We start from the raw sequence: 144179 nt of genomic DNA on the forward strand, positions 1-144179 counted from the left end.
ACGTCTGACAACTCCTGAACCTGTGCTTCTCCCGGCATGGGCAACCTCGTGTGTGAGAGGTCATGACAGGATCAACCTTCCTCTTTATCAATGCTTTGAACATGGCCAGTTGGAATGCTCAGAGGATGGGGGTAAAGGTGTAACACGTGGTTGTCAGTATCATCAAATTGAGAGGATCTAGCATCACCAGGAAACAAAACTCTGCACATGCCTGTGACGGAGTGTCTACAGGAGGTTGACTGAGGTCGGGAGAAGCACTGTTAGTGCCTGTGGTACCATTCCCTGGGCTCAGGTAATCTCAGCACCGGCATTCATCCCTCCCTGCCTCCAGATGGCAGCTGTCCCACCATGACAGACAGTAGCTCAATTGTGAACCAAAGTAAACTTTCTTTGTTTACATTGTTCTTGCCAGTACTTTTGTCACGGCAACAAGAAAAGCAACTAAATACACAATGTGTGCATGAAATAATAGTGATCTGGGTGTGGCTTCATTTCAGGAAGTCATTGCTCTCCATCCATGTTTCTGCTGTGCCACTCATGATAGCCAAGATATGGAACCAGCCCAGACGTCCCTCCACACACACTTGGAAAAGGAAACTGTCCTACACAGACACTATGGAACTTTCTTCAACAAAAAGAAAATGAAATTAAGACTTATGCAAGAAAATGGATGGAGAGGGAGATCATTAAATCCAGCAAATTCGCCAGGTTCAGAAAGACAAATATTGCATGTTTTTTTTTCTTGTAAGTGAAACCTGAATTTGAATATATTTTATGTTCATATGAAATGAAATGAAATATGAAGGAAATGAATATATGTAGGAAATGAAAGTGGAAATGGGTCTATGAGAGGGAGGAAAAGGTTTGGAGGGAGAGGAGGGACAAGAGGAGGGATGGAATATATATACATATATATTCATATAAACAGAAATGGGATCATTAGAGGGGATGATGGGGGGCAGCCAGCGGGGAGAGAAGAGCTGTGGATGAGACATAAATATGAAAAATATAATGGCATACATGTGCATGAAAATTTCACAATGAAATCCATTTCTTTGTATGCTACGAACAATGGTGTAGACTGCTGTGCTCAGTAGGACCCCTTTCTTCAGGACACAAAACACTGCTAGTCTTGTAGCCTGTGGAGTTTCTGTGGAGCCTCCTCACCCTTTCTGTTCTCAGTGCTCTACAAGACTGCAGGTCAACAGAACGGAAGCAGAGCTCAGCCACTCAACACCCTGCATTCCCCCACCTATGAGGAGTATGGCTGACGAGTCAGATTCAAGGCTTGAATGCCCAGTCAGCTTGAGACTCTTACCCAGAACCTGTGAGCCTCCACCTCCTCAGCCATGATCGTTGTGAGGAGAAGGCATGCAAACATGAAGAATCCAGACATGTGGCTCGACCTGAATCCACATCCAGACGTTCAGGTTTTCTGATTCCTGAGTTCACTTCCTAGAAGAAGAGGAAGCAGAGGTGAAACACCAAGAGTATAGTCATGGGGCTTCAGAGCTCATGGAGAGGAAGAAATTAAACAGCGCCACCCCAGAAACAGCCAGTACTGAATTGAAGTAAAGGAGTTGGCTCGAAAAAGCTAAGGACTTCTTCCATTGCTACTGCACGTTTCTTCTGAACCCCAGGACTATCGGAGTGAGAGGGGCCTTGAGCAGGAAGAGATGACTAAGGACCCACAATGCCTTCAGTTGTGATTCCATTCACCTCCAGTAAACTGAAATTCTAACAGTCACAGAAACTCGCATTTTTCCCAATAGAAAGGGGAATAGATACACGACCTGATAGCACATTCTTCCTATTAGAATAAGAGAGAAAGAGTCCAGTTTTCTGGGGATAGAGGGGAAGAGATACAGACAAGCAATCTAACCCTTCATTGTGCGGCTTTCCTTTAGGGGATCTGAACAAATGTCTCTTGACCCCAGATAAGGCATCAAAACATCCCAAGGAAACAATCCCACCCCAACTGAGCATGGGCAGCCAGTGAACTTCTTGGGGTTACTTACAGGATCGTGAGTGACTTGTGTCCACAAAGTCCACCCCTGCCGAGGGGGATGACTTGAGATCTGCAATTTCTTGCCTACCATGTGGACAGTGTCACCAGGCTCCACATCCTCAGGAAGGGGATCACTCATGAGTCTTGCAGTTTTCTTAGGAGTGTTGGGGACTTCCCCTCTTTCCCTCCAAGGGGGAATGCTTCAGTTTGGAGAAAATGGCTACACCATACCTACTCCCTTTTCTACAGAAGGTGATTTATAATGGCTGGTACTCATACAAAGACCTTTTCTTGTACTTCAGGAAGGCCCAGAACTCTGCCTAGAATTTCTGTGTAAACGGTGGCACAGGTTTGCCAAAAATAGGTCTGCTAGCTCTTGAGTTTAACTTCACCTAAATCATCAAGCAGTAAATTGTGCTGTTCATTTTCAGAATGGCAGCCTGAATTACCCCTAACTTCCTCTTGGGAATTTGCTGTAAACACACCAAGCCACTGACAATTCACCCTCCCCTACTGGTTTATTTCAGGACAGTAAAGGTGACAGCCTAGATCACAGGGTCTACTGTATAAAAAAGCCTATTTGCCTGTATTTGGCCCCATCCAAATCTAGAGTCATGCTGTGCTCAGGTACAGTCACTCATCATGAAGACCGGACTGAGAATCAGGGAGTAGCAGGCAGACAGGGCCTGGACCTCTTAGCAATGACTAACATAGCTCACAGAGGCATAGAGAACCAAATAATGGCTAAATTTAATGTTTTTTTTTTTCATAAATAACTCACCTTCAACAGAGCAGATGCATAAGATATACATGGACAAAGATACACATACACAAAACCTTAAAGATCTGACAGTGACCCTCCAGGGAGGTGCTGTAAGTGAGCAGAGTGAGGCTCAATACTGAATATCGGGCTCAGTGTAAGATCACTTACAAGTGCCGACAGACCAGTGATCCCGGTGTGTCTGGAACAGACAGTACCCCAACATCCGGCAGTCATCATGGCTGAAACACTGAAGCTCCTTGCCTCCCTAAGTGGGTGAGTGTTTAATGCCCCTCAACAACAGAACCTAATGTTATCAGCCGAACGACGGCATTCATCAGGAAGAAGGCACAGAAATACCAAGCAGGATTTCTCACAATAAACCCGATTTGTTTTTGTCAGACACTGTGTCCTTGTACTTGCTTTCTATTTTTACGACATATTTTGGGGAAACGTCTAAGAAAATGCCAAATGTCTCTTCGTTCCAGCTCGCTAACAGTTGGAATCAATGCTCTCAGAAGTGCAGTCTCATCGTATCCTCGGCAGAGCTGCTTCCAGGTTGAAAACCGCTGAGTCACCACGTTGTGGTGGTGGCTCCTGGTACGTGCTCTTCCTCTTGTCTGACCTTCCTCTCGGTGCCCTGGGCCCCTCCTGCCACAGGAGCAGAGGCCCGAGGAGGGCCACGGCACTCAGGCAGAAGCTAAGGATCCAAATGGAATGAAAGTTCGTGCATCTGCTTTCCTTGCCTCAAAGACAAAAAGAGGATCAAATCCCTGCAAGAAAAACAACTTTAAAATCCGAAGCAATGAAGTACTGCGAAGGCAATACAGATTCCATCTTAGGGAAGGGCCACCATCTTAGACCACCCGCTGTACTCAGTTCCAAGAAGGACCTGCTGTACTCAGTTCCAAGAAGGACCTCAGGAATGTGCCATGACAACTGGAATGGATATAGAGCAGTATGCTCCCACAGACATCCTGTCTGTGGTTTATGGCCTTTGAAGATATCTAGATAATCCTGCTGAGCAGTCCAGATAATCCTGCAGGTTGTGGTTCCCTGCCAAAAGTCTAACCCAATGGTTTCAAATGGGGTTTTGTGCCCAAAGTCTAGACCAATAGTTTCAAAAAAATCACCTTGCCCCATATCCCTTCTACCCAATCCCAAATTGTCAAAGTATGTAATTCCTGGCTTGCGGTTTTTCCCTATAAAAACTCTCTAAACCTGGGCTCCTGGCTGCCACCACATTTCCCTCCATCTGCCTGGTAGTGGCCCAGGTTGAACCTGACAATAAAAGGACCCTTATATGCTTGCATTGGAAACCGGCTCCTTGGTGGTCTCTGGGGGTTTGAAAAATGGGCACAACAGTACGTGTGTGTTAGACACTTGGCATGGAGTTCTCTCGTGGCCTCCCTGTCTTTAATGTCTGATCATGAATGATGCTTTTTAATAATAAAGGCTTTGTTAACAGGATTCAGCTTTGACTTCTTACAACACATTAGCAGCATCACCTTTCCAAGACAGAAGAAGCAGAATACCTGATTGTGTCCTATGAGGCCCTAATATGTGGTTGGAGGGTGCTGCTGACATGTCTCTCAGGGATCCAGTGAGTTTGTGATCTTTTTTGGTGGCATCTTTTCTTACAATGTCCTTAGCAATTATAGTGACACAGTGATATTTTATTTCCTAACTGATGTGGAATCCATCCTTCTGCAAGCAAAAGGATTTTGTAGACAAGAAATGCTTTCTGTGTGACTCTGTAGACAGAAGTTTCTGTCCCTCTAGCAACTCCCAAATAACCAGCAGCCACTTCCCAAATTATACACAGAGGCTTACATTAATTATAAATGTTTGGCTAGTAGCTCAGGCTTATTGCTAACTAGCTCTTACACTTAACCCACAATTCTAATCTATGTTTAGCCATTTGGCTTGGTATCTTTACTCAATATGACATTCTCATCATGTTTCCTCTGTGTCTGGCTGGCAACTCTTGACTCTGCCCTTCTTCCCAGCCTTCTCAGTTTTGCTGCCCCACTTATACTTCCTGCCTAGCTACTGGCCAATCAGTGTTTTATTAAACCAATTTGAATGACAAATCTTTACAGTGTGTAAGAGGATTCTTCCACAGCATGACTCCATCATGTTTGTGTGTCCATGAAACAGTAGAGACAATTCCAAAAAATAACAATATAAAAATAGTTCAACATACAGAATATATTCCACTATAATAATACAATGTAAGAATGAAATGCAATGTCCTATTAACTTCTATGAAAATTAGAGGCATGAATCAAAGGAAAATAGGATTCATTGTGGTTAAGTTCTAGCCATGATGCTAATTGTCACATAGCTGGAAAAAAATTATATTTTCTGAAATTCAATTTTATATAAATATGCTGGTTTCTTTTCTGCACTTTCCTCCTCTTTCTAACCCCTAAAATGTCTGTTTCTATTTCAACCTCTCTCTGCAGGATCATACCCTGAACCATCACTGAGAACACTATCTCATACACTGCCAGCTCCACAATTCTTTCTTACCTCTTTTAGGATTTCACTAAGCATCTACACCTTAATATACGTGAGGCAAAATGTCAGCTTCCATGACTCGGTAAAATGGCTTTTCCAGGTATGAATATTGCGTATCTGATAATGTTAAGAAATTATATTAAATTTCTTAGTAATAATGACAGTGTTTGGGTCATTTCAAAAAGGATTTTTTACAGCATAAAATAATAGACATATGAGCTCTGAAATACAGGATTTGAGTAACTACGCTAGTGGGGTCCTTATGGTGCTGGATGAGAAGAATCAGAATGAAGCAAATCCGTAAGAAGGACAGAGGCCTTGGAGAGCTGATAAATATGGCCGCTGGCTGATGACTGTGGAGTTCTGACATGCTACCTTTTCCAGCTCTCATTAAGGAAACTTTGGAAAGAAGCCTCCTATTTCCCACCTTAAAACAGGCCATGTCCTGGTGCTGCACACAGAGGCATGACCTGTGCCCTGTGCCTCCAATATCTCGCTCATCTGTAGGACTTCTGGTTGGAGTGACCCAGGCATGTCTGTGAGTCAGTTCCAGGGCTGGGGTACTGGGCCTTGGGAAGAAGCCAGGACCAGGATTAGGAAAGTGACCCAGCAATTCTGACAGGATCAGAGAGGCCAATAGGCATTTGCCTTTTGTTTTCCATCTTGCTCTGTATCTGAGGTAAAAATTAGTACAAGGTTTTGATTAGAACAGGAAACTGATCAGATTTACATTCTACAAAAAAAAAAAAAATCAATACAGTATGTGAGCAATAGTCAGGAGCCAAGGGTGAGACGGGGATGCCAATGAAGAGTTCCTCTATAGCTCAGTATCTTTACTGTCGTGCCCCACGACCTCAGGCATCACCTACACAGACCCTGCTCCCTTCCTATACATAGACATCAGTAGCTCAGTGGACACAGTGGTTGATGACACGGATTTCTGTGGATAAGCAGATGACATTATTAAACTAAGTAATCTAATTACTCCATTCTTCTTAAGATGTCACCATGGTGGCAATCCTCTAAAATAAGGGTGGCATGACACATACCCCTGCTGCTGGGCCCCTGGGATTCCACCCATCTCAGTGTGCCACAGAAAGGGCACAGCCCTGTGTCAGAGAACGTGATGTTATCACCAGTAGGTGGTGATCTCCCTTGCAGTGACCTGAGAATTACAGTCTCCTGTGACTGTGACTGCAGAGCCTGGTGGGGACACAGCAGAAACGTTGCCTTCTCCAAAATACCTTGGCTTGTGGAAGGCACAATCTCCTCTGCCGTTGTCCTGCCATGGGAACCCAGCTTTCCTTATGCCCAATAGTACACTTATTGGTGTTTAGCAAGGCTGAAGAGCCACATGAGAGTTCTCACAGAGGTGACATTTAAGTATTTCTCAGGAGAAAGTTTGAAATCCTAGGTCTCTGTGGTCTGACTCATCCCAGCTAGGCCAGGTTTACTCATCACTGTTAGCCTTGTCTGGACTCTTGATTTTATTGAGACCCCAGGTGATGTCAGTCAGCATGGCTGTCCCAGCACACAAGAAGGAGCAGGGTGGAGCTTGCTCAGGAGAGCAGACCCTGTTTCTCTTTGGTTGTAAAATAATGGCTTCTGGGGTAAGGCCTTGTGGTGTGTTGGGAAGCAGGCAAAGAGGTCACATGTTGTGATTCCTACTCTGTACAAAGAGAAATAAAGAGAACCATGTTAGCAGAAGTTCCACCATACACGGGGCTCTTATCTCTTTGCAGCAAATCTTAGGTAAATCCAGGATGGAGCAGAGGCCAAGAACAAGCTGTCTGTTCTGCCTCTTGCACTGAGGTCACACTCCCAGCAACTCCTCCCATGCCTCCACTCCCTCCCTCCCTGCTGTGAGCTCACCTAATTGACTGAGTGAGACCATGGACCACGGAGCTGGGGAGATCTGTGTGTGCATCTTAACATCCCCAAGTTTTTCCAAACTTAGATCTTCTCTCTGAGACATAGTGGTGTGTTGGTGACATTTTGTTTGTCCTCGAATAAATAAAAGTTTGATTGGAGATCAGAGAGCGGAGCTAGCCACTAGAAGCCAGGCAGTGATGGCACACACCTTTGATCCCAGTACTTGGGCGGAGGAAACAGGAAGTGATATGGCTGGGCGGAGAGCAGTGATAAGGCAGGGTGGAGACAGGACCTCTGCCTTTTCAGTGTGAGGATTGCTGGAGCTAAGAGTCTTTCTAGTGGCTGGCTGCTCTGCTCCTCTGATCTTTCGGTTTTCACCCTGGTATCTGACTCCGGGTTTTAATGATTAAGACCAATTAGAATTCGCGCTACAGTGGGGCACCTATTCCAAAGTTAACATCATAGGAGAGCTTGGGATCTCCACACAGTGGTTCTCAGCAGTTGTTAGATGTGTTTCCACTGAAGACCAGAGAAGGGCTAACTTCAACATTCAACTATGAACAAGGCTGTAAGGGAATGTGATGCCTGAGGAAAAGAGGCAATGAATCGAAGACAGTGTAGGCCGTGTGCCGAGGCTTCAATCACTTGAGGCCTCATTATCAAAATCCCCAAAATGAATCATGGGAAGACAGTCAACCTGTTGTCTAGAACCCGGAGGTAGCAGGGAAAACACTGTTCTCATCAGGGCGGTGGGGTAGGAGTTCGCATCTGTTACTGGTGCTACTGAGATGGTCTGCACTATTCTCCTCCATGCAGCCTCTTCTCACAGTGAGTGGTTTGATGCCGGGTCCCTTCTCAGTTTTTGCGGAAGCCTGCCTGCCCAGAGTAAACTGCCCCCACCAGAGACTGCACTGGGGTCCGTCCGCTTCATCTCCATCGCTGAATTACTGAAACACAATGTAAAATAAAAGTGAACCCAGCACAGACACAAGGAGGACATTAATCCTTCACCACAAGGGGGAAGCAGCTGTGAGGAGCGTCACCCCTGCAGACTGGGCACTCGGGGAAGCAGCTTACTGGCTTGCCTGCCTGAGGAGTTCTCTCTTTGGTGCTGATAAATTCCATTTCGCTCTTCCCGATGTCATTATTCAGCACTAAAACAAAACTGGCTTAATGATGCCATGAGCAGTGTTTACATCGAATCTGTATTCTGTTTACCCCAATTTTAAAAGGTATGTCTCCAAAGGACTGGTAAAAACTGATTTATAGATTTTCCTTGTCTAATTAGCCTGTGATTTCAGTATGTGCATGACACGTGTCCAAGCTTGGAAGCATACTTTCCTCTTGTGGCATATTTGTGGTTCCAAACAGTCTGCCTGTAGCAACAACTGAAGTTACTCCGGTGAAGTTTACTCATCTTGAACAAGGAAGAGGGGGCTACAGGCTGACAAGGCCCCCTGTAGACTTAACCACAGGCCGAACAGTGCAGGGAAAAAAAAAAAAAAAAAAGACAGCAATAATGTGAAGACTGCCTGCCCCCACTTACTGTATAAAACCTGCTCCTACTGTGTCCCTCACACCCTCCTGTTCTGGTAACCCACCGGGACCTGTTTACAGTACAGCAGTTGCATGCATCCTGCTTTCCACCCAGCTCCTAGGATGGTGACACCAGCCACAGACCATGATGACAGTGATGAAGACAGGATGTTTGTTCACTCCAGAACATTAAGGATGAGGGTAACCTGTGCTTTCAAGTTACTAGGGTCAGGTGGCCACTGGTTAAATCTTAAGAGTACAACCAAGTTACTATTCAATAAAAAAACAAAACAACAACAACAAAAAAAAACAGTTTTTGATGATCTCTTCTTGCATAATAAGTGGTCCCAAACTCAGTGGCTTTTAGTAACAATAATTTAATTCTATTTCACAATTTCATGGGCTAGGAATTCAGGAAGTTGTTGACTGAGGGCAACCAGTGGTCCCCCACACCCGTGACTTCCTGTGCTCACAAAAGGAGCAGTAGGTTGAAGACCCTGTCACCTGGGTTTCTCTTCTATTCCACAAGGTCAGGGCCACCCTAGCCACTCTGTACCAGGCTACTAGATTTCTTACACAATGGTTTAGATTCCAAGACCCAAATGGAAGCTGCTGATCTTTTCATAGGGTAGGTATATGGAACTGTCTAGTGGCACTCCCACCATATTCTTACAGTAAAGGCACCACAGGTTGCTGAGGACCAAGAAAGAGAGAGGGAGACCCCGTGAGGGAATGTGCAGCCACTTGTCTATCTTCCCATGGTTAACCAGAGTCAAAGAGCAACATCCACACTGTGGTATAGCGTGTATCTTTATGCACAAGACAGGTCAGAAGGACTGATGTGCACACCAATTTACTTCCTTTATACAATGAACAGTGGGGCTGGGGAGATGGCTCAGTGGTTAAGAGAGCTTGCTGCACAGCCATGAGGACCTGAGTTCTAATCCCAGCATTCAAGGTGTTTCTCACTGGCCTGTAACCCCAGCACTATTGAGACGGAATGACAAAGGGACATTGCTGCCTGAGTGCCTAGCTGAAAAAAGCAAGCTGTAGGTTCAGGGAGAGATCCTGCCTCAAAAGAATAAGGCTGAGAGGGATAGACAGTGCCTCCATTCATATGCACACAGGCACACATACCTACACATATACCACACACTCAATTAATCAGTCAGTATTTTTACATTGTGTTAGTCTAAATATCTCCCTCATCCTCTTTGGCTATCATACTCATATGGGACAAATTTAGGTTTTCCAATGTGTTTCCATTTTCACTGTTGCAAAATGTTTACAGTGTCAGTAACTGTCAACTTCGTTATTGAATGAAGAATAAGAATTTGTGTGCTAGTCTCCCTAGAATACCCTATGGTTCAAAATCATTTAACTTACTCTGCTATCCCTGTGCAAAATACTTAGAGTTGTTTTTTCAGTCTTCGGTATATTTAATGTTTCAAAAGCAAACCCCATTATACAAAAGTGCATACATGTGTATCTGTACATGTACACACAGACATGGCATTTGCATGTGCATGCATGCATGTGCATACATGTGTATCTATGCATGTACACACAGACAGGGCATTTGCATGTGCATGCATGCGTGTGTAGACACACATGGCACTCACTATGTACATGTTTGCACTCTGCCTTAGCTCTCTTACTACATTTTCAGAAGAGCTTCTTCATAATTTATCTACCACTTACTTAAAGACTGAGCACTTTAATTAAAGGCATCCTCCCTCTTTGAAAATCTTTCAGATGTTTTGAGAAATGTTAACGCCTACTCAATGTCATGCACTTAACTATACAACATATTTTTTAAAGACTCCCAGCTTAAACATTTCCAAGTTTGAAGTGCTATTGCCTGCTTATTTTCTGACCTTTTATGGTTGTTTTACATTTTTATATTTCCTCTCAAGTTTTAGCTAGAATTTCAAAGTATTACAGCATCAACAAATGACACTCCTCCTATCTCTGGCCGACTCCAGAATCAGATGATGAAAAATCTGGATTGGCCAGAGACCAAGGATAAGGGGAGACACAGAGGTTTACACCATCAAGAACTCATCAATGGGGAACACGTGGGTTACAAATGAGGAACAAGCTGAGAGACAAGGGCGGAAAGAATGCCTGTGCGTAGAAGGAAATGGGGCAGCATCTGAGGTGTAGAGCTGGAAGCCACCAATGGGCAGACGTGCCAGTGCCTTGGAGGATGTGCAAAGGCCAGTGGGGCCCAGGGCGGTATGCATGATACTTGCAGCACTGCTGGGTTCCACAGAGTAAAGCCACCATTCACTCTTTGTAAAGTATGTGACTGACTCACAACTAAGATGAGGCTTGAATGAATGTGATTTCCTGCACAAAGTTTGCCCAGTGCCTGCATTTGTTACTTTTCTAATTACTGTGACAAATGCCTGGCAGAAGCGACTTACTGGGAGGTTTATTTGCCTCAGGCTTCAGAGGATGGAGTCCATCCTGATGAGGTGGTGGGATGGCTCTGCCATGGTAGCAAAGCCTAAGCTCACAGCTCCTTGTGTCTTGGGGGATCAGGAAGCCATGTCTGGAGCACCTTTGACCCTCCTTTGCCTGTGAGTGTCCATCTCTGGTTTCATGTACTCCCAACACATATGCCATCTTCATGTTCCACCTGTTTTTGCCCAGCTAGGACCGCCCTTCCCAAAGTTTCTACAACCTCCCCAAACAGCAGCACCAACTGGAGCCAGGTCTTCAGACACACAAGATGTGGAGACGTTTCTTATGCAAAATGTCACAACATCTGCTGTGGATGATTGATTGATAAATAAAACACTGATTGGCCAGTAGCCAGGCAGGAAGTATAGGCGGGACTAGCAGAGAGGAGAATTGGGGGGAACAGAAAGGCAGAGTTGGGGAGACAGTGCCAGCCGCGGCGATGAGGAGCAGGATGTAAAGCACCGGTAAACCACAAGCCATGTGGCAAGATATAGATTAATAGAAATGGGTTAATTTAAGATAGAAGAACTAGATAGCAAGAAGTCTGAGCCATTAGGCCAACCAGTTTAAATAATTTAAGTGTCTGTGTGTTTATTTTATAAGTGGGCAGCAGGACTGCTGGCACTTGGCGGGAGCTGGAGAGAAGATCTCCAGCTACAAACATCTGTTACAGACTGAACTATACCTCCCTAAGATGCATCTGCAGCCCCAACCCCAGCACTAGGTGACGGTGTTTGAAAGAGAGGACAAGGTTATTAGGGAAGATCCTAACCAAACCTGACAAGTGTTACAAGAAGAAACAGAGACAGGCAAAGCCATGCCACTGAGGTTTACACAGAGCAAAGGCCACATGACCACGTGAGATCACAGTGGGCTAGCAGACTCTGCAAGCCAACAAGTCTTCTGATGAATCCAAACCTGCTAATGCCCAGATCTTGGACCTCTGCCCTCCTAAGCTGTAAGAAAGTAAGTTCTGCTGTTCAGTCTGCTCACTATGGCATAATCCTAGGACTCCCATGTGCTGAAGTCCCTAAGGCACTGCACACCAGCTATGTTTGTCGGGGCACACTTTGGAAAGAAGATCTTTACAGTCTTAGGATCATTTAGATTTACAGAAAACAGGCAGTTTTCATCAATGACAGCTAGTGTCCTGTAGCTTTAGTATCTTACAGTCACGTGATGGTTGTCTCAGTCACTTTTCTATTGCTGTGACTAAAAACCATGACCAAGGCCACTCATAAAGGAAGAGTTTAATCAGGCTGGTAGTTCCGGAATGTCAGACTCCATGCTGGTGGAGTTGAAGGTAGAGGGAAGACTTGGCACCCAGAACAGAGAGAGAGCTCACATTTGAACCACACTGGGAAGTGGCACCAGACTTTTCAAACCTCAGAGACAACACCCAGTGATACAGGTGATCCTTCCGGAACAGCTCCACCAACTGGAGCCAAGGTGCTCACAGTGGGAGCCTGTGGGGGCCATTCTCATTCAAACCACCACAGTGATGGTAAAAAGGCTATTTACCATCACAATTAATTAACCAGGGTTATTTACTCCGGGGTCATATTTTGGATCAAATTCAGAATATCTTTCCATTGGGATTTGTCTCAGTTAGACTCAGACCATTGTGGGAAGAGACAAGGGTATTGTGGCAGTCCAAACCCATCCCATCATGCCTAGGCTCCCTTCTGTCAATGTGGCTTTCCACTGCTCATTTTTGACCTTGGTCATCTGAATACATCTGTTTATCAAGTTTCTCCACCAGAACATTCATTTCCGCCCTTTCCATACAGCAATTTTTACCTTCCCAAGTCCCAAACCTCAGTCTGTTCTGGTAAAATGTATAGCCTGGGGGTCTGCTCAGTGGGAGAGCAATGACTGCCTAGCTAACATGAGACTCTGGGTTTAATCCCCAGGACAAAAAACAAACAGAAATGTGAATGCAAACCTTAATTAGTTGTGGGAGGTGATAGTTGTCAGGGTGCTGTCTTGAAAGAAAATGCTTGTCCGGTACTAACTTCTGCAGTCCTTACCACAAGCTCAGGAAGAGTCTACATTATCACAATGCCATCTAGAACTGGAGGTCAGCTCAGAGCTCCTAACAGCCCAAGTCACTCTGTACTGGCTCCAGAGTCCTATATAGCTGCTGCGCTCCCTGCTACTGATCAGCCCAGGCCCGTGCCGAGCTCATGATGAGCCATCTACACTCTGCATAATTCTGCCTGGGAATACCTTCTAGAGGTAATGTCATTTCTTCCTTACCCAAGACATTTTGTGCACTGAAGTTACACTAGACATCATTTCCCTATCACAAAGTATCTTTTTATTTAAACACACATTTAAAGTGGCAGGTTCTAGAACCTGGTCATCCGCAATCCCAAGGAACATGTAGTCTTACAAACTCGTCATCGCTGTTTCTGTTCTTATTGAAATACTACAACAGAAACTGCAGTGAGATCTGATAGGTTCAACAACAAGAATTTATATAAAGCCAGTGTAAATCATAGCTGAGGAGGAGGATCATAAAAATGTAAACCAGAGGCTAAGATTGCCTAAAAGAACCTTTGAGATTGTCTAGTTAAAACAGGGCAACATTAAGTATCAAACCTGTATGATTCAGGTCCCGGACACAGGAAGAGCTCAGAAAAGAGAATGAGTGGGATGTGTGGAGCAAGGGGGACCAGGAATGGACACTCCCCTGGTGGAGGCACTCCCAGTCTGTCTCCATCAACACAGGCAGGGGATTGAGTATTAAAGCATACATGCCTGCTTTTTCTCTTTTATAAATGAGAGCACTAAGCAAGCGGAGGAGCCTTGCGAATGGAAGAGACACCTCACACTGAGAGACTGGAGCACACCCTGAGCCTTGAGGAGGAGGTTCAGAAGGAGTGGGGTAGCTATTTTGGATCATCCTATATCTACACTCCTCACAGGTCTCAGGGGTGGGTATCCTGCATCCTAAGATGTGCTCTATTTTACGACATTGGGAAGCTTCCTGGTTTTTCACTATCACAGAAATCACTGTGGTAAACATCTCAGCATATGCTTCTTTCCATTTATAGAGAATTTCCTCTCTAAGAGTGGTGCTAACTAGGGAAAATGGAACTTCCCATTCTCACAGTGTTTAGGGAGGCGAATTTGAATAAAATCTACATGTCATCTCCACCTCTCCCATCAGGCATTTGCTGGTAACTGATACTAGCAATTGCCCACGCTGTGATCTCATTTACACTGATTAACAAAGTCAGGTAAGGCTGAAAAACGTTGTCCTGTAAATCTTGAGTCTGGCAGCTGTCAGGACCAAAGCAAGCATTTGTGAATACATTGTCTGAAAAGGCATTTTGCTGATTCCTTCTGATGGACAATACAATAAGGACCATACCACTAAATTTCTCTGTTGAAAAGAACTTAAACTGATTCACATCAGGGTTTCCCACACTGAAGAGACCCCTTTAATGAATAAATTCACATAAAAAGAGACAAGGACACCATGGGTAACATCTGTCTTGGGGCGCCCTGTAGAGTAAGGCAGTCTATGTACCTATGTGTCCTGGTGACAGTAGGTCAGAGAAACAGAACACTGAGGACAGACCAGTGTTCTGTAAGACCCCACCCATCTCATTTTCTGCGCAGACCAGCACCCATGTTAGATATAGCAGAACTTACCTTTTATTCTTTTTTTTTTTTTTTTTTTTCCGAGACAGGGTTTCTCTGTGTAGTTTTGGTGCCTGTCCTGGATATCACTCTTTAGACCAGGCTGGCCTCGAACTCACAGAGATCCAGCTGGCTCTGCCTCCAGAGTGCTGGGATTAAAGGCGTGCACCACCACCACCCGGCTTCAGAACTTACCTTTTAATTTATACTGACAACGGGAGGTGGATAGTGAGATATCCAGTTGTGTCCGGTGTCCCTACAACACAAAGGGGAGAAAGCATCGGCTCTGTCGCTACACTACTGATGAGGTTATTTATAACATGATCTTAAGAACAAAGCCACGCCAAACAAATGCCTGGCATTGTGAGCCGCTGGAAATGCCAGGCCACGTGAGCCACTGAAAACACAAACACCAAGACACATAAGTCACTAGAAACACCAATGCCAGGCCACATGAGACACTGGAAACACCAATGCCAGGCCACGTGAGACACTGGAAACACAAATACCAAGACACATGAGACACTGGAAACAGGACTTCCAAGCCATGTGAGTCTTTATACACATGTACCCAGAATATAGTTGGGGCATCCCAACCTAGGCTGTTTCAGCTTGAAGACATCCTTCCATTCCAACAGAATTTCACTATGAATAAATTAGCTTTTTGTGTTATTTTCATCTAGTTAGTTAGTTTTACAGGTTGCACTATACTGAATAACCAAATTTGATATAGTTTATCAATAATAAAATAATATAAATGTAAAATTTTTATACCAGGCAGACAGTCACCACAGTCGCCTATCTAGAAGGCATAACATTTCCTGTGTGACAACATTAGGTCACACAACATATGTTCGAGAGCTTCAGGGACTCTGGGGAAATGTACTGAGTGAGGTTTCCAGGTCTAGAACTTCAGATGCTTCCTGTCCTCCCTTGTTTGTGGATCCCAACTCCAAGGCTTCTGAGATGAATATACATCCTGAAGTCATGACAAAGCAAGGAAAATAGAGATTGTAGGGAAGAGAAGGATCCCCCAGAGAGAGGAACAGACGTGTCCTGCAGTAATGACAGGGAAATGGAGGGTAGGGACTTGAACTCTAGAGTTCCAGCACAGGGTGCAATACCTCCCCCAAGAGCCATAGACTGTCTAACGAACATCCCAGTGCTCACTTCAACGTGTTGACCAGGGTTGTCCGAGAGACTCCCAAGACAATACAGACTATTACTGTGGTCCTTAGTTGCTTCCAAGAACTTAAGACCCTCTGCTGACGACAATACACTTTGTACAGAGGCCTGGAAAACTGGAACATAACTGACCTGGAGGCCTCCTCCCTGAGGACAAGCTTTCGTAGTATCAGAAGGTTACTCCTGAGAGCCACTATTACACCATATTTTGCAAAGCTGATTATGGTGGTTCATACCGTCACCAGGGCTATTGATGGCTTACTTCTCTTAGAATCTTACATAGCACCTTCTAATTAGATTTATAGCCAGTACAATATGAGGTAGTTTGTGCTTGGTACTGTAAACCTAGTCAATTACCAGTTGCTGCAAAGGTCATAGGCTCTATAGGAGAATCTAGTATATCCATTCACATGCGTTATTATAACTCCTAACTATCTCCTAAATACTTATCTTCCACCCACAGCTAAGTGTAGCTTTCATTCCTTGTCAAAGACATTTCTTTTTGTAACAGATGGGGACTATCACAAAGATTCACAAATGGTCAAACTGCAAAGAGTGAGTGACAGGAAGATAAGCAGCCTCGGATGACACGTCTACCACACAATTCCTCCACCCAAGGCTCACAAAAATCATACAAGATGAGGCAGAAAAGCTGTGAGAGCCAGAGAACCATGTATCGCTGTCAGACAGGGTCTTGTAAACATGATAGGGAGGAAGCACCCGTGAGATCTCAACAATATGGTTGCAAAAACACCTTCATAATGACACTAGTTGGTATAGATGGACAAATTGCACCAAGTCCTCACACACAGATGAAGAGCTACAAGCGATCATTCTAAGATCTAAGAGAGGGAGATCCAGTGTTCTCCAGGGATAAGTCCCCTAATAAGTTATCCAATCCCAAGCAGTTAGCATTAAACTAACTTAAACACATATGGGCAACTATACATGGACTCATCATGGTGTGTGTGTGTGTGTGTGTGTGTGTGTGTGTGTGTGCACATATATAACAGTAATAAAGAAAGAAGAGGTCATGAATTTGAGAGGGAGTCTGGGGCCACCATGGGAAGAGTTGGAAAGGGAGAGAAAAGGGTGAAAATGATGTGTCTGTTTCATCTTGTTTTTTAACATGGGCAGTTATATTTGAGAGAGCTTCCTATAAATGAAACAACTTATGAAATGGAAGTATATTTAAATACAATATAGGTTGCAATGGGCCATGCATACAGAATCAATACACATATGATGTCAATCGGCATATTGAGGTCACAAAGCCAAGAGGTGATTTTCTGTTGATACAATTTGTTTTGCTGTGGATGCAGTTGGTACCTTTTTATTTCTCCTTTGTCTGTCTCCCATAGGATTTTCTTTCCTCTGACTTACCATGTATATATATGATGGGGGGATGTCTTTTTGTATGCTGTGAAAAAAATGTTGCTCTGATTGATTGATAAATAAAGCTGTTTGGCCAATGGTGAGGCAGAATAGGGTTAGGTGGGACATTCTAACTAGAGAGGAGGAAGTTGAAAGGCAGAACAGACAGGATGCTGCCATGAGAAGCAATATGTAAAGATACCGGTAAGCCACGATCCATATGGCAAAGTATAGATTTATAGAAATGGGTTAATTTAAGATGTAAGATCCAGCTAGTGAGAAGCCTCAGCCAATAGGCCATATAGTTTGTAATTAATATAAGCCTCTGTGTGTTCATTTGGGTCTGAGCGGCTGTGGGACCACAAGGACATGGGACCTGGGTGGGCACAGGAAAACTTTCAGCTACATATATATATATATATATATATATATATATATATATATATATATATATGTAATAATAATTACTATTATGTAGTTGAATGCTCTTGTTACAGGTGTTCTCCACTTAAAAAATCACTTCTGATTTTTTTTTTTTTTTTGGTTTTTCGAGACAGGGTTTCTCTGTGTAGCTCTGCGCCTTTCCTGGAACTCACTTGGTAGCCCAGGCTGGCCTCGAACTCACAGAGATTTGCCTGGCTCTGCCTCCCGAGTGCTGGGATTAAAGGCGTGTGCCACCACCGCCCGGCTTACTTCTGATATTTTATTGTAAACATTTTTCTTATTGTCAATTTTGTGCCTTAAATTCAGCAGTCTTTACTCCTCTGTTCTGGTTTTATTCTATTGAGGTGTAAAAGAATCACCACTAAGTGCATATTGCTTGCATGGTTTTGAGCACTTTGTTTTTACTTTTAAGTATATTAGAAATATATTTTCCTTTGTGCTATAAAAGAGAGTTTCAGATTCACTATTTTTCAGATGATTGTGTCATTGTCCCCAAGTGTATAAATGACCTGTCTTCCCCACAGTAATTTGATGGAGGACCTTGGCCCTTCTGTCTGGTTGTGTGAACTACTCTGCTTTGGGGACTAATTTTCCTACTACTTTTCTACTCTATAACATTTTCACAGCTGATATGCAGTTTTTATAATTTGCATATAATTGTCACCCTCATTTTTCTTCCTTCTATAATAGGTATTTATACTCTTTCATAAAATGTTTCCAAGAAATGGTTGATGCCTATTTCCTGTATTTTATAAAAGATAATTTTATTTAGGCTTCTCAGTCTTGTCTGGTATCATGCTGCTTGTTGTGCTTGGAGAGATACAAAGATCCAACTCCATCCATCCAGGAACTCAGTCTAGTGTAACAAACTTAGATCAATGTAAACATATTCAGGAGACACAATAATAAGTTTTACAATCAATATGTTGCATCTGTAGCAAGACCTTGGCCAAACAACCTGAATCTCTCCATTAAAGAGAGAGAACATGGCTGGGCGGCAGTGGCGCACACATTTAATCCTAGCACTCCAGAGGCAGAGCCAGGCGGATCTCAATGAGTTCAAGACCAGCCGGGTCTACAGAGCGAGATCCAGGACAGGCACCAAAACTACATAGAGAAACCTTGTTTAAACAAAACAAAACAAAAAAACCAAAGGGTGGGGGAGGAAGAGAGAGAGAACCCTTCTCCAATGAGTTCTTCAGGATTTGAAAACCTTCCTGGTCAGATTCTGGTGTACCTGGTCTCTCTAACTATTCTGTTCCTGAATTTAACACTCAAAATAAAGCACACAGAAATAAGTGTCACCAGTGTGGATGTGGAGCTGATTCATCTCACAGTGTGGTACATCACAGTCTGATGAACCAAACCATAGGGCCGTGATTGTATCTCAACAGGGATCCCCAACCCACACTTACCCCAGCAGTTACTGACAAACTCTCCATCCAGACTGGCACTGAGTCAGAGAGCTTGGGCAGAGAACTGTGGGCATTTCAAGAGAACACCATGTAACTGACATGTGAATCCAGAGGGTACAGCTGTGCCCTAACAGGAAAATGACATGAAACGATCAAGGCAAATGCTCTCTTGAGAGTTGAAAAGATACAGTTGTTTACAAACACAGCTCTCCCTCACAGAACAAGAGAGTTGATTGTGGAACCAAATATGAGTGGCCATGGGTTACTGCAAATTTCATACTCCGTTGTGGAAACAGTTTCATGAAGTTTTTCTAGTAACAGAACAGAGAATTATACATCAAAATACGTTTTACATGAACTGGTAGAAACATAGGAGTAAAGGTTAAACAAAGTGGACATGTGTATGTCACATGGCTCAATTGTCACCTGTTTTTATTCTTAGCCTTTGGGTAGGTGGCAGCTAAGGATCTGTATATTCCAAAAGGATTTACCCAGTAGTCCAGGGTGGGCAAGCCCAAGACTCAGGAGTGGGCAATGGACAAGTATCAGGGGCTAAATGTATTCCCAGATACTTTGGATCTGTACCTGCAACATTCCAACCTTCCTATAATCGAGTGGCTTGAAGCAGCCAATCAACCCTGTGGAATACTTAAAAATTGGTGTGGCTTGTTTCATTTATGTATTTTTTTTTCTGAGAACTTCAGTTCACAGCATCAGAATAGAAAATCAAATCTATAGTAGATGGTTTGCATACAGTATCAAAGAAGAAAGCAGCCCACTACCCCCAGGAACTTGGAGTTCGATTTTGAGTTTTTATAAATCATTTTTGTGTTCTTAATCAAAACAGTCCAAAACACAATGTGACTGACCTGTAAGCCAGAAAGAGGCGCTGTAGGAGAGACAACTGTGCTTCCAGGCGCTTCTTGTCTCATTCTTGAGTGATTGGATTTGCATCAGATACTGACTCTAGCTTCCCATACACTGGGTATTGCATCATTGCATCGCTGCAAGAAGCCTGCTCCAATACAGGAACACCACAAGCAAACCTATGGTTTTGTTGGCCTCAATGACCTGATCTACATACATTCATGCCCTGGGGCCTAATATTATCTTAGACCCTAAAGCTTGCCTCCCTCAATGTAAGTGTCCCAGCTTAGCAGACATAATTCAGCATGGCCTGGGTCTCTAAGGCTGCATTGGGAGAGAGAACACTGGAACCTGTGCACTGCGACACAGCTAAGATTTTCAGAATGGTGACCAACAGTAAGTGGCATTTGCATAGTACTTTAGAACACTGCATGCAATAATTAACACATAGACTAAGCCTTCTAAATGGAGTAAGCAAGAATTAGCATTTGCTTTACGAATGGAAGTTGGACTAGAAATACCACTGAGATTACGTATGGTCAAGGGTTAGTCACAGTAATGAAAGGTCTTTTCTCATTCAGTTATAGAAGCTTCTGGAACAGGTTTTCTTGACCTATGGGCCCTTAGCATCTGAGTTTGGATCATTCCCCTTTGTGTTTGGCTGCTCTGTTCCTCATGAGATACTCAGCAGAATTGCTGTCTCTAGTCATCCCATGCCAACAGCACCTCAGTCAGAGGGGGTGGGCAGAATCTTCCCCGGTTATGGACATTTCTAGAAGGATGGAAGGATCGCTGGCATCATGTAAGGTGTTCCTTTGCAGTGGGTTCCTCTGCTCCTGCTCACCCTGCCCTGCCGTCACAGTAGCTGGGCACACACCACGTTTAGAACTCACTGGTACAGTGCAGCGTTCTAAAAGTCAATCACATGTGTGCTTTCCTCCCTTAAAACAACTTAATAGAATGATTGCTATAATTACATTATTTAATAGAAGACAGAACTGAGGAAAGGCAACCAGCCTACACAGACATCAGATTTCAAGGCTGGGCCTTTCCCTCTTAAGGTTCATGCTCTTAGAGCCTGAGAAACAATACATTCTTACAAAAAGGTAAGTTGTTTTTTTTTTTTTTGACAGAAAATTTCTCATCAATGGACGTGATTAATTTTATAGGTGCTGATAAAAAGACTTTAAAGCACAACAGTGTAATTGCAATTCAAAGATACTTATGAAAGTTGAATAAACACAAGACACAGTGAGCCATAAAAGACTCATGTGGGTTATCTATGTACTCAAACAGCTAAGCAAAAAGTAGTGTTAGGCAAATAGATTGTGAGGCAGAAAATTACAAGAAGCACAAGCATTCTAAACGCTTGGGGCACCAAGAGCAGTGATAAGGTCATCCCTGAAAAACTGGGCATATAACCTTCACCTTTAGAGATGGTGTTTGGTTACAAGTGCAGAGACAGCAAATGTTTCAGAACAGAACACACACAGAACTGGAATGGGTGACGTGTAGTCAGTATGTCCAACCGGGAGCTGGTGAGGGAGAGACTAGAAGGAAGTGTAGTAGTAACGTTGGGTTTTGCTCCAGCGGCTGCAGAGAGCAAATATACAAATGAAGACAAGAAGTAGGAAGCAATTCTTCAGTGATTCCCCCGACCACAGCCTACCAAGCTCCCCAACAATGCCATCATCGAAAGGTTTCAGAACCCGAGAGCGTGAGCTTCCCACTTGTTACCAGTTGCTGTGACCTCATTGGGAACTGAGTTAGGGCAGAACCTGCTTTCCTGCTGTCGAGGCTGTTGGTGATTTTTCTCTTCCCTGTAGCTATGAGGTCTATAAGAGTTCTATAAAAGTCAGTGGATTGTCAGCCTTCCACTGCTGTATCAAAGGCCCAAGGCAACTAACTTACCGAATGGAAAGACTTATCTGTCTCATGATTGGGAGACTGTAGTCCATGACTGGTGAGTCCCATACCTTTGGGTGTCACGGCAAATCATGGCAAAGAGGCATGGTGAAGCAAACCCGCTCATACCATGAGCCAAGGAGCAAAGAGAAGGAAGTGGGGGTGGGGCCTGGGCATCATAATTCCCTTCAATAGTATGCATCAATGACCTAAAAACCTCCTATGAGGCCCTATTTCTTCAAGGTTCCACCATTTACCATAGAGCCACTCTAGCGATAAAGCCTTTACATGTGCCTTTGAAAGACCATCAAGATCCAAACTATAGCAGCCAGTAAGCTGAGAGAGCAATGGGAAGAGACACGGATTAGCCTGCTAATAAGAATGAGACATATAATATAAAAGTAGGAGTAACATTACAGTATCTCCTTCACATTCTACTAATTAGAAGAAAATCACATCTCTGTCCACAACCAAATGGAGGGAGTGCCACAAGGCTGGGCACAATAGAGTAAGACAGAAGGATCATGAGTTCAAGACCAGCCTAGGCTACACAGTAAGAATTTCTTCAAAGTGCATGTGTGCGTGTGTGCGTGCGTGCGCGCGTGCGCGCGTGTGCGTGTGCGTGTGCGTGTGCGTGTGCGTGTGTGTGTGTGTGTGTGTGTGTGTGTGTGTGTGTGTGTGTGTAGTCCGGACCACCACATTCTGTCCTGTAATGTGTTGTGTACATGCTCTTCAGTAATTTATCATGGATAAACTAGTCATTCCTTTCTAAGGTTACCAAGTCTCACCTTATCATTGTGTCTGCAAATTGGGAAAGTCACTACAAAAGGCAGGTCCAAGTGCAGATGAGGTTTTGACATACTATGCTAAGCCCTCTGTCTAGCGTGGGTCTGAAGCAGAGGAGACTTTGTCTTGCTTTCTAAAAAGCCAACATGCAATGGCGGTGGCCCCAGCAAAGGGAAAATGAATAGGAGGGGACTGAGACTTTTGTCCACAGCAGTTCTGACACCCACCCCACAAAGGTTCGGAACATCTCACCGGTGCCCTGGTAACACTGAGAAAACCCACTTGGGTTGCCAAGTTGGACTTGGCAGAATCCTTATTTTCATCTGTTGTTGGTTCCCAGTCTCGGATGAGTCGATGTCTGCTCATAGCTCCCCTGGAAGAGAGTCACGTGGCAGGTCATCAGTGTAATTTCTCTTCTGTTCTCCGTTGCTCTGGGAACTGCAGAAACAGCTGTATATGCTACTTGGAAACTGATGGGGACACAAGTCAATCTGAAGACAACAATGTGCTGTGTGCAAGCTCTATATCATGGATAATGTAGCTTCTTTCCTTTTATTAAAATATATTGAGACAAATTAATTTATGTATGATAAACAGTAGCTTCTCCACTGAGCAATGAGCCCAACCCTTATGTCAACAAAGGCTGTTCAGCTGAGTGATCCCATGACTCAGTAGCTGAGTCATGAGGCCACTTGTCAGAGCTGACATTTGCAAGTATCTGCTTAGTTCAACCCAGAGGCTTTCATATTGCTCCATTTTAAGGGAACATTAGTTATCTGATTTATAATTGATATAAAAAGCCAAAGATATTAAAAACAATTACTAACATTAGATGGAAACATCTTTATAAATCCTTGAGGTCCCCAGACTATCAGCTGGAGGAAAAAATGATGCTCTTTCATAAAACCACTCAAATAATCGTCTATTTTCACTTAAAACTTAATTATGTGACTCACTGCACCCATGACAGCTATTAGCAAAAGCAGTTTTCCAGCAGAAAGGATGTGAGTGACAGAAGTAAACAGAGACAGCATTAACAAAACGACTCTGCTTTCTTCTGAGACTTTAATTTCAGAATCACCAAGTATTGGACAAATTTCTGTAAGAATCATAGTAAGAGTCATAATGGGGAAAACGTAACTTCTCTGATCATACTGACTATTGACTGTGCCACACAGTTTAGCCCTTGAATATTATGATATAGTGTGTAAAAAACTGAAGACCTGAGTGATTCCCTCATTTCAGCTTCTTGAAAGGTGCACCCTAAATCCAAGGTGGCTGTTAGGTATCTGTTCCTTCATTAGCAAGTAGAACAATCAAAGAAACAACCCCCCTGTTAAGACTCTCAAGATCTGTAGTGGTCCATCTTGACAGTCAACTGACAGGCTCTGGAAACATCTGGGCTACACACCTCTGGGCATGTCTGTGAGGGTGCAGTAACTGGAGGGAGAAGCCCTTCTTTCCCTCAGAGCAGGAAGCACCTTCCAACATAGTGCTAACTGCCTGTTCACATTTTCTTCTTGCTACTGTGTCTATATCTCCTGAGGCTTCTGATGTTGACATCAGACTCCAGTTTCTTCCTCTTCCCAGCATGTACTGAAGACCAGCAACTCTCCAGGAACCTCACATCTTCAGCATCAGAGGAGGAACACCGAAGCATCAGCTCTGTGGCATGAGCAACTACTGGGTTCTCAGCTGGTTCACTATGCAGATGGACATGGAGACTTCCCAGCCCCTAGAATGTAAACAAATCTAATAATCAACTTTTATGATATATATTCATCCTACAGATTTTGTTCCTTTAGAGCACCCTGTCTAACATAGCACCTTTGGCTCTTAGACCACCATTAATTGAGTGTAAGATTTTTAAGATTTCATTGATTTGGGCTCATTTTTCTTATCCCATAACAAAGAGACAAGCTGTCACAATTGTATGACCAACAGTTGCCAAGTGGAATGCTCACACTGTAGTCCCAGCTCTCAACACTCGGGACACAGAGGCAGGCAGAGCTCTGTGAGTTTAAGGCTGGCCTAGTAGTCTGGATCAGTCAGAGCTACATAGTGAGAGCCTGCCTATAAATAAACAAACCAACAAACCAAAACTGAAGCCAGTAGTGATGGCACTTGCCTGTAATACCAGCCCTGGGGAAGGTACAGACAGAAGGATCTGACATTTAAAGCCATCTACTGATCAGTAGGAAGTCTGAAGACTGCCTAGGCTATATGAAACCTGTCTCAAAAACTAATCAAAACCAAAACCCATTTGTATTGCTTTAATATACGCACAGTAGTAGATGGCTACCACAAAACATTTTTTTTTTTGTATCATAATGCTTTGACGGGGCTCTCCCATCTTCTAGGTCCTTTGTGTATATATTATGGTACCAGTTTTATATTTTTATGGAATTTTTGTGTGTGAAAAGTGTGTGTCTCTGCATCTATATGTTTCTTGAGCTTTTTCTTTGACTCTTTTTCTTCTGTATGTTTTGTCCTGTTTTGGTCTGTTTTATTCTATCTATCTATCTATCTATCTATCTATCTATCTATCTATCTATCTTTCTATGTATCATCTAGCTATCCATTTATTATTATCATCATTATTATTATTTAGATCTATCATTGTTATCTTCAGCATCAGAGTGTTGTTGTTATTATTGTTATTATTATTATATTTAGATCTCTGTTCGTATCCTAATGAGACAGAGAAAGGAAGGATGTATATTTGGGTAAGTGGGGAAGTGAGGAAGAACAGGAGGTCCTGGAGGAGGGGAAACCATAATCAGAATATATTATTATCTATTTTCAATTTTAAAAAAGGATTTGTTATGTTCAGGTTTATCTTTAAATCCTAGCATATGCTAATTTTGAAAAGAGTTTACAGGATTACAATGGCTATTCTTGAATTTTAATACAAAACTCATTTAGTAAAAGGGACTCAGAGAAGTCAACTTAATGCCCCTCTGTCTGCAGCCCTGGCAGGCCTGAGACTCACTGTGTAGGCCTGCCTGGCTCCAACTACAGAGATCAGTTTGCTCATCTTCACACTAATGATGAAGGTTAATGAAGTGATGTCCATAACAACACCGTAGATGGGTAACACAATGGCAAGGACAACAGAACAATGACAGAAGGACAGACAGAAGAAAGCTGCTCACCTCATGGTGGCCAGGAAGGGTAGGGGAACAGGAAAGAGTGGGGGAGGGGCAGGGACAAGATACCAAGACAGATGTACCCTCAAGTGGCCCACTTCCTTTATCCCACTTCCTCTGTTTCCTACCACCTCTCAATTCATTGTGAAGTGACCAATGCTTTAATCCATTGATGAGGCCAGAGACCACCAATCCAGTCACTTCCCGAGGTCTGGCTTTGAACCTTGTTACACTGGAAAGAGTGTGTGCACACTGGTGCCTCTAGGGAATACTTTAGAGCTGAGTCGTAACAGCTAGGCTGTGGAAAATCCAGTGTAATCTACATGCAGGAATCCTCTCTCCTGCTCTGGGTCTGTCCACACCAAACTGCTGATACCAATCTCAAAACCCCATCATAAAAACAAGTAACACTAATCAATAACTCAAGGCTAGTGGGGAAAGCCTTATGTTACACAATGTGAATACTGTGAAGAAACTCAAGGTTCACCACTTATATCCAATGGAGTGACCAAGGACCAAGAGAGTAGACAGATGGCCTTTTAAAGGGCCTTTGGCAAGATGGTAAAATAAGAGGCTCCAGCCAGTCCCCTCCTCCAGTGAACACTAATACACAGGTCAAGCTCCTTTCATGCTCTGTGTGCCTCAATGTGTCATGCAGTTAAGCACACTGAATCCCAAAGATTCATGTGTGAAATGCTTTGCCCCTAGGTCAAGAGTACTGGGAAAGGATCGGGCCTTCACAAGGCAGGCTTACTGAGGGTTTAGGCGGTGGGAGTTGCATACTCATCTCTTTTTAATCCTAATTCTTGAATTCTGTTACATCTTTTTTCCAAATTTTGGAATGTTATTCTTTTGCTTTATTATCTTCCAAAGAATCTTTAAGTGTGTTTTGAAATCACAGATTACAATGCTGTTTTTGTATTTGTGTAGTATACAAGCTTGGGTGTGTGGGTGCTACTGTTCAAGTGCCCATGTACCCATGAGCAGAGGCCAAAGGATATCAGATGCCTTGCTCTATCACTCTGAACCTTTTTTTTAAAAAAAAAAAAAAAAAAAAAAACTATATTGTAAAAAAAAAAGTTGGTGTATTAGTCAGGGTTCTATAGATAAACAGAACCTATAGAATGAGTCTCTCTACGTCTATAGAAAGGGGGTTTATTATAATGATTTACATGCATGAATAGAAGGTAGTTGTTCAGTCCACAAGGTTGGATGTCTCAGCTGGTCTTTAGTATAGGCTGGAATCCTGAAGAAGTAGGCTTTAATGCCAGTGAAAGAAGCAGGCAAGGAGAGCGAGCTTCCTTCTTCTGTGTCCTTTATACAGGTTTCCACCAGAAGGTGTGGTCCAGATTAAAGGTGGATCTTCCCACCTCAAAAGATCTGGACTAAAGGTAGGTCTTCTCACTTCAAAGTTCCAGATTAGAAGTTTATCTTCCCACTTCACATGGTTTAATTAAGCAAAAATCCCCCACAGGTGTGCCTAGCCATTCTTTGGGTTTTAGGTAATTCTAGAAGTAGTCAAGTTGACAAGAAAAATAGCCATTATAGATGGAAATAAATAGAAACATCACAGTGAATCATATTTCCTTGAGACAGGGTTTCTCATTGTTCCTGGAGCTAGATTACTGGCCAGCACACTGGAGTGACCCTCCTATCTCTCTGTCCCTCACAGCACTTGGATCACAGGCATGAACAACCATTCCCAGACTTTGTGGATGCCAGGAATTCAAAGCTAAGGTCTTCATGCTTGAGCATGCAGTCCACACGCTGAGCCATCTTCCAGCCACACGGGTTACAATTGTGACCCATGGGAATGCTGTTCTGATAACTCTGACGGCTCCTGCTGTGTTCTGAGCCACAGCACCTTGTGGTTTTCATTCACAGCTGAGCTGGGCTTCTCTAGGCATTCGGAATGAAAAGTATTAGAGTCAAATTCTTTAACTTCACACAACGCTTATGAAAGTTAAAAAAATAGTATTTTGCTTTCTGAAAATTCTTGTTTTCCTGCCTATGTTTCTGAACTCTCCATTTCCCCTTATGTATGTTCCCTCTTTGGATCACTTCTGATTCCTCTCCAAGTGCCTCCCTTTAGTCTGAGTCCTGTCCTGGGAAGCAGCAGTGGTCTTTCTCCCTTAGTCACCAGCATAGCGCCTCAGCCAAGGCAGGGTTCCCCCAGTTTGAGGGTTGCTCTTTTTCCAGCAGCTAGAGCAGTGCCCGGAGCTCGGGAAGGGCTCCTGGCTTTGAATGATTAAGTAAAAGGCATAGGGGGAGAGCAGTCAACCAGTGATGGGTGGTCGGCGACTCCTCAAGGCAAGGTGAGGCTCTCACAGGTGTAGCCCACCTCCAAACTCATCCAATTCCATGCATCAAACATGAGCAAGCAGCCCTTGGCAGTCAGTCATACCCTGGTAGTCTAAAACGTAAGTAAAACATACTTGCCTCCAGTAACCAATACTATCTACATTTTGTAGAGTGGAATTAAAATCCTTTTAAATCCACCCTAAGCTGCACCTTCACACCCAAATGTGAGTGTTTTATGAACATTTCCACGTAGATTTGTGTCCCTCCTGGTTTTTTTTGTATTCTCTTCCTCTTGCTGTAAAGTCCATCCACAACACCACACTGCTGAAATTCTGCTTCTCTTCCCAAATACGCTCAATTGGGGTTAATTAACCCCACTGGGAAGGGCCTGAGTAGGAGTTGAAGATAAAAGCTGGAGAGACCACATGACATGCTAGGTGCTACACTTCTGCCCTCGTTAGATACACTAGAATTGGTGTCCAGACTGGGATAGACTCCAGGACTGGCGGACCACAGACCCCGGGCTCTCCCGCTGGCACTGCACAGCTTCCCAGGGCAATTCCAAGTATTTATCCCTAAGCAAAGAGTTGCTGGTTCTATAGCTCTGTTCTCAGATCCCAGGCAAAGCACAAGTGTAATGAAACCGTTGACTTTCAAAGACAGTACCCTCAGCCCGAGAAAATGAAGGACTCGTCCTCCGCAGCTCTGGGTCCTGGGGACAGCAAAGGGCGGAGCTCCTGGTGAATGGTCAGGGAGAGAACTTGGCCTGAGAGGATAAGAGCAGAGTCGGGTGTGCCGTGTTTCAGCGTGTTTATTCCACAAAGAGCTGTGGCTGATTGTAACTAAAGCAAACAAACCAGCAGCATCCATCTTGGGGTCTCTACTCTAGTGGAAGGAAATAAGCCAGCAAGGTGGGCAGTGCCTGGAAAAATAAGGCAAAGAGATCCTCATGATGAGGTCTGAGTAGGGAAAACACAGAGACCTGAATGTGGGGCAAAAGGAAAGCCAACAGGATGGTGTGGGAAGCAAGGTGGCAAGGAGGCAGAGTGCCAAGACCTGGGTATGCACCACATTGCCCAGCTGGCCATGCTGAAGTCTGGCTGTTGCAGGTGACAGCCACTCCATAGTTTTCTTAATAACTAGGTGTCTTAGGGTTTCCATTGCTGTGAGGAGACACCATGACCATGGCAACTCTTATAAAGGGAAACATTTAATTGAGGTGGCTTGCTTACAAGTTCAGAGGTTTAGTCCATTATCATCATGGTGAGGAGCATGGCAGCATGCAGGTAGGCATGGTGCTAGAGGAGCTGCTGCATGTTGATATGCAACAGGAAGTAGACTCAGTGTCACACTGAGGGAAGCTTGAGCAAAAGAGACCTCAAAGCCCGCCCCCACAGTAACACACTTCCTCTCACAAGGCCACATCTACTGCAACAAGGCCACAGCTCCTGATAGTGCCACTCCCTTTGGGGGCCATTTTCTTTCAAACCACCACATTCTACTCCCTGGCCTCCAAAGGTTTATAGCCATATCATAATGCAAAAATGAATTCAGTCCAACTTCAAAAGTCCTCATACTCTATAACAGGCTCAATCTTGTTTCAAAGTCCAAAGTTTCCTCTGAGATTCATGTAATCTCTTAACTGTAATCCACTGTAAAATCTAAATAAAAAAGTAGATAACATGTTTCCAGCATATAATGGCATAGGATATACATTACTATTCCAAAATGTAGAGAAGGGAGCATAGAAGAAATACTGGACCAAAGCAAGACCAAAAACCAGCAGGCCAAATTCCAAACTCTGCATCTACAAGTCTGATGCCAAAACTCTCTTCAGATCTCCAACTCCATTCAGCTTTATTGACTGCAACACACTTCTTTCTCTTGGGCTGGTTCTATTCCCTATTAGCAGCTTTCTTTGGCAGGTATCCCACAGCTCTCACATCTTCAACAACTTGGGGTCTCCAAGACAAACCAGGATTCACCTTCACAGTTTCACACAATGACCTCTCTGGGCCTCTGTTCAGGGGCACCCTTGACATATATACCTGGCTTCAGCAGCTTTCCTTAGTTGCAGAGGAATACTCTAACCTCTTAAATCTTTGACTCTAAAGCCAGAACCACACAGCTAAAGCTGCCAGCATCTGCTGCGAACTGGGGTTGGTACATGGCTTCTTGTTCAGTTACATCTCCACCAACTTCCTGTTTTCAGTGGTTAGACCAGGCTGGCCTCAAACTCAGAGATCCACCAACCTTCCCAGTGCTGAGATTAAAGCCATGCACCACCACACTGAGTTCTAAAATTTTCTTTAATTCCTTTTCACAAGTTGGAAAGTTAGCTGGGTGGGAACTTGCCCTGAGGTCACCACTTCCTTTATTCCATTTCTTAATCTGTTTATTTCCTTGAACACAGGAATTAGCTCTATTCCGTTTTCTAGTGCTGTTTTTCCCCTCAAATATTTTTTCTTGCTCATCTTCCTCCTTTTCATTATAACTCTTCATTAGAGTTAACAGTAGTAACCACACAAAAGAGGCTGTTTTGAGATTTCCTCTGACAAGGGAATTAATCCAAGACTCTTCACTTTAGCCTCAGGCAAACTTTTCAGACAAGGGCAAAAAGCAGCCACATTTTTCACCAAAATATCACAGGAATGATCTCTAGGCCACATACTAACATTCTTCTCCCCGGAAACCTTTGGAGCCAGCCCCTCACAGTTCAAATCACATTCAGCCCCACTCCATGCTCCTGCTAGTATGGACCATTATACAGCACTTAAAGTGTTCAACTGTTTTTCTGATCCAGTCCCAAGGTCCATATTCCTTAGAACAAAAACATGGTCAGGCCTATCACAGCAACACCCCAGTCCCTGGTACAAAACTGTGTCTGACTTAAGGTTTCTATTGCTGTGAAGAGACACCATGATCACAGCAACTCTTATAAAGGAGAACATTTCATTGATGTGGCAGCTTACAGTTTCAGAGGTCTAGTCCATTATCATCTTGACAGGGAGTATGGCAGCACGCAGGCAGACATGGTGCTGGAGAAGGAGCTGCTGCATGTTGGTATGCAGGCAACAGGAAATAGACTCAGTGTTACACTGAGGGAAGCTCGAGCCGAAGAGACCTCAAAGCCTGCCGATGTAACACAAATCTTTAAAGGGCTTATAATAAAAAACCCAGAGCCAGATATTGGAGTGAACGCTGAAAGACCAGAGAAGCAGAACAGCCAGCCACTAGCACTTACCTCTACGAAATCCTCAGCCTCAAGAGAGTGAGTTCCTGTTTCCTCGTGCCTTATATACCTTTCTGTGTCCTGCCATATTACTTCCTGGGATTAAAGGTGTGTGTCCTCACTGCCTGGTTCTATTTCTCTCATGTAGCCCAGTGTGGCCTTGAACTCAGAGGTCCAGACAGATCTCTGCCTCTTGAGTGATAGGATTAAAGGTGTGTGTCACCACTGCCTGACCTCTATGTCTAATTCAGTGGCTGGCTCTGCCCTCTGATCCCCAGGTAAGCTTTATTGGGGTACACAGTATATCACCACATCTGCCCCCACAGTGACACACTTGCTCCAACAAGATCACATCTATTCCAACAAGGCCACATCTCCTAATAGTGCCACTCCCTTTGGGGGGCCATTTTCTTGCAAACCACCACAGTAGGAGTGACAAAATCTCACCTGCATCTTAAATAAACCCGTGCTCTGGAAAAGGGAGCACAGTGGAGGAAGAGTACAAGATGACAGGGAAGGAGCTGTGGAAGCAGCCACCCTAAGCATGGCGCAGGCACTGGACAAGGCATGGGTGTGACAGTGGCTTTCCTCCCTTTGTGGACTCCATCAAGACGGGCTGCGTGCTAAGCAAGGGACTGCCGGCTTGACTGCTATGGCTTGAGCGTGAGCCCCCGGGAAACAGATGTCCTACTCAGCAAGCCTGGGGAAACCTGAACAAGTTGGGACTGAGAAAGCAAGCTTTCTGGGAGGAAGTGTGTGCAGGTGGAAGTCAGGACTGCTTTCGTATCATCTGGAGGTCTGTCATATGCCAGGCTGCCTTTGGCAGCTGCTGAAGCAGGGCGGTGGCACTTGGAGATTTGTGTTTGTCAAAGGGTCTACCGGCCAATGTCCTCTAGAGCAGCAGAACTGGCAGAAGGAATACAGAAAAGGGGATTAGAATGACTTATCTGGCGTGGTCTGGGGAATTCAACCACGGTTCTTCATTCTCCAGAGGCTGAAGACTGGGGCAGCTGCTGTCATGAGACGTGAGGCCTCAGAAGCCTCAGTACAGCATGGGAGGCCGGGAGGACTCCAGGAGAGGCACCGTTCTTCATGGCACACTGGAAGGCTGAGGAGGGTGGGTTCAGATGTCAGCAAAGATGGAGGTGGCGGCAGCAGCACTCCATCAAGAAGCAAAGGCAAGCGGGAACAGAGCAAGCACTTTTCCCTTGGACCCCTCATATCAGGGTTGCCACGTTTGGGGAGGGGGAGATCTTCTGACTTCCGGTCATCAAATCAAGGAAATCTCTCACAGGCACGCCCAGAGGCTAGGCTAATCTACATAATCCTCCCATGCCCAGTTTCCTAGAAGTGTGCCTCTTGGATGATTCTTGATCCTGCCAAGTTGGCAATGATATGAACCATGGAAAGAGGCCTGTCAGACTTCACACTGAGGTGTTGTGTAACTGGAGCTGTTGTGATGCTTAAAGCCAGGGACAGAAAACCCCGAGTCAACAAACTCAGAGTAGGTCTGACAGGGAGCAACCAAACCAACAAACATTGAGAGTTGGGGGAGAGGAACCAATCAAAGTATTACACTAGTTTTTCAACACCCAGCAAGTCACTGAGAAAAAGTGTGACTCTCAGCCAGCATTAGGACTCACTCTACCAGTTAGGGTTCTCTAAAGGAACAGAACGCACAAGAGAAATCCATGTACTGAAAAGAGATTTATTAGACTCAAGTACAGGAAATGCTTCAGGTAGGCCAACAATGGCCACCTCATCCTCGAGGCTGTGAATCTAGAAGTCATTTAGTTCATGAAGCTGGATGTCTCGGCAGTCCCTATGCGGCACTGGAGGCCCGGAGGATTCCTGGACCGATGGTCTTCAGCCTACATGAGAATCCTGAATAAGTGGGTTCTAACACAGGTGAGGGACAGACGAATTTGCCAGCAACAGTGAGGGAAAAGCAGTTTCCATCATCCATGTCCTTTTATCTGGACTGCTGCCAGAAGCTGTCATCTGCATTTAGAGTGAGTCTTCCTGCTTTAAAATCCCCTCACAGGAGTGCCCAGCAGCTTGTGTTTTAGTTGATCCCAGATGCAGTCAAACGGACAGCCAAGATTAGAGCCATCACACAAGCACACCAACCAGGTAAAAGAATTACCACACTGCTTGACCGGAAAGGAAAGTGTGAATGGAATATGAGGAGCTAACTTAGATGCTGCCACAGGCTAATAAGGTATGGTAAGTGCACTCAGTGGAGCTCTATGCAGCAGTGAAAAACGATGAGGTACACTTTTATGGCCTGCAAATGTTCTCACAACTTACTGAAAAAATAAATAAAGCAGAGTAAGCTTTAGTATTGTTACTCTAAATAGTGGCTTTATGGCTCCCTTACCATGAACACCATAAACAAATATTACCTTTAGTAGGAAAACTATAAACCTTCAACTACACTTGCACTTTGGAATACGCCTCTATAAACTCGAGGAAGGACGGGCTTAAATCACTACAGTGCACTTGGTAATGCGAAACACACCGGATTCCAGAAGGAACACAACTGAAGCTAGTCTGAGAGTAACTGAGACAGAGCGACGGTCCATGCCTGTAACTTCAGTACTTGGGGACTCACATTGGCATTAGCATAAATTCAAGGCCGTCCTGGACCCCCACCTCACACAAAGACACAGAGTATAATGACATGATAAAATATGAATCAAAGAACTCTGATGAACTGATTTAAAAGAATGTAATTTTGGTATTGTATTAAATATTTAATAACTTTATTTAAATTATAATAATCACAAACACTTATTCCATTGCTTCGAAAAGAAGACTACTTCAAATAATTTATACCCATTACGTCAGGTCTGACACTCCTCCACCTCAGTGCTGCCACGGAAGTACATTTCTGAACACAGATATAATACACATGTGACTGTGACGTCAACCTAACTATAAAAGCCATCTCCAAAGTTAAAGCACCTGGTCTCTAAGGGAAGTCACAGCTTGGTCATTGTATGGACACCACTTCAGAGAATCATCAGAGGAGACAAGCTCCATGAACTCTGTTAATGCTGTAGTGCAAATTCACGAAAAACATTTCTCTATCAAACATGCCCTACTTCAGAAAAGTTAAATTTAAAACTGCAAGGGTTCTTTTTCAACCAAATCAATTAACATCTCAAGTGTCCAGTGTTTAGATGATTCTCTTTTAACTTCCCTCACCTTATCAAAAGAAATCTACTTATTAATTCATTTGGCCATAACCTTAAAAAACTGTTTATTAAAATACTTCATGCTTAAAGATGGCATTTAAGCCCTCAAATAAAATGACTTATTTTTATAAGTCTAACTGTAACAACTCTGATTTTTTTAAATAATCTTTTTATTAGCTAAAAACAGTTATAATTTTTAACTCTGGAAAATTCTGTTTAGAAAGTCAAGAGCTGTGATGATTCTAAAAGCTTCAAAATCCACTTTGCTACAATCTGAATCCAAACTCCAGCTTCTGTATGGACACCACACACACACCTCTTGAAGCTCATTGTGCCATGGTTAAAAGTCAGATTAGGAAACATCCTTTTAGGCTCTGGCCCATTCAGTTTCTTTTCTATCTAAACACTGTCTTCAGGTAACTACCACTTCTGAAGTATTTAAGAGAGAAAACGAATGTCACTGGCTGTTTCGTCATTACTGTCTGCTGTTGTCTGGCACAGCCAATGTTTTCCCTGGATAGCTAGCCCTAAAGCAAATACTGATTTTCCTCCTGCAATTCACACTTGTCTACTGAATCAGTCACCCAGCGTTCTTGCAGGATTTTAAACTTTTTCTTAAGAGTTCTTCTGAAGACTTTGAAGTCTGCAACTCGTCTCTGATCTTCCCCGATGATTACATGAGACACCCCCTCAGATAAGCAGGAAACGACCTTTGCTCCACCAAACCGCAGCTCAAGTGCTGTGACATCTAATCTCGTTGCTTCCATTTTGGAACTCAAGTCATTAATAGCAGCATACAAGTCGAGATACACGGTGCATTGTCGAAACATGCTGAGAGGAGAGTGGTCCCAGGAATAACGGTACTCTAAGTCAGCGATCACAGGCGCCATTTCCTCCGGAGTCTGCTGCTCACTGGGTTTCTTAATTCCTAAAAACACTTCTCTCAGTTGATCCACATCGGTATCAACAAAATAGCTATCGCCATAGCAATCATATTCACGGGCAAAATGCTGCTTTGTTGATGGGCACATGTGAATCATAAAGCGAGGTTGCCATGGCACACACGTTTTTGTTTCAAAACACTCTAACAGCCACTCGGGCTTGACAACATCATGTCGATCTGAAGAGATAATGTTTCTCACTCTGATGTTCTCGTACCCTGCAATCACACAGTATGTATCTGGGCCTGGATTCTGCACTATATAACCACCAAATTCTGCAATTCTGTTCTCTAGGTCAGACTTCGGATGACCATCTAACCCACTCATCACACAAAACTCAACATCTTCAAATACATTAGAAACCTTGCTTACGTTAGAAAGGTTAGGTGCTTTCAAGTGTTCAATAATTCCAATGCTTTTCTTCGTTTTGGAGACGGGTTTCCGCCTCTTTTCTCTAGGTTCGTCATCATCACCTATGTGAAGGTGTTTCGTGGCAAGCTTCCCAGATGCTTTCCCCCTCAGCTCTTCCAGGTCACCCAGAGTCATGCACTCATGCCATCCTTTGTCATCTCTGATCTTCTCGATGCGTGGGAAGCGCAGCGTGGAGCCGGTCTTGTACATGTCACTGGGGACGATCTCCGCTGCCTTAATCTGAACAATAACAGAGTTACAGGGCTCGATGTACACTTCCGGCTTCTCTGTCCCGCATAAAATGCTACTCGGCGGAGATTTCCTATGAAAGGGTTTCCAGTATTTGGCCAGTTTCAAGCCAAGATCATAGAGTTCTTTCATGGTGTATCCCGACCCAACACGGCACAGGGTGTGGAAGGTAGATGGCTTCTCACCATGAGGGGGTGTCTCTGCCACTGCACACAGAAAGTGAGACATCATGCCACCCCGTGAGCCTTTACCCCAGTAGCCCCCCACAATTAAGAGGTCTAATTCATCCATTAATCCATTGACATACTCTGGTTTAATTTTTAGCCAGCCTTCGCCTCTTTTGTCTGGCTTGTAAATGGACAGAGGGTGTTTAATCATGATGCCCTCCTCTCTGTTATCTATGGCCTCATTTAATGCATCCACTACTTCATTCTTTGTATGAGCTTGCCTTTTCTGCACTATTTCTATGCGGCCTGGGATGGGTGTAAAAGTATCATTCAGGATATCATACCTCTTCCTGAGGGTCTCACGCCCTAGCTTCTTATTATTAACCATCAACACATCAAAAACACAATAACACGTCTGCAGGTCAGAATCTTCAACCATCCTTTTGATATCAAATTTGACGCCCTTCTGCATGAAGGTCTGTGTGGTCGGGTTGTAGGCCATCATCTCGCCATCAAGGATGCACACCTGCACGTCTGTCCTGAACGCACCATGAATGAATGGGGTGAGTGACCCTTCCTGTGGAGAGGCGCCAAACTGATCAGTGTAGTTGTAGCCATTTCTGGAGAAGTACCGATACACCTCCCCATCTTTGTGCATCTGCATGCGTTCGCCATCCAGCTTGGTTTCGATGTAGAAGCTCTGCTGCTTCATGTCCTTTTCCACGCGCTCCACATCTGCTACGGCAGCTAGCATTGGCTTAAAGGCAGAAAACAGAGTGATGGAGATATCACTGAGCCCCACAGAGGGGTCATGGAGCTGCCTACAGACCTTTTCCAGATCTGTGGTGACATTGTGCAGCTCAACTGCATCGCTATGAAAAACGTTAAATATAGTTTGTTGACTGACACCAAGCTTTAAGTCTTTGATAATTATGCGAATCAGCCACTTTTGCTCAAGTGCTGAACTTTGGCTTATTAACTGGAGAAGGCTCTTTTTCACTTGGTCTTTCCTTTTGCCAGAATTATTGCTGGCAACTAAGTCTAAGAGTTCATTCACCTGCTGTATGGTTAAGCTTCCTTTCTGTAAGCACCGTGGCTTCAACACAAAGTATGCAATCATGGCAAAGTCACCAGCATCTGTGCGAGCCCCACTAGGTGTTCGGTAATTCAGGAGCTTCTGGGCATCCTTGCCTCCTCTTGGTAAATTCAGCAATTCGATGTAAAGCTTGGCGAGCATGGTTTCTTTGATTCCATAAGCCATCCTCTCTCTTTCTAACTGAGGAAGAATAAGTCTCATGGCTGGGTAAAAAGAGTCCGTAACATCCTTCTTGTTCTTATGAAGGGCATCATGAAATTTCCTCCAAGAATCTAAGAAGTCCTTGAAGTGCCTGATCTTTTCTGCACGGTCTCTACTTTTCTGTATTCGTTCTAATGTGGAACATAAATCTGCGAAGGGGACGTGCGCTGCAACAGTCTGCGAAGTCTGTGAGGTGGCCATGGAAGAGACGACAAATCCTCCGGTTTGTACTGATAAAGCAAAAGAGAGTGACTTTTAAGTGGCAGATGCAATCTACAAATATTTAAAACAATGGGCTCATAGAGGCTAGATTTAGATCATGATACGTATTTATGATTCACTCAAGGAAAACAGGTCAACGCAATAAATGATGCCTCCACATGGAGCTGCTTTTCCTTCCACCCTGGCCAACACTTCCCATCAGGTCTCAACAGCTCCATTTCCTATAGCTGAGTACCAATTTACCTTAAACGCTAACCATCACAGGCATTCTAGCTCCTAATTATTTTAGCACAGAACACAAAAATATTATTTCTAATAATGAAAATCAGGTCGGATGAGGTAAACTTTATTTCCCGGTCTCCGATGAAAGTCTGTTTATGTTTCTTCTTTTTTGGACCAAAACACACTACTTGCCACCAGTGTTTTTAACAAATCATTTGCTCGTTGAACCAGACCCTGATTTCTTTTTTAATAATTTATTTATTTGTATTTTATGTACATTGGTGTTTTGCCTGAATACATGTCTGTGTGAAGGTATGAGATCCCCCGGAACAAGAGTTATAGACAGTTGTGAGGTGCCACATGCGTGCTGGGAATTGAGTCCGGGATCCTCTGGAAGAGCAGCCAGTGCTCTTAACTGCTGAGCCATCTCTCCAGCACCCCCAAACTTGATTTCTTAGGCATTCTGAAATCCAAATCGTGGCTGACAAACCAAACAATGATCTTTATTCCTTCAGTGATAGCTATGGCAACTCCTCTGCCCTTCAAAGCCCACCTGGAAGTCCTCGCCCTATAACAGCCTCATTTTTATCACAGATACACAAATATCGATTCATTATTATATTTCTTTTTGTTCCTATCTTCGTGCTTGCTGTTTCCCTGTCAGGGACTAAACATGGACCATGGAAAAGTACTAGCTAGGCCAGAGAACAAGCCCCTGCCCTAAACCAGATGCCCCCAAAGATAAAGAACAGGTCAGGTAGGTCAGGTAGCATAGCAACAGAACAATGGGCCCTGACCAGTGACCTTATCACCTAGCACAACATCCTGCAACCTCATGACTTGCATGTCTCCCTTCACCTGCACGTGCGGCACGTCATGCACCCTTTCCCTCCTTCCTGCCCCCTCCTCCTCCCATGCTATATAAGCCTTGCTGAGGAGAATAAAATTTGCAGCTTGATCAGAACACTGTCTTGCTGTCTTCTTTTGTGTCTCCCTCGTCCCTTTCATTCTCTCCCGCAGGTGGGTCGCCCCCGTTGACACCCCACTGGCCGGGGCATTTCCCAAGTGTTCAGTAACTATGTATGAGCCAGGTAGTGTGCTAATGGCCAATACATGGGCTTCTACTTTAAGATGTCGTATGTCTAAAAGAACACAGGGTATAACGAGAGCAAACTACAGTAGCACATTAAGCGCTTTACCAAAAAGAAAAAATACAATCCTAACCCCAACAATCACTGCCTTTTCGCCAGAGAGGTCTAAAATCAAGGAAATAACTGAGTCGGGTCTAGAATGTTTCCTAACATGGTTACACACGGATGAAACTTGTCTGTCGTTTTAATATCCCTGTAAGTTCTATAGAGATCTATGCCAGTTACTTTCATGTGGTTTATATACATGACAGTCAAGTAAGTTTTCTAAAAGTGACTTCAAGCAAAATGTATGTTCCAGGAGTCACGATCATGCTTTATCACATGACTTCAAACAGCATCTGGCCAGGCAGTTGGGGATTAATACAGTCTCCACCCTCTACTTCCCCACCCCATAAAGAAAAGTCTTACAAGTGATTTGTGCTATCAGTGATGAATACAACGCAGATTTGTTTGCGGAACTAATTACTAAATGCTTACAAGTGACTTGTGGAGAAGCACATGGAGCCGGGAGCGGGCTGCTTCAACACTGACACCGGGAAAACTGGCTGACAGTTGGGTGCTGCCTGCAAGAGCAAGGATTCATGGCAAGTATTTGTAGCTCATGGAGGGAAAAAACTTCACTTCTCAGTCTTATTTTTGACAGAGGAAACCCAACTAACCCAGTGGGTCAGATCAAGATAAGCCCACCTGGGGCAGTCCTTCCTGACATTTCTAACCGAGATTTCGTTAACGGCATGCCCTGCTGAGGATGGTTTGCATAACTGACTGTACCACCTGGTTCCTTCCAGTGGGTACGCGATGGTGCATAGTGCTAGTTATAACTTCTGTACAATGCACATAAAACGAAGTCTATGAGGAAATACGTTCTCAATGTTCCAAGTATAGGTACATTTTTCTATAGGTCTACCTGTAGAAAGCATACCATCTCAAACTTTTCCTCAACAAACCGGAGCAAACGATTCAGCTGAGTTTATACTAATGGTGAATTTTAGGCAATGGTGTGAATACACACGCATCTTAAAATAAGTATAAACACAGATAACAAGGACTGCAAATTGCTACTAAAAACATACACATTTTGTTCAATGCAACTGCAAGAGAAGTTAAATATCCGAATTTCTGCTTTCACACGCTCTCCAATTTTATTTTACTTTTCTGCATCCCGCGGTTTGAGAAGATGCTTTCCATTTGCAATAAAACCAATTACGACCGTTGGTAGGCTCCAGGCGCTGAAGTTCAAACGCACTCTTAACACAGTTTAGCACTCGATAAAGTCGATGACCACAAGCTTTCGGAGGTGCTCAACTTGGTGCCTGGCTTTAGAAACACCCTGACAACCTGTTACTTGGATGCTTGCTTACCTAAGCCACCTGTAAAACCCAACACTAGCGAATACGAGGTAGCTAGGCGGCGGGGGTGGGGGGAGAGGGGTGCAGAGGATCGTCACTCTGAGAAGGAATGCCAGTAATCACTCGGTGGCTGCCAAGTGTCACCTGGAAACAAGTCAGCCGCGGTCCGGCTGCCCCGCGGAAGGCGTCACCCCACGGCAAGCTCCTGGGTGACCACGCTAGGAGCTGCGGCGCGGGAAGGATGCCGCCTCACTAGGACCTCCAACCGCCCTCCCTCTTCCTCCCAGCCATACCTCTGGCCTTGCAGCGTCCCCTCGGGCCGTCCAGCCTCACTCCGACCGGAAGCGGCCGTCACCATTAAGCCGGTTCTGCGTTTCCGCCAGCTGCTTCTCGCGCCGGCGCAGTGGAGACAGGCGCGCCTGGGCGCTGTTTAAAGGGAAAGGGCACGTGGGGTGCGCAGGCGCAGTGGTGAGCAGGCCGGGGGGGGGGGGGGGGGGAGCGCGGCGGCTCAGGGCGCCTGCGCAGCAGGGCCTCCCGAGCCTCGGGCTGTAGCTGAGGTCGTTCCTTTCCTCGCCGCTGGGTGTCGTCGTTGAGCCGAACTCGGAGGATGGGGTTGCTGCCCGGACATGTTCGGTGGTCCCGGAGACAAGAGCATCCTCCCTCCCAAAGCGCCCGGGCTCCAGAAAAAGACTTTTTACAAAATTATCTCAGGTTCCGTGTCTGTAGCGTTTTCACCGTGCAGAAACGACACACAATTCATAGTAATACGTAATCCATGGCACAGAAACATACCTGCCTGCGCTACAGGCCTCTCAAATGGGTTCGGTTGATTGGAAATAAAGTTAGCCGTAGTTTTGTTGAACTCCTACTGTCCTTCACTGACTGTACTAAATATTCAAGATAGATGGAAATATAAACTCACGCCCTACGTCCCAGGAATTCTTGCTTTCCACTTTCCCCTGGAAATGTGGCTATGACGTGCCCTGTTCCACCAATGAGAATTCAGAAATTATGGGCAAAAGGTGAGAACTCTTGGGATTATTTCCTTTTAAAGGGAAACTTGGCTGCACTGGTGAAACGCTGGAGTGTTAAAGTGATGCGCAGAAACCGTATTTCACACTGACAGCTCAAGGCTAGTTTAAAGCGGAGCCAGATCCTCCGGCTCCTTGTGGCCAATTACTTTCTGTTTAGTTCGCCTAAATCTCCCGAATGTTACCTGCGACGTTGTGAAGCCACAGGTTATTAGGGCAGCAGCACCCAGCAGTGTTGTCAGAGGAGGCCCCACTGGTTGGAACGGAAAAACAGCTCTCGTGCCTCATTCAACCGCTCCTGAGCTCCGACGTCAGACACAGGTAGAACTTTGCGTTGCTGGAAGTTCATTCCAAGCCCCAGCTCTAATGTACTGTTTTAGCTGCATGGTTCATGGAGAACCAGATTCGTTTTGCTTTTTTTCCTCATGGAATTAAAAAGAGAAATAACAAGGAAGGACGTGAGTGCTCGTAGATATGGTGGAATAGAGGGTTTACTGTAGATAGAAAGAAGAGCATACATAACCAGAGGCAGGGGCATCTGGGAGAGTCCGGAGTGAACACGACCCTGAGCTGGGCCTGGGGACTGTAAGAGTAAGATGTGTGTCTGCCTTGGCAGTGAAGGTAAAAAAAAAAAAAAACCAAAAACAGACAGTGCATCGCTTTGCCTCGGCAATTCAGGTCCTCATCGCTCCCCGCCGGGTGTGCAGAGAGCCGCGGGCTGGAAACGCGGAGCCGGCTCTTACTCCTACCGGCCACCGTAGCGCGAGGGCGGAGCCTACCGCTCCGCGCATGCCCGGAGGGTCAAACTGGCTTCCTACTCCGGGGAGGAAGCCGGAGAGCAGGTTATGTGGGGGCCGGCGGGGGCATTTGCCAGCGACACCGCCGCGCGCGAGCCGGAAGTGCAGGCTGCGCCAGCCAGCCCGCCGCGCCGCCGCAGGAGCTCCGGGCTAGACGGTGGCGACGGCGGCCCCTCGGCGGGAGGAGGACGATGAGGAGCGGCGGGGGCGGCGCGGGGCCTCGCTGCTGCGCGGAGCCGGGTTCCGAGCCCGCGGCCGACTGCGCAGCCCGCCCGCGAGCCTGAGTGAGTGCGGCGGGGACGCGGGCGGCCTCCCCGACCTTCTCACCCCGGCAGGGGCAGCTCTGATCCGGGAGCCCGTGTCGCCCTCGGTCCCCTTCCCTCCCCCGCCCGGAACAGTCGGGTCAGCAAACCCCGGGCTTGGGTCGGAGGGACGGGCGCGTTTCGCTGTAACAGGTGCAGCCCTGCGCACAGCACGGCTGCAAGCGACGGGGCCTTGCCATCAAGAGTTTTCGCACTCTTGAAGTCGCTTGGCCAGGGGTAGACTTTGTCTACCGTTGATGTGAAGCGAGAATGCCTCAGGGAGGGTACTTGGCTGAGCGGTCAACCTAAAATAAACGCCCTTCAGCTCTTCTGCACTTCTTTACTAGGCAGCAGTAACCGAGGGGCCCACTGGCTTTACATTTGACGTTTTTTTTTTTTTTTTGTTTTGGGGTTTTGTTTTGGTTTTTGGTCGATCCACCCTGTCTCTGTCTTGTGGCGTGAATTAGTACTTACGTGTGTGCGTGCTTCGACATGTTCTTTTATCTCACCAATAATTGATGATCGTCCGTGTAGAGTTATGTCATAACTGAACTACCTGAGACATCACCCAGTGGAGCTGTGATTGAGTTGGACTTGCTGTACACCCTGGGCCTTGTTGTGTATTGAAAAGTGTCCAGTGGAGTAACCTAAGGTCACTGCCATCAAGGAACTCCCAGCCTGTGTAAGCAGGCTCCTCACCACATGGGTAAATAACCGCCACATAAGTCGGCACAGACTGCAGAACGGAACTGGTGGCAGTAGGGATAAAGGTCCAAGGAAAGGTTTGTGGAGGATCTGTAATCTGAGCTGGTTTTCTACAGAAAAATAAAGCCTTACCCTAATAACTCTACTTACATGCAAATGTAGTAACCACCCGTGAGTCACTGCTGGGATTTAACTGGGATTCTCAATGCTTACTGAGACTTTGCTTGCTCTGGCATGTAATAAAACGCTTGAATTTTGTCTCTAAAGTGGCAGGGTTTTATCACCACATCTTAGCCATATTTCACCTAAATGCTTCACCCTGCTTTTGTACATTAGGAAACAGTCAAAAAGACCAAGCAAGTTGAAGGCAAGCTTCTACACTTGTACCTACAGGTAGCGCTTGGCTGGCTGCCCACCTTTCCCCAGAGCACTGGAGACAGCCTGTCGTCTGAATGAGAGTTATGGGTCAGGCTTTCCCGGACCAGCTGCTGGACAGAGTGCAGAAACTCAGGCGCTGGGCTCTCAATCTCTTGTTACCTCAGGAATTTTTTTGTGTTTCTCTGGTTCATTCATCCCCTGAGGTTCTGATATCATTCTAACGATGGTCGAGCTGTCTCAGGAAAACCTGAGGCCCTGAAATACCCTCTTTAGAACAGATCTAGGACAAGCCCCAGGTCTTGTAATTAAGGTGTCTGGTGAGTGGCAAGCTAGCCTCCTAACACCTTATTACCTTTTATACCACTGAGTCTTAGAAGTCTCAGATCCCGAAGCAGTGCATTCTGCCAAGGTTGTTTGCCAGGGCTAAGAGCAACCTACGTTTAGAGTGGGAGCCAGGTACTTCTGTGAGGTCTGCTTCATATCAGAAAATAAATTCCAACTTAATGTCCATTCTACAGTCTAATGTCAGTGTTGATAGTTTTGGGCCTCAGAGTTTCTTTTAGTTGTTCACCATTTTCTTACTTGCAGATACAATCTCTGAACAAGTTGTTACTGGCTCCCATGGTGACAATAATCTATCATCCAAGTTTTTTCCTAAGATGACTGCATGTGCACATCCTTTGGGGTTGCAAGGGAAAGAACATGGAGATGATTCTAACCTCCTGCCTGGTGTAATTTAGAAGTGTCTACTTGAGGTTCCAGTGCTCTCTGGACCTGCCAGTCCCTCCAGCGTCTGTAGGCAGATCTGTTCATCTGTCCCCTAGGACTATTAAAACACACTATCTCATTATTGATGGCATGTGGGTAGCCATCAGGGAAACGGAAAGCTCGTTCTGTGGTGTGCTGAAGACACCACACCGAGAGCAGCTCTTTGTGTCTGCAAGTCAGCTGTGCAGCTGGCAGAGTGTCAGAACTTCCCAGTGCCTAGCAGCAGCAGAAGAGAAAAGTCACTGTGAGAGTGGAGTTCTGTGCTCCTTGGACTGTGACTGGACTCTGATTTCCCCCGGAGTAACTAATGAGCATCTTGAGGTTGACCCCCTAGTGATGTGGTTGTCAGCAGGGACCTGTGCTCACCACTCTTTACAGTTTGCAACCAGCTAAACATTGTCATTCACAGAGTTAGTTTTCAAAGGTCTCTTGCTGTTGGTAGAGTCAGTTAACAAATATAAACTAGAGAGTAATTTTATCTGTGGGGTAGTGTTGACCTTTGACTTTGTCTATGATAAAGAAGTTGATCTGACCAGTTTACTATCTAGTTTATTGCTATGGTGACAATTAAAATACTTCTCCTATAGCTGAGTTTCAGTTATTCATATATTTGTTACTCTTTCAGGTGAAAAATAATTGGATAAAGAACCTCATATAATATATTGCACAAAGGATTTAAATAGTGTGCTTTTTTAAAAACGATTTATTTATTTAATGTATGTCTGTATGAAGGTGTCAGATCCCCTGGAACTAGAATTACAAACAGTTGTGAACTACCATGTGGGTGCTGGGAATTGAACATGGGTCCTCTGGAAGAGCAGTCAGTGCTCTTAACCTCTGAGCCATCTCTCCAGACCCTAGTGTGCTGTTCTTAATTTGCAGGACTCAAGATGATGAGAGAACGCAGTAGAGATACATATATTAAAGAGCGGCTCTCAAACTCTGCTTTGAGGACCTTGTTGTTTTTTTAAAGATTGGTTTCTATTTTCTCTCTCTCTCTCTCTCTCTCTCTGTGTCTCTCTCTCTCTCTCTCTCTCTCTCTCTCTCTCTCTCTCTCTCTCGTGTGTGTGTGTGTGTGTGTGTGTGTGTGTGTGTGTGTGTATGTGTACATGTACACCTGAGTGCAGGTACCCTCGTAGTTCAGAGGAGATCAGTGGTCTCCTGGAGCTGTGGAGACTGTCCAGCATGGGTGCCAAGAGCTGAACTCAGGTTCTCTCTAAGAGTGGTGTTTGCTCTGAACCACTGGCCATCTCTCCAGCCTTCAGGACCTTTTTATATTTTGAGTAATTATTGAGGACTCAAAAGAAATTCGGGTTATATAGATATTTTATTGTGTTAGAACTTAGAAGTGGGAGTTTGTGAATTAGTAATAATTTCATGACAAAATATCAAGCTACATTTCTTATAAACTTCCTGTAATTGCAAAAGTAGAGCTATGACATTGTTTAACATTGTTAACATTACTGTAATATCTGCTTAGTAAGGCTTCTGCATCCGTGCCCTCGTGCAAAAGTAGGCCCACACACGACTGTGGCTGTAGGTGGAGGAGCAGGGTGTTCTCTGCTGCTGCAGCACATTTAGGAGGGGATTGCTTAAAGGTCGCTTACATTGTGGTGTTAGAAACCTGTGTCAAAGAAGTCTTGATGCTCATGCAGTGAAACCCACTGGATTTGTGTTACATTTGAAACGAATGTGTCACATTACATTCCTGTCAACTTAAACTAATACAATTTCTGGCCATTTAGAGTGTGTTCACTGAATTCAGCATTTTCTTGCAAATTGGTAAGACATCTAATCTGTTGCTGAAAATCACACTTGGTATTATCACCACTGCCACAGAGCTGTCAAAGTGTTCAAGTATTAGAAATTTAAGCTTCATTCATCTCCAAAAAAAAAAAAAAAAAAAAAAAAAGTCTTGTAAACACATGCATCTGCATAAGTGTAATGACGGTAGTTTGTCAGTTGCCTATTAAAGTAAAAATATGTCACTGTGAAAAGGCAGCCAGTGTAATCTGCACTTCAGATGTGTGTCCGTGCATAGCACAAGAGCTTCATGTGCATTCCTAATACAGCGCATGCCATGTAAGCTTTAATGGTGTTAGCATACAGCTGACAGTTTGGATTGCTTCTTCAGTACTATTGCATGAATCTAGCTTTTCCTCTTCTTTGCCGAGCTCATGATTGGGGATGGGAGGGAAGGTCCTGCACATAGACACTTGCTCGGACATGAGTATCATCGACCATTACATATGCACAGCAGATATCAAACACTGAAAAGGTATACAGCACCATGGTGTTATTATGAAGACAATGCTAGCCTTGTGGACCCGTCCCAAGGTCTTCAGCAGCTGCACAAGTCTGCCATTTTTCAAAAACTTGAGACATCCATTTTAGCTGGGGTCTCAGAGTTCACAGAACTTAACTGCTCTAATTCCTTCTCTACTGTCCTTGCCAAGTATGTATTTAGATTATTTTGAATCCTTTGTGTTTCTATGAATAATTGTGCTGATTTAAAATAAGTGGCACAGACAGCTGCTTAATGGAAAGTAAAGAATCCTAGTTCTGCAATTATGCCTTGTCCTGCTTTTAAAGGATTTGCTCAGGTTTTACCTTGATTTCTTTTGTGATGACAGGCAGTGAAGGTTGATGTTTGCTTTGCTGTGTTATGGATGACTGTGATCTTTGATTTCTTTAGTCTCCTCTTAACTGCATGAACTCATGTGAGGCAGGTACAGTCATGAGTATGTGTGCCGTGTGAACAGCTCAGAAGTTGCTTAAGATGTACTTAGCAGACCATGAGCCACACAACAGCAAAAACCACCATGTTGATCAGGTTCAAAAGTATACAATGTAATCAGTAGGGTTCAGAGTACTGTTCTTGTCTATGACCTTGTTCTCGGTCTTTTAAGTGCTGTACCATAGTGAGATGTGTTAGATCCTAATAAACACTGCTTAGAGACAGAGCTGGGAAGCCACTGTGGTCATCTCCAGTGGTTCAGGTGGATCTGACAGCACCCCTGGGGGCCTACAGCAGTATTCTAAGGGTAGCATAACTTAGATATTGAACTCTGTTGTTTTTTTTTTAAAGATTTATTTATTTATTTTGTATACAGCATGTATGACTGCAGGCCAGAAGAGGGCGCCAAATCTCATTACAGATGGTTGTGAGCCACCATGTGGGTGCTGGGAATTGAACTCAGGACCTCTGGAAGAGCAGTCAGTGCTCTTAACCTCTGAGCCATCTCTCCAGCCCCTGAACTCTGTTTTTTAAAGCACCAGTTTATAAGATAGTTAAATGTTTTGTTTCTTATTTTATGTGCATGTGTGTAAGCCTGTGTGAGATGTTTACTTTGTGTGTGCAGGAACCTGTGGAGGCCAGAGAGGGCATTGGATCCCCTAGGATAGAGTTTCAGGTGGTTATGAGCTGCCACGTGGATGTTGGGAATTGAATGAGCAGTAAGCACTCTTACCCTCAGAGCCGTCTCCAGCCCCTAAATTTTCTCAGAAGTGAAACCATTTGTATCTTTCAAGAGCATGCATCAGTGAGGGAACACCAGGGCTGAAGAGGTCAAGTGAGTATGGCCAGCGTGCTTAGTAAATAAGTAGTTTTTCATTTCAGTCTCTGATTGGTTGGTATTGTACAGGAGTTAGCTTTCCTTGTACCTCACTGAAGCACCTTAAGGAAGAGACTGGAAGTGCATGGCTGTGGCTGAAGCCCTGATGGCAGGGCAGGCAGGCTACAGCTCCTTCTTACATGTCACTGGCCAGAAAGCAGAGAGCTTCTTAGTCCAGAAGTGGAGTTGGGCTACAGTTCTCAGGGCCCATGCCTAGGAGATCTAGGTCTGTCAGCCAAGCTCCAGGTCCAGAAGGTTCCACAGTCTCCCAAAACAGTGCCACAGCCTGGGGAGTAAGTGCTGAAAGCTGCGAGGCTGTGGAAGCATGGCACACTTAAATCCTAGCTGAGTGTACTCACCGTAGACTAAAGATCAGGGAGCATCAGAGCACTAGAGATGTAGAAGAGAGGTGTGACTGGGATGTAGGAGCTCACCAAGCGATTGCTGTATTATCAGATGCTTTTGAGGGCAGTTCTGATGCAGTGCAAGACATAGCTGACACCTCACATCTGTGTCTCAAGAACAGTCCTCTTACAGGAAACAATCCTTTTCCAACCTGGCTGTGCATTCTAACAGATTCCTTATGTTTTGTTTCCTGAGAAGTGCTTACTAACAGCAATGTAATACCCCAGAGCATGCTGTTCAGAAAGCATGTTAACTATAATTGGTGTTTTTTCATTCGTATGAGTCCAGCATATGGTAATACCTTTTGATTCTGTCATGCATGGTTGGTGGCATTGATACTGTAATACATAAATTCTAGCATGTCATACTTTTTTTTTTTTTTAACTATAGTTAACATGATAAACTTAGTGAGGAGGAGCATGTATTTAGCCTGGGGAAGTTTGAGCTGTCAATGAGATGTCAGGTAGTAGAGAACAGAGAGATGGGAAATGTAGGGGAAGAACAGACATGCTAATAAGGGCTAATTCATCCTAGAATGTGCTGAGAGTCTTGAGAATGAAACCGCTAAGGGAAAAGAGTGCTTACTCCTGTTTCCATAGTACAGTGCCTGAGAAAATTAGTGTTAAAGGCCGAGAGATACCTGTGAAGTTCACTGTGCTCCTTGCTTTGTGTGTGTGCAGGGCAGTATGTAGTGACAGGGTATGATTGATAGAGAAATCTGCCACCTTGTAGTGTCCTAGCTTCCTTCTCAGAGGGCCCACTTCCTCAAGCTCCATGTCTTCAAAGGGTTGTTGGGGACAGCCACATCCAGACTGTAGCAATTGTGAGCAGACAGTAGACATCCTGCAGAGTGATCCACTAGAGAGCAGAGGGTCTGAGGATGATGATGTTGGAGTTGTTGACAGTGGTTGCCACTTCAGTCAGCCTGGATATGGTGGCCAGTAAGGTTTTTCTCATGTCGTTCTTAAGAGTTTCCTAGCAGTGGGTAAGTCCACATAGTGGTGGTTTTCAGAGACATTTGTGTGATGTTGTCAGGTTATATCTGATAACATGGTAGGGACAGAATTGAGAAACATGAAATCAAGTGTTCCCTTAGACACAGACTAAAGTCACACAGCAATGATCTAGAAGAGTGGTGTGGAAGAGATTAATGCTTAGTGATTCTGTGTTCTTCATAAACAGGTCTCCTGCTTCTTACTGCACAACCTATCTATTGGTAGAAATCTCAGCTTTGAGTAAACCCCATTACTTCTGGTTGTGATGCTAAGATGTCAGTGTACAATGCATTCTGGCACACAAAATCATATGGCAAATATTTATTCTTTTCTGGTGGTAAATCAGTATTTTGCCATATGGCATATACTTTGAAGTACAGTTGATTAGTCATGTTGTATGACCAAGTCTTGGAGTTAGCTGGATGTTTCAGCCTTGGGAGGCCTAAGTCCTACATAAGGCACCAGCCAAGCTCTGCATTGTTCAGTGGTGATTTCTAGAGAGCCGTGATGGCATCAAGTCTCTCTTCCCTTTGGTAGCTCAGGTATAGTGGGAAGCTGGCACAAGAGGGGGAGTAGGTCCCACACAGTGCAGCTGTTCCCTGCTTCTCACAAAGCACTGTCTAGTTAACAGTCCGTGGGCGTAGGCTCCAACACCCAGCAGAGGACAAGCTATTCCATATGGCATCTAGATCAGAGAAGCCCTCAAACTTGCCTGTAGCCCTTCACTGTTCTCTTAACCATGAAGGAGCTCACCAACAGGTCACAGTGCTACATAGAAGCTCAGCTAGTAGTCTGCCCTTCTCAGGTGTCTAGGGAAATAGGCCTGAAGGTTAAATGCTGGTTGCCTTTTCTATGCCAAAGGAGGAGCTCTCATTAACCCTTTATCTGATTAGCAATCTAGAAATAAAGCAGTCGTCCAGTGCTGGCCATAGCTCTATGCAGCTGACTCATTTTCATTGTCAGAACATCAGTATTGTATGTGGTTGACAGTGCATCTCAGTGAATGGCTCAGGGTGACTGGTTTGCTGACTGTTTCACTGAATTTAGCAGACTAAAAGTCCTTCTTGAAATTACATGCACGTGTTGGAGTTCCTCTTAGAGTATCTTTGAGGTGGATGGTGGAATAAGGTAGAGAGATTGCCAACAGGCTGGGTTATGTGGTATCATTCTGAACCATAGTCTGTCAGTACGAAGGAAACATTCATACATGTTTATTTTACTAATCTGTTCTAAAAACTCAGGTTCGATTGATATTCTTCAAAATGGGCTCATAATTATTCCAGCACTGTGATGTAACCACCCATTGTAAATTATGCTTATCATATTTTTGTTGTCAAAATTATGTTATCCTCTAAGGTGACTTTAAGAAAGGGTTTTTTTGGAAACTTCCAAGTTTATTACTTACTGATAATCAGTTATATACTCAGACAAATGGCCTAAGTACCACTGCTCAGAATATGCCTGTTTTAGCAAGCTGATCGTTTTCTTAGACATTTTGGTTTTGAGTGCATAGCCGTGAGGGATACGTTACTTAGGAAAAGGGGCTGGGCGTGCAGTAGCCGAGGACTGTTAACTGTGGAGTAGCCTGAACAGATGGAAATAGAGGTTGGAATCTCAGAATGTGCTTCCTCTGTGTGTATTGGGCTTTCTAGTCCCCCCTACAAATGTCTCTTTTTTCTTTATAAGAACTTTGATTTGAAAACTAATTACCTTGTTGCTAATTATACAATTGCAGGCACACTTTCCGTAGTCACACGTTTCTAGTGGGGTTTCAGCTTGCTTTTTCCTACTGAGTTAGAGTGGAATTAGATGACAGATTGGTAGCTATTCAATAGAGGCTTAAGGGCAGTAGGGTTTCAGTGTGCTTCTGCCTACTGGATCACTAAAATGAGCCTTGAGTTCTTTATTGCTGGCCGCTCATCATTGACATCTCTGTCAGATCACCAGGGGGTCTATGAAAAGAACAATAAGGATTTTGACTTGTTTCTTAAGTGAAATCTTAAATGGTATCTTGCCATATTTTGCACTACTCTAATGTGCATGACTATGCAGGCTCAGTGCGTGTGTATTATTCCAAACCTTTTACATCAGTCTTTGGGTCGTAATTAAAATCATTGTCATCATTATTGTTCCTGTTACTTTATAGAGCTGGGGATCAAACCCCAGGCTTTACATGTGCTAGCAGATGTTCTCTTACTGACCTATATAGGCTGCCTCCACATTCTTTTATATCTTATATCAAGCTGGAGCCAGCTTACTTTCAATTTTCCATACTACCACTCAAACATAAGTCCAAGCTTTATATGGGAAGCCCACCTGACCATGCACCATGTGAACCATCAGAGTCTACTGCAAAGGAGTAAACCAGCCCTGTGTGACTGTTGACAGGTGACAGGGAGAGCCTAAGATAAGCCGGCAACAACTGGAGTGCTCTGCTGAGTGTGCTTTGCACTGCACCCTGTGGTTCCACTTTAGCTAGATTTATACCTGCAGTGCTTGGGTACTTTTTTTCTTTAAGTTGTGTTTTTATTTGACCTTCAATGCTTCTTTTCCTGTAATGCAACTTGCTCCAATTGGATGGCATTGTTTATTTCTACGAATCAAAGAAAAAGCATTATGCTATTGTTTATATTCAAAATGATTCATCTTAATAAAAACCAAGCAAGAAGACTGGGGGGGGGGGGCAAGTTCAGTTGCCTAGCATGCTGGATGGAGCCCCTGGGTTTAGCTCCCAGCACCATATAAAACAGCAGAATGGTGTAAGCCCAGCACTGGAGATGTGGAGGCAGGAAGATCAGAAGTTCAAGGTGGTCTGTATATAGAGTTGACTGTATACAGAATCTTTAAAGAAAAAAGCTGAGTGTGGAACTTGAGAAGCAATAGTAAAAACTCATGTATGAAATAACTGACTCTTGACCAATCCATAAGGGTTGAAAGACCTGAGGGAAGGAGGGGCTCCGAGAAGCATGCTGCCTTCTGCTTATTGTAGAGCTAGGGCAGCAGCCAGATCCAGGCTCCGTCTCCTCGTGTGTAAAGATGGGAATGGTGTTAAAATTATGTTTTTTCTTGTTTTGCTTTTTGTTTTTTATCAAATCACTTAGAATGCATAAATGAAGTGCCTGGAAGGAGATAAGTGTCTTTTGACAGCATATGGGTTTGATGAATGTGTTCTGTGACTACAGGTTGGGAAGAGTAGTATAGGGCCTAATTAGGAATTGTACTGATCAGTTTCATGGGCAGAGTGATGTAGTTCCTAGAGTACTGAGTGCTTTTCATGATGGGTCTTACCTTTAAAGTAGAGGTGCCTGCTGAGTCACTGGGTCTCTCTGTGTCTCCTAGGATATCTACGTGGAGCTACCATGGAAAAATCCTGGATGCTGTGGAGCTTTATTGAAAGATGGCTACTAGCCTTGGCGTCCTGGTCTTGGGCTCTCTGCCGCATCTCTCTCTTACCTTTGATAGTGACTTTTCATCTGTATGGAGGCGTTGTCTTACTCCTGTTAATATTCGTGTCAATCGCAGGTATCTTGTATAAGTTCCAGGATGTCTTGCTCTACTTTCCAGAACAGCCATCTTCCTCCCGTCTTTATGTCCCCATGCCCACCGGGATTCCACATGAAAATATTTTCATCAGAACCAAAGATGGAGTACGCCTGAATCTGATCTTGGTAAGATACACTGGAGACAATTCCCCCTATTCCCCAACTATAATTTATTTTCACGGGAATGCGGGCAACATAGGCCACAGGTTGCCAAACGCACTGCTTATGCTGGTGAACCTCAAAGTGAACCTCGTGCTGGTTGATTATCGGGGGTATGGAAAGAGCGAAGGAGAAGCCAGTGAAGAAGGACTGTACTTGGATTCTGAAGCTGTGCTAGACTATGTGATGACTAGACCTGACCTCGATAAAACAAAGGTTTTCCTCTTTGGCCGCTCACTGGGAGGAGCAGTGGCCATTCACTTGGCTTCTGAGAATTCTCACAGGATTTCAGCCATCATGGTGGAGAACACGTTCCTAAGCATACCACACATGGCCAGCACACTCTTTTCATTCTTCCCAATGCGTTACCTTCCTTTATGGTGCTATAAAAATAAGTTTCTGTCCTACAGAAAGATCTCCCAGTGCAGGATGCCTTCCCTCTTCATCTCTGGCCTCTCTGACCAGTTGATCCCCCCCGTGATGATGAAGCGGCTCTATGAGCTTTCCCCATCCCGGACTAAGAGACTAGCCATTTTCCCGGACGGGACACACAACGACACGTGGCAGTGCCAAGGCTACTTCACTGCGCTCGAACAGTTCATCAAGGAAGTGGTCAAGAGTCATTCTCCTGAAGACATGACGAAAACATCATCCAACGTCACGATTATCTGATGCCACCCCTTGATGGATGCCTTGGGTTTCAGTTTGTGTAGAATGATGATGTCCTTTCTGGGTGTGTGTTCCTGCTGGTCTGCATGGTGACTCTGAGCTTTGAAGGGCCTCAGCACTCCATTCTGATGATCCTATAACTCTCCATAGTTTCAGAACTGGGCTTCTTGAGATTATTTCATGTTCCCACCAGAACTTCCAGCCTGATTAAATACCCCTATCTTTAGTTTAAGATGCCGATGTGCTAGAGTTCATCCAAAAGTTTCTTGTTGGTGAAGTGGTAAAATCTATGTTGTAGTCAGATGGAGACACAAACCAGAACCCTTCAGGTGTCATTCCTTAGTAACTGTTGGGACAATCACAGTGAGCAAGCCCAGTGCTACTGCGTTTTCACCGTAAACATTAAGATGAAGTGCATGGTGGTGTTTTATTCTTGACTTATGCAATGCGATATTTTTAATGTAAATAACACTGGTCACATGCCAATGTATATGGTTTCCCGGGTTATATCTATTTTTATGTAAACTCTATTTTGTTTCTGGTGAGGAATGAGTGTGAGGCCTGTGAGCAGATTCCATGCTCTGCTGCTGAGATCCGGCTTTTTCCTAATAATAAACAGGACCATTTTCCGATATAGATGTACTGTGTTTCTGTTAGGCACTGTCTGGATCGTGCTAGTGGAATAGGAAGGTAGCATTTTACTGCAGCTTTCTTTGCACATGGAACTTTCTAACATTTGTGATTTGGGTTGCAAACAGAACTTCAGCCTCCACAGCAAGGGCTCAAACTGAACTAGCCGATAGATAGTTGAGTTAGGATGTCTCAACATAGGTTGCACACAGCCTTATGCAATGTTTCATCTGATTGAAGTCCCAGTACCTAGGATGTGCCTGACTTGACAGAGGCAAGCATCATTTATCAAGCTTTTTGCAAGTAAATTACATAATGAAAGAAAAACTGAAAAGCAAATAACCAAGTATGACTTAATATTTCAGTTCTGTGTAACGGGGCTATATAAAGTGACAGTCTTAGGAAGCTTGTCAGTTTTACAGCCTGTTACACGTGTAGCAGTTATGGAGTTGTGGGTGGGAAGCTGTACTTGACAAAGTGAGCCTCTGGAACCTGAAAATACTTGGTGACATTCCAGCCATGAGGTGGAACCTGCCAAGTCCTTCCCCACAGCCCTCACCAGGTAGATGTGCTTGAGCCCTGCACATTAGGTCAGCTCCACACACATGATTGCAGATAGCTTAGCTATATCATTGACCTTCCACAAGCAGCTAGAGCAGAGTAATAATGAGTCAATAATCTTGACCTTAATTTAAAACTTTCCATGAATATAGGGCTAGAAATACTTTTGCCAAGTAGCATTCTTAGCCTTCATTTTATGCCAGTGTTTAGAAAATAATAATGTATAGCAAGTATAATTTCTAAAGAATAATGCTTTTCTATAAATTATTAATTGTAAAGAGTCTTGTTTTTTAAAGAGTTGGTAACTCATCATGGAGGGTGTATTTTGTATGTGTAAATTCACCACACAATATTAAAGGCTGCTTTTCATCTTGTCAGTCTTGCTATGTAGAATGACTATCCTGAATACTAATCTATTGCAAGGACAAAAAGTAACAACAGCCAAAATGTAGTTTCAGAAATGAGCTATCATGCATCCTTTATCAATTTTTACGTTTACAGCGTACTGCATTTCTGTTCTGCTCCTATCAGTCACTGGGCTGGAGGAGTGTACCAGCTTGAGTTGTATATATTCTTCTGAGGAAATAGGACAGCTACTCCTTCCTTGCTGTTTTCTCTGCTGCTCTTTCTGTTCAGTTTTTGCTGACTGGGACTTGAGGGGTGGAAGGACACTGTACTATACCCACCACCTTTGCTCGCCTAGAGGAGCCTTCACTTCTGCAGCAAAGACAGCTGTGTTTAGGGTGGGAGGGCATCTCTTGTTACCAGCTTTGTGTTTTATGTGATGATTTCTTTAGATGGGTGGGATGGAAAACAAGCTCACACTTTCAGGGGCCATGTCACACCCCTGGCATCATTTTTGAAAACTCTCCCTTGGGCTCAGTGAACCATGACTAATGCATGAGTCACTCCTTCACTTTGGCCTCATCGTTGGTAGGAATGGTCAGGGTCTGTCTGTCAATTTCTAGCTCATTGTTCACTAGCAGTGAGAGAAATGGATAAATAATCTTATTCAGCTACTATGAATTTGGAAATGCTAAAATTATTCTAAACATGACAAGATCAACTTACTTAGAAAAAAATCTAAAACTCCATGTTTTAAAGAATAATAGAGGAAACCAGATTTTAAAAAAAAAAAGATCTGACAGAGAATACTACATACTGAGGGAAGAAAGTATTTGTTACAGACCAAAGGATGTCAATAACTTAGAAAGCACTTGACAGCAGTTGGTGACTCTACTTTTAAATTGAGCAGCAGATAATTGATGAGATGAATGAGCAGAAAGCTACAAAATACCATTTTCAGTCAAAGTCCTACAGCATGACCCTGTGCCTGATGTAACTGTCTGATGTTTTGCAGATAGGATTTTGACCATGGTGACATATCCATTAAATGTTGTCTTAAAATGGGTAAGTCACACAACAGCTTAAATCACAGGTGGGCTGGAGACACTTGACACTGAGACCGGTCATGGCTCTGCTGACATCACTGGAACAGTGGCTTGTGTGTAGCTGAGGAGTCAGTGTACCTGCTGTTAGATTTGCCTGGGTGGGAGTAGGCCTGGTAGAGATGATTGACTAGTACATAACCTGTCTTGGAAGCCGCTCTTACTAATGGTTTACGTTAGTGTGTCTTCCCTCCTTATGGTCAGGAGTTAATAAGGTGAAGTTGAAAGAAGTCACTTTTCCATCTAGGCCAGTGGTTTTCAACCTGTGGGTCGCTACTCTTTAGGATCAAACAACCCTTTCACGGGGGGGTCACCAAAGACCATCAGAAGACTCTGATAATTACGTTATGATTCATAACAGTAGCAAATTACAGTTGATGAAGTAGCAATGAAAGTAGTGTTATGGTTGAGGGTCCCCACAACATGAGGAACTGTATTAGAGGGTAGCAGCGTTAGGAAGGGTGAGAACCACTGTGCCAGGCCATCGTTGACATACTTGAGCCCTTTGATCACCCCCTCAAGCCCTTTTCCTCTTGTGTTTGATAATTGTATATTTTAAAAAACGGAAAAATAAAAATTTGTCCTAAGGTTGGATAGTTCACTTAATTGTAGGTATTTTCATGTGACTCAGGTAAAGCTGCATCGACACAGCACAAAAGTCTGTTTTTTAGCTTGCTAACTAAAAATCGCAAAGCTCTCTGTGTTCCCACTGCATATGCACCTCGCCTCCCCTAGTCAGAAACACGGCTCACATGTGTGGTAGAGTCAGTCAGTCATCCTATTGCTAGTCAACATTTGCCAATGGCACAGATATACCTCCATTTATATTTTGTATTTTAAAACTGTAGATTAAAGATAGGACTGTATAACCCACACTTTTTGACATAAAGTGCAATATATAAATATATAACGGGTGTGTGTGCAACATAATTTATAACAGAATTTCCGTCAGTACAGCATATACTGAAAATTCATCTTCCACATAGTTAGGTGCATTCAGTATGAAGTCAGTCCAGTTTCATAATCTGAGCCATAATTTTGTTATTGCCATATTTTCTTTGAAATAGTAATAAAATTTTATAGCTCAAATTTGAATGTTCTCATACCTGTGCACTAACCATGGCATTTGTGAGCCTTTTTGTTTATTTGGGTTTTGTTTTTGTTTTTGTTTTTACATTTCTTTTAAGGTATACTTTTTATTTTTCTGTACTGAGATGCAATAAATTGATACATGAACAATTTGATTAATGTTAGATAGTTTGTATTCAGTCTTTTATTAAGGTATCTAATAGTTCAATAAATCATGAGTTTCACTGGAAGTAATGAATCTTACTCTAATGGTATGGGTGAAAATGTTTGCATTTCATTCTCCCAAGAATATGACAATAGTCCTATGTACGTTTAATTTAGGCTGATATCAGCAATATTTTCTACATATGAACTATTGTTGAGTGCCTAAGCCCCAAACATCTTGTCAGTCTCATGGATGTTGTTGAACTGTTTGCCATTGTCTCCTGTCTTCAGATTTCATAAAGTACTTTTCTAAGAAAATTTCATGTTTTTTTTCCTCCCGTTTGTGTTTTAGTTGATGACTCCAATTGATTAAAATGGCCTTATAGTTAGTCTTTATGGGTCTGTAACTTGCTTTCCCTAAAGAGTAGTGCCCACCCAAGATGGATGATTGGAAGTGTTCGACATGCCTTAAAGTGTCCTAGAGAAGCATCGTGATCAATCACTGTTGCAGACTGTCTTGCTGTGGGAAGATGAGATGGAAAGTAGACACTCATGTGCTGTCCAAGATGCCCAGCCTGGATTCAAAATGTAGACAACTTTGGATCATTGCTTTCAACATTTTGTGTTTAACTCAACTCTTTCTTAACTTCCTGCAACGTTCTAGAAAGTAATGAAGTTTAATCTGATAGAACTGGTTTACTGAGGGCTAGGGATGGAGAAGATGGTGTTTGAATACTTAGAAACAAGATCTGGGAGTTAATGGGTTTGTGACACCAAATCACCAAGTCTTCATCATAAACTTATGCAACAGGTGAGTAACATGCCTGGGGTACTCAGGCAGAAGTGCATGCCCCCTTCCCCAATCTCACATTCTGATCTAGAATACATTTGCTAATTACTCAGTGAAAGAGCTTGAAAAATAATATCCATCTTGAAATATATTAGAATTGCTGGAATTGGAATCCAAAGTGGACTCACCAAGGATCACTCCCAAGGAATTGCCAAGAACTGGAATTTAGAAGTGTGTGACGAGCTGTATTTAAATAGTTATACATGTTTGTCATTTTGCAGAGGCCCAGTGCACTCAACCAACCTCTTGCTTTCCTAAGCCTCTTACAATCTTAAAATCACCAGGCTGGAGGATGGGCTGGGAAGTTCCAAAGTACATCCTAGTGCGGTGGAAATCAACTGGCTGCTTCGTGCCCTTCTCAGTGCTGCCACACCAGTGCTGAGGTTATGACAGCTAACAGTGTTGATTGAGACCTCAGGATCAATATTTCTCTCCACTTTGTCATTTTAAAAAAGATTTATTTCCTTTTATTTCACGTGTTTGGGTGTTTTACCTACAAGTGTCTTTGGGACCTTGTGTGTGTAGTGTCTTCTGAGGCCAGAAGAGAGCATCAGATCCTTTGGAACTAGAGTTAGAGATGTTTGTGAGCGGCCGTGTGGATGCTGGGAATCTAATCTGGGTCCTCCAGACAAGCCACAAGTGTTCTTAATCACTTAGCCATCTCTTCAGCTCCTATTTTGTCATTCTTATAACTGAAGGGTCTACCAGCCCTTTCTTAACCTTGAAGGTTGCCTCCCGCCACCATACACACAGTGGGTGTTCATTCAGTAGCTGCATCTCAGAGTGAAGGCACCCTTCGCTGTCTGTCAGACCCTTCTCAAACCTGTTTCAAATCTGACCTTATTTGTGAATTGGACTCATTCTCCACTGACTCAAACCTGGTATTTGTGTCTGTAAATGCCTCTGAGCCCCTGTGTCGGGTTTGTGGGAGATCAGAGCATGGTTTTTCCCTTTTTTGAATATCCATCACATTCAGTCTTTTGTCTTAATGCTGTTTATACTCAGGTCTCTATTACATACTCTTGTTTTCCTTTTCTCCTCCTGCAACAGCAAGGCCCGACAGAATTGTTTTCTGCCATGCATGGCACTTAGTCGGTTCCTAGACCCCTTGTCCTCACTAGTTATTAAGCCCCCCCCCCCAACTCCCACCCTCAAGGAAAGGAAGTACAGAGAAACAGTTACTAAAAAAATTTGTTTCACAGGGGTTGAGACCTAGAACCACAGCTAACAAATCTGGGAGTTAAATATATGTGTCTTCCTTCCATTAGAAATGTTGGAAATAACTCGCAATTAAATTTTCAGGAAATCCTGAGAAATCCAGCTTAAAGCTGAGTAGAGGAAAAGACAAAAGTGGAGTATGCCAAGGAAAAAGCAGAGATTGCGGAATGGACGCTGGTCAGTGCATGTCAATAAGGCTAGTGACAGAACCAGAAAGGAGGGTACTCTTAGGGAAGATTGTAGAAGGAAAAGAGCTGGGGGGGCTGGACTGTAAGTCTGATAGAGAATATTGACCAGCAGACCAGAAATGGCCCACTAGGGGAAGGCAATAGGACATTTTTTCTTTCTTTTTCTTTTTTTTTTTTTTTTTTTGCAGGGTGGGGGGTGGGGTGGGGGGGTGGTCATTATATCCTGTCTTTGACTTTTTTCCCCCCCACTGTACCTGCCTCTTAAAACTATCACCATGAATCTTAAAACACAAATGTCACTGGCATTTTCCTGAAAGGAGTTTGGACATAGCATTATAAAATGCATAAGAACAGGTGACAGACTGCACCAGCAAGGGTTGGGACAGGGCTTTGCAGTCTTCAGAGACAGGATGGTCACACTCTGCGTGTGCTTTCCCATGTGTTGACACCTCATGTCCTAATTTCCAGTGGGTAATTAGGTCATGGAGGAGGGCCACAGCTGGGTCGGTGTACAATGAAAAGGAGAGAGCTGGCTGGTCATCTGCCTTCTGAGAACTTAGAAAGGATGGCTAGCTGACTCAAGAGTCCTCAGAGCACCTTAGGAGATGAGCTGCCGGTGCCTTAGTCTTGGACTTCCAGGCTTCAAGAATGGTGAGGGATACAATGTTCTTTCCAACAGCCCAAATGGAAAAACGAGTAACCAATTGGGATTTTTACTGAGCAAACCTAGAGCTAAGTGTGAACTGATTTCCCATTGAAGTCTCTGTCTATTCCATCCCTCTACCATGGCTTAGCATTTGGATATTTTTGTGACTTAGTTGCTAGCATTTGACTGCCAGACACCAAGTGTAATGTATTTGGTTCAGAAAAACTTAAAAGTTTATGAATTCAGAAGCAATCCTCTTTCCTCAAATATGTAACTAGGGTTCCATAAACAAGAAATTGAAAAGTCCCTCATATGCAGGAAGTGTCCCATTGCATGGATCAGTAATAGCAGATGTGAATATCAGCATCTCCCAAGCACACTTTGTCTAGGGACAAAGTTCTTGAAATCTCAGTGGTCTTTGAGTCACCATCTTGTCCCAAAGCTCATGAATACCACAGTATGCAGGTCAAAGCTAATCTAGGTTAATAGAGTTAAGATGATCATAAAGGTTACAGCCCAATGTAAATAGTAATTATCTTTATTAAAGCAGCCATTCAAATAAACATGCTTTTAAATAAAAATCACTAGTGCTGGGTTTACATAACAATTTTTCTAGAATACAAGATGGGTAGTGGCTACTCTGCTCCATAGTTTCAATAGAAAAGTCTCTGTGAGATTCAGACTTTCTATGCCAATTTACCCATGTGTGTAAACTGCATATATTATGTGTTTTGTCTTCTAAGGGGAGTAAATAAAGCCATTTCTGCTGTGATAGCATCATTTATTTCCCTTTTTAGTATGATTATTCTTGCATCTTCAAACTTGAGAAAATAGGTCATTGGGCAACTCACTGCCCCTTATCATGTGACTAAGACTGAGAAGGGGGGCTGGAAACCTACCTGGCACTCTGGAGAGCCCATCTGCCAGGTTCATAAGAAGCTGATGTTAGCAAACAAAGTATGTTCTACTGAGAAAAACAAACCAGAGCCAGGAAATAAGATGCTGGAATGTGAGGCTGCGCTGTGTTCTGGGACAAGAGTAACCCTAAAAGCATGTTCCTCTACTAGGCCTTGCCTCCCGTGAGGGATTTACCCATTCGTGAGGTTGGCACCCTTACAATCCATCACATCTCAATAGTGCCAACAAGCCTTCCACAGAGGAGCTTTTGTGGGAGACACTGCACACCACACAAACAATAAAAGTAACTTCTAAATCATACCTAAGCTGTCAAGCTAGTGATAGGTCACTCCTGAGTGGTGCATATTTACCAAACATTCTCTCAATACAGACTTTACTGAATAAACCCAGTGCAGCCTTGAAGGCCAAAAAATATAAAACACATTATTGCCAGTGAATTTTCAGATCCCTTTCAAGTCCCCTCTATTATCTGAGTAATGTCTTTTACAGAAAAGGAATTTACGATACATTTAATTGACAGGTGATCCTTGGTTTGTTTTTAGTTAGAGGAATAATGACCCCAAAACTGGAAGTTTCCAATCGTCGCAATCTATATCTAACATGTGAGTCATGTTAGATGTGATTAAAAACTGTGGCTTGGGAAGATTATTCTGGACTGTGGATGAACCCTGAATCCAAAGATGTTCCAAAAGAAGCAGAGAGAGGCTTAGCATACCCAGGAAAGTAGGATAATGTAGAGATGGAGATGAGAACTAATGACCAGACCACAAGCCAAGAAAGCCACAAGACAGCAGCCAATGGAAGCCAGAAGAGGAAAGGAGCAGACTTTGCATGGAGTGTGGTCCCACTGACACTTGACCAAGTTGACAGAGGTAGAATTCTCTTTGCTCAAGGTTGTGTTAACCTCCCCACAGCTGGGGCAGAGAACTCACTTGGGTTTTGGTACAAGGAAAGGGGAAAGGGGCTACTGCCAGGGATTCTTACATGCAAGCATAATTCTAGAATTGGACCATAGACGGACATAAGAAGAAATTTTAGAGTCATAACTGTAGAACGTTGAGACGACTTTAATGAAACTTGGTAGAAATGTCCTCAGGAGGGTGCTTATAGTGGAGTCAGAAGTGTAACATGAATCCTAATGTTTGTATAATAAAAAAACCCAGAGCCAGATATTGGGGTAAATGCTGAAAGATCAGACATGAAGAAACAAAGGAACAAGCCACTGGAGGAACTTCTCACCACCACCAAATCCTCAGGTGGAAAGGGAGGTGAGACCCAATCTCCACAAGTCCTCAGACTGAAAGCCTCTGAGTCCTCAGCCGAAAAGGCCTCTAGTTCCTGTCTCTTCACACCTTATATGCCTTTCTCTGCCCAATCATTTCACTTCCTTCCTTGTGCTGGGATTAATGGCGTGTGTGCTTCCCAAATACTGGTAGCAAAGGAACGAGATCTCAAGTACTGGGATTAAATGTGTGTGTGCCAACACTGCCTGGCTCTGATTCTCTCCTAGACTGAATCAATCTCGTGTAGTCCAGGGTGGCTTTGAACTCAGAGATCTAGACAGATCTCTGCCTTCTGAGTGCTAGGATTAAAGGTGTGTGCCACCACTGCCTGGTGTCTATATTTAATCTAGTGGCTGCTCTGTCCTCTGATCTTCAGGCAACTTTATTTGATACACAATGTATCATCTCAAGAAGGAATTGAGTGTGCTGAAGAAAGCTTGCTTCAGATTAACCATGTGGAGAGAGCTAGGCCTCTGGTGATCACAGTGACAATGTGTAGTCCCCTTACTGTGTCTCTCATGCTTCTCACATCTAATAGGAGAACAAAGGTCAGACTGGAACTGTTTTAGGACGTTAGTGAACACACAAGCTGAAGAGCTAATCTCTCCTGCTGAATTAGAGACTAGTGAGCAGAGAAATTTTAGTTTTCAAAGATATTATTTTAAATTATGTGTGTGTGTATCTGTGGGTATATGCACATGAGATACCAGAATGCCTTAGCACTGGAGTAGCAGGCAGGTGTGAACTGCATGGTGTGCAGCACACTTCTGCTCACCCATCTCTCAATACCAAAGGAAATTATGTAAAGATTTCTGTCCATCTTTAAGAGTTCTTAATGTAGTGATTAAGTTCAAAATATTGAAGACAAAATACTGGAAATCTTTTGCCACAGTATGGCACATTTCTGTCAAATGTTTCTTAGGAAAAAATGTTTTACTCAGTTGACCAAACAACCATATTGACATACTATTGAAAGTTTGGTTTTACGATTATTTGTAGATAGTATTTTACTGATGGTTTTCTCCTTTGCAAAGTGAGTATTTGGCTCCATTGGGCCTACTGGTCCCATCCAGCAAGAGTCTTCTATGTCCCTAACTGTATCCACTTCGAAGGCCACCATAGCTTTCTCTAATGTCAGTCAAAAGCACAAGCTCTGTGCTTTAACATGCACTTAAAACAAAAGGTCATAGTAATGTTTGTGGTCATTGTGGATAAATGCAAGTTCAGCTTTTCTTTTCAGTGTTCTTTGCTCATTCAGTGGGGAAAAGACAATTTGTCAACATTATTTATATTGTAGGTTGATTAAATATTATGGGCCTCACTATAAGTAACTACAAAAGCTCCTACTTTCACACAGTAATTACTTAAGTTTGCAACTGATTTTTAGACTGTCTACATCATCTGATAGGTATTATCAAGCATGCTGCATCTAGTGTGGAGTTAGAGGTCAGTCATTACAAGCACAGCTGTTCTAGGTGTTGACATGATGACACACGGGTCTGCTTGCAGCCGAGCAGTGAAGGGAGGCAGTGACCCACTGACACTGTCCTCAGCATTTTTCTGGTCACATTGCTTTCCTTTGCTATAGCACGACACCTGACCAGTGACTTCAGGATGTGAGGGTGCAGTTCATCACAGTGGAAAGGCACTGTGGCAGGGGTATGAGGCCACTGGTCACATTACAGTGCAGTCAGAAGGCAGAGAGGGATGGATACTGATGCTCAGCATTGTTTCTTCTCTCTAGGACCTCAGCCCCTAGGGGGGTTCTGCCCACAATCAAAGTGAGTCCTCCCACCCCAGTTATACCCCTCTAAAATTCCCTCATGGCACACCATGAGGTGGGCCTATTGGTTTTAAGCTGACAACTGAATACAATCATAACTCAAAACCATAGGCTGTAAAGTCCTAGAATGATTTTTGTAAGTACATTTTTTTACTCAATATATAACTAACCATATTTGTTGCCAAATAAAGGGATGAGCACATAACTTAAGAAAACAATGACAATATTTATGCTGCTTCAGCTAAAATGTCTTGCATCTGTTTTTAGTATTGCTGAGCAAGCCTCTTCTGGATTTCTGCAGAAATCAGATGCTACAGCACAGTAAACACCTACATGGTGGCTATCACAGTGGATAGTTTCCCATTAAAGACAAAACCCAGCATATCTCATCAAATAGAAAAATAACAAAAATGATAGGGATTTGTTAATGAGTCAGATAGGAATTCTAGCGGTCAAACATATAACCACTGAAATAAATATTCCCTGCAATTTTAACAGACAGTGCAGTCTGAAGCACACAGAAAAGGAAGAAAGTGAACAGAGATTCAGAGCTGCTGGCATCTGAGCACAATGGAAGTGCCAGAAAAAAGAAGGGAACAAAAATATCCAAGGAAACAACGGCTAAAACCTTCAAAATTTTGATGAAAAGTATCAGTATCCATATTTAAGATCAAAGAACCCCAAACAGGGTGGACACATAGTGACGAGCACATAGAAACATTTAGTAGAAACCCTGAGAGAAAAAGCTAAGACAGCGTCGAGAGAAACCCACAAATTATGTCAAGGAAACGGTAGTGAACCAAAGAGCACACCGATCATCGATCATCGGGAACATGGAAGACAGAAGGGGAGGGGAGGGACTACAGGCTCAGGTGCTGCAGACAGCTGCCATTGGGGAAAACTCTCCGCAATGGAAGAGGAGTGTCTTACCCCTGAAAACGAGAGCTGAGTATATCGCTGTTGGACCCACTTCTCGGGGAATGCAGGGTGTTATTTACACTGGAAGGAAGTAATGAACAGTAATTCAAATCAGATTGATGCATGTATGAACACAGCATTGGTATTAAGAATTATGCAATTAGAAAAGTTGGTAAAATTCATTGGCCATTTCCTGTCTCCCCTTAAATCATACAAAAATTCACTGCAGAGAACGTAAGCACGTGATTGCAGTTTGGGACTAATAACATGTTTATGCAAAGTATTAGACAATCAGAAACAGAGATCATGGGTGTGAGCTAACCTGCACTGGAATTATGAGATCACAGAAAATAGTAACTGTCCATGGAAGTAAAACAAGACAATGGATGTGAATGGTGAGAAGATTAGTTCTACAAAGTGCAGACATATAGAACCTCGTTACTCGGCTCCACTAGAACCCAGTTTTTCTGAGATAACCTAGGGCTGTTTTCATACCTGTCCTACTTGGTGTTTTGTTATTACACAATGCCAGAGGCGTGGTCTTTTCCTGTAAAGAAAAGAAACTTATTTGACTTGTGGTTCTGGAGGCTAGGAATCCAATGTCAAGAGGCTTTACCTATGGGGGTCATCCTGTGGCGGAAGACAAAGGGATGTGAAACAAAGCAAGGGTGGGAATTCAGTCTCCTACCCATTCACAGTCAGCACTGAGCCATTCATGAATGTCGAGTTCTTATGGCCCCCATGCCTCCCGGTGGGCCCCAGTCCCACACTGCACCTGTGAGTTCACAGCCCTTACTTCTCTCTATATATCCCTCCTTCTTTCTCTCCCCTGTATGGCCATCCTATTGTATTCCTGTCCGTGATTCTCTGGGCTTGTTCTGTCAGTCTCTTCTCACTGTCAGAACACATGTCTCCATAAGTCTGTCTTCTGCAAGGGACACACCTGTCCAGAGCAGGCATTTGGGGAGACATTCAGTTCCCAGTAGATAATGGCAGTTTCCGAAGCCTTTTTACTTTATATTGTTACAACAGAATTCCAAGAGTATATGGCTTTATACTTTGTGAAGGATGAAACCTACTTTGCCTCAGTTTCAGAAATTCAGTAGAGTATAGCACTGACATGTTCTTGAGTTCTAGTGAAGATCAAATGTTAGAAAACAGAAGGAGAGTTGTAATCGGGTGTTTATGTGTAAGAACTGTGAAAAGCTGGCACCCCATACAATGTACTCTTGTGTAACCAATCCAGCCCCCCTAAACAAGAATTCTCTACCAAAAGAAAGACTGTAATTCTTCTTAATGACCTATACTTTTTTATTTTTCTTTTAAAACCTTTTTGTTTGTTCTTGAGAATTTGACACATTGGTACAATGAAATGTGGTTATATCTATCTCTAATTTCCCCTACAACTCCCTGTGTTCTTTCCACGTGTCCTCCCAACTAGGAAGTTGATTTTATAACCTACTAAGTCTCATCAGTAATGCTTATAGGTTACCATGTGAGGATGAGTTGTTGCATGAATCCTAAATGGTCTTATAATAAAAACCCAGAGTCAAATATCAGGGTGAAAGCTGAAAGATCAGAGAAGCAGAGGAAGCCACAGCTACCACCTCTTACCTCACCAGCTCCTCAGCCTGACAGAGCCTCTGCAAGAGAGCGAATTCCTGTCTCCTCCCACCTTATCTTCTTTTCTCTGCCCAGCCATATGACTTCCTTTCTCAACCTTCCTAGTGTTGGGATTAAAGATGAGTGATCCCAAATGCTAGAATTAAAGGCCTCTGCCTGGCCTCTTTTTAATCTAGTGGCTATCTTTGCCCTCCGATCTTCAGGCAAACTTTGTCAAGAGTACGAACAAAATACTACCACAGTGGGTCATCCACTGGACCATGAGAATCCGATCAGTGGCCACATGGCCAGAAAAAAAATGTTTCTCCCTCCACTAGAAACAACCAATAGCTCCTCAGTAGGGAGTGGGGCCTGGAGACTACCTACTAAGTCAATGCCAGAATTTTGCCTGGGTTGGTTTTGTGCAGATCTTGAGCAGATAACCACAAGTGCTGTGAGTTCACGGGTACGATAATCAGAAGAATTTCTACAGCATTCCTCCCTGTCCTCTGACTCTTACTGCTTTCTTCCTCCTCTTTCGGGATGTTCCAAAAGCCTTGGTGTGGGCAGTGTTTGCACAGGGGTGTTGAAACAGAAGTCCCATTTGATGCTGAGTACTCAGCCCTTTGGCCAGTTCTGTACCTCTCTGTTGACTCTTATTAATGGCCTACACTTCTTAATAGCTCAGTCTCTTTTATCACAACCCATGTCCATGGAACCAGTGCTGCGGAAAGATCTGTCTGAATACCATACAGAGAGGAGGAAAAAGACAATCTCATTCAGTAAAGCACAGGAAAGAACATAATCATGAGAGCAATGCACGAACAGAGGAAAGCTGGGATCTATCATGGCCAACACAGCACATCAGAAAACCCCCAAATACTAAAAGGAGAGGAAGAATTAATTAGCAGTCCCACCATCCTGAACAACCAACAAACCCTCAGGAAATAGCAAGCCCTTCTCAAAAATAATCTAATGCAAATGTTCTCAACCCAGCAATTCAAAGATGCACACTAACTTACTGCATTGAAACAAGACCTAACTATTCAAAGAGGCATGCCTTATATATATGCCTTATATGAAAGACACACATCAACAGTCTAAGGATGGAAGACACCCTGTCACGCAAACAGACACACTAGTGCTGGGAGGTAGTCAAGAAATAAGAATGCACTCTTTATTTAGTAAAGTTCTGATTAAATCACCATCAAACCATTTCCTCTGCAGGAAACAGACCTTTGAGTTATGGAGAGATAACTTTGTCCTGTTTATTTCTTAAGAAATTCAATAGCCATAAATGTACCAGACTTTCTAGCTGTCTTTGACCTCTGTGGAGGTGGTACAAACAGTGGTGCCCACTCACCAGAGGCTCCCTGGTAACCTTTATTGGGCGAAGCCACAGCCATTGATGCACAGTGATGCCACTGCATGAGCCAACATTGGATACTTATTCTAAAATGACCTGAACTCAAATTGGTCTGGGCTTTCTCTGGAGGAGCATGGCTTTGAAGCTCTTTGCCCAGTGGAGCAGAGAAGGCAAAGGATATCCCTTAGCTGAGAGAGATAATTCCCTTTGGATAATTATGCAGGAAAACATGGAAGAAGGTGATGTCTCTTGCTCTTGCTCTCCTTTGCATCATTTCATTTCTGTGTGTAATTAGATAATGTTAGGACATGATCGAGGTATGTGTTTGATTTTGAAACAGGCTTTTACTGTGGAGCAAAGGCTAACCTTGAACCCACAATCCTCCTACCTCATCCTCTCTTGTGATGGGATTACAGTCCTATCATTCAATCTCTTTCAGTTTGAGGTCTTTAGGGAATTCACTCTTTATACCAGGGGTCATTACCCACAATGCTTTACTCTGTGACCTAGAACATGGTTAACACAAGGATTGTTTGATGCCAGACCTAAGAAATTTCACACACATACTTAATAGTCTACTTTCACTTGGGAGATTAGAGAACAGCTCATTTGGGGGTAAAGATTGCAGCAACTGTTTAAAGGTTCTGTAGAACTCACAGAAGTGAAAAGAAGAAAAGATCCCAACCCAGTGAAAAAGACGGATAGCATCTCTTGGGAGTGAGACAGGAAATGACACCTTGCAAAAGAGAAGATGTGTCTTGGTGGGGGAGCCCCTGCAGATGGTACCCATACAAAAGTACCAGTTGAGCAAGAACACTCCATCTATGCTTTGAAAGGAATGGATAAGAAATGGAAGCATGGTGAATGTGATCAGTTGATACCTCCTACCTTTTCAGCAGCCCCAGGGAGGCACACTGTCATCATTTGGTGTTACACAAGAAGAAACTGATCCACGCAAAGGTTCTGTAATTGACACAGGGAGGGCAAGAGGCAGAAGCAAGGTTGGTACCTGAGAAGCCTACCTCTGGAGTCCTTGCCTCTGTGCTCTTTTGTTTCTGGGACTTTATTCCTGCGGTTACAAAGGAAAGTATCGTGAGACTTGGCAGTCAGGTTGAGGTGAATGGTGACTCTGCAGGCCTAGTGAGTGCTCAGTGGCCGATGCTGGAAGATGAACTGACATGGAGGTACTGGGTCCCCAACCAACCTTCCAGACCAGGAAAGACTGAAATGAATTCTCAGTGACTGCATGTCAGCAAGTCCAGCCACGGATTCAGGTCATTCCGTGTCCACACCTGTGAAACTAGTACCATCAATGTGGAGATTGAGCATCAACTCCTTGTCACAGTTCATGGGGGGACAGAGTCTCAGAAGGCAAACGGGGAGCCATGCTTCCCGGCAATCCACCCCACATTTAAAGAGCCCCCAGGATGGCCTTAAGTAGATCTCTAGCATGTTCTCTATTGTGCTGTCAAGATGAGTGCGGAGAAGTTCGGGGGGAGTTCACTCTACTCTGTGGCACTTCATCTTCCACTAGGGAGATGTTATGTTTGTTGTCCTGCAGCCAAGAGCAGTTCAGTGCTCAAGCACAGCTTATCTGACTTGCACATTAATTATCTTTTATTACACCGGCAGTCCTTCTGTGTCCCTTTCGCCTTCCTTAGAACCATGTGGCCCAAGCAGACAGAGTTCTCAAGGGCATGCTGAAGGGAAAGCACCTTCAGTAAACTCTCTGTTAAAAGTTCTGTCTGGGGTGAGCCAGTCTGAACCCCAAGCTTCCCCCAGCCATGTCGGAGGCCTCACAGCTCCCACAGCAGGACTGTGTTGAGGTGGCCTGAAACATCTTACAAAAACTGAAAGTGAAATGAGGAAGGCGGATTGAGCAATCCTTGGAAGGCCAGAGCCAGAGAACCTACTTTAGGATAGCGGGAGATATAGAAGAAAGTCAGGAGAGCGCTCCTAGGGGAGCCTCCAGAGACACAGAGGACGGAAATGACCCACCCCTGTGGTCACTTACTCCAAAGGCCCAGACCTTCAAAGTGCAGAGACCCAGCCACCGCGCCTTTCTTTTTGCCCTGAGAAAGGAGAAGAAATGAAAGTGGGGGGTGTTCCCATCACTCCCCAGAAGGAGTGTGCCTGGGTCGCGATCTGCAGGGATGGGAGGCTGCTGGCTGTTACCCTCCTGCTGTCCCTGCTGTCCAGCGGCCTCACGGTGGTGTCCTTATACCGGTTTGCTGCTCTGCAAGCAGACCTGATGAGCCTGCGCATGGAGCTGCAGGGCTACCGGGGCGCACTGGCACCATCCGCCCCGGGGGCTCCAGGGGCCACCGAAGCAGCCAAAGTGAGTTCGCCCCTCCTCTGCCCACCAGGGAGCCCCGGGTGCTGCTGCTGCCCGGCTGCACGTCCAATAACGGGGTGGGTGTCTCTCTTCTCAGCTCCTGGCACCGGCGGCTCCGCGAGCCCACAACTCCAGCATCGGCCACAGGAACAGACGCTCTTTCCAGGCTCCGGAGGAAACAGGTATGGCCGCGGGCACAGCGATTAGGAGCTGGGGTTGTTGTACACACCTGCAGCCGCCGCCACGGTGGAGCAAGCACTTTGTGTGGTTTTAGAGCAAATGCAATAGGCTGCGTGGCGTGCCTCGTCCTCCAATGAGCAGGGTATGTGCACAGCCGGACGTCTGTGCCGCCGTGTGGGAGATGAACTCAGCGGCGGAACTAGCTCTTCCTGTCACTTCAGAGTGACGTGTACACCTGCATCTCAGTCAAGAAGCCGTTCCCAAGGGTGTGCACGACACACAGAGATAGCAAAGACTCTTTAATGCACACCTTTCTATATGCAGTATAATTTCCACGTAATCACTCTAGTGACTGGTGATTCTCCGTCCACTCCCTAGTATTTTGCAGAGTTGGGAGTTTACTAAAATGATCTAATCTCATTGCTTTGAGAGGGAACAGCAGCAATATATGTTTGTTAACAAACACAGTTTAACACATCCTTGCTGTTGTCTACTTTTAATTCATATGAAAACATTTGTCCTGATAGCTGGAGTTAAAAATAATTTCAAGTCATATAAAAAAAAATTACTAAATTGCTAAGTAACATGCCAAAGGGTATGAAAATATTATATTCATTGCAGTACCAAAAATCTTCCACAAATTTGAAATTTACTGTATGTAATGTGAGCTTTCTCCTTCATTTTTTGCTGAAATAATTACAGCTTATGTACTCCAATGTATATAATAATAGCACATATGCCTTGGTGCATGTAATAACAGTACATAAAGCACAAGGCATAGGATAACAACACACAATTAAAGAGCATGTAATAACATCCCATATATCATGGTGTATGTAATAATAGCACATAACCACAGTGCATATAGTAGCAGTTCATGTACTATGGTACAAACAGTAACAGAATGTATACCTTGCTATATTTTGTTTACTTTACAATAAGTATCTCACCAATTTCTTTGTAATTCCCTAGTCTTACTATTCATTTTTAAAATAATTTTAATTATTACTGTGATACAAGATGCATAATTTTTGTTTATCTCTTGTTTCTGTTGAATTATGCATTCGATAGAAGCATACATTCATTATTCAAGTTCCTTATTGTGAAATCTTTGGGGCGACAGGTTTCTACATGCTCGCCAGCATTTGTCTTTAAGCTTTCATTTTGATACTTTTATACCTTCAAATAGCTTCTCAAATTTATTTGAATGTGGACTCTGTTTACTAAGTATAGATATTTTCCACTTGTTTATACTTTTTATTTTATCTTCTTTATTTTCAGTTTCATCTTTACTAATTTTATTGATTGATTATCCTAATTTTTTACAGTTTTGACATTGATGTAAATATTTCACTGAATCTTGTGTTTCCTTCAAACCTGTACAGAAATGTTGCATGTGTATTAACACGATTTTTGTTTCCTCTGGTTTACCAAGTCCAAGTACCCTTGCCCCTGACTGCCTGAGGAGTGAGTGGTTTTTGTCATGACTCCGTGTCCCTTGCTGTGAACTCATTAATCCTTTTGCCTTTTGTTGTGGTAAAACCTCTCACACTGTCCCTATTTCCTCCTTTCTTTATTTCCCCTCCAGACCATTGTCTCAGACAAAAGTTTGCAACCGTTCTCCATAACTCTTGTGCTGGTGAACCTGCCACGTGGAGTTCTTTATACCTGACTGAATTTATGTGAGATCATTTTGTCACCAGCTTATTGTCTTGCCTGCATGTTTTGGATGGATTAAGTAGTTTCACATTTTAATGGACATCAATGCATAGTCGGTTCAGGATGCCACAGTCTTAGTCCTCTCTGCTACCCATCCTGACTTCTAAAGATGGGTTTTGAAAATAAACCACAACTTCACCGGTTCTAAAGAGGACGTAGACTCATTTCAAGAGCTTTACGAGCAAGAGAATAGCAGAGAATTATGATGTATGTTTTAATCCCAGCACTTAGGAGGTAGAGGCAGGCAGATCTTTGTGAGTTCAAGACCAGTCTGATCTATAGAGTTCCAGGCTAACAAGGAAAATAAAAGAAGGGGAGAGAGAGAGAAAGAGAGAGAGAGAGAGAGAGAGAGAGAGAGAGAGAGAGAGAGAGAGGAGATTAGGGTTCTGTAATGCTTTATTTTTTAAAAATCCTGCCATTTGCATATTTTATAGATTTGTGATTTTATGCATCCAAATATTTCAGATTGATGCAATTAGAAGGCAATTAATTAATAATTAATTGTATACAATTTAGAGAATAATATATTGTTAATATATGATATATATTTTGTATTTTATTTACATATATTTTTCTTACATTCATAAACCCAAGATGGAAGGTTGCAGACATTGAGTCTCAGGGAAGAGAAATGTCTGTTCCCTGCCAATTAAAATATTGACTGTTGTTTTATATATTATCCTTTTGAATAGGGAAATTTTATTTTGTTATCAGTTACCAGAATGATTACCTACACACACATGAAAGTTATCTGAAATACAAGGATTTTCAGTTGGTGTTTAATAGAGTCTCTCCCTCTCTCTCTCTTCTTTTTAATTGAGAAAATTCTATGTATCTTTGTAAATTTTTGTTACGAATTCTTGTTCTGATTGTTTTCTCTGGGACTTAATATCCTTGGGGTGTTCCTTTTGTTTTCTAAGTGTCCATCAAGGCTCTTCTGTGTGACCTGCTGGGTCTGTTCCTGAGCTACTGCTAGGTTGTGATATCTGATATCACAACAAAGGAGAAGGGAGGTGAGGGCAGCCCTGACCTTCGGTCTGCTCATCAGTCCTCCCAGTCCTCCAGGGACAAATATTACATTTTCTTAATCTTAAAACTTAGTATTTTGGCAAGAATTTTGTTTTTTCAGTTACTTTGAATCTCAAATTACATTTTATTAATCTTAATGTATTTTATAAGGTCACTTTTTATTACAATATAATAAACAGAAATGTGGGGAAATCCAGGATTAAAAAATTGCCAAATAGTTTGTCATAGTCAACAATTCACTTTTCATCCCTTAAATGTGTTTGGATATATTCTTAATTAAAAAAAACTTAAACAATATGATTTGAAAATATTACATAATCCAGTTTCCTTATACATGGCATCACATTGGCCTGGGCTTTGAGCCCTCACCAGCTATGATTTTATTCATTCCACAATCCAAATAAAAGCATCTTTAGAGCCTAAAGAAGATGAATTCTTTCAAATAACTTGCTGCCAAACAAAACACTTGGTCAACAGGGCCTGTTGCATGGGGCTGTCTCCCCAGCTATTCTGGAGCCAAGGAAGGAGGATCACAAATTCCAGGCTTGCTTGGGCTACAGAGTGAGTTCAGTCCCAGCCTGCAGCAGTTTACTGAACCTGGCCTCAAATCAAGGAAAAACAGGCACAGAGGAGGTAGCTCAGAGGTGCAGCTTCCCCTGGCATGCACAGCACCCCAGGGTCAATCCCTGGCGATAGGTATCTATTTTAGATTCTAGAAAGACAAAATTCTTTAAAAAGTAATTGTGTTGATCATTTTATGGATACCCTCTAACAAACCTGCTTTAACGGTAGAAGTAAGGCGGTGGAAAGATGAACAGCTCAGAGACATGAGCCAGCATGCAAGAACCACAGGGTCCAAAGACCACAAGCGTGCAAGGACCACTGCGGTTCAAGATTCACAACCGCATCTCCAAACAGTTATTGGATAACTTGGGCCAATCTACTTCATTTTTACACAGGCCTCTAAGTTTGGAACTGGTTTTGAATTGTGTAGGTTTGCAAAGACAGTCCAGAGACTCGGGGACACCTCTACCCAGCTTCCCTTAATTATGTGGCACCAGGCCACAGGAAGAAACCCCGGCTAACACTCACCTACGGACTCAACGGCCATGCGACCTGGAGTTCAGGGTCCATCCAGAATGCTGTACCGCATTTAATAACCCTAAAATTTAGAAATTTGAGGGGTAACACACACAAACTTAAGACCTAATATTTCCTTATCCAAGAACATGGGTATCCTAACATGAGGATTTTCTTGGATAAAGGTTTTAGCTATTAAAAATAAAAATGCCAATACTCTTTTTGAGTGGCCTTTCTTGATCTCCATGATCCAGTTCAGGGGAAGGAAAATTGTGATGTCTGCCAAGTTGGGAATGTCCAGTGTTGGCTGAGCCTTCCTGGCATAGCTGTGACCTGCAGGCTGCACATGTGTATGGAGGATGCAGTGTAGCACTTCACCTCTTAGGTGAACTTGAACCTCCTACCAGGCAAGGGCAGGCTCCTTCCTAGAACAGCTGGCTGCTGCGAGGTGATCTTTGACCCAGTCTTCTCTTCAATGTTTTTTTTTCCTCCTCTCCTCTGCTTCAATGGTAAGGCTCCCCTCATCCCCCACTATGGGGGTATGTGTTGCAAGAGCTGGAATCTGTTCAGTTTCCAAAAATGTCTTTAAAATTGAAAATACCGAGCTGATAACCAAAACTCTGAACCCTGTTCGGGTTGAGCTTGAAGTTTTGGGAAATAAGAGGTAGGAAGCCAAGGCGGTCAGCTCAGCCAAACGCAGCATTGACTCTGTTCTCCAGAGTCATGCATTATGGGGAAATATACAGAGTAAACGAATGGATCGTACATGTAATTTGTTATTATAATACTGGAAAATGGTCAGTATGGTGAAACAGTCGGTAAGACAGCTTTCTGAGTTATTGGAACTCTGCAGGATGCTGAGGCAGGCTTCCTACCTCTCCTTGAATAATCAGTATCTCTTCACAGTTTTAGCTTTTGTACTTTTCAGATGCAAATAATTACTTTCAAAATGATCTCATAATTTCAAACGATGTGTTGTTTGTATTACTAATTCTAGACGGCTGACATGTGGGTTAGTTGTGACAGTCAAATTGACAGGACCTGGCATCACCTGAGGAGAGAGACCTTTGAGGAGTTAGCTGGGTCAGGTTGGCCTGTGGAAATATCTATGGGAGAGTGTCCTGGCTGTTAATTCATGTTGAACACCCAGTCCACTCTGAGTGGCACCATCCCCTGGGCGGGAGGCCCTGAACTGTGGGAAAATGGAGAAAGCTCACACCATGAGCAAGCGGTCCAGGACATGTATGTCCCCTCTCTGCTCTTGACTGTGGGTGTGTGCAGTTGCTTGGGTTCCCACCTGGGTTTCCTCCAAACAACGGCATGTGACATGGCACAGTAAGCTAAATCAGCCCTCTGCTCCCTGACATCGCTCTTTGTCGGGGTGTTTGTCACAGCGACATCAGTGACCCCACGGCAGTTCGTGATATTTGTCTCTATGTTTAGTTGTTGTTTTTCTAGGTGAGCTCCTACTTCCAAGAGCTCCTGTGGGCAGGTGCAAGTTCATCCCAGTGGTGGTGTCCTTCTAAGGACACAGCTGTTTCTAATGAGCTCAAATCCTGTCCAAACAGGTGGATAACCAATTGTTCGTATGCCATTGTATAGTCACTCTAGAGTTAAGAGAGGAACCGACATGTCAGAGTGTGTTCCCCATGAAACTCTGCAAGGAACTTTTCGTTCATTAGGCAAAAACATGGTTTTCATTTGAAATTAAGAATTAATGTATATTAACTAAAGTGACAGGTTTCGTTATAATGGCTTCATACAGTATATAATATACTTCAACCCAATACATAACTTTCCCTGTTCCCCCATTACCATCCTTTCTGTGTTGTGTAACGGTTTCCGCTGAGATTGGAACATTCCATCCTGCAGAAGCTACTTAAACAGGAAGGTAAACATTCCAAATAACTTCAGGAAGTCCCTGGGACAGACCAAATTCAGTAAACCGCTCCCTGCTAGAGTAAGCAACAAAAACTCAGAGTCCCTCTCAGACAGAAGGAAGCTGAGCTGCAAAGAAGACTCTCAGGCAAGGCCAGCTGCCTGGAAGAGGTTTGGACCAACTGAGTCACTTGGAAAAGACACTCTAACATGCTGAGCTTCCTGCAGGCTGTGCACTGTGCTCCAGGTTCCCAGCTTTGTGAGCTGTCCCCCATGCTGGGGTAGGCTTTGGAGATGCAGCTGTCTGTGAGTCATTTCTGCTCCTCTATATGACCCCAATAAAAACTCTCATGGTTCACCAAGTTGGACTTCGATGGAATTCATACTTTGGTCTGTCATGAGCTCTTTATCTGGGGTGAGTAGGCCTGTGTGTTCATCTCCCCAGGAAAAGTTTTGTCACATAGCACTATGTGGGTTCTTTCCTCTTTCCAAATAATCCCCCCTTTTGTGTTACATGTGTTTGTGTGACTGTGTGTTAAAATGTCATAGATGTGTGTTGTATATATCAGGCCATACCAAATGTGTGAGCAAACGCTCATCCGTAACTTCCTGATTCTGTCATATTTCACTTAATGATCTACAGCCCATCCATTTTTCTGAAAATGACACAATTTGTCTTATGCCTGAATAAAACTTCATTGTATACACATACCACATTTTTTTAATGTTCATTTTTGGATGGACATGTAGGCTGAATTCCACAGCTAGCTGTTATGAACAGCTGTACAATAAGCAGGAATGTGTAGACTTCTGTGTAGCATGCTCCACTAGATTTCTTGTAAATATTCCCAGGAGAGCTAACACATTTTAGATGGTCAAGGGAAGCCCAGAGTCAGTTGGAAGAACTGAATAAAGTTAGCACAGAGTTTAAAATAATAAATTAGCAATCAAATGAGTTCCTTATGTTTACTACAAAGCACCTGTAAATTTCAATATAATTTGGTTTTGATAACACCACAGAATATATGTTAAGTAAGGATAGAACTATGGTCTGTTGGTTATATGTTCTGCTTTTTTCAATTACAGAAGCTGTGTGAGCTCCACAATTGACAGTGTGCTGTGATTCTGTCTCATACCATGTGATGTCTGTCTCCTTGGCAATAACAAAAATAACAGGACTAGTTAGTTATTTGAGGAATCAGTAATTATTTTCAAATATAGACTTTTACTTCACAAACAGGAATAGACAGCTTCTGTAATTGTCCCGACCATGGACAAGAATAGTTCTGTTGGGTTTGAGGATTGTATGGATTTGTAAAAATGCACTCAATATTCCAGGTTATAGGAATGAGAAAGAAATATGACGCAGAAAAATTTTCCGAGCTGTTCATGTTTATAGGCATGGAAACACACACCCCCTCCATCTTGTAAACACTGAGTTATGTGGGTGCTCATCGGTGTTTTTTTCAAGTCTGGCTTTCCTCTGTGCTTCACGTGATGGCCAAAGCCGTTGTCAGGACACACTGTGGAAAATTTGTTATAGGAGAAACGCTCCACATGTGACCTTTTTCCTGTGAACCAGTCATAACCATCCACAATTACATCACGTGCTTTGTGATTATTAGACTTAGCTTTGCTGTGGTGATAGACAGCCAACCAGATTCAGCTGGAAGGGGTTTGATTCTAACGCAGAAAGCAATGGCACCTGGTAGTGGCTTCCTTCTTGTTTCAAATTCTCTCGACTAAGAAGTATAAGGATGTTATATGGCAAACGTTAGGTTTTAAACATGGAGACAAGCTTTCCACACGAGTAATATTTAAGAGTCTTGACTTGAAGAGTGTTGGCGTTCCTTCCACCAATACTAAGTGATGGTGTTGTGTTCATCCTTTGGGAATTTCATTTTGTAAAGCTATTTTCTTCACTAATGAGATCTTTTTCTTGTTAGATATGTTATGAGTAAATATCTTTGAGATCTAAAATGTGACCATTCTCAGATCAGTCATCATGGTTTTATATATCATTAGGGCATGATTTCTAGATGTAAACAGTGAGAAATATCTTGTGGGCTCAGAAAGGCTATAGTGAGTAATAGTGTCAGCTTAGCTGAGAAGGAACCCATGTTAAACGACTTACGTAATTTCAGTTGTGTGAAAGGGAAAGGTATTTTTTAAATCCATGAAATAGTAAACACTATGAATGAATTTCACAGTTGTCATCAATATCTGTTTCTTTCACTAGACTGTGTATATTTAAAATGCTGTGGCTAGATATCTACACTATTAGGAAACACTACAGTTATCTGAGTTTGGTTCACTGTGCAGCAAGTCTTTTGTTGAACAACTATAGATATTATAAAGTAAGAGCTATATAGAATGACTCCCATAAAATAATTGGAAAAAATTTAATGAGAGATTTCAAATTTCTTAAAAGAAAAAATATATTCAAAAGGCCAAAGACCTTCTCTAGACCAAGCACCTCTGACGAAGAAACACACTTGGGTGAATGTAGCTGAGAGGCTGTCACCGAACCTTTTTGTTCTCCAAGGAGCAGTTGTTGAAATAATTTTTTCTTCAAATGATATTTTCTTCTGAAAGGGTTAGATTTCTCATGCTACATGATTAAAATTTTTTTCAATGTGTAGGCTATAGGTGAGTTTTATTTAGTTTGCCTAGAATTAAATTACGATATTTTTCTATCAGTTTGGTGGTAGGTTTCAACAAATGCACTTGGTAGAAACCAAATATTAGGGTTGTGGCAGTCTCCTGCTTAAAGAAACAGTCAGGGAAGAAGAATTGCAGTAGGAAGTTCATGCATCTGGCCTTTATTAGCTTCAGTTAGGATGACATGCTCTCCCAGTGTCTTTCTAGCATGTTCTGAGGAGATATCTGACTGGATTCTATGAAGATCAACAGTGTTCACACTCCTGACAGTGGCACTCTGTAGTTGCTCAATATAGGGTGTAAATACTAAGATTTCATCAGCATTGCTTCATTTAATTGTCATGCATGTCATGAACGAGCACATACACACACACACACACACACACACACACACACACACACACACCACAACAACAATGGAAAGACTAGAAAGTTGGCCATTTGCCTTTGCCTTTGTGTAACACCCTCCCTTTCCTGGTGTGAGGTGAGGGTGAAAGCTGAGCACACTCATTTGGCACAAGTGCTGCCCAGGTAACCAGCTGTGGCCACTTGTGTACAGCACCTCCCTGAGAAGACCCTCTGGGAAAGCTAGGAACAGATTCCACAGTTTTGTATAACTTGCCTGGATTCTCTGTAGTTTGGGCTCAAGGGCGGTAGACACTGTTCTTCCTGTCTTCCCTTCCTCCCCACTGTCCTTCTTCCCACCGACTCAACCTGCCATGGAGCTTCTCCATCTTTCCAGTGAAGAGCTGCGCCCCTGCAGTGAACCTAGTTAATCCTTCTTTCCCCCTGGTGCAGGCCTGATTGCTTCATCTCAAGGATAGGAAGAAGACTAAAACAAACAATTCTCTGCAGCAGTTCAAGTGTGTGGATGCTGCTTTCCAAGCTTTGGTGCCTTCCAGCAGGTTTGCCATCTCTGCTATAATCAGAGTCGTCCCAGAACATAAAAAAGACCTTAGAGATGGGTGGTGCTGGCCTTTCATCTGCACTCGGGAGGCAGAGACAGAAGTTACAAAGCTTCATGGTTATAAAGAAACTGTAGTTTTTAATGTTATATTTCCACCTTTAAATGCCACGGGAGGATTTCTTTCTTTTTGTTTGTTTGTTTGTTTTTGTTTTTCGAGACAGGGTTTCTCTGTGTAGCTTTGGCGCCTTTCCTGGAACTCACTCTGTAGCCCAGGCTGGCCTTGAACTCACAGAGATCTGCCTACCTCTGCCTCCCGAGTGCTGGGATTAAAGGCGTGCACTGCCGCCACCACCACCCGGCAAGGATTTCTTAATGTACTTTTTTTTATATAATTGCACTTAGTTAATTGTTATTTCAAGTTTCAAATGTAAGAACATTTTCAATTCAACACTGAGAGGTAGCAAGCATTCCATACCGTGACCAGTTTTTAACATGACCAGTGTGTTCATCAAGAAGATGGGAATCAAGTATTGCTTCACTTGGACTAAAGACCTCATATATAGTGAAATTCTAAACTATCCCTTAAAAATCAGACATATACAGTGGTGTTTTATTCAGCCATAAAGTGCAAAATTATGTCATATGCAGGAAATTGACAGAAATGGAGATCATCATGCTGAGAAAAATAAGCCAGACCCCCTCAAAGATGAATGTCATATTTTCTCTTATATGTGGAACCTAGAATTTAAACACACACATACAGACAAGCGTATGCACATAAGTAGAAGGGAGACTAATAGAGAAGAGGAGACTGGCTCATAAGGGGACAGGAGAGGGTAATGAGGAGTGAATGTTGTCAGAGTGTATATATTGAAGAAAAATACTTTATGGAAGTCATCACTTTGTACAATGAATATATATGAATAAAAAGCTTTATTATTAGGTATTTTGAGAAGGAGGGTCTCACTATGCAGCCTTGACTGGCCTACAATGCATAGATATCACCCTGCCTCTGCCTCCTGGTACTTTTTATTTTTATTTTTTTAATTCATGCTTTGACTTAGGAATTGCACTTGCACAGGCATTTACTGCTTCTCGTTTTTTTTTTTTTTTAAACATATCAACAGAAAGGCCATTTCTATTATTTCACAGTTGTTCTTTGTTCCTTGGACATGTGTGCTTGGACCTGGTGATTCCAGGAGGTCTCACTGACGTGTGCGCAGCCTCACAGAACTCTTACATCGTATTTTTAAGGTGGTTTTTAATTTTTCTCTTCCATCCAAAATATTCTGTCAAAAAAAACTTGACTTTGGCTGTAGAGGGAAATGACAGAATTTAAACTCTGGCCCCATCCCTGGCATCCTCGAGGTCCTGAACAAGCAGTCTACACTCTCTGAGGCCAGCCTTCCAGTACCTGATTTTTAGAGTTCTTGTGGATATCGAAGGACTGAATGCCTTAGGATGCCATTTACTACTTCAACCTCTCAGGAGATTCTGATGGGTGTTTTCATTTCCAGTCAGGGCAAAAGTCATGTTTTTGGTAGCTAGTCTTTATTTAATGTTAGATTTTTTTTAGTGAAAGTTATCTTAGAAATCCTTATAAACCTAACTTTACAAGTGTACAGAAAATGTAAAAAACAAAGAACCTGCACCAGGTCCTCCGCATATATGTAATGACATCCGGTTTTGTGTTTTAGGGACTTCTGAGTGTGCGAACAAGTGGGCCTCTGATTCTTGTGCCTTCGCTTGGTCTCTTTTCCTTCTGTTAGTTTGTCCTGTCCAACTTCAATGTGATAGTTTCTGTTTTATCATATTGTATTTTATTTTGTTATATTTTTAAAAAATGAATGAATGAATGAATGAATGAATGAAAACAAACCTCGTCACCAAGGCAAAGGGTAACAACTGAGCTGACATTTGTACCTGCTGGGAGAGGGAAGACCAGCTTTCTACAATGGAGTGACATGGGGTTCTTCAACCACTCCAGGGCAGGCCTCAAGTTCAGGAGCAGTTGGCCAATGTAACGGACTCTACAGTTTTTTGTGTGTTCTTTTATTTGGTTAAAGTTTTTGTTTGTTTATTTGTTTTTGTTGTTGTTTTCTGTTTGGGTGTTGTTTTGTTTTCTTGTTTTTGAGGGATTCTGTTGTTGCATTGGGTTTATGTATGTTTTGTTTTTTGAGAAAGAAATTAAAGTTTGGTAGGTAGGAAAGGGGAGAAGGTCTGGAAGGAGTTGGAGGAGAAGAATATGATCTAAAAATATTTAAATTTAGAAATTGTTTTAAATAATAAAAATATAATAAGAAGAAAACACCAAAATGAATACATCCGCCTTAGAAATGTTTCAAAAGAACTCAGACTGAATGTTACAGACGGCTGCTCACTGCATTCCCCAAACACAGAAGGCTCTCCTCGGGTGTCAGGGACTCGGGGTGTTTAGATTCCAGCGAGTGAGCAGGTCTCACAAAGACACTTGAAGGTGCGGCTCTGCACACAGGGAGACACTGTCGGTGCTTCTGGGGAGGCAGGCTTGTGTCCTCTGTCTCCTGCCAATAACTAAAACGTTGTGTTTTTGCTTTTCAGTCACTCAAGACTGTCTGCAACTGATCGCGGACAGTGACACACCGACGATCCGAAAAGGTAACGCTCAGCCCTGCTCTGTGTCTGCTTAGGACTCAGTCCAGTGTGGCTTGTGCTTGTATGTTTCCAGTCTAACGTAGTGTTTCAACTACAGCTCCCATCAGCCACCCTCCAGACTTCCTATCACAGGAGCCTCTTCAAAATGACTAGGGAATGAGCACACAGACTAGTGTAATAACGCAGTAAACACATGGCCTCAGAGACACTAATAGTACATTTTAGATAATCAGAGCAAATTGAGTTTTGCTTTTATTGTTCGGGGAAGTGTTGGCTTCTGTGAGGATAGGCGACCATCTTCATGAGTCAGCCTGTGATCCTTGGCTGGAGATCTGAGATGGGAACAAGGTTGTCATGTCCCCAAAGCTGTAATTTTATCCGTTTTTAATGTCCAGCGAGTACTTGATGATGGATTATTTACTCTTAAGAGTGGAATGCTTTCAATTTGATTGTTGCTTCCTTGAAATTTTGATAGTTTTAATTTTAGGAAGAAAAAAAAGTATTTTCTCTAATAGTGGCCAAACACAAGAATCCACTTTTCACCCCATTTCCCAAATGGCACCACCCACAATTTTGAGCCAGAGGAAGGTCTGTGATGCAGGACTCTGTTGATAAACCCCTTGGAAGCAGCTTGCTGCTCCTTCCAGTATTTGGGGGACACACAAGGCTCTTTATCACATCACTGAACCTGATGCCCTGCTCCAGCAAAACCTTTTCTTTCCCTAATTTAATCCTGTTTCTCATAGTCATGTGACCAGGCCACTCTTGCATGTAGCAGCGCCCTGAAAAGTCAAATATTTGGGGAACATTGATATGTTGTAGCTTTTGAGAATGCAAGATAATCAATGGGCAAAAGCGTTCAAGAAAGGAATGCTGCATCTGGTCTGCATGTTTTATCTGCAGTTAACTTGTCATTAGGGCATGAAGAGATGAATCCTCAGTGACTTTCACACATGTATGTCATCGTGCTTTGCTATCCCCCTCCCACTGCTTTCCCCACCCTCCCGGTCCTGGTCCTGCTTGATCTGTCCCCCCCCCCCCCCCACCTCCCAGTCTTCTTGCCTAGTTTGCCTCTACTGGTTCTCCTCTCCCTTCCTAAAGACCTCCTCCTCCTTTGTAGTCCCTTTGTAGTCTTATACATTCGACATGAATGTGCACACACATGCAAGTGAACATGTGCACCCCCCCACACACACATGCACACATGACTGCACATACATGCCACACATGCACGCCAGAATCACACTGTGTCTGTCTTTCTGATCTGTGTTTTACTTAAGACAATGACCTCCAGTCCCATGCATTTTCCTGTGAATGTAATAATTTCATTCCTCCTACAGCTGAAGAAAATCCCATTCTCTACACCACACCGTCCACTCATCTGTTGAGTTTTTCACTTTTCATACACTGATTAATAACATACAATGACTGAATCACTGAGGATAGTGGAATGTCTGTATTGAAGAAAATATACACATGTTTTATTTTGATGATGTTTTACTACTAGTGGGGAGAAAAGAAAAAAGAGGAAAACCCCACAAATTAATAGGTAAAGAATGTAAGAGGACAACTTGGAAGTAGGGGGAAGAGAGCCAGCTAGGGCTTGGGGATTTCTGAGTCCTTGGCCCACAGTTGGAGTTTGAGACCACACTTGATGACCAGGAAAGGAGAAACAAATCAGGACAGATGAGTGCAGGTTGGCCTCTGCGGTGAGTCTTGGTGTTATTGTGCATTTATACTTCTCTACTTAATAGTGTTAAATGCCAAACCAATACAAGACCATTTGAGAAGCTGTGATTGTTTATGGCTTTCTGTTTCATGTTTGTAGAATTTGGAAATCAGCAACCAATTCCCTAAGACTAGAACTCAAGCCAGAAGAGCTTCAGAACTAAAGACAACATTTAAAACAATGCTTGGGAAAGATTTGCTGTACACATTTGTCAAAGGGAAAAAAAAAACCCAAAATCCACATGAAACACTGCATTTTCTGTGCATTTATGCCATGGACATGGTTATGCAGGCCTGGGCTACTGCCAGAACTTCCTGGCCTTTTGCCTGCATGGGCTGATATTGGCTGGCCATCTGAGAACAGGAACAAACACATGAGAACAGTATCTAACTGTGGTGTGCACTGGCATTTTACTGAGGAGTCAGGCAGACCCACGTGAAGAAAGTTTGCATGCCATGAACCACTGCCCCTTGCAAGGGGCAAGCGAGTCTTTCCCAAACAGATAACATATTTTTATCTCATTGCTTAGTGTATCATCTGGGGTCTTAGGTGAAGTCTCGTTCATGCTGGAGAGCCCAAAGAAAGGGATGATTTGCATTCAATGTGCTCACCATCGGTGATGACTATGTTCTGCTGATCTAAAACACCTCAAAAGGAATTCACATTTATTCTTTTTTTTTTTTTGTTTTTGTTTTTTTGAGACAGGGTTTTTCTGTGTAGCTTTGCACCTTTCCTGGTACTCACTTGGTAGCCCAGGCTGGCCTCGAACTCACAGAGATCCACCTGGCTCTGCCTCCCAAGTGCTGGGATTAAAGGCGTGCACCACCACCGCCCTGCTCACATTTATTCTTATTCCAAGTATGAGTGATGGTGGACCAGGAGCACAGATCCAAGCTACCCTGAAAAATGTTTCAATAGCTACAGAGCAGAAGAAAGTCACAAGTCAAAGCATTTTTCAAGTGCATTCGTGCAAGTATCAGATGGTGGGAAGAGGGGAGAGTTGTCTGTTGATAACTGACTTTTGGGTTGGTGCAAAGAGTCATATGTTAACACAGTCTACAGGTTTTTCCTGAGAGCCACAAGGCTGTGGTTTAAACACAGAAGTGGGGGATGAGTGGATAGAAGGGGACTAACCAAGACGTGGTTTATTTATTGTTGTTGCTTTCCTGTGAAGGACCTTATTATAGTGCTGATTTACATTTCCCTTTTGAGTTATGATCTTAAGCATCACTCCAAATTCTTACCGAATATTTGAGTATCCTTTTTTGGGAAAATGTCTATTCAAAACCTTGACTACACTTTTTAATTGAGTTATTTTTCTTTTTGGTGTTGAAATATGAAACTATATTTTAGATGACACACCTTGACAACAGTGCTTGATTTGCAAATATTTTCCCTTACTTTGAGGATTGCCTGGTTTTTATTCTTTTGTTTTATCGAGACAGTGCCTACTCATGAAGTCTGAGATGGCTCCTGAGTGCTAGGATTATAGCCGTTGTGTCACCATGCTGGTCAGAAGTATTCAATTTGAAGAAATCCAGTTCCTTTACTGATTTTTCTTCTGTTTCTCACGCTTTGGGTGTTACTATTGATGAATATGTCAACAGACTCAGCAGCACAGTTGACATCTTTGCCTTCTCTTAATGATCATATATTTCTATATTCAAGTCATTTGTATCAGCACTGAAGTCACTGGATTATTTTTGTCAGTTTTGTGTATGTTTTGGACAGTGGCACAGCACCACCCATATGTAGATATTCGGTTATTCTAACATCCTTTGTTGGAGAGGATCACACAGGCCTGGACACTTGTAAAAGATCCAGTTGGGACTAGAATCGTGGCTTTATTTCTGCACTCAATATTCTGTTGGTTTATAGGCCTACATTTATGACAGAACACGACAGTATTTTGCCTACTGTAGCTTCTTGTAAATTTTAAAGTTTCGAGAGTTAACTCTTCGATATTGTGTGTCATTTTAAAGACTGTTTCGGAGACTCAAGTATCCTTGTCAATAATAAATGAACATCAGGTTGTCTTTTCCACTTAGAGAAAAAAAAAAAAAACCTTGAGTTTGTAGATAGAGAAGCTGTACTGACTCTCTAGGTAGCATCAAGTAATATTGCCATGGTAATGACACCCAAGTTAGACTCCATGGACATGAGATATCTTCTTACTTATGTCTATAACTTATGTCTCCTGTGTTTAGCAATATTTTATAACTTTTATCATTTATACAGTAGTATATTGAGTGAATTTAATTTTAGGCATTTTATTTGTTTGAATTCGGTATTAGTTCCAGTAGATATAGTAAATTACCATAGACTGGATTGTTTAAACAGTGAATTGTTTTCTCCCAATATTAGGGACTAAAAAGACCAAGGCCAGTTGCCAGGAGATCTGTTAAACATATATTTGTGTTTTGTGGTGTTTGTCTTCTTTCTTTTTTTCCTTTTTTAATTTTTTTCTCTCATACATTATATTCCAATCCTGATTGAGGTTTCCCCTCCCTCCACTCCTCCCAGCCCCCCCCCCACCTCTCCTCTCCCCAGATCCACTCCTCCTCCATTTCCCTTTTATTGTGACCTTGCACAATGGATAAGAGAGCCAAGAGTAACTCACACCAGTACCATTCATGAAAACTGAACCTCTGTGACATAAAAACTCCTGGAGTCTCTGCCTCCCAAGAGCATCGCCGGAACATAGGACATATGGACATATGGACATAGGACATAGGACATAGGATATATGGGTTTGGGGAAGACTTGAACTCAGTGCATAACAGATGATGTTAAAGATGGAACTGTATTCTTCAATTCCACTTTTTCCATTCTTGGTTGAAATGAAAGTGACTTTGGGGAGCTGACCCTGTGTGACACAACTTAGTTAAATTCATTTATTAGCTCTGCTGGGTTGATATCTGTTCCATAGATCACTGTTTTGTGTGACTATAAATGGTTCTACTTTACTCCTTCCAATTGGATGCCTTTCCTTCTATTTCCTCATCTCCTAGCTGCTTGAGTTAGAATTACAGTGCAGTGTTGGGCACCAGTAATAAGAGTCCTGCCCGTGATCTTAGCATCATGCCAAGGAGTGTTGCATTTACCCTCATGATTAATGTTTGATATGGAGTTCATTGTGGTTTCTGGCTTTGGTACCAGGGTGATTCTGGTTTCACATCATGAGTTAGTAACTATTCTTTTTTTTTTTTTAGAAGAATTTGAGGAAGTTATTGGAAGTGTCTGTTTGTTTATGTGTCACCATCCTGGTTCCCTTCAGTTGCATAAACATGTTTAATAGTTCCGTGTCTGGCCTTTTGCAGGGATGGTTTCGGTTAAGGTCTATTCTCTCCTGTGGTTGGTTCATGATTTCCTTATATATTTGTATGTCTTTTGACCTATTCTTGAAAATTAGGCAGTTTGGAAATCATAATTTGTTGATTCTGGAAATAAGGTGCCCTACCCATCCCAGAGTTTTCTGTGGTTTATTGTGACATTGTCAGAATAGTCATTTAGTTGTTCAGTTGCTTTTCACCCATCTATCCATTCACTCATCCATCCACCCATCTACTCATCTACCCATCTATCCATCCATCAACCTATCCAACCATCTACCCATCCACCAACCCACCTACCCACCCAAGCATCCATCTACCCATTCACCCACCCACCCATTCATCCATCCACCCATCCACCCACCCATCCAACCATCCACCCACCTACCCACCCACTCATCTACCCATCCATCTATCCATCCATCCACCCATATACTTATTTACCCATCCTTCATCCTATCCAACCATCTACCCATCCACCAACCCACCTATCCACCCATCCACCCACCACCTACCACCCACCCACCCATCCACCCACCACCCACCCACCCACCCATCCACCCATCCAACCATCTACCATCCATCAACCAACCCATCCACCCAGCTACCCGTACACCCATCCACCCATCCACCCAGCTACCCGTACACCCATCCACCCATCCACCCAGCCACCCATCCACCCAGCCACCAATCTGCCCACCCATTCATTCACCCATCCATCTATCCACCCATCCACCCATCTACCCACCCACTTATCCATCTACCCACTCATCCATCCACCCACCCACCCATCCATCCATCCATCCATCCATCCATCCATCCATCCATCCATCCACGTATCCATCTATCTATACATCTATGCACACACCATATTGGTGAAGTCTGTTCTGCTCTCTGAGGTCAGCCTGGCAAATGCCTCCCTTTCTGTAGTCCTGGTCTTCATAGTTATTTATCATAAACACTGGAAGCCTGAAGTAAAATGAAGCCATTCCCCCGATCTTTACAAACTGGCTTTGAGCCTAAGCATCCCTCTCACCCTAACCATTTGGCCTTCACCGTCATCTCCTGCTGGCACAGAGCCCAAAGGTCAGCGAGAGGTGTGGGATAATTAGCTTCAGTCATCACCTTGGCACACCTAGAACCCCTTGGGAAGAGAGTCTCAGTGAGGTGTTGTCTACATGATATGGAAAAACACAGCTCCATGTGGGCAGCGTCATTCCCTTAACAAGGGGTTTTGAACTAATAAGAACGAAGCAATTTAAACATTCAATCAGGAAAGCAAAAACCATGCATGCACATACTGTTCTCTTTTCTTGAGTGTGGATATAATAGACTAGTTGCTTCAAGCTGCTGCCATTATGACTTTCCTACAGAGGTGGGCTATAACTTGGAATTTTATTTGTTTATTTGTTTTTGTTTTTGTTTTTTGTTTTTTTGTTTTGTTTTGTTTTTGTTTTTTTTGAGACAGGGTTTCTCTGTGTAGTTTTTGTGCCTGTCCTGGATCTCACTCTGTAGACCAGTCTGGCCTCGAACTCACAGAGATCCGCCTGCCTCTGCCTCCTGAGTGCTGTGATTAAAGGCGTGCGCTACCACTGCCTGGCTTAACCTGGAATTTTAAATAATCCATGAAAGTAACCAACTTCAACATAGTCAGTTTTTGTTTGTCTGTTTATTTGTTTGAGGCAGGGTCCATGATGCTTCTGTACCTGTCTGCTCCTCTCCAGCACCACCACCTCCCTCCCCACTCTCCCCAGCCGCCCCAGCATCTTCCTCCAGCCCCATCTATCTATGGTAATGCTTACTTGAGGAGCCAACTTAATGATTTTCACTCACTATGACCTCAATTCACAGTGGCATCTGCCTTGTTTTACTGCTGATGTCTTTTAACGCCTTTAATTAGTGCAGCCATTGTAGAAAAAAATGTGGAGTAGAGCTGCTGTATGAGTTAGCAAACCCACTTCTGGGTTTATAGATAAAGAAAACTAAATCAATCTGCTAAAGAGATGCCAGTTCTCCCAAGTTGATTGCAGCACCTGTCACAGCAGCCAAGAAATCAACTGGCTGTCCATCAGCAGAGGAATGGGTGATGGTGATGTGGGGCATGAAGCGATGGGTACCAGGTGGCTGTAGAAAAGAAGGGAGTACCCTGTCCTTAGTCACAGTGTGGGTGAACCTGTGAGACAGACGCAGTGATATAAAGGTGAATACAGTGTCTCTTTGGGACTCATTTGATTGGCCTTTGACAGCTCCCCCTTTATTTTTTGCTGACAGAGGTGATGTTTAAGGCTGAATCACTGTTTCCCGTTGTACATGAACATCCTGGCATGTTTAGACTCATGCCACGGCATTGCTTACTATTCTGTCCTCACTGTGCCATGGCCCCGACCTTCTGCCAGTTGCTCTCCTTCATTTAATTTATAGCTCTTCTCATCGTCTAGCTTTGAGGTTCAACCTAATGCTGATGTATGCCCAATGCAGCTGTGCACACTCCTGCCTGAGTAAGCTATTCCTAGGAAATGTGTGCTCATACTCTCTTCCTGGGTGTGAGATCTAGGAAGCACCCTGCTCCATCCTGGCCCAGTGGCTTGGTTCCCTTGCCTTCTGCTCTGTCTGTCCTTCCTGTCTACCCTCGGTACAGCTTTGAGCACACCGTCTCTGTCACTCTGGAGAGGATGAGGAGATTCCATGGCACTGAACAGAGCTGCCTTCAGCGTGCACGTCCTCCTCTTGGTACACTAGTTCTGAGCACTTCCCAATACAGGGTCCATCTCAGTCATTGTCCATACTTCCTAGTTGTGTTCTGCTGCCAGCTTGGGGTAGACTTACTTCCTCTACACACATTTCGCTAAGTTCCTCACCTGATCACTCAGGAGCTGGAAGAAGACACTCTCCGTGTGCTGTGCGAGGAAAGTCCATTCTTTCTTTTGGCCCTTCCCACCCAAACCAACCTTTATAAGGAAATAGCCAATATATAAAACAAGGAAAGAAAACCCAGACATTCCTGTGGAGCGAGGTCTGTTAGGTGTCTCTATCTGAGGTCGCCCATGCTAAAATACGTAACGGTAGCTAGCCCAGTGGAGAACAGTCCCTTTTCTTCTTCTTCTTCTTCCATTTTTTAGAATATACGATGTGCTATTTCAAATTTAGTAAAAAGGAAAAATGGCTTTTTCTCGGTTGACTCCCTTACGAGTACTTCTCTCTACTGCAGGATCTTACACGTTTGTTCCGTGGCTTCTCAGCTTTAAAAGAGGAAGCGCCCTGGAGGAAAAAGAGAACAAAATAGTGGTGAAGCAAACGGGTTACTTCTTCATCTACAGCCAGGTAGTGTCATTCCCCCCCCACACACACACACACCTTCCTGGCCCAGTGCTTTCACAGTCTCGCACATCTGAGGACACCCTGGCTTGTTTCTCAGGTTCTATACACAGATACTATCTTTGCCATGGGACATCTCATCCAGAGGAAGAAAGTGCACGTCTTTGGGGACGAGCTGAGCCTGGTGACCCTGTTCCGATGTATTCAGAATATGCCGAGAACACTGCCCAACAACTCCTGCTACTCGGCTGGTATGTAGCTCGCCTCAGACTCACTTAGCAGAATAATGTAGACTGTGTGCTAGGGAATCAGATCCCCCGAAAGTAGTGCTTTGTGATCTTCATGGAAAGACCTTCCGCTGTGGACTGTGCTATTTGTTTTGCCATAGTTGGTGTCAATTGAGAAAACTGCTATCATTACTAACGGTCGAACCATTTTTATAAAAATTGGGGCTGAAGAGACAGCTCAACAGAGAAGAGGACCGTGGCTCGATTCCCAGCACCCACGCGGCAGCCAGTCCTAGGGGACCTGACACCCTCTTCTGGTCTCCTTAGGCATTGTACATGCATAGTGCACATAAGTCCACACAGGAAGAAATACCAGTACACATGAAAATAATTAAATGAGATAAATGTGTTTAAAAAAATTAAGAATGAGTGTCACAGAGCTTGACATTGGAACAATTCTTATTTTTCTTCTCTTCTGTGACGAAGTCGTGCACAGACATATGATTGTTAGTTCTTACCGCTGTTACACTTCTGTGGTTTCCCTTCTTCTTCTGAACAAGCCCCCTCCTGCTTTCCTGTCTTTTCCGGTGTTAGCCCCACTGATCTTGGTTGTGGTGGCTTCGAGAGCATGGGAGGGAGGTTATTTGCTGGAGCCTGGGCAACTTTTTAGTAGTTAAACCCCTGAAGAAAATGGCACTCCTTCCCCAGAAGCCATTAGCTGTCAATAGTCTCTCAGGGGGAGGTGTGGCTTCGCGAGCCCCTCCCTAATCCCCGAAGCAAAGCTGAGGGTCCCGGTCTTGTTCCGGTTTTGTGCGGGTTCACAGCTGCAGAGAGTTCATGAGGGGACAGTTCTAAGGCAGCTTTCCTTCCATCCTTTATAAATCAGCGACAGGAACGATGCCTACTCCCTGTCAGGTATAAAAACCCGAGAACCCTCTGGGCTTCCCTTTTCTGTTCAGTCCTCCGGCTGCTTCACCATGGGCCACCCCGGCTTCCTTACTCTTGTAACCGCATCTCAGGGAGAATCCGAGCTACGGAGGTAACACAACTGCTCCCAAGTGCCTCCGTCTCAAGCTACAGCACGCCCGGCCCCACAGTGTGGGCGTGTGATGGAACGACGACCCCAGTCAGTCCCTCCTGCAAGGCAGGGCATGTTGCAGAATGGTGGAGTTAGTTCTCATGGTTAAAGAGGTGGCCTTGTGCCCATGGCGAGTTGTGAACTCAAAACTGCAGCAGCAGCAGCAGCTTTGCACTGAGCTCAGGGACACAAAGGCACAGGCGAAGGCAGGCTGTAGTTCCAGCCTGTCCACACTGGAATTGCCAACATTTTCCTCACTTTGTTTCAAATTAATCAGCTGTTGGCCCCCTTACACACTTGTCTCTCTCTACTGGTCTTGACAAATCTATTCAGAACCCAAAGAATGTCTTTAGTCTCAGATGGTTACAGCAAACAGCAATGTGAAACCCAGGATTGTGAAATACCTCTAAAGTATTTCAAAGGCCTTTACAAACAAACGCCCAATAAATCAGCTGGACGCAGAAGAGAACACAACCCCATCACAGAGGCCACGCCACGCTGGCCCCTAATGACTTCAGTGCCCAGGAGGAAGTCTGTCATGTTCGAAGTCCCTAATTTTCATAAAGGAGTCTGCCTCTGTACCCAGTGCTGACCAGTGTTTTGATATTGCAAAATATTTATCAATGGAAAAACCTCCACTCTGTTGCTGGCATTTCCTATAGAATGCCTCAGCCAATGCTCCCCAAAGACTCCAAATCACTTGGTTTCCTCACAGTTCCTTCTTGTGGGTGGATTCTGACAGACTCCCCAGGTCCCTTACTTTTTAAAGGCTAACTCCTTTAATGTTGAAGATATGTCTCAGTATCAGGTCAATGCTAGGCATGAAAACCAGCTCCAAGAAGTCTCAGGCTTACTACTTTAATTTTGAGTTTGTGTTTTGATCCTACGCTAACTTGCCCGACCTCAAGTGGTGAGCTTGAGACACCCAGCATGGTACCGAGGAACGTTTGTATGTACTAAGATGAACCATGGCTTCGTTGGTGAGCTGAACAGGCTTCTCGTAGGGGTATTTTATATATATATATATGTGTGTGTGTGTGTAATTTTATATTTTTAATATTAGATATTAAAAATAATATATAATATGTATTAAATATAATATTTTATATTTTAATATTAGCAAAAGTTTCCTTTAGTAGCAAAATTAAGCAGCACCCACCCGTGATGATATGATAGTCTCTCAAAGAACAGGGTTTGATCCACCTGACACTGACATTTGCCACTGGAATCCCCGTCTACGCACAGTGGACACACATCTGGAATCTGTTGTTTCTCCTCTTGAGGTCCTCATTTTATTTAATTTAAAAGCCAACAGAGTCATGACCAATTGAGAGGTCCGCTGTTGTGAGTGTGAACGCTTGTGTTGACATGGTGTGATAGCTTCCTTTAACGTGCCCTACTGAAAGCTCTTGTCACCCCCGCCCCAGGCATCGCGAAACTGGAAGAAGGAGACGAGATTCAGCTGGCCATCCCTCGGGAGAACGCGCAGATTTCCCGGGACGGAGACGGCACCTTCTTCGGGGCCCTGAAACTGCTGTGACCCACTCACTGAATCGTGTGGCCCCTTCGCTCCTCTCCTCCGTACCTCCGAGGGGAACATGAACAACTGGAAATACCAAAAGAGGGCGAGCCACCACCAGACCTTTGCTTGTGAGCTGTTTATTTTGGTTCACTGAGTCTGGTCCAACCCAGGAAATTTGAGAGACAACCACAATCAAAGTCTGTCGTGTGAATGACGAGAAATGGAGCCCTCATTCTTAAAGCCAAGACCCGGGAGGCAGGCTGTGCTCCACAGTCTAAGCCAACATGCACCATGCCCTCGGGTCTCCTCTGGAAACACACGGTTCAGAAGGCCGGGAGATTTCCTTAGAGGTGGGCTTTCGTAATTCGCAGTGAGAAGAGGGTCCGTATCTGTGGGTCATTGAAACATTCATGCAAAGTCTCAGGATTTATCTTCTCTTTTCACATTAAATAGACTCTTCTCTTTTCCAGTTAACACTAGGGAAAGTTTTGTTTGTTTTTGTTTTAATCTAGGAGTCTTGAACTAGTCGTAGATGAAGATACTTAGTAGAAGTTCAGTTTTTGTCAGTTTAAAATAAACGTAATTTAAAATGGGTAAGCATCCAATAATTAGAAAAGAGCCGACTATTGGAGTTTTCTTGGTTCAGGTCAAATGTGCAATTGTTTCTGACATCAAAGTCTTTTTCATGGGAGGAAAGGATTCCTCATTTTGGATCACATGTGTATTTTCTAATAACTTCCAGTTGCTTTATACGATGTTATTGCAGACACATCTGACGTGTACACAAAAGCCACTAATGCGAAACTGTAGTCCCACTCACATAAACCCCACTTTGAGCATCTGTAGCAGGGGAATACATTTCGGTGGTGTCCAGTTCCACTGCCTGCTGCCGCTGCTGCAGGTTTCAGCAGAGGTCATAGCATCGGTGTCAATGCAAGGCACACACATGCTCCCCTTGATGACCACAAGGACACTGCTGCCCATGCACATTCCACGGCGTCCGTTTCCTGTGTACTGTGTACCATGTCTTCTGTGTTACTAGCTGACCCCACTAGATGCTTTCCTCCATTCAAGAGGAAATGGAGAAGGAGACATTTCCCCGTTTGCCTTACAGTGGTGTAAAGATGACACTGTCACACACAGGAAAGTCATTTAAATCTGTGTCACGAATCTAATGTTGTTTAGCTCTCTGCTTTCTGTGTCAAGTGAGGTTTTGGGGTTCAAGTGAGATGGACTTGGAAGTTTATTTTGTTTCATAAAACAATAATTAAGAGGCAGCAGTGGTAGGTAGAGAAAGAGCATTGACCCGGAGGAATGGCTAGGGACTTCCAGAGCACCGCTGCTAAGGTTGGCTGACAGATCAAACCACTGTGCCTTCTGCCCTGGCGCCTGAGTGAGCCTGTCTGCCAACACCCACCTTTGATGCTTCTCTGTTCAACTGTAACTTTGAAAAAATCAGGTGAGAGCATTCTGGGCACTGTAAAATAACATGTCAGGGCAGTAATTGTAAAGTGTGGATAGTTTACACCTCTCCAAGGGATCTTCTCATGTCAACATATCACCATTATTTCTTAGAGAATACAGTTCAGCAAAAATACTGGATTTGAATAGGGGTGTTTTAGGGAAACTCCCAAGCCTGGTGTATGTGAGTCATAAGACACCCACTTTGAGTTCTCTCCGTAACCTGCACACTGATTTCCATAGTCTCTAGACTAGTTTACATCCCCGCTAGTGGAGAGTTCCCCTCGATACACATCCCCACCAAGACTTGTTTTCATTCATCTTTTTTGACTAGGGTGAAATGAGAATCTCACTGTGATTTTTATTTGTATTTCCCTGGTGGCCAGTAATGTTGAATGTTGTTTCATGTTTATTGGCTATGCCTGCTTCATCATTTGAGAACCTCCTGCTCATTTCATTAGCCCATTTATTGATTTGATTGTTCGGCTTATTAGTACTTATTCACTTGTTTTTGTTTGAGTTCTTGTATTCTGAGTCTGGAGCCTTTAGCTGCTAGGGATCTTGATACCTGAGTTCTTACATATTCTAGATAACAAACCTCTGTCAGCTATAATGACTAGCAATTTTTTCCCCTATTCTGTAGACTGTTTATTTACTGGATATGTTGGTTTCATTGCCGTGAAGAAGTCTTTTAACTTCATAAAATCCCAGTTTTTAGCTGATGGGCCATTTCCTAAGCAACTGAATTCATGTTCATAAAGTGCTTGCCTGTGTTGATATTTTGAGGTGTGTCTCCAATTTTCCTTTATCAGCTTGAATTTTAGGTCTCAATGTAATAAAGGGTACATGACAAACCTACACTTAACATCATGCTAAATGAAAAAAACAAAGACCAAAGCTAAAACACTTCCAAAAACTCAGGCAAAGAAAATATGTCCACTTTATCCATACCTATCTAATATTGTACTTGAACTCTTAACCAGAGCAGTGCGAAAGAAGTGAATTGTCAGGCTTTATGTTAGCGAGCTATCTGAAAGTGAAGTTTGTGGGAATTTGAAGAAGTTTTGGGGTTTGGGCGTAAGCTGTTCCCACCCAGGCTCCTGTGCTGAATACCTGTTTCTCAGCTGGTCATGCTATTTGGGGAATTTGTGAGACCTTCAAGGTGGAGTTTCATTGTAGGAAGTGGGTCACTGGGGCTGGTCCTACACCAATTCTGGCCTAAATCTCCTCTTTGCTGAGATCTGAGCCTCTGAAGCCACACTCTAGCTGCCATGAACTCTGCCATACCTCTGGATGGACTTTGCCCTCCAGAACACTAGCCCAAATGTGTCCTTTCTCCTTCCTCTGCTTCTTCAGTCAAGAATTCAGCCATAGATATCAGAAAAATAAGCCATCTTGGGGGGGGGGGCGGATATTGCCTTTGGGCACCTTGGGTAAGGAAAGGGTGGGAAAGGAGGGGATGGTGGGAGACGAGGAAGGGGAGAGGCAAAGCAACCTCCTGGTTCCAAAAGATCTCGCCATCTTCACGGAAGCGCAAATACCAGAGAATTGTCACCCACGATTAGGTTCACTTGAGGGCCCCCCTTCTTGTGATTGGCCAGATGTGGCGAGGACTTTGGTGTGTAGGTCAAGGGTTGCTTGGCATTTAATCTAATGGAAGAGAAAGAGAAGAGGGATTTTGGCATCGAGTGGCAGGCACAAGTAAAGAACACACTGGAGCTGGAGGAGGAAAAGATGTCCAGGCACAGGGTCTTCTGGGGAGTAGGGACTGTCCTTATGGGACCAGCCTGTGGTGTAGGACCAGGACAAGGAATGTGCGCAGGCCTGCAATGCCTGAGCTCACCCCGACATGCCCTTCCCCAGTCTTTCCTCCAGATTAGAGGAATCCCCCCAAGTCTTCCTGAGGACTCTCCCTGGGGAGGGAATGTGTGTTGGGGCCCAGATCACCAAAGGAGTAGGGGCCACACTCCGTGAGAACCTCACAGCAGGGAGGGTGGGAAAGTAAGCTCATCCACACTAAATTCTCATTTCCAATAAAGTTATTGCACAATATGTTCGGTGTGACTCCTGGAAATTAAAGAGAAATAGTTTATTTTTTTTCCCCAAGTAGAAGCCATGAAATTAAAAGGGCTTCCAGACCCTCTTCCAAATGTCACAGTAAAAACAAACAAAGCATTTCTAAAACAATGTATCATCAAGCAAGGAATCCCCTTGGCCAGCCACAGAAGGCTGCCATCAAGGATTGGCATGGAGACCTGCAGAGGTCAGTCTGTTCATGAAGTGTGTGAAACCCTTATCCCCTGGGGGAACAGGGACATGGTGACATCTGTGGAGTCTCATCTCACCAGATCCCAGATGCTGCTGCATCTTCATATGCTCCTTACTAATTATACAGTGTGTGCATGTATGTGCATTGCCTGTGTATGTGTGTGTGTGTGTGTGTGCTGTAGGTGCACAGTGTGTTGTGTGTGTGTGCATGCATGTCTGCACTGTGGGTGTATTGTATGTGTGCATGTGTTGTGTGTGTGTGTGTGCTGTGTGTGTATACAGTGGAAGTCACAGACATCTTGCCCTTAGAACAGGGCAAGTTTTACTGAGAAATCTCAAAATGTGCAACTCTTGTCTTGATGACTGGCAAGATGCTTCCTGCATTCCTTCTGAGGTGTGTGGTCCAGCCAGGCCAGTGACACTGGAGCCCAAGCTCAGACAAGCAGGGAACATAGCAGTGATGGTGGGGGATGCTGAGGGTCCAATTCAGGCCCTCCCTTGTGCTAAGCAGATTTTCTGCTACTGAACACCCCCAGCCCCAGATGCTAAACATACTGAAATGTGAATTTGAAGCAGATGCTAAACATCTTGAAATCATGCAGTAAGTAGATGTTTGGATTGTGTGTCCACAGTTTAAGGTCAGCCCACCCTATCATATTTCTGTTCCGGGCATTCCTTAGCAAGAGGCATCAGTGGCTTTCTCTCATCTGCTAGAAACCAAAGGACTTCAGCTGTGGGACACAGAGTTTCTTCAAGCACTCAGACGTGTCTAAGAGATAATAACACGAAAGGGAAAGGCATGGGAGCTGCCGATCATGGAGTGGAGGGTGCCTGGGAGCTGCAGTTGTGTGAGGAGAAAGAAGGGCGTCTGCAGCATCGCTTCTGCTGGCCACGGCTTTGTGTTGCTGTGACACAAACACCAGACAAAACCAAGGCAAGACGGGCTTGTTCTGGGGACAGCTTCAGAGAACTTCCACTGTGGTGGGGACATGACAAGGGTGTGTTCCTTCCCAGTGAGTACAAACAGAGACCGTAATTGACATCGGGCTCTTGGTTCCCGAGGGATTTACATTTACCGTGGTGGGCAGGGCACGGTGGCTCCACTCCGTGCTGACGTGTGGCTGAGCAGGAGCAGAGAACTGGTCTGCACAAGAAGAGAGTGGAATCTTCGAAGGCTGTAGTCCTGCCGGTCCTAAAGGTCTCACCACTCAAAGGTTGCACAGCCTTCAAAGCGGCACTGGAAGCAGGGGAGTTAGCATTCAAGATATGAGCGGGTGGAGGGCACCTTCAGATTCTAGCTGTAATCTCCTGCCCCGTGCCTCTGAAGGCTCACGGTTGTCTGATAGTAGGAAGTTCAACTAGTCCAGGTTTGTATTAACTACTCCAGTTCATCCAAATATCCAAAGTTCAAAAATCTCTTCCGAGTCTCAAGGCAAAGTCTAAGCTATGAGACTTTGCAAAATAACCTTGCGGTATGCAGGTCTGGGTGGATCGCATCTTTCTAAAAGGGTGGAATTGGAGGTAGCAAGGAAACACTGGACCAAGCAAAGAGAAAGCAGGACACACATTAACCCTTGCAGCCCCAGGTCTGGTGTCTGTGGCACATGTTAGCCCTGCTGCCGTGCGGCCCTTGCTTTGTGCGGCATGCTCAGCTCCCTTGGCCGAGCTCCACGTGGCATCTGCAGCTTTCCATGGCAGGTATTGCACTTTGCCAGCATCCTCAGGTCTACATCGCAACCTAGATGGCATGTGCAAAGCTTCATGAAGATGCCGCATAGAGACCCCGGATGTAGGGACCCCCACTGCTGCTGCACACTGCCTGGAATTACGGCTTTTCTCTTGACCCAGTACCTCTAAGACTCTGTAACTTACCTCTAAGACTTGCATTCAGCGTGTCTGGAAAGCCAGCACCACACACAGAAGATGCCAGCTTCAGCTGCCATCCTGAGATGCAGCTGCTCCCCGTTGGATCGTGGCTGCACCGGGCTGAGTGCCTGTGTATCTTCTGTTGAATGGTGCTGATCTCTTGGTCAGTTAAAGCCATTTCATCTGCTCTTGTTTTGTCCACAACCTTCAGTCACTCTCCTCTCCTAGCCAAACTGCACGTTTTCCAGATCCTGTTCTGATCTTTGGTCCTGAATCTCAGTGTCAACCCGGTTTAGAGCAATGAGAAGTAACAGTGCTGTAGTCTACAGACCGTGCACTATCAAACTTCCCTCTACAAAATCAATTCATTCATTACATTTGAGTTCATAGTCACTCAGCTTTGAGGACTCCAGGCCACACATAGCTCGGTTCTTTGCACAAATGTGGCATGGTATGGGCTATAGTCCTGTCTCCAAGAAAGTTCTGTTCCCGCCTGAAGCCTCCTGAGTGCTGTCTTTGGTTCCACCTTTCTCCAGGCAGTCTGAGATTCCAGCCTCCCAGCAGAATCTTCCATTAAGTGGAGCCTCGTTTATCCTAGGACACCTGTAGTCCCCAGCTGCAGTCTCTCCAAAGTGCCTCCTGAACATCGTTTTCAAAGGTCTAGACATCTCATGGCCACGCTTGTTTTTGCAACAACCTCCCTTTTCTGACATTAATTTTCTGTGTTAGTTAGCTGTCATCCTGGTGACAGAATGCATGGCAGAGACTCCTGGTCGAAGAGAGACTTCAGTTCTTCATGCTAAAGAGATGTGGCAGGGAGAGGCTGAGTGAGGTGACTGGTGCTCACACAGCACAGGCCAGCAAGCAGAAACCCTGGCCCCAGCCACGGCGCATGGCCTGTAAAGACCCAGCCCTAGTGGCCTGCTTCTGTCAGTCCCGTCTCCCTAAAAGCCCCATGACTTTCAGTATAGTAACCCAAGCTGTGGACAGTGTTCAAAACATGAGATGGAAGGCACTTTACTGTCACATCATGATGCCAGAGCAGAGAAACCAAAAGGGAAAAAGGGAAAGAGAGGTGAGGGGAGGAAGGGAAAGCATGTTCAATATTTAAAGAGTGAAATAGGATCGAATGTAAAATCAGCAGAGGAAGACAGACCCTCCAGTCTTTTTTTTTTTTTTTCCCAGAATATTTCTTGGAATACAATATAAATCCCATCACATTTTAATTTTAAATTTAATTTTAATATATGTACCGTATTGTGCATGATGCTATATAATTGATTTAAAGTTCTCAGAACTTAAGGTCAGAGTACAGGACAGGTAGGGATATAGAGGAAGATATTAATGAAACTTTTGTCTTTCCTCAGTTTTGCACCTTCACAGTTTTTTTTATTAAATTTTTAAAATTTATTTTACACACCAACCACAGTTTCCCCTCCCTCCTCTCCTCCCCTTCCCTCCTCCCACCTTCTTTCTACTCATGCCCATCTACTCCTCAGAAAGGGACAGGCCTCCCATGGGAATCAACAAAGCATAGCTTATCAAATTGAGGCAGGACCAAGCCCCTCCACCCTGCATCAAGGCTGAGGGAGGCATCCCACCATAGTGAGTAGGTTCCAAAAAGCCAGCTCATGTGCCAGGGACAGATCCTGGTCCCACTACTAGGGGCCCCCCAAACAGACCAAGCTGCACAACTGTCATCCACATGCAGAGGGCCTAGGTCCCATGCAGGCTCCCTAGCTGTCGGTCTAGAGTCCATGAGCTCCCACAAGCTCAGGTCAGCTGTCTCTGTGGGTTTCCTTGTCATGATTTTGGCCCCGCTTGCTTATAGAATCCCACTTCCTCTCTTCAACTGGACTCCAGGAGCTCAGCCCGGTGGTGCTTGGCTGTGGATCTCTGCATCTGCTTCCATCAGTTACTGGATGAAGGCTCTATGATGACAGAGTATTCACCAGTCTGGTTATAGAAGGCCAGTTCAGGCACCCTCTCCACTATTGCTAGGAGTCTTAGCTGGGGTCATCTTTGTGGATTCCTGGGAGTTTCCCTGGCACCAGGTTTCTCCCTAATCCCATAATGGCCACGTCTATCAAGATATCTCTTTCATTGCTCTTCCGCTCCATCCCTCCCCCAACTCAGCCATCCTGATCCCTCATGTTCTCATTCTCCATCCTCTCCCCTCTATTCCCCCATCACCCTCAGTTTATCCAGGAGATCTCATCTATTTCCTCTTCCCAGGGTGATCCATGTCCCTCTTAGGGTCCTCCTTGTTATCTAGCTACTCTGGAGTTGTGGGTTGTAATCTGGTTATCCTTTACTTTGCATCTAATATCCACTTACGAATGAGTACATACCATGTTTGTCTTTCTGGGTCTGGGTTACCTCACTCAGGATGATCTTTTCTAGGTCCATCCATTTACCTGCAAATTAAATCTTGCTTCAGCAGCACATATACTAAAGTTGGAATGATATATAGAAGATTAGCGTGGCCCCTGTGCACCTTGACAGTTTTAAGGCATGGTGGTTGGATGTTCTGTAGAGTGGGAGAGTCAGGTAATTATTTTTTGTAGTTACCATGTGGCTGTGTCATACAGGTCCAGTGCCCTTTTTATCACAGCAAGCCAAGAAAAATTACCTGGACGGGCAGTTTGCTATATTCATGTGAAATGACTTAATTCCATTATATTATTTTTTCTAGACATGAAACTATATCCATGTTACATTCACTTGGGGACAAACTCAAACAGATATGCAAAATAGTTCCTTCCTTTGCCCTGTTGTACACATGTGCAACCACTAGAGGGCAGCATCTGAACACCTAATGGAGCCATCTGCATTATTAACTACAATTAGGCAAATGATAGAAACTGTAAGACTACAGAAAAGAACAATGAACCACTAGATAGACACCATTAATGTTTCTTCAAAGCGTATTCCACAGGCACTGAAAGTCTGAGATGTCGCCACAGCTCCTACTTGTGCATTTTGGGGGAAGTTCTATTGTATCAAACCACTTACATCCCTGGAAGTATGCACAACCATAACCTCCAGTGCAAAGGGAGTGTGACTGACATAGATAGATAGATAAATAGATAGATAGATAGATAGATAGATAGATAGATAGATAGATAGATAGATAGATAGATAGATAGATAGATAGATATAGATAAGTAGGTAGGTAGATAGGTAGATGATTGATAGATAGATGATAGATAGATAGATAGATAGATAGATAGATAGATAGATAGATAGATAGAGATAGACACATAGATGATAGATAGACAGATGGATAGATAGACGATAGATGATATATAGATATAGATAGATAGATGATAGATAGATAGGTAGATAGTTATAGATAGATAATATATGGATGATAGATAGATATAGATATATAAATGATAGATAGATGATAGATATAGTTATAGATAGATGATATATATATATATAAACAGATGAGATAGATAGATAGATACATAGATAGATAGATAGATAGATAGATAGATAGATAGATAGACAGACAGAAGCCACTCCTGTGTTAAAGGCCAAGTGACTAAACTTTGTGAGTATTGACATTTAATACTCTGCAGACCAGGGCAAAATTATCTTCCGCTATTTCATCACACAGGAAACATTCATTGCCCACTCCTGTGTGTGACCTCACTCTTTGTGACTATAAAAACCTTAAACATGCATTCATAGCAGAGTATGAGCTTCCACCAATACAAAATTAAAACTATTGTTTCTTAAACTAGATCAGTTTCCCCTCTTTGCCGCACTCTCCCATCTTTGGTCCCCACCAAGGCAAATGCCTTGGTTTATAAATGCCTTGGTTTGGCAGTTAATAGCATCCACAGTGGGTCATGTGTAAAGCAAACCTCAATGCTCTATCTATATCAATTTATTAAGGGATTTTATGGGGATAACAGACTCACTGATACGGGATAAGGTAAATCCAGTTGCAGCATCCTTGGAAAGCTGGGGACCCATCACAAGCTGCTTCACACCACCTGATCCGGTCTTCACCACCCAAGAGAGTGACCACATGCACCCTCCTCAGATTTAAGCTGTCACATAACCAGCCAAGAGGCCACACCCAAAAAGTTGGTACTCCAAAGCTATAGGGGGAATGAATACCCACTACAGTCATGTCCATAGGAGTGACCCAAATTAATATCTGTAGGCCATGGTCACTCAAATTGTACTTCTTAATGGACTCTTTCTTACTCCTGTTGAGGCTCATGAGAGCTATGATGTCATCCATGCCTCTTGACCTTTTCACCTTTTAATGGTTTATTCTAAAAGCTAGTTAGATCATCTGTCACAGTTTGACCTGTGAACATGTGAGCCTCATGTCTCTCCTTCCCACCCTTCTTCATCGGTCCAGCACCCAGGACCCCCAGGACAGCGCCTCCTTCTTAAGATTCTCTTCTCTGTAGCTGACCACTACCAAGCACCTAACACTTTTTTTTGCACCAAAATATTTCTGCAGTGTATCATGAGATTGATTTTTCCAGTTCCAACAAGTAATCCTGGTAGACAAATATGCATTCACACATACATCATCTCCAGGGAGCAAATATTAATGACACTTCTATGTGGGAAAGGCTGTCATGAGCCTGGTTTATGGGTGATGTAACATTTGTGGTTGTCCCACTTTGTTTGAGGTGGACACCATGTATCTTGAGATTGGTTCATCTTTGTCCTTCAGGAAAACATCTGCAACCTTGAACACGTGGGATGTTCTGTATGTCAAGTGTGTTGCTGATTGGTCAATATATAAATCACTGATTGGCCAGTGGCCAGGCAGGAAGTATAGGCGGGACAAGGAGGAGAATAAAGCTGGGAAGTGGAAGGCTGAGTCAGAGAGACACTGCCAGCCGCCACGATGAGAAACAGCATGTGAAGATGCCAGTAAGCCACGAGCCACGTGGCAAGGTATAGATTTATAGAAATGGATTAATTTAAGCTGTAAGAACAGTTAGCAAGAAGCCTGCCACGGCCATACAGTTTGTAAGCAATATGTCTCTGTGTTTACTTGGTTGGGTCTGAATGGCTGTGGGACTGGCAGGTGAGAGAGATTTGTCCTGACTGTGGGCAAGGCAGGAAAACTCTAGCTACAGATGAACATCAATAAGTTACACTTCCTGGAAGTCACCGGCTTTGGCCCACAGCTCCCTGTCTAAGCCCCTTGAGGGCTCATTCTGGCTTGGGTACCTATGGATTATTATTTCTCTTCCTGAGCATCTCCTTCATACATCCGTTTGGAGATTGTTATCCCTCATAGAGACACAAAGTCAATGTCTAGGGATATTTGAAGTTCTCACACTTAGGCAAATGCACTTACTATATTGGTATATACTATATATATCAGAAATAAATTAAATATGATACAAACAGCTCCCCATTATAAAGGACTCAGAACGTCCTTTTTATTGACTATACACCACACAAAACAATCTGAGGGACTCATATTGTGGACAGTTAAACATGTTCATCCTGCCATGGATATGAGTTTAGATAGGAAGTATTTCTCCATATGATCTTGCTTACCTCATGTGTGAAATTTAAAAGTTGGTTATGCTAGAGGATGAATGTTTAATGACAGTTATCAGGGGCTGGGAGAGAAGGGCAGAGTCAGGCATGGGGAAGGCTGCTCCAAGGTACTAATTCACAGGTAGACAAGAGCAATAGACGTTACGGTGTGCACAGTAGAGTGACTATAGCTAATAATGGTCTATGAAGTATTTGAAAACATCTACACAAATAACAATCACACAATAAACATGTGAACACAGTCATACATAGAAAGAGTTTCATTCAGGAAGGGGCAAGCAAATGGGACATCTCAGGAGGGTAGAGGCTACGGGGCTCCATGTAAGATAATGAAGAGGGACTGTGAGCTGAATCTCCGGGTAAAGGACTTGTTGCCCAGTCCAACAACCCGAGTTCAGTCCTAGGAACCCACACAGTGGAAGGAGAGAACAGATTCCATCATGTTCTTTTCTGACCTCCGCATGTGTGCCTTGGCACTCCCCCCCATCCCCGCACACAATGAAGAATAATAATAATAAGTAAGGAAAATAAAAGGGACTGGGCATAGAACTGAGTATGAGGTACCCTAGAGTCATCTGCAGAGAGTCAGCGCAGTAAGCAAGAATGTGGAAGAGACAGAAAGAGCTCTCTGAAGGTGAGAGCTGACCACACTGGATCCAGGGCTGATGGCCTGAGGGCCGCCAGCCTTTCTGCTCCCTGATTGTAGATCCAGGCCCACACTGCCCCATTTTGCTGTCCGTGCTTCCTGTGGGTTTTGTGCCCGGCTGTAGCCCCGGCAATGGGATCTCTCCTCCCACCTGAGTCCTCAGCTTTCCCCACCTAAGTGTCTCCTGGCCTCCACAATGCACTGTGAGTCACACTTCCATGGTGGCCTTCGGGGCTCAGTCTGTAGCACTCCCCATCACTAAGTGCCTGCTGTATACCTGGCACTGATCTGCTTCCTCGATTCAGCCTGTGAAGGAATCCACGGCTCCTCTCTCCTGTGGAAGCACACTTTTCTTCCTGCAGGGCAGAGTCTGGGGTATTCTGGCCTTTTTGCTCTTAATTCTGTTTTCCCAGAAATTGTGCTGAAAGTCCAGAGCCCTGGTGGTCTGGTATGCAGGCCTTTTTCTAAATTTCAGACCATGCAATGAAAGATTATACAGGAGAGGACAGGTTTAATTTTATTAATTCTCGAGGATGTCATACATGCCAACAATGTACTTTGATCATATTCATCCCTACTCCTCTCCCCAGCTCCTCCCAGATATACCCTTGTCCCTCCCAAATTAGTGTTCTTTTGATTATTTTATTTAAAAAAATTGCATCTTAGTCTTATGAGTGTTTTGCTGGCATGTATGTGTGTGCCCCACGTATATGTCTGGTGCCCACGGAGATACAGACAGGTGTGAGTCTCCTTGTGGGTGCTGAGAATCAAACCAGGGTCCTCTGGAAGATTTCTGGTCAGGACTGACTTGATATATCTCTGTCCTATGACCAGTGCATGTAGTGTCGTCAGCATTGGGTCTTACCATCAAGTTGTGGAGGGCAGTTAGGAGCAGTGGTAATACCCTATACTGTTTGGGGTATCTCTGGGATACCCCTGACCAACAGCTCAAGGGGAGGAATCCCTCACTGGGCCTTTTATTCAGCAAGTGTGGTTTGTGGGAGAAGCAATATCCCTTGTGTAGAGTAATGCCAATTAAATTATTTTTAAATGTATTACCGATACACAGACACATATATGGACTATATAATAATGATGTTGATATAAATATGTGTTATGACAACACATATGCATCATGAACATATAAATATATATTTATATGAAACATATATGGCTTATAAAATGGTAATTTCCACATGCTAATAAAATGAGCTATAATGAAAAGAAATAATTTTGAATGTTTCCAACACAAGAAACAGTCAAGACAGAGACACTGGAATTGTTATTTAACCTGATTGAGTCACACACCACACACACACACACACACACACACACACACACACAAGTGATTACATGTCAACTGGAAAGAGTGAGATATAATATGACCTGACAACTTCCTAGCCGTTACCACCCACTCTATCTCTCCCGCCCTTGAGCGACCATCCCCGTGAGGAGACAGTGTCCAGAGCCTCATTTTCTGCCTCTTGAGGGGTGACAGCACGTTTTCTTTACACTGACTCCTGTCTACTTTGTTTTCTATTGTGATGAACGCCATCTCCAAAAGCATCTTGGGAGGAGAGGGCTGACTTGGCTTCTGCGTCTGGACCATTGTTCATCGTGAAAAGAATCCAGGGCAGGAACTCAAGCAGGAATCTGGAGGCAGGGGCTGAAGCAGAAGGCATTTAGGAATGTTGTACATTTGTTTGCAACTCATGGCACAGTAGAGTACATAGCCCATGCTCAGTCTGCTTTTGTAAACACCCGGGACCATCTGTCCAGGGCGGTACTGGCCACAGTGGGCTAAGTCCTCCCTCATCAACAATTGTTCAAGAAAATGAACCACAGCCTGTTCACAGGCCAGTGGATGGAGACCATTTTTCAGTTGACATTTTCTCTTTCCAGGTGACTCTAGCTCGTGTCAAGTTGACAAAAACTAACCATTACAGCCCCCAAGTCTCACGGAAGTTCTTGAATGTGATGTTCCATGCATGATGACAGTCTTGGCTTTACTTTCTAAACCAAACTACCTCCGTTCATGGTGGAGGGTGCATCTACACTGCCTTTTTTTCATTTCTAATTATCTTTTGGGTTTAATAATAATGAATAAAGTTTCATAAGCCTTGAGCCTTAGAGGCAGCCCCATTAAATTCACTCATTGCTGAGATAGGCCAGCCAGGCGGGGCATCACTGGGGTAGAAGGATTCATCTGGGCTGTGAATTGACATAGACCAGAGCCAAACTTCTGATTCTTATTAACATATAGGACTATGTTAATGTTAATGACTGTGTTATTCACATTGACCTTGGAGCTAAAATCCATCAGTTCTCTTCTGGATGGATGAATGTACCAGACCACAACACTGTGAAAACCCAGGCCTGTGCTGTATTTCAGGAACTGTGCACATCTCAGATCTCAGCTAGGAAAAGCTTTCTGTAAATCTTCGCCCACACACTCTTCCTTGACCCACAAGCTGTAAGCTGGTAATTATAGAGAATGTATGTATATGTAACTGTGGGGTGGGAACACTTCCTATTTTGCCTTCATTGTCTACGATTGGATGCCAGCATTTCTGCTTATATAGGCTTTCTCTCTCTCTTTGCCATGGAGATTTTGCAGATCTCTCTATTTAGTGTTGTCCAGCAACGTAGCATGAATCTTAAAAGTTCTTATTAATAAAATCAAACCTGAGGCAGGTATTGGGGTGAAATGCTGGAAGATCAGGGAGACAGAGCAAGCCACAGCTATCTCACCTTGCCAATTCCTCAGCTGGTCTTGTTTCCTCAGACTGGAAGCTTCTGTGTCCTCATCCCAATGACTCTCAGCTGAACTGTGTTGCTCCAAAGCCTGAAAGCTTAACCAGCCAAATGCTTAACCAACCAAATGCTTCTAGTTTCTGGTCCAGAAGATGCCTTTTGATAAAGCCATAACCACGCTTGTTTAGGCAAGAATCAGTAGTCAAGAAAAACTATCCAATAAGTATATACAATATATACAGCCAAAAATTGCATTAATGATGTCTAGTCCATTAACATTTGACAGATTCAGATAAAAACTCCATTATATATATTAACAATGTCCAGTCCAGTAACATCTGATAAACTCAGACCAAAAATTTTTCATTACTTATCTTATTTAAAACAAGTAGCTCCTTTTTAAAAGTAGATTCCATAATCTCTCTTTTTATCTTATCATATCCATATTCTCTCTCTTTTCTTTCCATAATACATTCAGTAGTCTACCTTTTGTCATTTTTATATCTTCCCCTTTTTCTTCAGTGTAGATTCAGTGATCTGCCTATTTATCCTATTATTTCTTTATCTTTTTTCTCAGAGTAGATTCAATGATCTATCTCATATCTTATTCTCTTTTTCTTCTTGCTTTCTAGGGGTGAAGATATCTTTAGGGAATCTTGAAAAGAAAATTTTTGGGTTAATTGTCAAGTCCTGTATCATTTGTCCAGTCTCTGCATAAAAGGAAAGTTCAGGGTTTGTCATAAGTCCTTGCTTGAGTAGTCTGTCAGGCTGGATCATCTCAGCTAGTCATCTTGAAATTGTCCTGACCAGTTTGTAGTCCAAAGTCAATTTTTCCATGGTGTTAATTGGCTTAATGGCTTTATCATAGTCCATGTAGAATCATCTTTGTGGGGTCCCGTCATCCTTTTGAAGATTTCAAAGTCGCTGTTAGGCGTGGTCATGGTTCCCTGAAGACTTTTTTTTTTGTGGTTTGGAGCAATCACAGTCTGATAAATGTCTGTCTCTTGGAACCATGAATGTTCTTCCCTAGAAGAGAAAATCTTCACAGCAATTTCTCCCCACCATTTGTCTTGCCAAACTTTTCCAAACTGACCTTTGTCGATGCTTTCTTGTAATACGATGGTCCTGGCAATTCTTCTCTGAACCAGCAGCAGTAAACCCTTTGTTCCAGGTAGCAGCATCACCGCAGTCACCAACACGATGAGAAGGAGCCAGCAACATGGAGCAGCTTTTGCCTCCATGGTCTCACCACTGTTTGTCACTGGGTCCCGGCCGCTGCTTCTCCTTAGCAAGCCTCCTAGGCTGGCCTCAAACTCGGAATCCTCCTGCCTCTGCCTCCTTCAGCAAATTCTACCGGTGCACGCCACCACAACTGGCCAAGTGTAGCTCAGGCCTGAGCTGGGTTCCACAAGGCCCTAGCCAAGTAGCTTTTTCAAGAATTCGTAGCCCCACATTGGGCGCCAAATGTAGATGTAACCAACCTGTAGGTAGAGTTTTCCTGCTTGCCCACAGTCAGGACAAATCTCTCTCACCTGCCAGTCCCACAGCCACTCAGACCAGACCAAGTAAACACAGAGACTTATATTGGTTACAAACTGTGTGGCCGTGGCAGGCTTCTTGCTAACTGTTCTTACAGCTTAAATTAATCCATTTCCATTAATCTATACCTTGCCACGTGGCTCATGGCTTACCAGCATCTTCACATGCTGTTTCTCATTATGGCGGCTGGCAGTGTCTCTCTGACTCAGCCTTCCACTTCCCAGCTTTATTCTCCTCCTTGTCCCACCTACACTTCCTGCCTAGCCAATGGCCAATCAGTGTTTTATTTATTGACTAATTAGCAACATATTTGCCATACAGAATATCCCACAGCACCAACCTTCTTATTAAATAAGAAACACAGAACCAATGCAAAGAAGAAAGCCAAGAGGTCAGAGCTAAGAGCTAAAACCTTACCCTTCCTCCTGCAGTGGTCCTACCTCTCTGAACCAGAGCTACCCCTGTGTTAAAGTCTTTATATAGAGTTCCTGTTCTGCCTTCTCATTGGTTGTAAACCCAACCACATGACCGCCTTGTCACGGCCTGTCTGTATAGGCCTCCAGGTTTTCCATGCTTGGTATTGAGATTAAAGGCATGTGTATCCAATAATGGCTGTATCCCTGAACACACAGAGACTTACCCAGCTCTGCCTACCTAGTGCTGGGATTACAAGTGTACGCCACCACTGCCCTGCTTTCCTATGGCTTGCTAATAGCTCTGACCCCCAGGCAACTTTATTTATTAACATACAAATAACATTTTAATACAAATAAAATATCACCATACAGCTCTCTGTTGGAAATACTTATAATCTGATGTGTCTCACGGTGTGTCCTTAACAAACAAGGAGAGATGGTCCTGGGACCCAGAGTCCTGGGAGCTGACTAAGATTCCAGCTGTACTCTTTTTAGATATGTGTCTTACTCACTTGGGCCTGAGTTATCTGATGTGTGGAGTATGGATGCTCATGTCAAGCAGGGTTGATGTGAGAAAGAGATAAGTAGAAAGAGCCGCTTCCATTGTGTCCGTGGTGGTGTGTGACAGGTGTCCATACAGCTGCGCTCACCTTCGCCAGTAGACTGGGGTTGATTGGGCAGATGAGGGTCCATCAGGGCCAAGGCTAGTTCCAGCGTAGTAGTCCCTTCACAGTCTCCACTGCTTAGCTCAGGCTTTGGCACAGAAGAGCTATGAGTTCATGTTTCTCAGTTGAGAAGTTGCTAAATAAATAACCTATTTCACAAACTGTGGAGGCCCACAAAGGTTTCCTAGTGAGATCTGAGCTTGCTTTACCCAGCAGAGCTGCATTAGAGGATTGCTTGACCATGTGCATGGTTACTAGGTGATTGGAAGGGTCGGCACCTGGCTGAGCTAGGGGACGGTCTTTGCTTCTTTAGAAGAGACAGAAGGGACTGGTGGCTAAGGATGCAGACCTTCCTAGCTATCCTGTGTGTCTATCTGTCTCTCTCCCCTCTATCCTTCTATCTAAATATTTCTCACTTCTCCCTCCTCAAGAGTACCCTGGGGTAAAAATGGGAGTGGGTCTCCCACAACAAACTCAAGCAAGATAGCTGGCGTGGGGCTGGGAGGTGGCTTAGATGATAAAGTGTTGTGTGCCAAAGAGTGATGACCCGTTTAATACTTAGCATCCACTTAAAAATCTAGGCATGGCTGTTCCTGCTTGCAACCCTGCACTGGGGTGGTGAAGTCGGGTAGACACTGAGATCCCTGGCCAGTCAGCCTAAACCATCCAGTATGCAGAACAGTGAGAGACCTCAGCAGGAAACGAGGTGGACAGCTCCTGGGAGCAAACCAAGGTTGTCCTCTGGCCCCATGTGTGCATGTGCCCATGTGCCCAGGCACGTGCACACACACAGAGACACACACATGTACAAGAGAATTGGGAAGCTATGTGTCCCTGCTTTGGTCCCCTGTGCCGGTTTCCTCCTGTTTTGTCACTAGAGAGAACCTTTTTCCTTCACACCATGTCGGCTCTTAACTACAAAATTGAGGCAGAGACTGAAAATACCCACAGTTGGTGATGTGCTGAGCATCATACCTGGTGACATGTGTGCAATCCCCACTGTGTGCACACACCATCATCCTACCTGATTATCTGCATGCAATCCCCACTGTGTGCACACACCAACTCAACATCATCATACCTGGTTATGTGCGTGCAATCCCTACTGTGTGCACACACCAACCCAACATCTTTCTACCTTGTTATGTGCATGCAATCCCCACTGTGTGCACACACCAACATCATCCTACCTGGTTATCTGCATGCAATCCCTACCGTGTGCACATACCAATCTAACTTCACTTGCTGCCCATCAGCTTACTAACTGAAAACAATGCCCACTGAGCACAATGCAGGTTACAGCAAATAACTGTAACCGTGATGTTTCTTCATGCCTCGGGTAGGGTTCGTGAAGGATTGTGACCTCTATTTTGATACATATTATGTATGTTCTAATAGCATTCACTTCAACATTTAATAAGGACAACTGTGCCTTTCACTCCTGTTCTTGGATCTAAACATCACAGAACAAGGCTCTGGTAAAGCAACAGAAGCACCTGCTTGCTTTTGTCATTGGATACTCTCAGGGTGTGAGCGTCTCACTCATCTGCAGAGTGTACGTCATCTTTCTTGGTGATCTGTAAGAACTGGGAGTTGGACACTGGAGTGGGAGTTGGAGAATGGTCTGCAGCAACCCCTATTTTTAGCATTACTGAGGTGCACTTACTCTTGGGAAATGTAGCATTACTCTTTGGGGAGGCTCTGGAGAACTGAATCTGGGCAGGCAAAAAGAAAACACATGGGGGACCAGAGGGTGAGGACGTGGAGGCAAATCCTTTTTGCATGGGCAAAGGGAGAGAGGTACCGACTCTGTAGTGCTTTTCTATTGGGGTAAGGGTGGGGCATGCCCTTGTATCTCTACAGAACCAGAAAAGCAGCAGTGAGACAGGATTTTGGAAGAAATCAGTAGACCCTCAGAGAAGCTTGGAATCTTTTGCTTGAGGGCATCCATGGCTGAGTCTCGACTCATGCTAAGGGCAGACCCCAACCACAGAAGCTAAGGCCAAAGTCTCCAAGCTAAGACCTGAGCCTCTCCTGAGAAACTGGGTTATCATAGCTCCATACACTTGCAGGAACCCTCCAGTCTGCATGCCCACACCTCGGAACACTGAGGCACTGACATGCTACTTTCAAGAAAGAAAGAGTTGAAATATTTGTGTGTAATCCATAATTTGTCTACCTTGTAGACCTACATGTTTTTAACCAAATGTTCTATTATTTAAAAAACAGACATCTTGCAGGAATCAAAAGCCCTGTTTATCTTTTTAACCTTGAACTTTTCATTCTGTGTTCCTATGGGTTAAACATTTATTAAATTATCTTTGTCTCTGTGTATTTGCGTTTTCATCCATGGGTGTTTGACACACTTCTCTTGGGAAACAGGTAGGCTTTGCTCTTCATTTCTGAGTTTGGCTGTGTTTCCCTCACTGTCCAACATCAGCATATACAATCTTTTACCTAATTGTCCAGTGGGTTAGGTCATTTCTGACACATGGCTGCCTCTGCTGGAAACTGGAGTGGCTGTGTGTGGTGCCTCAGTGGTGGTTCCACTCTTTGTGGCAACATCATTGGTTTCTAACAGTTAGAGGTGGGCATCCCACTGCTGCCACCACAGACTTGTGACATGAAGGAGAAACACTAGAGAGAGAGCTGTGCTCCCAGGCAGCCCCACAGTCACTTTCCTGACGTCGAGGTCACTCTGACAGGTGCATACGTCCAAAGGGAAGCTGCACTAATGTTCTGAAGTCTTGGGCCGTGGGATCGACCCAAGATGGAGACTGCTGGTCAGCTTTTGGAAAGTTAACTGAGTGTCTATGCAAGAGTGGAGGGACGCCACCTGTACTGACCGCCATTCATTTCTCCAGCGTGTACTCCATCCCCTCGAGACTAAGCAGCTATCTTCCAGTACAGCGTTGAGTTGCACTGTTCTGAGAGTTTATCATAACTTCTGGACTCTGGAACACAGACCAGATATGTCAGTTTTCCACCCGTGATTTCTTCCAAACTCACGTCGCCATCCTCAGTTATAAAGGAAAGACAAATTACACACCCATGTGCTTCACAGTCTACACAACGTGTGCCAAGGGAAAAACAGATCACATCAGAGAATTACCAAAAGACCCTGTGTGAGAAGAGCAACGTGTAAAGAGTCTTTGACTTCGCAGCAGGCTGGCAGCTGACTTCCTGAGGGAGTGAGGAAGATGAGGAGAGGCAACAGCAGAGGCTAGTATGCTGAGAAAACCTTGATTGGAAGCACAGCACTCTGAGTAGGAAATGTTACACATTCTGGTTTCACTCTGTCACTATGACAAAAACTCCCTGTCCAAAAGCAGTATAAGGGCATAAAGAGTTTGGTTAATAACTCCTGGTCACAGTCCATTATTGCAGGGAAGTAGTTACATTTACCACACCCTGGTTAGGGTTTGCACAGTAACAAAATCCCCTTGTTCTAGGACTGGGTACAAAGGATGTCTAGGTAGGAGGAGAATTTGGTTTAACAAAGGCTAGCTCTGGGTGAGGAATTCCCTCACGATGTCTTTGTTTCCCTGGGGCAGAAAGGTGGGGTTTGTTCTGAGACAGTTTCTTTTTGTTTATAGACCCCCCATTTGCTTGGTAATATTTGAACAAACTATATTAGCTCCGGGGAAGTTTGTTCCCATGTCAACCCTTTCAGGAGCCCCTCACACTCCTGATCCAGCCAATCGTTCTCTTCCGCTCAATCTCCAGACCTCTGCGTCCATCCCTCATGACCACAGGTGATTGGATCAATAGTGTTTAACAAAGTGTACCCTTTGGCCCAGGACAATTAAATTAAAATAACACTCCCTTATTCTCGTAATGACAATTCTTCCAGTGTGCCACTAGGGTTTGTAATGTCTTGTTTTTCATTATTCTCATATCTTTGTCAATTTCTTAAATGTATTTTTATAATTGATTTGACTCTGTAATACACTGAAGTAGAAAAATTATCTTCCCTCCAAATAATATCCATAAAAGTGCCCGGAGTGTCACAATTATCAATGTTTAAGGACCTGAGTTTGTCTAAATATTTGTTGTTACAAAGAAAAAAAAGCCAAAATAAATGAATATAAGTTTACAAAGAAAAGACTGAGTAGAATCCTGTCCCCCAAATTCTTTGTAGCACTCAGATATTTTAACAATTTATTTAAGAAGCACTATGATTGAAAAAAAAACATTTGCTAAATATTCATTTTCAATTAGGCCTTAAGTGGAACATCTCCTTCACCCCAGTTGTAGTGAGCCGAATCACTTTGGCTAAATTGCTTTCAGCCTAATCAGACGCAATTCCTTAATACAGAGCCTCTTGTAACTACGAGCAATTAATTGAAGCAGCCTTGAAGATTCTCTTTCATTAGAGAGATTGTCTTCAGGGATCAGTCATTTTTATGGAGTCTGTGAGTAAAACAGAATACAGAACAGTTTCCAACTGTCAATTGTGGGGGCATTCCTTCCTTTCTGTTGCTTGTTTAAAAGGTCTTGGTTGGGTTGGGAATATGGCTTAGTGGTAGAGAGATTGGCTATCCATGTAGGAGCTTAATAAGTGTGTGTGTGTGTGTGTGTGTGTGTGAGAGAGAGAGAGAGAGAGAGAGAGAGAGAGAGAGAGAGAGAGAATATAGAAAACTGCTCAGAGAAAACATCCTTGAGGATAAAGACTATTGACTATAAATCTCATTTCCAGCATTAGGGACTTATGTGAAAGCCACCTCTTCTCAGGAGAGAGGGAAGGCTCAGGGAGAGAGTACTTACTTGTTTAAGCTCTTTGTGAGCAGTAATGCCCTTTGAAAATGATCTTTCATGTGATTTTAATATTACAAGAAACATTTTCTTTGTTAATCACGAGTTCAAAGCTTCACAGGATAATATTCTCACCACTAAAAAGCTTGTGTATTTTCAGGTGCCTTAATTTATTACCGGGAGTGATTAAGACCATGAAAACACTGAGCTTCAGACCCATCCTGCTTCTTAAGGCTGAGCACAAAAGGGAACTCAGTTTCTTCATGGTTACCACTAGGTGGCGACGGTGGCAGCAGCTGCTTTCTGCAGGGAGCTAAGAATAGAAAGCTTTTCTCAGCTATAGGGAGGACCACAATCGGGAATGTGCCTGCTAATTGTAAGATGCCTCTTTAAAAGAGGGATTGCATTTAATTACAGGGACCTCTCGCCTCCACGTCACCTGTTCTGCTCTGGGATAGCCCATTGCAGGTCCCTACACCTTCTTCTCTCTATTGCATTCATTCTTCCAGAGGAAAGCTGCAGATGTCAGCCGTGCTGAGGTGGTGGGTGAGGGCAGAGCAGAAGACAGTGAGAGAGTGGGCGATCTTGGAAGGTGATAAAGGGAAGGAAGGGGAGTATGTTAACAGCTCGATGCTTTATCTCAAAGACGGGAGAGCTGATGGTTGCCACCAAGACGCATCTTAAGCTGTGTGTCTGTTGCCAAGAAGGGAAAAGACAAACGCAGGAAGCCTGGGTAGGCACTTGGGACCTGACACTTTTGATGAGAGTTGTAGAAACACAAACTGACTTAACCTTGCTTTTATATGTTATGTGTGCCCCCATCCCGGTGTGTGTGTGTGTGTGTGTGTGTGTGTGTGTGTGTGTATGTGTGTGTGTGTGCACACGCACGCACGCGTGTGTGTGAACATGTGTGTGTACACATATGTGTGGGTGGGTGCCAAAGATGCCAGAAGAGGAAGTTAGGTCCCCTGGAACTGGGGTCACAAAGCAGTTGTGAGCTGCCTGACCTGGTACTAGACCCCAAACTTGCATCTCCTGCCAGAGCAGCAAGGGCTCTTAACTGCTGACCCATGTCTCTCACCTTGTCCACGTTGGTTTTGATGTGACTAAGACAAGGGCCCAGCAGTAAGAAGACTTCACTGTTCAGTCTGTGACAGGCCAAAGACAATGGTCACCTTTAGGAGTTCTGGTTTCCAGAATATCAAAGCTGATGATTTTTGACTATGGACTTCATAAAAAATGTTATTCTCAAACTTTTACATATTAAACATTGCGAACATTTATAACTGCTTGAAAAAACCCCCACTATTTCCGTCAAGAAAATTGTATGAAACATGGTTCTTTACAGCAGTTAGAAAACATTTGTTGTGGGCTGGGCTTGGTGGGGGGTTTCTAAGCTTTTCAGTTAGAAGACAGACGTAGGACTGGAGCAATGACTCGGTGGTTACACACAGTGGCTGCTCTTCCAGGACCAGGCTTCAGTTCCAAGCAGCACCCACACAATGGCTTACAACTCCCTGGAACTCCGATTCCAGGGGAATCCAAGCCAACACTCTTCAGGCCTCCATGTGCACTAGGCACATGATGCAATACATCCGTGCAAGCAGAACACCCAGACATATAAAGTTAAATGAATCTTACGGCATTTATGGCTGAATGGATTGAAAGATTCAAGGTTTAACTCTTTAAGGTGAATTTGAGAAAGTCTACCATGCTCAGCTGAGAAGTAAGAGCATGGCTCTCAGAGCCTCCTGTGGACTGATGAACAGGCTGCAGCCTTACGTTTTGTGGGTATACAATAATGAACCATATCTGCCTTTTACCGCCCATTACATTTGAGGTGTTTCTGAGTCTTCTAAAAGAAGACATAATCACGTTTTTACTCTAGTCCCCTGGAATCTAATCTTCTTTGGAGATTTAGAGATGGGTGTTTACTGAAGCAGTCAAATCATCCTGAACTCACCAGTTTGATAGATCTTGATCTTGGATTCCCACAGGGAGAATGCCCTGAAAGTGTGGAGACCCAGTCTGCAGTGAAGGGTCGAGGCATGGGGCAGTCCTTGCCTGCAGGCCTTCAGAGGCGGCTGGGGCGTGTTGACTTGACGGACCCCCACGGCCTCTACAACTGGGAGGTAGCAATTCACTTCTGTTCAGCCATCTAGTCTGTCTGCTTTCAGGGCAGCCCTTGCAGACTAGTGAGAACCAGCAAGACTCATTCTGAAAACAGGGGTGTGGTGGCTTAAAAGAAAATGGCCCCCCAAGGGAGTGGCACTATGAGGAGGTGTGGCTTTGTTGGAGTTGGTATGGTCTTGTCAGATGAAGTGCGTCACTGTGGTGGCGGGCTTTGAGGTCTCCTTTGCTCAAGCTTCCCTCAGTGTGACCCTGAGATCATTTTCTGTTGCCTTCTGATCAAGATGTAGCCAGAAGCATGTCTGCCTGCATGCTGCCATGCTCCCTGCCATGATGATGATGGATGGAACCTCTGAGCTGTAAGCCGCCACCTCAATGAAATGTGTTCCTTTGTAAGAGTTGCCGTGGTCATGGTGTCTCTTCACAGCAATAGAAACCCTAAGACAAAAGGTTTGTGTTAAATGTTTCAAATGGATCCAACACAGGAAACCAAAGCTATGGGAATCACAGAACCTTCAGGGAGCACCCATGAGGAAGAAACATGGCTACTAGTCTTAGGAAGAGATCTGAGGCTGGCAGAAGCCTGGAGGCACTGATACAGATGAGCAGCAGGTCCCCACTGGCTGATGAAACATGTGGGCCTGCTCTCCATTGGCCTAATGCTCCCTTTTTGCTTCCACTGGCTCTCAGTGGGTGGACTCAGGAGAACACAGTGCTGGCAAGCTGAGGAGTGTGGTTTCTAGACTCCTATACCCCGTATATACAAAGAAGAAGTTGGAAGTAGCTAGGGACAATCCTGAATTGGAAGCTTTTCTCTGTCCTGCCTGGTCCCAAAGCCACTTTTAAAATAATCATTCAGAGGGCTTAATATTAATTATAAATGTTTGGCTGGTAGCTAAGGCTTATTACTAACTAGCTCTTACACTTAAATTAACCCATTTCTATAAATCTATATAGTGCCACATGGCCTGTGGCTTACTGGTTCTTTCACATCTTGCTTCTCTGGTGGCTTGCAGCGTCTGCCTTGACTCCACCCTTCTTCCTCCATTTGATTGACCCACCTAACCTTATTCTGCTTGACTATTGGCCAAAGCAGCATTATTTATCAACCAATGAGAGCAACACATATTGACAATGTACAGAAAGATCATCCCATAGCACATTCCTATGACTAAAACACAATATCCAACAAGTTGCTATTACTCACAACTAGAACTCATCATGCTTAGTGCATGTTTTTACATGCACCACTCACAAACAGGTGTGCCCACCTTTATTATGTGTCCTTTTGGCATGGTTTACAAAGTGTGACTGTTAAGTTGTTATGGCTTGAATGTGAAATGTCTGCCATGGGCTTCTATGTTTGAACAATTGGTTCCCTGGTGGTGGCCCTGTCTTGGGAGACTGTGGAATCTTTGGGCCATTAGGGTGTCACTAGCAGTTGGGGACCAGGGACCAGCCTGGGTATTGTAGCAGAGTACTCCTTCTGGTTTCATTCTGTGCTCTCAGATCTACCACAATGTGAGGAGGCATCACCTCACACTCTTCTACTATAGGCTGAACCTCTCTCCAGCCACCACATCTTCCTGACCGTGATGGACAATTCCCTCTGAACTGTTGTTCTTCTTCTAAGTTGCTTCTATGAGGTATTTTGTCACAGTGAGGCAAATGTCACAAGTCAATTTCAAGGGGATGTTGAGAGGCTTTGCAGTCAGCTTACGTGCTTCTTACTTGCATGGCCTGAGGATTGACATGGGTGCTGTATGCAGGCTAACAAGACTGTAAAATGCTGCCAACAGCAATGGGGCTGTTAACAATCACGAGGGTTAAGTAACAGAATGTGTGCAGGCTGACTTCCCCTCTACCAATCCTTAGCGCAGCGTCCTTCAAACACCTGCAGGGCACTGTTAATCGCTTCAACACTCAGATGTAGAATTAGGTATTTATGTATTTGCTCACTTCTGTGAGCTCAAGGTCAGGAGTCTAGTATTTTCTTCCTATCTGACCCTAATACACACGTGGTTGGGACTTGCTAAATAATGCTGCTGAAGTTACTCTTGTCATATGACGTCTATAATTTTAAAGGATTCCAAGAGGTCTTGAGTCAGTTCTTGAGGTTAAAATGCCTACCACCCACCCCAAAGCCTACATTCTCTCATATTTCTATTCCTGTATGCAAACACAGTGTGGTGAACAGGGCCATACGTAACTTGGACATGTAAGCCTGACTACCCAGACCTCACAGCAGAGGGTGGTGTGACAGGGTGAGAGGAAGCACTACAGGAGTCCTGGAGGGCAGGCAGAGCACACCAGGTCAAATTCAAGCCACGGGCTCAGAAGCAGCAGCCAATGGAGGCATGTAACCTGCAGGGTGGATATAACGGATGGCAGACTGTGGTAGTCCTTCAGCTCCAGGGTATACGGAAAACAAAGAGCGTGTCTGTGGGTGTGGCTTCTTTGGCTCATGCAGTGGTGTATGCTCCCTTGACCATGGAAGGCTCTGTGCATCCATGAGGACCTAGGGAGGCAGACGGGCATCATGTCCACCAGAGCTCTCGTGTCTCTGCATCGTGTGCGGTTTCTTCCCTGGATCCACAGCAAGCACAATCGGAAACAACCTGACTCCATATCTCAGTCTTCACTTCCATCCCTCCAGAGCCCTGGCCATCGCTTGTGCTCGGTTCAGAAGTGCTCTTGTCACCTGAAAGACAGGCTAACACATCAGCAAACATTACATGCCTGGCCATCTCAGCCGTTGGGGTCACCATGCCTGAGCAGAAATAGTTTCATTTCATTCACTGAACTTGGCTGTGAAGGGAGGGTGAGGGGAGGCAGAGACATGAACTCCTGTCTCCCCAATTAGTCAGTTGAAATGCTCCTGCATCCCGATGGATGGATGGCTCTTTACAGTGCTCCTGCATCCCGATGGATGGATGGCTCTTTACAGTGCTTCTGCATCCTGATGGATGGATGGCTCTTTATAGTGTTCATTGCATCCCATTGGATGGATGGCTCTTTATAGTGCTCCTGCATCCCAATGGATGGATGGCCCTTTATAGTGCTCCTGCATCCCAATGGATGGATGGCCCTTTATAGTGCTCCTGCATCCCAATGGATGGATGGATCTTTATAGTGCTCCTGCATCCTGATGGATGGATGGCTCTTTATAGTGTTCATTGCATCCCATTGGTTGGATGGCTCTTTATAGTGCTCACTGCATCCTATTAGATGGATGACTCTTTATTCTAATGCTTTGCTATTTAACACACTGATTGCATGATTAAGTATGAAATGCTAATAGCCTTTGACTTTGTCTTGTTTTTTTAATTCATCAAATTACTTACTCTATAGCCACTGGTAATCCTAAACTATACAGAGCAATACTGAAAATTGAATTAAGATTTGGTCTTACACAAAGTCAACATTGTTTTTGTTTGTTTGGTTTCGGTGTTTTTGAGTCAGGATCTTAGTATATAGCCCTGTGTTGTCCCATACTCACTATGTAGCCTATGTTGACCTCACACTCACTGTAATCCTTCTACCTCAGCCTCCGAAATGTTGGAATTACAGATGTGCACCACTATGCTCAACTGAAGTCAAGCTTCTTAAGTACATTAATAAGCTTTATTCTTTGAATTCTTTATAGTGCATATTTGTTTAGTGTTAGGGAACGAGGCTGCTCACTCAACAGGGCACATGTGGCATTCAGAGGACAACATGCGATTGTCAGCTTTTCCTTTCCACCGTGGGGGACCCTGGGATAGCACTCAGGTAGGGTTCTCACATGTTCTGTACTGTGTGCAGCTATCAACAATGCTATAGTGTTCTTTTTCTACTGTGCTTTTTCTGTCCCAGGAGCCGGTCTAGGACATGCTTGTCTCACGCCATATTGTGCGGCTGTAACAGGACCACAGGCAGCATGGTCCATAATGAGCAGATGGGTACTTGCTCACAATCCAAGCCTGAGAGGACACAGCTGCTGGGAGCCTTCTTGTGTGTCTTGGAATGACAGAAGACACCACGTGACCAAGAAGCACCAGTAAGAACGAGAGGATGGACTCATCTTTTCACCAGAAATCTACCCCAGAGGTAACTCACCTGGACGACAGTAGCATGAACACATTAGGAGAGCACAGCCTCTTGACATGATCTCTTAGAGGCCACCCTCGGGGAATGCAGTCAACTGCAGCATATCACACATGACCACCCATCTCCTTGAATGCTTCTTGGCCAGGTTCTCAGCTTCACTGTGAGTCAGGACCTTGAAAGCTTTGAGGAGTGGCCTGGATGCTTCATAGCATGGGCCTACTAGACTTTGATGTTCTCATGAGAAACTGGGACCTATAGGAAGTAAAGTTGCATCCAGAGTTCACAGAAACAGTATGACTTATGAGGGTTGACGCTTCCTTTGAGTACTGCAAAGGAATCCATTGTGCACCACTGCTCAGGCCTGTGAAGACACAGAACACTTCTTGGAGGGTAGGAGATTTTTCTTAATTGTTTGGGATTCTTCCACGTGGTAGATTGATCTTTTCTCCAATATTTGATAATCTATTCAGACATTTAGATCATGTGGACTCACACATATTAGGGTTATAACATTGTATTTCTTGTGTTGTTGTGTGTTGTTGTGTGCAGTTGTATGCCTATATGTGTGGAGGCCAGGAATCAACCTTCTATGTCGTACCTCAGGAACATCATACATTTAGTTTTTCTGAGACTGGTTCTCATCATGGGTCTTACTATTTTGGCTTGGCTGGATGGCCTGTGATACTGAGTGATCCACCCATCCCCACTTCCACAGCATGGGGACTAAAAGTGCATGTCACTTTGTCTGGCTTTTTAATCTTGGTTCAGGGGATCAAGCTCAGGGTGCCATACTGTGGAGCCAGTACCCCACTGAGCCACATCCCCAGCCCTTGTGAATTTTTGTGCTTTAAATTGCTACACTGTTGGTCACTGGTAGCTCTTATGATATGCCTCCATTGAGGAGTATTTTCCTCAATTTTTGACTCTTTGTGTTTTTGATTCTCTCTCTCTCTCTCTCTCTCTCTCTCTCTCTCTCTCTCTCTCTCTCTCTCTCACACACACACACACACACACACACACACACACACACAGAGTGCTCTTTTATGTATAATGATTTACTGTATATGATGGCTTGGCCCTGGGTTTTCTAGTGTCCTTTCTCACCTCTTATACTTGGATGTTGCCGGCACTGAGTTGTGTATCTGCCTGGTATGGACCCCCCACAGGTCCCACCTTATGAAGGAACTGATGCATTGGTTGGTATTCTTACTTCCCACATCTTAATATGAATTATATAAAGCAATTCATATTTAATTTGTCTCATTTAATATTTTGTGCTTAAAGTTCTACTTGTCAGGATCACTACTTGACTCTCTCATTGATTGATTCTACTTTCCTTCAGTGTGTATTTTTTTAGACCTGGAGTTCTTCTGTATTATTATTTTTTTAGGTGAATCTTGTGTATATACCATGCAGTTGGCTCTTACTTTGTGAGAGAAATTGAAAATATTGATTTGACTGATATCACTGATCTCAGCTTGGTCATATTATTATTGTTGTATGCCCCACTATGAAGTATTGTCGCCAGCAGAGTGTTTATATTGTTTTCTTTGTTCTTGGTTGTTTACATGGTATTTTAGAGGCTGTGTATAGTGATTTACAATTAAATGTTTGCTAGTTCCTGGTTGCCACAACTATTTCCTTTTAATTTCTTTCTATCCATGCTCTAAAAAATAAGCAAAATAGCTTTACCATGTCCAAACAGGTACTATATGTTAAGTTTGTGTGGGAAAATAATAAGGAAATTTAAATTTATCTGACATTTGAAGAAGCCAGTTACAAAGACAAGCCATATTCATACCTCAATAGTTGGTTCTTTCAATATGAATATGTAAATCTAATAAAATTTAAATCAAACTTCCAAGAGAATTTGTTTGGTTTGCAGTTGGATGAATGGTTTTAAAATTTGTGTCAAATGTAAGCCTTGGGGAAAAGCAAAGAAATTCTTCTAAAATCTCTTTAGCAGATGTCAGCAAATACACTAAAGCTGCTGGATTGAACTCAATATGGGGTTGGCACAAAGATAGATAAATAGATTTGTTTAACCACACAGTAAATCAAACAGCATTAACCACATAGAAGCCAGAAACAGGGTTCAGTTCCCATGGGGTGAAATATTAAACACAAATGGTAGTTAGCTCTTTGGGGCGGGATTGGCTTCTCTAACAAATGATGTCGGCCCTCTGCATTTCCGTTCGAACAAGGACAGTAAGGCCTATGCGGGAGCAGCTCTCAGCCTGGCCTCGTGGGTCTCTTTGCATGGGCAGGAAGGGAATGACAATGGTCATGGGGAAATTTTATTATATAGTGTAAAATTCTGTATTTGGCAAACAAAGCATAGATTTAGTCTTGGAAAATTGCAGTGTGGTTGTTTGAATGTAATTGGCCCCCAAAATCTCATAGGGAGTGATATTATTAGGAGGTGTGGCTTTATTGGAGTGAGTATGGCCTTGTTGGAGGACGTGTGTCACTGTGGAGGTGGGCTTTGAGGTTTTAGATGCTCAGGATATGACCCAGTGTCTCCGTCAACTGCCTGTGGCCTGTATATCAAGATGTAGCCAGCATGATGTCTGCCTGTGTGCCTCCATGCTCCCCACCATGACGATAATAGACTGAACCTCTGAAACTGTGAGACACCCCAATTAAATGTTTCCTTTATGAGTTGACATGGCCATGGTGTCTCTTTACAGCAATGGAAATCCTGACTGCAACATGGAGGATGCTTTTTTTGTCTCATTAAAAAGCAGAAAGATAACTGTGTGTATGTTTTAGAAAAAACACTGAACAGATATAAAGTAATTATTTGGAGAAAATTAAGAGTTGAAGGCAGGGAGGTTGAGGTAGAGAGAAAAGCCCAGGATTTTAAGATAGGAAAAGGGTCCCAATCCCTCAACTTAACTTCTCTCTTGACCCAGAGCCTTTCTTCTCCACAGCCATTTCCCGTCTTCCTTCTGCTCTCTGCCCTGGCTCTTTTCCATTTCCGGGAACCAACTCCCACTGTATACATCTCCCACCTCCGATGATTCCCAGGGGATACACAGCATGTGTCAGTCGGGTGCAGCTGAAGTTTGAGGTTCAAACCCTGCTAGCAGCTCCCAAAACGAAGGGGTACTCATCGTGAAGACACTGTGTCAGCAGAAAGAGACATCAGCTGATGGACGGCATTGAGTCTGCAGCGGCACGTCAGCTGTCAGACGTCCGAAGCGGGGTGAAGGCCGGCTGAGACACAACAGTGACTGATCAGGTGACTGGCTTGAAAAGCTTAGAAGGAAAGACCAGCTTAGGTTTGAAGTCCATTTGAACCGTGGGGTACAAAATGTGTCTGGGGGGACTCGGAGCAGAGAAATCTGAAAGCAGGCGTGGACGTATCTCCTTGAACTTCAAGACACCTTCTACTTCCTGTTGGGCCAGTTCTCTCCTGACTGTGGAGATGGAGGTCGCAGCTCTGAGGAATCCTGTTGCTGATATCTCCATTGATTGTTGTGATTACATGTCCCATTCTTACAGCTGTTTAGTCACTTTTTTTTTTTTTGAGGGGGGCTGCTGAGACAGGATCTCTCTATGTATTCCTGACTATCCTGGAACTCACTTTGTAGACCAGGCTGGCCTTGAACTCACAGAGATCCTGCCTCTGCCTCCGCAGTGCCGGGATTAAAGCCAGCTGTATCTCACTGGCTAGTCAAGTCTTTTAAAATCAGTATTTATTCTCCTTTTATTTTCAAATCATTTTGGTTTCAGACCACTCCTCATTTTGTTTATAAGGACCTTGAGCTTTTCATAGGATTAAGTAATTTTCCCAGAGTCATACAGCTTGGAAGTTTAAAAAAAAATCTGTAATTTTATTTTTACAGATTTATTTTTATTTTGTGTTTTACCTGTATATGGTGGTTTGAAAGAAAATGACCCCCAGAGGGAGTGACACTATTAGGAGATGTGACTTTGTTGGTGATGGTACAGCCTTGTTGAAGGAAGTGTGTCACTGTGGAGGTGGGCTCTGAGGTTTCCTATGCTCAAGCTACTCCCAGTGTCTTAGTCCACTTCCTGCATATCAAGGAATAGCTAGCACCATGTCTCCTTGCACATTGCCATGCTGTACCTCCGCCCCCCGTGATGATAATGGACTGAACCTCTGAAAATGTAAGCTACTTGTGGCAGTTAGCATGTAATTGGCCCCCATAATTTTGTAGGGAGTGGCACTATTAAGAGGTGTGGCTTTGTTGGAGTTGGTATGGCCTTGTTGGAGGAAGTGTGTCACTGTGGGGGCGGGCTTTGAGGTTTCCTAGGCTCAGGATACTGCAGAGCATCTCAGTCGACATCCTGTTGCCTGCAAGATATAGGACTCTCAGTCATTATCCCAACATCACATCTGCCTGCACACTTTCATGCTCCCCATCATGGTGATAATGGACTGAACCTCTGAAATTATAAGCGAGCCACCCCAATTAAATGTTTTCTTTGAGCCGGGCGGTGGTGGCGCACACCTTTAATCCCAGCACTCGGGAGGCAGAGCCAGGCGGATCTCTGTGAGTTCGAGGCCAGCCTGGACTACCAAGTGAGTTCCAGGAACGGCGCAAAGCTACACAGAGAAACCCTGTCTCGAAAAACCAAAAAAAAAAAAAAAATGTTTTCTTTGTAAGAGTTGCCATGGTCATGGTGTCTCTTCACAGCAATGAAAACCCTAAGTAAGACACCTACACATATGTATATGAACCATGTTCATACCTGGTGCCCACAGAATTGTAGTTATAGACAGTTCTGAGCTGCCATGTCAATGCTGGGAACCAAGCCAGGGTCCTCCACAAGAGCAGCTAGTGCTCTTGCCTGCTGATTTCTCCAGTCCCCCAAGTTTGTCACTTTACTGAGGAGTGTGATACTCCAAAGATGATCTACTCCTCACGTCATGGATCACCCCCAAATAGGCCCAACTAACTGGTTTAAGCAAAGATATTTTGGAAAAACTTCTTACTTTAATGCACATTACTTTTGGGCCTCTACACGTAATTTAGTTGAATGATTTAGCCAACAACTTTGATGTGAGCCTTGACTCTGAAGACAGGCAAGTGTGGTTCTGCTCTGGTGTTTTTCCTTATGCCCTTAGTGGCCAGGCTTTGGATACAATACTCATTAGATAGCCATTTAGGAGACGCTGTTGGAGTATCTGACCCTGAGGGACATTTATAACATGGGGGCTTCCAGGCATTAAGTAAGAATAAGTTAAACACAACTGAGATATGAACCACCAAGTGAGAGAGTCTAGATCACGCACATGCTCTCAGAGCTCATGGGTTTAGATTTTCACGTTTATTCATCCCATTTGAAATGAAGTCTGAGGTGAGGATGGCGTTGGACCCAAGGAAAATCTGAAAATGGGGCTTGAGTATCCAGATCAAGAAGGGGAGAGCTGTAAGCTCTTGGTACAGTCTCAAAGCTCTGCAAATTGATACTCTTTCTCTACAAGGTCCTATAAAAACCTAGGTTCTGACTGTAGTCACTAAGTCGGGTACCAAGAGGGGGAGGAGTGTTTACATGAAAGGGCAACAGGACCTCACAGAAAGCTTAAACCAATCCAAACATGAAAACAGATGAACACTATGAAGTGAGACCTGAAATGATGTAAACTTTCTGTTTCGGTTTGTCTTTTTCCTCCTCCTTGCCCCCCCCCCCCCTCCTTGAGAGCGTTTCTCTGTGTAGTCCAGAGTCACCTGGAACTTGAGGTCATCCTCTTTTGCACCTCCCCATTGCTGCTGGCATCACAGCATTCACCACCACGCCTGGCTAAAAATAAGCCATTTTGATAAAATCCCGTGGAATACTCGTGTTAATGCTGCCACTCTAATCCTTGCAGTGGCAGTGTTAATAATAACCGTCACCCTCTTGGTTCTGTGTGAACCCAGAAGTCACTGTGGTCTCCTAAATGCAGTAGCAGGGGTCGGCATGAAGACCAAGTCCATCCTTCCACAGGCAGGCATCCAGCTATGGCTGCTGAAGGAACAGACTGAGGTCACAGAGGATCCACTGCTCAGCATCTGTCTTCCCTGCATACGATGACCGGCACTGTGATTGGTTGCCCAGGGAAATTCTGCTGTTCTCCCCTTACAGATTTTGGCATGGTTCTGCCAAGCAGTAACGTGTGACCCACTGTCATTATTCTTCCTCAGCCCCTCCTCTTTTCCTTTGGGGATATAATTCTTTAAAAGCCCGGATTTCTTTCTGCCAAATTTCAAGGACTCTGGAGTTTTGGGACATTGTACTTCTGGAATTTGTTAGGCTGAAGACAAAACTCAGTCTTGGCTGAGTGCACCTCTTTGTGCAGCAGTTCTGAGTGCTTGAGGAATGTACTTCACCTTCTCACGCGTGAGTCCAAGAGGTCGCTCAGCTGAGCAACTCTCTTATGTTCAGAGCGATGAAGGCAAATCTTCACAGGTCCTGGTGTCAAAGAAGACAAATGGTGGGAAGTTGCTGACATATTTTGAAATTCAACATAGAGGAAATAGCATAGTTTAAAAAAATGTCCTGTCATTAGGACAAGGTAATTGAAAAATCACTGAGCTGAAGTCTGTGCAGACAGAAAAACCGGACGATGAATGTCATACCCTCTCCATCAATATGGTATTGACAGAGACGCTAGTGACACAGCCCTTGGGTGAAAAAATATAAGCCAGGCTGACACACGCACGGGGATGTATACTGTTTGCTTTGTTAGAGTGGGCCTGCTGGGATAAGACACCAGCTTTCATTTTCATATGTATATATTTATATATTATATTTAATATATATATATATATATATATATGTTGTTGTTTTTTTTTGGTTTTTCGAGACAGGATTTCTCTGTGTAGCTTTGTGCCTTTCCTGGATGTGTATGTGTCTCTCTATGTATGTTGGAATGTGCAAGCCGTGGTGCATGTATGGAGGTCACAGGAGAACTTGGGGGAGTCAGTTCTCTCTTTCTACCCTGTAGATCTCAGGGCCTTTACTCAGGGGGTCCCGGGAATTGAACTCCTGTCTTCAGGCCCCAGGCAGGAGCATCCGTCCATTAAGCCAAGTTGAGTGTACACTAGTTTTCTCCTAAAAGCATCTGGTCCTCTGCTCCTACCTTTTAAAGATTTTCTATGAGGAGGAGAGAGGAATAAAAAATATTTTAGATAGAAAGAGATACCTAGACGATGAGAGGAAAGACAGAAACACAGGATAGCCTTAGGAGGGCCTGGGTCAATACTCAGTGGCCCAGGACTTTATTCAAAAGGACTTTTTATAACAATACCAAGGGGCAAGGCAAAAGACCTCCCCCTTGCTGGATACAGCCAAGTGTAGACCCTTCCAAACACCTGGTACCCAGGCCCATGGTCCAATCGTCCTCTTATGCAGTCCTGATGGGAAAGCAAGCTCATATCTCACTTGAAACCTCTGTGGGCTCCCACAGTTCTCAGCCCATCAGCAATCATCTAAGAGCTTGTAAGTCACATGGCAGAGCACACACAGCACTTCATGATGGAAACACATGCCTCCTCCCAGGGAACAATGTCTCGGGGGTCACCAGGCTCCAGTTCTGCAGAACTAAGCTTGCTAAGCATTTGTTAACTTTCACTGGAGCTTGTGAATAAGCAGTGGCCAGGATCCATTATCCTGCAGGAACAATGCCTCCCTCAAGTTTAAGAGTCACCAGAAGGGACTGCTCACCCCAAGAAGGATGATGGCCCTATGATGATGTTTAACAGGGCTGAGCAATAAGATGGCCATGGTGAGGACACCACACACCATCTTTAGCCATCTAAAGAACACTCATAGCTTGGGGTTCTTTGTAGCAATGGGCTCTCTTGTGTAGCTTGAGTTTTCCTGCCTGGCCCACGGTCAGGACAAATCTCTCTCACCTGCCAGTCCCACAGCCACTCAGACCCGATCAAGTAAACACAGAGACTTATATTGGTTACAAACTGTATGGCCGTGGCAGGCTTCTTGCTAACTGTTCTTACAGATTAAATTAATCCATTTCCATTAATCTATACATTGCCATGTGGCTTGTGGCTTACCGGTACTTTACATCTTCCTTGTCCTGATGGCGGCTGGCAGTGTCTCTCTCACCCAGCTTCCTGTTCTCTCAATTCTCCTCTCTGTTAGTCCCGCCTATACTTCCTGCCTAGCCACTGACCAATCAGTGATTTATTTATTGACCAATCAACAACACATTTGACATACAGACCATCCCACAGCACTCTTGTGCCTCCGAGTTTGAAAAGGATGCTGTCAGTCATTGGAGCTGTCAATGTCACACACAGAAGCTCTACATGGGAGACAGTGGAGTTTCTGATTCTTCCCTTTTCCTCCTGCAGACCCTCTACAGTATGTTCTCCATACTACAGTCAGCATGAACCTGCTAGAACAAATCTTGTCCTAGACTATAAATAATAATCCTGACTCAGGGCAAAAGCGTAAGTCCTGCAGGTGAGGGCAAATGAGGAAGGGAAGACTCTAGAGGAAGGTCCTAGACTAGAGTCACGGCTGCCTGAGGTTGGAAGAACCATGAGGTGAGATCATGGAGGTGGAACTCGGGCATTTCCTCTTAGAGACAAGTTTCTGAGGCTAGTTTGATTTCAGTGGGCAGTAGAGCCAGGGTCCCCAAACGACAGTATTTGAGGAAATGAAATGGACTTATATCCACCGAACAAGAAGTAGGATTTTAAAACACATTATCAGAAGAGGAGGAGGAGGGAGGACTGGAACCAAGGCTCGGAGAGCCTGAAGAGCTCACAGTGGGGGCCATGTGAGATACTGGGTGCCAGGAAGATTTCAGGCTTTAACTTAGGGGGCATCTCCCTCGCACCACTCACAGAGGACGGCCTGATTTGGTGCAAGGTGGCGCTTGGGTGTGGCTGCTGCATGCTTGGATGCTACCTCTTCATCCTATAGAAAGATAGAGGCACAGAGAAAGGGGAAGCTCCATCGTAGGAATGTTGCTCACATCAGCAAGGGCACTGCCAAGGAAGTGGAAAAGTATTTCTATGTATATTGATATAGGAAATGCGTATATTGACTAGATTAAAAATATAGGAAATATGCATTATATGAATTGACTGTACAGATATATACTTACATAATCAACCGAAGTATTTATCCACTATCTGACATTCACCTATGTTACATATGGCATCTTTGAGATCATTAGTGCCAACCGTGAGAACCTGGGGTTGACAGTTACACGTAGTTATAACAGTAGACCATTTAGAAACTTTAACACCTGCTTCTCTAATTGTACTTTGCTGTCACTGAGGCTTCAACTCAGGACCTTCTACATGCCAGGCAGACTCCCTACCTACCCTAAGAATGTTAACATCAAATATCTCAAAATATTGCTAATCTCTTAATAGCTATTGCCAACGCTTCTTTTAAATAAATACCTTTGTGTTTCATTTAACATGAGTACTGCCTTACATGTTTTGTGTGTGGATGTTTCTTAATCAAAATATTATTTATAGCTAAGATTTCTCAAATCAGATGCAGTAATCTGTGATGATGGCGATTTGTGTATAAGCAATTAAGAACTTTCAAATAATTAATAGACATGTATAGGTAATGAAAAATGATTATAACAGAAACAAAAAGTGGATTACCTAAGTGTTCACAGAATGTATTAAATTTTAAATAACAGAAAAACCTGTCAAGATAAAGAAGAGATAATTTTCACTTTACCCATGTAAACTTTGGGGACTTACATCCAATATTCAACACACACACACATACACACACACACACACACACACACACACGCACTTTAAAAACTGCGAGGTTTTTTTTTTTCTTCATTTTTCAGGTTTTAAAACATGTTTTGGCATTTAGTTTTCTAAATAAACATCTTAATTAAACATTTTTGGAAATTCTGCAGAAGTGAAATGGAAGCAGAATGTCCACTTCATCACTGTAAAAACTTTTAAATGGGGAAAATGTCTAAAACTTACAGGAGACATCTGTGGTGCCAGATGTCTAACTCCGGCCAATAGCGCAATGCGTGGAATATGAATGACACAGAGAAGGATGGAGGATCTCTGAGTGTAAGCTACCCTGGAAAAGGAGCATCCATGCTGTGTGAAGGTGTCTCTGGCTTCGAGCCCTGGCGGGAACTCTGCTTCCCGTGACATGACGCCCCCCTCTCCATCTTTGAGACACTTATAATTTTCACCCTGCCTATTTTATATGTTGGATTTATTCCTATATGGAGAAGTTGATATTGTGCTATTGCTCTTGGTCAGTCAATGGTTTTAAAACTTGGACATCGGGGATTTTTGAGAAAGATATGGCTTTGTGTCTTTCCTGCTGTATGAACTCATGCATGTGTGTTTTTGGGGGTGGGGTGGGTTCTGCATCTGTATTTCTAGCACTCAATTTTTCAAATAGAATTGGCTGTTATTTCAGATTTCTGATTCTTCACTGGTGAATCCCATGACTTCCTCCCTTCCAATTCTCTTTTCTCATCCTGTTTTAGTTTTTGTTGTTCCTTTCTTTTTTTCCCAGACAGCCCAGGCTGTCAGCTAAAGTCTTGTTTTGCACACAAGGAAGGATCGTATTTGCCCAGTTTCTCACAATCTGCCATCCTGTTAGACACCTAACAGCAGCCAGCACGTGCTTTCTTGTGAAGCATTAGTGATGTCGGAATCTCCTTTTGTCAGACAAGGCCATGGTCCCAGCTGTAGATGCCCATAAGATTTGTTGAAAGATATGACCACTGACAGTACAACCTAGGCTTTAGTTTTTCAACATTTACCTTGCTATCAGTCCTCCAAAAAGGGAACTTACTGATTGAGAAACCAAACAAAAACCAAAAGAATGGAAGAGCTGGGTCCTACCCACAGAAGGTCTGTAATGATATTGTCTCTAAAGGATTCTTTGACCACGGCCTCCTCTATGTAGAGTGTGGCATCCCAAATAGCCCCCAGGACAGCTGGCTGGAGCTCACAGAATCCACAGCTGTTCCAAGCAAACCTGTGATCCATGTCATCTGCATTCTGCGTGATTGCCACCACAGCATGAGGCTTCTTGGCCAGCCCTGAAATGCATTCGTAGGGTGGGCTCCATCAGGGGCCTTGGAATAGCTATGAAAGCTCTCATTGCTGGTGAAGCGAGAGGAAGAATAGAAATGTATCTGAGCAGGTGATTGCCAGGGAGATGTCAAGTACGCATAGTTTACTTGCACAAACTGGTAAAAACTGATGCAAAAAAAATCAGAAAAAAACTGGGCAGAAATCATAAGTAAATTTAGAAGTTGCATTTGGTCAATGCTAAAACACTCAGCAAACAGGATCTCATGGAATCTTTGCTATCTGTAGTCTCAGGATACCACTGATTCCAACATTTTTTTTCTCCTGGGGACTAAAGCTTACACAGGGCAAAGTACTTACTCTAAATGACCCATCAGTTCTTGCAGATCAAAATGTAAAAATCATAAATATGATTTAAAACTCAAATTAGGATGAAAGAAAATTGATAAATAAACAGCACAGCCCAAAAGAGACGCATCCATAGGATGGCAACAAAACACCCAGTTCTATGTCCTGCCAAAACAGGACAGAGTGTCACCTTCTGCCAGAAAGGCAGGACACTGGCATGAAAAGCTGTGACTACAGAGTCACAGTGGCCTGCCTGCTTTTTTCATTCTCTAAATGGAGGTGCCACTGCTATTCTGTGCACCAACCACATCATGAGGAAATTGTTAGCTATAAATCACATACCTAGAAAGTGTGCTGACAGCAGTGTTTCGTGGCGTGTTCACACACTTGTGCATTAATTTCTGCTCATACTGTTTCACTGAAATGACGTATTCAACCAGGTTGGAGGAGGTGTGTCAAGTCATAAGTAGGACACACATTGTATCCAATTGCATCAAACACTCCTCTGTGTGTGTGTGTGTGTGTGTGTGTGTGTGTGTGTGTGTGTTTTCTGTAACTTTGGGGACTCACTGTCAACGCTGACCCCAAAATATGTCTGGCAATGAACAGTAAAGCTCATTCCTCATCCACAGTATACTGTTGACTTGTGCCTCCATGGTGGAAGTCCACCTTGTGGACCAAAAGGTCTATGGGGAAGTCTCTCTTATCGTGACCACCACCACTATCAACTTAAGACTCCATAAAGGAAGTCTACCCTGTTGTCAACACCACCATTGAGAGCCAGTGTGAAGATGATGACTGTGAACATGAGAGTTGACCAACCGTGACATCTCTATGCCCACCTTTCCCCCTTGTTAAACAGGAGATACAGAGTTTGCTCTGACTATTGTTAATGGTATCACGGTCTTAAGGCAGGATATCAATACCTGGGAAGGAAACCTTGAGGAGCCATGTGAGGGTTAGGACTTTCCACTCTCCTGGGATTTCAGGATAGGCTGTGAGATTCCTGATGCCCAGTCCACCACAGACCATCTCAGACAGAAACTTTGGTTGTGGGGCTCAGGCATAACTTCAGGAATACTTTATATACTTTCTAGTCATGCATTCTCCTAGGAGCTGCGGGGTGATCAGGGATCCCTGTATACACAAGGGCAGAGCCTCTCCTCCCTTTAATAACCAGTTACTGAGCATAGAGGGTCTCCCATTCCTTATGATAGGGCTGGATCCTAGGGCTCACAGGCAGTCTGCATATCCAGAAATGACCCCAAGCTGGGCTATAGGAGGATTTCTGGTAATTAAATAAAAGCCAGCATTCCTCAGGAACTTGTGAAACATGTTTCCCATCCCCCTAAAAGAGGTCCTTTCCCTTACCTCTAGCAGAGGGACATATAGCTCTCTCATTGACATATACCTGTGGTGTCACTCAGCATATTAAAGCTTATGCTGGCCTCCAGGCTCTCTCAATATCAGAAGTACCTGCTCTACATTTCAAAGTCCATGCTAGCATCCTAGACCTCACCCGCTCACTCCTCTACCCTAAAGTCCCTCCAGCTCACTGGCTTCCCTCCCCTCAGCTACTCATCCTTACAACCTGGCAGGCTATTCTCTCTCTCCCTCTCTTTCCCTCCCTCCCTCTCTCCCCCCATCCTCTTGTGCTCTGTTCACTCGCTATCTCCGCTATTTTCTCCTGCTTTCCCACTTCCATAGCCCTCATCACGCCCAGTGTGATTTTCATTCTCTCTGCTCTGAGATTTTCCAGATGCTTCTGGATACCTTTCTCTCTCTTATTACCAATAAAAACCTCCTCCCTAATAATAGAGTGGTCACATTGGCAGTTTCTGTACGGTGCCCCCGATTACACTAGATGCCTCTGATCCAGGGCCACAGCACAGATGATGCCGTGCACTCATGGGCAGTTTGAGAGTTCAGGTGGTGAATTGTAAAGGAGGCACAGTGTGGAACAACACACAGTGTGTTAGATAATATTTTAAAAAAAGGTAAGTAAATATATAGATGATAGACAGTAGATAATTGATATTTTTATATGTGAATGTATTTGTGAATGTATCTGAAGTGTAAATTTGAAAGTGGAAAAGATTTTTAAACAAGATTGCCAAATTTAAATTGGGGATCATTACGACATAAAATGTAGAATTCTGAATCAAATGTGAACTTGCCAACCATAATTGCATGCTTTTTCGTTTGGATAGATTTACTAAGCTATTTTTATTCCATAAGAAAGAAAATAAAGTTTTATTTTCTGGGAAAAAATGCTTTTTTTCCTAACATACAAGGCTTGCCATAATCCCAGGAATTATCTAAAAGGTGCTTGAAAGAGGCTAGTTCATTTTTGTTGAGTCAGCCTGCAGCTGCTCATCTATAACTACAGAAGCTAACAGTGACCCATCATCTCATGTCAAGTTTTTTTGTGTGATCTGGGGGAATTGCTTGCTTGGTTGTTTGCTTTTTTAAAAAAATATGTGTTTTATTTATGTGTGCATGTGTGTACAGAAACCGGTATAAGGCATAGGAGTCTTCTGTCACCCTCATCTATTTCTTTGAGGCAAGGTCTCTCTCTAAACCCAGGATGCTGGGGTCGGAGCACTTAACCACTGAGCTGTCTGTCCACCACCCCCTTTTAACTGAGACAGAACCTCAGGCATCCTCAGCCACACTCAAACTCACTATATAGCTGAGGATGACTCTGAGCTTCTGGTCCCTTCTCCCCTGCCTGGGTGTTGGGGTTATAGGTGTGTACCATAACATCTGGTTTATGTGTTGCTGGGGATGGCAGGCAAGCACTCTACCAAGGAGTTTGTATCACAAGATTCCTGACAGTGCTGTCCATTCTTCCTGAATCTCTGGGAGAAGCGCTTCAACTCGGACTCCACTTTTTCCCTTGTTAGGTTTCATTCATCAACCACAGCAGTGGCGCTCCTGCAAAGTGTAATGCACAATAAACATGAACTAAGCATGCTGTTGGTGTGGGCACACCAAACATGCAGGCACATCACTAATCTTTTGAGTTTCGTTTTGAGAAATGCAAACAACACAGTCGGCGGAGTATCAGACCCAGTGTGCCTGAGACTTCACTTATACAGAGGCGACGATGCCCATTGGATCTATGTCTAGTCCACACGCCTGAGCATTTCTCTGGCCCTGAAAAAGTCAGAGGAAATTATGTTTTAAAAAGCATGGTGCATGCCCCTTTCTTTCCAGCCACCGCCTCAGACCCTGCAGCTGCTGGGATGCTGATGCACAGGAAGAACCTGTTGTAAAATATGATTCTAAGCTGTGTTACATTTGTTTATGCTGTGGAACATTTGTTTAATGATGCAAAGATGTGTTGCATTTGTTTATGTTGCATTTGTTTAACTCTGTGAAGCTGTGTTGCTGTGTCTGTCTATAACACCCAATGATCTAATAAAGAGCTGAATGGCCAATAACAAGGCTGGAGAAAGGATAGGTGGGGCTGGCAGGCTAAGAGAATAAATAGAAGGAGAAATCTGGGAAAAGGAGGAGCGAGAGAACAAGGAGAGGAGGACACCAGGAACCAACCATGCAGCCACACAGACAGACACAGAGTTAGAGTGAAAGTAAGATATACAGAGGTAAGAAAAGGAAAAAGCCCAGAGGCAAAAGGTAGACAGGATAATTTAAAGTTAAGAAAAGCTGGCAAGAAACAAGCCAAGCTAAGGCCAGGCACTTATAATTAAGAATAAGCCTCTGTGTGTGATTTATTTGGGAGCTAGCGGAGGGTCACCCAAAAGAGCCAAAGAACAAAGAAGTAAAGAAAAAAAACCAATAATAACAAGAACCCACTGCCATCTGTGAATTTCCTTTTGATGAGGGAGTGATGCTGGCCAAGAAGGATGTCTACATGTCCAAACACCGGGATCTGACAGACTAGAGTGAGTCCAACGATTATGCCATGAAGGCCGTTCCATCACTCATGTCTTGAGGCTATGTGAAGAGGCAGTTTTCCCAGATACATTTCTGTTGGTTCCTTATCATCAAGGGTATTCAGTATCTCCATCAAAGTCTAGCTTCTCCTGAGATTATCCATGCCATCCTGTGTCCCAGCCATCCTGAGACCAGGTGATCCAGAAGGTGAGCAACCTGCAAGCCTCCCATGAAGGGAGGGAGCAGACCCCGGCAGCAGAAGCAGCACCGTGCCTCCTGGTGCTGACAGGGAAGCTGATGCGGGTCTTGGCTCAGCCACTGACTTCCAGTTCAGAGGCAGCTCTGGTGGTGGAAGTGGTCAGCCACCTCTGAAGCCATATGGAGGGGTTTCATGTTGAATAAACTTACATTACAGGGGTAGGAATCCTTGACGGTGGTTGTGCAGGCCGAATATCAGATACCCAGGAGGCTAGGGCAGAAGGATGGAAAGTTTAAGTCCCTGTCACACGACAAAGTGAGTTCAAGGCTGCCTTAAGGAGGACCAAGACGTGACTCAGTGGTAGACATCTGCCTAGCACGTGGAAAGCTCCGGTATTAGAGAGGAGGAGGGAGGAGGCAAAGTAAACATGGTTGGTACTCATTTAGAAGATCCAGATCCCCTTAACCACTGTAGCCCCTGGCTCTGAGCACTGAGCCGACAGCATCTATGTTGTGGTTGTCTGCCTATCACTTTCATTTGGACTGAACTAGTGCCGCTGTCCTCAGGCCCATTTGGTAACTCCCAGGGAAGCACAGGGATCACACAGAAGGGAGGTCAGTACTGTAATTTTCTCTAAGAAATAGGCTGGACACAGAACCAGAGTTAATAACATTTTTGCCCACTAGCACAGAGGTCAACCGAGGCTGAGAAAAGCTGAAGTCAAGTGACATAAATTTCAGGAAGGATCAAAGCCAGAGATGACCACCAGAGACGAACAGAGGAGCCACAGGCAGGTGGGGAGACCTGCTTGGGAGAAGTGTGAGACTCCAGCCATATGCTGGTGACTATGTCAGGCCATCAGCTGCGTGTGAGCAAGTCTCACACCTGCCACGCTCAGTGCAGGGGGCCACACCAGTTGCTTGACCTGACAGGTGGACATGACAGGCTGAGGGAACAGGTGCAGACTCACTGAGAACAAGACAAGGCAGCTGCCCTCAAGCATACTGTCCAACTCTCCATGTGGTACTCTTTCTGGAGCAAGATGCAGAGCACAGCTATGAGAACTATTGTTTTTCATATTCCTTCTGGGTCCATCCTACTACAATATTTATAGAAAATGGATATGATGTATGTGTACCAATGTACACTGTGGGCCACATGAAAACATACTATTACCATTACAAACCCATGAAGTGGCTCAGCAATGTTTAAGTGAGGGGTTGACTTCGTTGTGTTATCACATACAAACCAGTGTCTGGGTTTGATCTTTGCCAGCCAATGTCCAGAGTCTCACAATTCCTTAATCTGTGCCTGCCTCAGTTTCTTCCTGAGGAACTCAGACTTGTTATTGCCTCAAAGCAGTGTATGTTGCTGTAGGGATTAAATTTTTAATTTTTTAGGAAAAACTCAACTGGAAAACAAGAATGGTTATTAAGTTTTCAGAAGCCAATTACACCACAGACTAAATGTCGATTGTCATGAAACTGTAGAGTCATTAATGTTTTTTTTTTTTTCCCATCCTGGCTGTCTTCATGGGATGAACTAGTTTAGGAGCAGATATCAAACTCTGTCAGCCTCAACTACTGGATTGAGCAATCTTGTGGCCAGGAAAATAGCAATAACTTGAAGAGACTGAGCACTTGAGTTGTCTCGTGTATTATGAAGAGGATATCAAAAAACACTTCCTTTTAAGAAAACCACAACTCAGAGACATTTAAGGTAATGGAGACCTTGTGCCAACACCCCCACAAGTGAGTTGACCAGCATTTATAGAAAGGGAAGTGCATGCATGATAAGTGTGCAGAGTGGATTTGTACAAAGTCAGTACATCCAGGGAGTCACCACCTGAGAGCTTTGGTGCTCAGATGCAGAGGCCCAGCACCTGCTACCAGTCGTGGGCTGCATGCTTCGCCTGAACAAACCTCTGAATTCCATCCTGAGTACCACAGGAAACAGGAACGGTGTCGCCATGTGTAGGTGGCATCTCTGCAGTTACATCACACTGATGGAAACTGGAAACGGGTCGATTGACGAGGCAACTTTTAAGTATATTTGGAATCATGGCAGCTAGTGAATTTACTTCGCATCTGTGAAATTGATGAATTTTAAGTGTAGATCAATAAACTCTGTTGGAAAAATTGTGCTATAGATGTAAATCCGTATTTGAAAGTATTTTTGTATAAAATAAATATTGTCTCTTATGTAGTGTTCACAGCAAATGTTAACTATAGCCAAGTTATTGATTCTGAGGTAGGAAAAAGCTTCAGCTAGACTCTGGATAGGGGGGCTCTTTTTATTTTGGGTCCCCATAACTCTTTTTCTATCAGACCTCAATGTTACTCATTTAATTATTCATTTAAGGTTCCATCTCCAGTGTGTGGTTTTACTCAGCATTTACTTTACGGCTGAGAACACTCAGTACCTATGGGTATGATTACATATCCATCAGATTTGCTCGTTCAGTTTTTCATTTTGTACTAAGTTGTTTACTTACCCCCAAGTTTGTGAAAGATCCTCAGTGGTTCATATACAAGTCCTTTACTGTGTTTGAAGCATGAAGTTTGCAAAGATCATGTCTTTCATGAACAAATGTTTTAAATCAAATCAAGTCCAATTGAATCCTTGCTTATGCATTATGTTTTTGTTTCTATATTTAAGAATTATCTGTGTGGTGCAGTTACAAAGATCTTCTCAGTGTGTTTTTAAATACAGTCTTACTTTTTCACAATTCTGTTATTCATGTTTAGTTAATGTTTGGTGTAAGATGTGAGGTTCATTGATGCCAAGACAGATCTGCCATTTTCCCACCACTATTTTATTTTTAAAGGTGAAACCTCAATCATTAATCAAGAAAATATCTCACCGACATGCCCACAGGCCAATCTAATGGGGGCATTTCCTCAGCTGAGGTTTCCTCTCCCAAGATGACCCTAGCTTGTGACAAGTTGACAAAAAACTAGCCATCACAGTGGGTATAGACCAAGCTGCTGTCGTTGTTGAAGAGATTGGTGACAGTAAACAGAAATGAGACATTTTGCCAGGGGACAATAAAAATGAGACATCATCCAGGGAAGGCCCCAGGTCACAAAATCACAAGTTCTTTGAAGAATAGTTGGAAATACAGTGTCTGAACAAAGAGTGCTGGGGAGAGAATTTCTAGCTGCAGCAGGGATACTGAAGGACATGTTTTCTCAGGCTCACTGATATGGTCTGTGATATGACTTGGTATGGTTTATGACTGTTTTTTTCAGGATGCCGAATACAAGAGCAGTGAAGTGTTGCACCCAAGTTATAGAGCAAAGCTGAGAAGATGGGGCAAAGGCTAGCAGAGTCAGTTCCTTATATGGAGATACTGAGAAAGCTGTGCCTGAAGCTGTGAAGGCAAAGGATGTCCAGGGGATTGGACATCCCAAGGTCGGATAGCCAATGAACCAAAATGCTCCAGGCCCCAAGTGGAGCTGTCCAAAGGATAGCCACAAGTGCTTCACACAACAAGTACATAGGAGAAAGATGACCCGATCCATTCCACTGGAGCGCAGATTATTCCATCATGACCTATAGGCTTGGTGTTTACCCTGGTGGGTCTCAGGGTTGTTTTGGCCCTTTTCATCTCTTGCTCCTTTGTTTTAGAGTGGATCTATTGACTTTGTGCCATTGTATATTGGAGATCTGTGACATTTTTGACATAACCGATGCTCACAGTTAGAAGAGTCCCTTAAGTCTCAGTAAAGACTTAGAAATTTGAACTGTCAACAGTGTTGAGATTGGTAAGACTATGGGAACTTACGAATTTTGATTGAATACATTTTGGGTCATTCAATGGCCATGAGTTTATAAAGGTTAAGGGAAGAAAGAGTGCTGTTGTGGATTATTATTTTAACTGGTCAAAGATGTGTTACACTTGTTTATTATGCTGCAGAATATTCTTTAACTGTGTAAAGGTGTGTTACTTTTGTTTAAGCTGCACTTGTTTAATTATATAAAGGTGTGTTGCATCTGTTTCACCTTGCCTGCCTAAGGTACCTGTTTGGTCTAATAGAGAGCTGAATGGTCAATAGTTAGGCAGGAGAAAGGATAGGTGGGACTAGCAGACAGAGAGAATAAAGAGGAGAAATCTAGGCTCAAAGAGGAGAGAATGAAGGAGACACCGTGGCAAGAAGCCGCCAACCAGCCAGAGATGAGCAGCAGTGAAAGTGAGATATACAGAAATAAAAAATAAAAAGCCTTGAGGCAACAGGTAGATAAAGAGAAGCAGGTTAAGTTAATTTAAGGCTAGCCAGAAATGAGCCTAAGCTAGGCAGAGCATTCAAAACTAATGAGCCTCCGTGTCATGATTTGGGAGCTGGTTGGTGGCCTCAAAGAAAAAGTTTGCTATGATGTTATGCAGGTTTGGTTGTACAATATTTCCCACAGGGAATATGGGGTCCTTAGATGCAGTATTGTTTGGGACAGTCGGGGAACCTTTGTGATGTAGGGCCTTGCTGACTGTAGGCTGCTGTTAGTAAACAAGAGGTTCACAGCCTAACATTGCTCCAGCCCCGCCCCTGTTTGCTGTCTACAATTGCAAACTGACCATCTCAGTCTTCATCTTCCACTGTGAGTCAGCCTTCCCAGTCACGATGGACTGCACCATGAGCCCAGTTAAATCCTTACTGCCTTAACACATAGCAACGAGAAAAGTAACCAAGAGTGTTCCAAGGGCTGTGTGGGCGTGGTCTAAGGAGAGGTCTTTCTGGGAAGCTTCTAGAAGTTCACAGTCATTCTGTTGCATCTTTTTTAGGATCCGGTACTCATTGACACCAGAAGCCAGAATCAGAGCCCTCTGTATCCGGATTCGCTGTGAAGCACAGCTCTAGGCGTCTGAGGACACACATCCAGGGGGTGTGGCCTTGCTGGAGGAAGGGTGTCACTGGGAGTGTTCTGAGAACCTAAGGACTTACCCCATTTCCGGGTTCACTCTTCCTGCTTCCTGTTTGTGGTTGAAGACATGAGCTCCCAGCGGCTGCTCCAGCCGTCTTGAGTGCCTGCTGCTGTGTTTCCCTTCTTTGGTGATCATGGACTCTAATCCTCCGGGATTGTAACACAAATAAACCTTTCTTTCTATAAGTTTCCTTGCTGGTGGTGTTTTAACAATGGCAACTGAAAAGTAACTAAGACAATATATACTGAAGGATTTCAAATTACAACTACATTGAGGTTCTATCTCACTCCAGTCAGAGTTTCAATATGAAAACAAAAACAAATGCTGGACAAGTTGTGGACACTCCTCAGCATATACCCACAGAACTCCATACCATACCATGGAGATATCCGTATCCCCATGTACACTGCTGCTTTATTAACTACAGCAAGGAATTGGAATCAGCCCTATGGACCACTAACAAATGAATGGATAATGGAAATTTGGTATATATATATATATATATATATATATATATATATATATATATATATATATATATGGAATACTATTCAGCTCTAAAGAAAAAAATGAAGTTAAAAATATGTAGGGAAATAGAATTCCAATGTATAATTAAGTGAAGTCACACAATCTCATAAAGGAAAAAAGCATGCTGTCTTTAATATGCTGAATTTAGCCAATAATATATGTACATATGTAAGCAAATAAACATGAAGAGAATAAGAAAGACTAAGTATAGAGGAAGAGGAAGGGATGAAGGTAGGTAACAGACATGAGTTATGAAAGACAAAATGAAGCTGCTTTTTCATTATAATTTTGCTGTATTTTTTGAGGAAGTTGGTGATGGATAAGTGCATCATATATTTTGATACTGAAAGTGTGAAATTTAACGTGCCCTCCACAGTGTCTGTTCTGAGTGTCTGTTGTAACTGTATAGAAGTCCCTTGCCAGGCAGTGGGGCACGCCTTTAATCCCGGCACCAAAGAGGCAGAGGCAGATGGTCTCTGAGTACAAGGCAGAGCAAGTTACAGGATGGCCAGAGCTACACAGAGAAACCCTGTCTTCTGACCAAACAAACAGACAAAAAACAAAAATAGGTGGAGCTCCGGGAGTCCAATCGTCGAGAGAGAGGAGGGATTGTATGAGCGAGAGATATTGAGACCATGATTGGAAAATGCACAGGGACAAATAGCCAAACTAGTGGAAACACATGAACTGTGAACCAATAGCTGAGGAGCCCCCAAGGAACTGGATCAGGACCTCTGGATAAGTGAGACAGTTGATTAGCTTGAACTGTTTGGGAGGCCCCCAGGCA

The 144179-nt window shown here is 43.8% G+C and overlaps 3 protein-coding genes across 7 annotated transcripts; 2 read left to right on the plus strand and 1 right to left on the minus strand.

The window, feature by feature from the left end:
- Positions 1 to 23761: 23761 nt before the first annotated feature.
- Positions 23762 to 42420, minus strand: Lig4 (DNA ligase 4). 4 transcript variants are annotated; one of them, XM_059244834.1, is made up of 3 exons: positions 40980 to 41173; positions 39815 to 39900; positions 34169 to 37972 (listed from the first exon to the last, which is right to left on the minus strand). In XM_059244834.1, exon 3 carries the CDS (start codon positions 37941 to 37943, stop codon positions 35205 to 35207), a length of 2739 nt encoding a protein of 912 aa, XP_059100817.1. In that variant the 5' UTR covers positions 37944 to 37972; positions 39815 to 39900; positions 40980 to 41173; the 3' UTR covers positions 34169 to 35204. The 4 variants fall into 4 exon arrangements, 2 of the variants coding, with proteins under 2 accessions (XP_059100817.1, XP_059100816.1); XR_009374941.1 differs by lacking the exons at positions 34169 to 37972; positions 39815 to 39900; positions 40980 to 41173 and adding exons at positions 23762 to 24530; positions 41903 to 42420; XR_009374940.1 differs by lacking the exons at positions 34169 to 37972; positions 39815 to 39900 and adding an exon at positions 23762 to 24530.
- On the plus strand, positions 41737 to 55619 carry Abhd13 (abhydrolase domain containing 13). 2 transcript variants are annotated; one of them, XM_059244836.1, is made up of 2 exons: positions 41737 to 42038; positions 53021 to 55619. In XM_059244836.1, exon 2 carries the CDS (start codon positions 53041 to 53043, stop codon positions 54052 to 54054), a length of 1014 nt encoding a protein of 337 aa, XP_059100819.1. In that variant the 5' UTR covers positions 41737 to 42038; positions 53021 to 53040; the 3' UTR covers positions 54055 to 55619. The 2 variants fall into 2 exon arrangements, with proteins under 2 accessions (XP_059100819.1, XP_059100818.1); XM_059244835.1 differs by lacking the exon at positions 41737 to 42038 and adding an exon at positions 42541 to 42798.
- A 15069-nt stretch (positions 55620 to 70688) lies between these two features.
- Tnfsf13b (TNF superfamily member 13b) lies at positions 70689 to 94800 on the plus strand (the record flags this gene model as incomplete). Its single annotated transcript, XM_059244989.1, has 6 exons — positions 70689 to 71033; positions 71128 to 71212; positions 83065 to 83121; positions 91388 to 91500; positions 91595 to 91745; positions 94227 to 94800. Coding segments are annotated over 6 exons (864 nt in total), but the record flags the coding sequence as incomplete, so codon positions are not given.
- Between the last annotated feature and the right edge of the window lie 49379 nt (positions 94801 to 144179).

Source organism: Peromyscus eremicus, chromosome 17 (assembly GCF_949786415.1).
Source record: "Peromyscus eremicus chromosome 17, PerEre_H2_v1, whole genome shotgun sequence".
Classification (NCBI taxonomy): domain Eukaryota; kingdom Metazoa; phylum Chordata; class Mammalia; order Rodentia; family Cricetidae; genus Peromyscus; species Peromyscus eremicus.

Excerpts from the sequence above, each read along its gene's own strand:
- Lig4 (XM_059244834.1), bottom strand. The coding sequence starts at position 37,943 with ATGGCCACCTCACAGACTTCGCAGACTGTTGCAGCGCACGTCCCCTTC.
- Abhd13 (XM_059244836.1), top strand. The coding sequence starts at position 53,041 with ATGGAAAAATCCTGGATGCTGTGGAGCTTTATTGAAAGATGGCTACTA.